The sequence below is a fragment of the Dendrobates tinctorius genome, unplaced genomic scaffold, assembly GCF_039654945.1.
Source record: "Dendrobates tinctorius isolate UK_male_01 unplaced genomic scaffold, ASM3965494v1 ptg000367l, whole genome shotgun sequence".
Lineage (NCBI taxonomy): Eukaryota > Metazoa > Chordata > Amphibia > Anura > Dendrobatidae > Dendrobates > Dendrobates tinctorius.
Genome location: NW_027362033.1, coordinates 892,120 through 1,036,298, shown reverse-complemented (window position 1 = coordinate 1,036,298; position 144,179 = coordinate 892,120). Strand labels below are relative to the sequence as shown.

At 50.2% G+C, this 144,179-nt stretch overlaps 2 protein-coding genes across 7 annotated transcripts; one reads left to right on the top strand and one right to left on the bottom strand.

Moving 5' to 3' along the window:
- Positions 1–35,074: 35,074 nt before the first annotated feature.
- WBP1 (WW domain binding protein 1) lies at positions 35,075–52,419 on the top strand. Its single transcript, XM_073562788.1, has 4 exons — positions 35,075–35,260; positions 35,734–35,836; positions 41,006–41,167; positions 50,378–52,419. Exons 1-4 carry the CDS (start codon positions 35,201–35,203, stop codon positions 50,995–50,997), a joined length of 945 nt encoding a protein of 314 aa, XP_073418889.1. The 5' UTR covers positions 35,075–35,200; the 3' UTR covers positions 50,998–52,419.
- Positions 52,420–61,171: 8,752 nt separating this feature from the next.
- MOGS (mannosyl-oligosaccharide glucosidase) lies at positions 61,172–121,016 on the bottom strand. Of its 6 annotated transcripts, none has more exons than XM_073562782.1 (5): positions 120,907–121,016; positions 120,403–120,717; positions 94,720–94,937; positions 94,406–94,590; positions 61,172–63,207 (listed from the first exon to the last, which is right to left on the bottom strand). In XM_073562782.1, exons 2-5 carry the CDS (start codon positions 120,707–120,709, stop codon positions 61,473–61,475), a joined length of 2,445 nt encoding a protein of 814 aa, XP_073418883.1. In that variant the 5' UTR covers positions 120,710–120,717; positions 120,907–121,016; the 3' UTR covers positions 61,172–61,472. The 6 variants fall into 6 exon arrangements, with proteins under 6 accessions (XP_073418883.1, XP_073418884.1, XP_073418888.1 ...); XM_073562783.1 differs by lacking the exon at positions 120,907–121,016 and adding an exon at positions 120,788–120,876; XM_073562787.1 differs by lacking the exon at positions 120,403–120,717.
- Positions 121,017–144,179: the final 23,163 nt, after the last annotated feature.

Genomic DNA, 144,179 nt, shown 5'->3' with positions numbered 1-144,179 from the left:
CAGCCAGAATCAAGTCCTTTATTAGAAATAAAAAACAGTTTTGCTTTTTAATTTAAAAATAAGTATAGTATATATATATATATATATATATATATATATATATACAGTATATATGACAGCACTATGGTGACATGGAGGAGTCGCTGCTATTACAGTATATATGACAGCACTATGGTGACATGGGGGAGTCGCGGCTATTACAGTATATATGACAGCACTATGGTGACATGGAGGAGTCGCGGCTCTTACATTGTATATGACAGCACTATGGTGACATGGGGGAGTCGCTGCTATTACAGTATATATGACAGCACTACGGTGACATGGAGGAGTCGCTGCTATTACAGTATATATGACAGCACTACGGTGACATGGAGGAGTCGCTGCTATTACAGTATATATGACAGCACTACGGTGACATGGAGGAGTCGCGGCTATTACAGTATATATGACAGCACTACGGTGACATGGAGGAGTCGCGGCTATTACAGTATATATGACAGCACTACGGTGACATGGAGGAGTCGCGGCTATTACAGTATATATGACAGCACTACGGTGACATGGAGGAGTCGCGGCTATTACAGTATATATGACAGCACTACGGTGACATGGAGGAGTCGCGGCTATTACAGTATATATGACAGCACTACGGTGACATGGAGGAGTCGCGGCTCTTACAGTATATATGACAGCACTATGGTGACATGGGGGAGTCGCTGCTATTACAGTATATATGACAGCACTATGGTGACATGGGGGAGTCGCTGCTATTACAGTATGTATGACAGAACTATGGTAACATGGGGGAGTCGTGGCTATTACAGTATATATGACAGAACTGTGGTGACATGGAGGAGTCGCGGCTATTACAGTATATATGGCAGCACTATGGTAACATGGGGGAGTCGTGGCTATTACAGTATATATGACAGAACTGTGGTGACATGGAGGAGTCGCGGCTATTACAGTATATATGACAGAACTGTGGTGACATGGAGGAGTCGCTGCTATTACAGTATATATGACAGCACTATGGTGACATGGAGGAATCGCTGCTATTATAGTATATATGACAGCACTACGGTGACATGGAGGAGTCGCTGCTATTACAGTATATATGACAGCACTACGGTGACATGGAGGAGTCGCTGCTATTACAGTATATATGACAGCACTGAGGTGACATGGAGGAGTCGCGGCTATTACAGTATATATGACAGCATTATGGTGACATGGAGGAGTCGCTGCTATTACAGTATATATGACAGCACTACGGTGACATGGAGGAGTCGCGGCTATTACAGTATATATGACAGCACTACGGTGACATGGAGGAGTCGCGGCTATTACAGTATATATGACAGCACTACGGTGACATGGAGGAGTCGCGGCTCTTACAGTATATATGACAGCACTATGGTGACATGGGGGAGTCGCTGCTATTACAGTATATATGACAGAACTGTGGTGACATGGAGGAGTCGCGGCTATTACAGTATATATGACAGAACTGTGGTGACATGGAGGAGTCGCTGCTATTACAGTATATATGACAGCACTATGGTGACATGGAGGAATCGCTGCTATTATAGTATATATGACAGCACTACGGTGACATGGAGGAGTCGCTGCTATTACAGTATATATGACAGCACTACGGTGACATGGAGGAGTCGCTGCTATTACAGTATATATGACAGCACTGAGGTGACATGGAGGAGTCGCGGCTATTACAGTATATATGACAGCATTATGGTGACATGGAGGAGTCGCTGCTATTACAGTATATATGACAGCACTATGGTGACATGGAGGAGTCGCTGCTATTACAGTATATATGACAGCACTATGGTGACATGGAGGAGTCGCTGCTATTACAGTATATATGACAGCACTATGGTGACATGGAGGAGTCGCGGCTATTACAGTATATATGACAGCACTATGGTGACATGGAGGAGTCGCTGCTATTACAGTATATATGACAGCACTATGGTGACATGGGGGAGTCGCTGCTATTACAGTATATATGACAGCACTATGGTGACATGGAGGAGTCGCTGTTATTACAGTATATATGGCAGCACTATGGTGACATGGAGGAGTCGCTGCTATTACAGTATATATGACAGCACTATGGTGACATGGAGGAGTCGCTGCTATTACAGTATATATGACAGCACTGTGGTGACATGGAGGAGTCGCTGCTATTACAGTATATATGACAGCACTATGGTGACATGGGGGAGTCGCTGCTATTACAGTATATATGACAGCACTATGGTGACATGGAGGAGTCGCTGCTATTACAGTATATATGACAGCACTATGGTGACATGGAGGAGTCGCTGCTATTACAGTATATATGACAGCACTGTGGTGACATGGAGGAGTCGCTGCTATTACAGTATATATGACAGCACTATGGTGACATGGAGGAGTCACGGCTATTACAGTATATATGACAGCACTATGGTGACATGGAGGAGTCACGGCTATTACAGTATATATGACAGCACTATGGTGACATGGAGGAGTCGCGGCTATTACAGTATATATGACAGCACTATGGTGACATGGAGGAGTCGCGGCTATTACAGTATATATGACAGCACTGTGGTAACATGGAGGAGTCGCAGCTATTACAGTATATATGACAGCACTATGGTGACATGGGGGAGTCACGGCTATTACAGTATATATGACAGCACTATGGTGACATGGAGGAGTCACGGCTATTACAGTATATATGACAGCACTATGGTGACATGGAGGAGTCACGGCTATTACAGTATGTATGACAGCACTATGGTGACATGGGGGAGTCGTGGCTATTACAGTATATATGACAGCACTATGGTGACATGGGGGAGTCACGGCTATTACAGTATATATGACAGCACTATGGTGACATGGGGGAGTCGTGGCTATTACAGTATATATGACAGCACTATGGTGACATGGAGGAGTCGCGGCTATTACAGTATATATGACAGCACTATGGTGACATGGGGGAGTCGTGGCTATTACAGTATATATGACAGCACTATGGTGACATGGAGGAGTCGCGGCTATTACAGTATATATGACAGCACTATGGTGACATGGAGGAGTCGCAGCTATTACAGTATATATGACAGCACTATGGTGACATGGGGGAGTCACGGCTATTACAGTATATATGACAGCACTATGGTGACATGGAGGAGTCACGGCTATTACAGTATATATGACAGCACTATGGTGACATGGGGGAGTCGTGGCTATTACAGTATATATGACAGCACTGTGGTAACATGGAGGAGTCGCAGCTATTACAGTATATATGACAGCACTATGGTGACATGAGGGAGTCACGGCTATTACAGAATATATGACAGCACTATGGTGACATGGAGGAGTCGTGGCTATTACAGTATATATGACAGCACTATAGTGACATGGAGGAGTCGCTGTTATTACAGTATATATGGCAGCACTATTGTGACATGGAGGAGTCGCGGCTATTACAGTATATATGACAGCACTATGGTGACATGGAGGAGTCGCTGCTATTACAGTATATATGACAGCACTATGGTGACATGGAGGAGTCGCGGCTATTACAGTATATATGACAGCACTATGGTGACATGGGGGAGTCGCGGCTATTACAGTATATATGACAGCACTATTGTGACATGGGGGAGTCGCGGCTATTACAGTATATATGACAGCACAATGGTGACATGGAGGAGTCGCTGCTATTACAGTATATATGACAGCACTATGGTGACATGGGGGAGTCGCGGCTATTACAGTATATATGACAGCACTATGGTGACATGGAGGAGTCGCGGCTATTATAGTATATATGACAGCGCTATGGTGACATGGAGGAGTCGCGGCTATTACAGTATATATGACAGCACTATGGTGACATGGAGGAGTCGCTGCTATTACAGTATATATGACAGCACTATTGTGACATGAGGGAGTCACGGCTATTATAGTATATATGACAGCGCTATGGTGACATGGAGGAGTCACGGCTATTACAGTATATATGACAGCACTATGGTGACATGGGGGAGTCGTGGCTATTACAGTATATATGACAGCACTGTGGTAACATGGAGGAGTCGCAGCTATTACAGTATATATGACAGCACTATGGTGACATGGGGGAGTCACGGCTATTACAGAATATATGACAGCACTATGGTGACATGGAGGAGTCGCTGCTATTACAGTATATATGACAGCACTATTGTGACATGAGGGAGTCACGGCTATTATAGTATATATGACAGCGCTATGGTGACATGGAGGAGTCACGGCTATTACAGTATATATGACAGCACTATGGTGACATGGGGGAGTCGTGGCTATTACAGTATATATGACAGCACTGTGGTAACATGGAGGAGTCGCAGCTATTACAGTATATATGACAGCACTATGGTGACATGGGGGAGTCACGGCTATTACAGAATATATGACAGCACTATGGTGACATGGAGGAGTCGTGGCTATTACAGTATATATGACAGCACTATAGTGACATGGAGGAGTCGCTGTTATTACAGTATATATGGCAGCACTATTGTGACATGGAGGAGTCGCGGCTATTACAGTATATATGACAGCACTATGGTGACATGGAGGAGTCGCTGCTATTACAGTATATATGACAGCACTATGGTGACATGGAGGAGTCGCGGCTATTACAGTATATATGACAGCACTATGGTGACATGGGGGAGTCGCGGCTATTACAGTATATATGACAGCACTATTGTGACATGGGGGAGTCGCGGCTATTACAGTATATATGACAGCACAATGGTGACATGGAGGAGTCGCTGCTATTACAGTATATATGACAGCACTATGGTGACATGGGGGAGTCGCGGCTATTACAGTATATATGACAGCACTATGGTGACATGGAGGAGTCGCGGCTATTATAGTATATATGACAGCACTATGGTGACATGGAGGAGTCGCGGCTATTACAGTATATATGACAGCACTATGGTGACATGGAGGAGTCGCTGCTATTACAGTATATATGACAGCACTATTGTGACATGAGGGAGTCACGGCTATTATAGTATATATGACAGCGCTATGGTGACATGGAGGAGTCGCGGCTATTACAGTATATATGACAGCACTATGGTGACATGGGGGAGTCGCAGCTATTACAGTATATATGACAGCACTATGGTGACATGGAGGAGTCGCTGCTATTACAGTAAATATGACAGCACTGTGGTGACATGTAGGAGTCGCGGCTATTACAGTATATATGGCAGCACGATGGTGACATGGGGGAGTCGCGGCTATTACAGTATATATGGCAGCACTATGGTGACATGGAGGAGTCACGGCTATTACAGTATATATGACAGCACTATGGTGACATGGAGGAGTCACGGCTATTACAGTATATATGACAGCACTGTGGTGACATGGGGGAGTCGCGGCTATTACAGTATATATGGCAGCACGATGGTGACATGGGGGAGTCGCGGCTATTACAGTATATATGGCAGCACTATGGTGACATGGAGGAGTCACGGCTATTACAGTATATATGACAGCACTATCGTGACATGGAGGAGTCACGGCTATTACAGTATATATGACAGCACTATGGTGACATGGAGGAGTCACGGCTATTACAGTATATATGACAGCACTATTGTGACATGAGGGAGTCACGGCTATTACAGTATATATGGCAGCACGATGGTGACATGGGGGAGTCGCGGCTATTACAGTATATATGACAGCACTATTGTGACATGAGGGAGTCGCGGCTATTACAGTATATATGGCAGCACGATGGTGACATGGGGGAGTCGCGGCTATTACAGTATATATGGCAGCACTATGGTGACATGGAGGAGTCACGGCTATTACAGTATATATGGCAGCACTATGGTGACATGGAGGAGTCGCGGCTATTACAGTATATATGACAGCACTGTGGTGACATGGAGGAGTCGCGGCTATTACAGTATATATGGCAGCACGATGGTGACATGGGGAGTCGCGGCTATTATAGTATATATGGCAGCACGATGGTGACATGGAGGAGTCGCTGCTATTACAGTATATATGACAGCGCTATGGTGACATGGAGGAGTCGCTGCTATTACAGTATATATGACAGCGCTATGGTGACATGGAGGAGTCGCGGCTATTACAGTATATATGACAGCGCTATGGTGACATGGAGGAGTCGCGGCTATTACAGTATATATGACAGCACTGTGGTGACATGGAGGAGTCGCGGCTATTACAGTATATATGGCAGCACGATGGTGACATGGGGGAGTCGCGGCTATTACAGTATATATGGCAGCACTATGGTGACATGGAGGAGTCGCGGCTATTACAGTATATATGACAGCACTATGGTGACATGGGGGAGTCGCGGCTATTACAGTATATATGACAGCACTATGGTGACATGGGGGAGTCACGGCTATTACAGTATATATGACAGCACTATGGTGACATGGGGGAGTCACGGCTATTACAGTATATATGACAGCACTATGGTGACATGGAGGAGTCGCAGCTATTACAGTATATATGACAGCACTATGGTGACATGGAGGAGTCGCTGCTATTACAGTAAATATGACAGCACTGTGGTGACATGGAGGAGTCGCGGCTATTACAGTATATATGGCAGCACGATGGTGACATGGGGGAGTCGCGGCTATTACAGTATATATGGCAGCACTATGGTGACATGGAGGAGTCACGGCTATTACAGTATATATGACAGCACTATGGTGACATGGGGGAGTCGCGGCTATTACAGTATATATGACAGCACTATGGTGACATGGAGGAGTCGCAGCTATTACAGTATATATGACAGCACTATGGTGACATGGAGGAGTCGCGGCTATTACAGTATATATGACAGCACTATGGTGACATGGAGGATTTGCGGCTATTACAGTATATATGGCAGCACTATGGTGACATGCAGGAGTCGCGGCTATTACAGTATATATGACAGCACTATGTACAGTATATATGACAGCACTATGGTGACAAGGGGGAGTCGCTGCTATTACAGTATATATGACAGCACTATGGTGACATGGAGGAGTGGCGGCTATTACAGTATATATGACAGCACTATGGTGACATGGGGGAGTCGCGGCTATTACAGTATATATGACAGCACTATGGTGACATGGGGGAGTCGCGGCTATTACAGTATATATGACAGCACTGTGGTGACATGGAGGAGTGGCGGCTATTACAGTATATATGACAGCACTATGGTGACATGGGGGAGTCGTGGCTATTACAGTATATATGGCAGCATTATGGTGACATGGGGGAGTCGCTGTTATTACAGTATATATGATAGCACTATGGTGACATGGAGGAGTCGCGGCTATTACAGTATATATGACAGCACTATGGTGACATGGGGGAGTCGCGGCTATTACAGTATATATGACAGCACTGTGGTGACATGGAGGATTCGCGGCTATTACAGTAAATATGACAGCACTATGGTGACATGGAGGAGTGGCGGCTATTACAGTATATATGACAGCACTGTGGTGACATGGAGGAGTCGCGGCTATTACAGTAAATATGACAGCACTATGGTGACATGGAGGAGTGGCGGCTATTACAGTATATATGACAGCACTATGGTGACATGGAGGAGTCGTGGCTATTACAGTATATATGACAGCACTATGGTGACAAGGGGGAGTTGCTGCTATTACAGTATATATGGCAGCACTATGGTGACATGGGGGAGTCGTGGCTATTACAGTATATATGACAGCACTATGGTGACATGGAGGAGTCGTGGCTATTACAGTATATATGACAGCACTATGGTGACAAGGGGGAGTTGCTGCTATTACAGTATATATGGCAGCACTATGGTGACATGGGGGAGTCGTGGCTATTACAGTATATATGACAGCACTATGGTGACATGGAGGAGTCGCGGCTATTACAGTATATATGACAGCACTATGGTGACATGGAGGAGTCGCGGCTATTACAGTATATATGGCAGCACTATGGTGACATGGAGGAGTCGCGGCTATTACAGTATATATGACAGCACTATGGTGACAAGGGGGAGTTGCTGCTATTACAGTATATATGGCAGCACTATGGTGACATGGGGGAGTCGTGGCTATTACAGTATATATGACAGCACTATGGTGACATGGAGGAGTCGCTGCTATTACAGTATATATGACAGCACTATGGTGACATGGGGGAGTCGTGGTTATTACAGTATATATGACAGCACTATGGTGACATGGAGGAGTCGCGGCTATTACAGTATATATGACAGCACTATGGTGACATGGAGGAGTCGCGGCTATTACAGTATATATGGCAGCACTATGGTGACATGGAGGAGTCGCGGCTATTACAGTATATATGGCAGCACTATGGTGACATGGAGGAGTCGCGGCTATTACAGTATATATGGCAGCACTATGGTAACATGGGGGAGTCGCGGCTATTACAGTATATATGACAGCACTGTGGTGACATGGAGGAGTCGCGGCTATTACAGTATATATGACAGCACTATGGTGACAAGGGGGAGTCGCTGCTATTACAGTATATATGACAGCACTATGGTGACATGGAGGAGTCGCGGCTATTACAGTATATATGGCAGCACTATGGTAACATGGGGGAGTCGCGGCTATTACAGTATATATGACAGCACTGTGGTGACATGGAGGAGTCGCGGCTATTACAGTATATATGACAGCACTATGGTGACAAGGGGGAGTCGCTGCTATTACAGTATATATGACAGCACTATGGTGACATGGAGGAGTCGCGGCTATTACAGTATATATGACAGCACAATGGTGACATGGAGGAGTTGCGGCTATTACAGTATATATGACAGCACTATGGTGACAAGGGGGAGTCGCTGCTATTAAAGTATATATGACAGCACTGAGGTGACATGGAGGAGTCGCGGCTATTACAGTATATATGACAGCACTATGGTGACATGGAGGAGTCGCTGCTATTACAGTATATATGACAGCACTGTGGTGACATGGAGGAGTCGCGGCTATTACATTATATATGACAGCACTGTGGTGACATGGAGGAGTCGCAGCTATTACAGTATATATGACAGCACTATGGTGACATTGCGGAGTCGCTGCTAATACATTATATATGACAGCACTATGGTGACATGGAGGAGTCGCGGCTATTACAGTATATATGACAGCACTATGGTGACATGGAGGAGTCGCTGTTATTACAGTATATATGACAGCACTATGGTGACATGGCGGAGTCGCTGCTATTACAGTATATATGGCAGCACGATGGTGACATGGGGGAGTCGCGGCTAATACAGTATATATGACGGCACTGTGGTGACATGGAGGAGTCGCGGCTATTACAGTATATATGACAGCACTATGGTGACATGGGGGAGTCGCTGCTATTACAGTATATATGGCAGCACTATGGTGACATGGAGGAGTCGCGGCTATTACAGTATATATGGCAGCACTATGGTGACATGGAGGAGTCGCGGCTATTACAGTATATATGGCAGCACTATGGTGACATGGGGGAGTCGCGGCTATTACAGTATATATGACAGCACTATGGCGACATGGAGGAGTCGCAGCTATAACAGTATATATGACAGCACTATGGTGACATGGAGGATTCGCGGCTATTACAGTATATATGGCAGCACTATGGTGACATGGAGGAGTCGCAGCTCTTACATTGTATATGACAGCACTATGGTGACATGGGGGAGTCGCGGCTATTACAGTATATATGACAGCACTATGGTGACAAGGGGGAGTCGCTGCTATTACAGTATATATGACAGCACTATGGCGACATGGAGGAGTCGCGGCTATTACAGTATATATGACAGCACTATGGTGACATGGAGGATTCGCGGCTATTACAGTATATATGACAGCACTATGGTGACATGGAGGATTCGCGGCTATTACAGTATATATGACAGCACTATGGTGACATGGAGGAGTCACGGCTATTACAGTATATATGGCTGCACTATGGTGACATGGAGGAGTCGCGGATATTACAGTATATATGGCAGCACTATGGTGACATGGGGAGTCTCGGCTATTACAGTATATATGGCAGCACTATGGTGACATAGAGGAGTCGCGGCTCTTACATTGTATATGACAGCACTATGGTGACATGGAGGAGTCGCTGCTATTATAGTATATATGACAGCGCTATGGTGACATGGAGGAGTCGCAGCTATTACAGTATATATGACAGCACTATGGTGACATGGAGGAGTGGCGGCTATTACAGTATATATGACAGCACTATGGTGACATGGAGGAGTCGCGGCTATTACAGTATATATGACAGCACTATGGTGACATGGAGGAGTGGCGGCTATTACAGTATATATGACAGCACTATGGTGACATGGAGGAGTTGCGGCTATTACAGTATATATGACAGCACTATGGTGACATGGAGGAGTCGCGGCTATTACAGTATATATGACAGCACTATGGTGACATGGAGGAGTTGCGGCTATTACAGTATATATGACAGCACTATGGTGACATGGAGGAGTCGCGGCTATTACAGTATATATGACAGCGCTATGGTGACATGGCGGAGTCGCTGCTATTACAGTATATATGACAGCGCTATGGTGACATGGAGGAGTCGCTGCTATTACAGTATATATGACAGCACTATGGTGACATGGAGGAGTCGCAGCTATTACAGTATATATGACAGCACTATGGTGACATGGAGGAGTGGCGGCTATTACAGTATATATGACAGCGCTATGGTGACATGGAGGAGTCGCAGCTATTACAGTATATATGACAGCACTATGGTGACATTGAGGAGTGGCGGCTATTACAGTATATATGACAGCACTATGGTGACATGGAGGAGTCGCGGCTATTACAGTATATATGACAGCACTATGGTGACATGGAGGAGTGGCGGCTATTACAGTATATATGACAGCACTATGGTGACATGGAGGAGTCGCGGCTATTACAGTATATATGACAGCACTATGGTGACATGGAGGAGTGGCGGCTATTACAGTATATATGACAGCACTATGGTGACATGGAGGAGTCGCTGCTATTACAGTATATATGACAGCGCTATGGTGACATGGAGGAGTCGCAGCTATTACAGTATATATGACAGCACTATGGTGACATGGAGGAGTGGCGGCTATTACAGTATATATGACAGCACTATGGTGACATGGAGGAGTCGCGGCTATTACAGTATATATGACAGCACTATGGTGACATGGAGGAGTCGTGGCTATTACAGTATATATGACAGCACTATGGTGACATGGAGGAGTCGCGGCTATTACAGTATATATGACAGCACTATGGTGACATGGAGGAGTCGCGGCTATTACAGTATATATGACAGCACTATGGTGACATGGAGGAGTGGCGGCTATTACAGTATATATGACAGCACTATGGTGACATGGAGGAGTCGCGGCTATTACAGTATATATGACAGCACTATGGTGACATGGAGGAGTCGTGGCTATTACAGTATATATGACAGCGCTATGGTGACATGGCGGAGTCGCTGCTATTACAGTATATATGACAGCGCTATGGTGACATGGAGGAGTCGCTGCTATTACAGTATATATGACAGCACTATGGTGACATGGCGGAGTCGCTGCTATTACAGTATATATGACAGCGCTATGGTGACATGGAGGAGTCGCGGCTATTACAGTATATATGACAGCACTATGGTGACATGGGGGAGTCGCAGCTATTACAGTATATATGACAGCACTATGGTGACATGGAGGAGTCGCTGCTATTACAGTAAATATGACAGCACTGTGGTGACATGTAGGAGTCGCGGCTATTACAGTATATATGGCAGCACGATGGTGACATGGGGGAGTCGCGGCTATTACAGTATATATGGCAGCACTATGGTGACATGGAGGAGTCACGGCTATTACAGTATATATGACAGCACTATGGTGACATGGAGGATTCGCGGCTATTACAGTATATATGACAGCACTATGGTGACATGGAGGATTCGCGGCTATTACAGTATATATGACAGCACTATGGTGACATGGCGGAGTCGCTGCTATTACAGTATATATGGCAGCACGATGGTGACATGGGGGAGTCGCGGCTAATACAGTATATATGACGGCACTGTGGTGACATGGAGGAGTCGCGGCTATTACAGTATATATGACAGCACTATGGTGACATGGGGGAGTCGCTGCTATTACAGTATATATGGCAGCACTATGGTGACATGGAGGAGTCGCGGCTATTACAGTATATATGGCAGCACTATGGTGACATGGAGGAGTCGCGGCTATTACAGTATATATGTCAGCACTATGGTGACATGGGGGAGTCGCGGCTATTACAGTATATATGACAGCACTATGGCGACATGGAGGAGTCGCGGCTATAACAGTATATATGACAGCACTATGGTGACATGGAGGATTCGCGGCTATTACAGTATATATGGCAGCACTATGGTGACATGGAGGAGTCGCAGCTCTTACATTGTATATGACAGCACTATGGTGACATGGGGGAGTCGCGGCTATTACAGTATATATGACAGCACTATGGTGACAAGGGGGAGTCGCTGCTATTACAGTATATATGACAGCACTATGGCGACATGGAGGAGTCGCGGCTATTACAGTATATATGACAGCACTATGGTGACATGGAGGATTCGCGGCTATTACAGTATATATGACAGCACTATGGTGACATGGAGGATTCGCGGCTATTACAGTATATATGACAGCACTATGGTGACATGGAGGAGTCACGGCTATTACAGTATATATGGCTGCACTATGGTGACATGGAGGAGTCGCGGATATTACAGTATATATGGCAGCACTATGGTGACATGGGGAGTCTCGGCTATTACAGTATATATGGCAGCACTATGGTGACATAGAGGAGTCGCGGCTCTTACATTGTATATGACAGCACTATGGTGACATGGAGGAGTCGCTGCTATTATAGTATATATGACAGCGCTATGGTGACATGGAGGAGTCGCAGCTATTACAGTATATATGACAGCACTATGGTGACATGGAGGAGTGGCGGCTATTACAGTATATATGACAGCACTATGGTGACATGGAGGAGTCGCGGCTATTACAGTATATATGACAGCACTATGGTGACATGGAGGAGTGGCGGCTATTACAGTATATATGACAGCACTATGGTGACATGGAGGAGTTGCGGCTATTACAGTATATATGACAGCACTATGGTGACATGGAGGAGTCGCGGCTATTACAGTATATATGACAGCGCTATGGTGACATGGCGGAGTCGCTGCTATTACAGTATATATGACAGCGCTATGGTGACATGGAGGAGTCGCTGCTATTACAGTATATATGACAGCACTACGGTGACATGGAGGAGTCGCAGCTATTACAGTATATATGACAGCACTATGGTGACATGGAGGAGTCGCAGCTATTACAGTATATATGACAGCACTATGGTGACATGGAGGAGTGGCGGCTATTACAGTATATATGACAGCACTATGGTGACATGGAGGAGTCGCGGCTATTACAGTATATATGACAGCACTATGGTGACATGGAGGAGTCGCTGCTATTACAGTATATATGACAGCACTATGGTGACATGGAGGAGTCGCTGCTATTACAGTATATATGACAGCACTATGGTGACATGCAGGAGTCGCTGCTATTACAGTATATATGACAGCACTATTGTGACATGAGGGAGTCACTGCTATTACAGTATATATGACAGCACTACGGTGACATGGAGGAGTCGCTGCTATTACAGTATATATGGCAGCACTATGGTGACATGGGGGAGTCGCGGCTATTACAGTATATATGACAGCACTATGGTGACATGGAGGAGTCGCAGCTATTACAGTATATATGACAGCACTATGGTGACATGGCGGAGTCGCTGCTATTACAGTATATATGACAGCACTATGGTGACATGGAGGAGTCGCGGCTATTACAGTATATATGACAGCACTATGGTGACATGGAGGAGTGGCGGCTATTACAGTATGTATGACAGCACTATGGTGACATGGAGGAGTCGCGGCTATTACAGTATATATGACAGCACTATGGTGACATGGAGGAGTGGCGGCTATTACAGTATATATGACAGCACTATGGTGACATGGAGGAGTCGCTGCTATTACAGTATATATGACAGCACTATGGTGACATGGCGGAGTCGCTGCTATTACAGTATATATGACAGCGCTATGGTGACATGGAGGAGTCGCAGCTATTACAGTATATATGACAGCACTATGGTGACATGGAGGAGTGGCGGCTATTACAGTATATATGACAGCACTATGGTGACATGGAGGAGTCGCGGCTATTACAGTATATATGACAGCACTATGGTGACATGGAGGAGTGGCGGCTATTACAGTATATATGACAGCACTATGGTGACATGGAGGAGTTGCGGCTATTACAGTATATATGACAGCACTATGGTGACATGGAGGAGTCGCGGCTATTACAGTATATATGACAGCGCTATGGTGACATGGAGGAGTCGCGGCTATTACAGTATATATGACAGCACTATGGTGACATGGAGGAGTGGCGGCTATTACAGTATATATGACAGCACTATGGTGACATGGAGGAGTCGCTGCTATTACAGTATATATGACAGCACTATGGTGACATGGCGGAGTCGCTGCTATTACAGTATATATGACAGCGCTTTGGTGACATGGAGGAGTCGCAGCTATTACAGTATATATGACAGCACTATGGTGACATGGAGGAGTGGCGGCTATTACAGTATATATGACAGCACTATGGTGACATGGAGGAGTCGCGGCTATTACAGTATATATGACAGCACTATGGTGACATGGAGGAGTGGCGGCTATTACAGTATATATGACAGCACTATGGTGACATGGAGGAGTTGCGGCTATTACAGTATATATGACAGCACTATGGTGACATGGAGGAGTCGCGGCTATTACAGTATATATCACAGCGCTATGGTGACATGGCGGAGTCGCTGCTATTACAGTATATATGACAGCGCTATGGTGACATGGAGGAGTCGCTGCTATTACAGTATATATGACAGCACTATGGTGACATGGCGGAGTCGCTGCTATTACAGTATATATGACAGCGCTATGGTGACATGGAGGAGTCGCGGCTATTACAGTATATATGACAGCACTATGGTGACATGGGGGAGTCGCAGCTATTACAGTATATATGACAGCACTATGGTGACATGGAGGAGTCGCTGCTATTACAGTAAATATGACAGCACTGTGGTGACATGTAGGAGTCGCGGCTATTACAGTATATATGGCAGCACAATGGTGACATGGGGGAGTCGCGGCTATTACAGTATATATGGCAGCACTATGGTGACATGGAGGAGTCACGGCTATTACAGTATATATGACAGCACTATGGTGACATGGAGGAGTCACGGCTATTACAGAATTTATGACAGCACTGTGGTGACATGGGGGAGTCGCGGCTATTACAGTATATATGGCAGCACGATGGTGACATGGGGGAGTCGCGGCTATTACAGTATATATGGCAGCACTATGGTGACATGGAGGAGTCACGGCTATTACAGTATATATGACAGCACTATCGTGACATGGAGGAGTCACGGCTATTACAGTATATATGACAGCACTATGGTGACATGGAGGAGTCACGGCTATTACAGTATATATGACAGCACTATTGTGACATGAGGGAGTCACGGCTATTACAGTATATATGGCAGCACGATGGTGACATGGGGGAGTCGCGGCTATTACAGTATATATGACAGCACTATTGTGACATGAGGGAGTCGCGGCTATTACAGTATATATGGCAGCACGATGGTGACATGGGGGAGTCGCGGCTATTACAGTATATATGGCAGCACTATGGTGACATGGAGGAGTCACGGCTATTACAGTATATATGGCAGCACTATGGTGACATGGAGGAGTCGCGGCTATTACAGTATATATGACAGCACTGTGGTGACATGGAGGAGTCGCGGCTATTACAGTATATATGGCAGCACGATGGTGACATGGGGAGTCGCGGCTATTATAGTATATATGGCAGCACGATGGTGACATGGAGGAGTCACGGCTATTACAGTATATATGACAGCACTGTGGTGACATGGAGGAGTCGCGGCTATTACAGTATATATGGCAGCACGATGGTGACATGGGGGAGTCGCGGCTATTACAGTATATATGGCAGCACTATGGTGACATGGAGGAGTCGCGGCTATTACAGTATATATGACAGCACTATGGTGACATGGAGGAGTCGCAGCTATTACAGTATATATGACAGCACTATGGTGACATGGAGGAGTCGCTGCTATTACAGTAAATATGACAGCACTGTGGTGACATGGAGGAGTCGCGGCTATTACAGTATATATGGCAGCACGATGGTGACATGGGGGAGTCGCGGCTATTACAGTATATATGGCAGCACTATGGTGACATGGAGGAGTCACGGCTATTACAGTATATATGACAGCACTATGGTGACATGGAGGAGTCGCGGCTATTACAGTATATATGACAGCACTATGGTGACATGGAGGATTTGCGGCTATTACAGTATATATGGCAGCACTATGGTGACATGCAGGAGTCGCGGCTATTACTGTATATATGACAGCACTATGTACAGTATATATGACAGCACTATGGTGACAAGGGGGAGTCGCTGCTATTACAGTATATATGACAGCACTATGGTGACATGGAGGAGTGGCGGCTATTACAGTATATATGACAGCACTATGGTGACATGGGGGAGTCGCGGCTATTACAGTATATATGACAGCACTATGGTGACATGGGGGAGTCGCGGCTATTACAGTATATATGACAGCACTGTGGTGACATGGAGGAGTGGCGGCTATTACAGTATATATGACAGCACTATGGTGACATGGGGGAGTCGTGGCTATTACAGTATATATGGCAGCATTATGGTGACATGGGGGAGTCGCTGTTATTACAGTATATATGACAGCACTATGGTGACATGGAGGAGTCGCGGCTATTACAGTATATATGACAGCACTATGGTGACATGGGGGAGTCGCGGCTATTACAGTATATATGACAGCACTGTGGTGACATGGAGGAGTGGCGGCTATTACAGTATATATGACAGCACTATGGTGACATGGGGGAGTCGTGGCTATTACAGTATATATGGCAGCACTATTGTGACATGGAGGAGTCGTGGCTATTACAGTATATATGACAGCACTATGGTGACAAGGGGGAGTTGCTGCTATTACAGTATATATGGCAGCACTATGGTGACATGGGGGATTCGTGGCTATTACAGTATATATGACAGCACTATGGTGACATGGAGGAGTCGCGGCTATTACAGTATATATGACAGCACTATGGTGACATGGAGGAGTCGCGGCTATTACAGTATATATGGCAGCACTATGGTGACATGGAGGAGTCGCGGCTATTACAGTGTATATGACAGCACTATGGTGACATGGAGGAGTCGCGGCTATTACAGTATATATGGCAGCACGATGGTGACATGGAGGAGTCGCGGCTATTACAGTATATATGACAGCACTATGGTGACATGGGGGAGTCGTGGCTATTACAGTATATATGACAGCACTATGGTGACATGGAGGAGTCGCGGCTATTACAGTAGATATGGCAGCACTATGGTGACATGGAGGAGTCGCGGCTATTACAGTATATATGACAGCACTATGGTGACATGGAGGAGTCGCGGCTATTACAGTATATATGGCAGCACTATGGTGACATGGAGGAGTCGCGGCTATTACAGTGTATATGACAGCACTATGGTGACATGGAGGAGTCGCGGCTATTACAGTATATATGGCAGCACGATGGTGACATGGAGGAGTCGCGGCTATTACAGTATATATGACAGCACTATGGTGACATGGAGGAGTCACGGCTATTACAGTATATATGGCAGCACGATGGTGACATGGAGGAGTCGCGGCTATTACAGTATATATGACAGCACTATGGTGACATGGGGGAGTCGTGGCTATTACAGTATATATGACAGCACTATGGTGACATGGAGGAGTCGCGGCTATTACAGTATATATGACAGCACTATGGTGACATGGAGGAGTCGCGGCTATTACAGTATATATGGCAGCACTATGGTGACATGGAGGAGTCGCGGCTATTACAGTGTATATGACAGCACTATGGTGACATGGAGGAGTCGCGGCTATTACAGTATATATGGCAGCACTATGGTAACATGGGGGAGTCGCGGCTATTACAGTATATATGACAGCACTGTGGTGACATGGAGGAGTCGCGGCTATTACAGTATATATGACAGCACTGTGGTGACATGGAGGAGTCGCGGCTATTACAGTATATATGACAGCACTGTGGTGACATGGGGGAGTCGCGGCTATTACAGTATATATGACAGCACTATGGTGACAAGGGGGAGTCGCTGCTATTACAGTATATATGACAGCACTATGGTGACATGGAGGAGTCGCGGCTATTACAGTATATATGGCAGCACTATGGTAACATGGGGGAGTCGCGGCTATTACAGTATATATGACAGCACTGTGGTGACATGGAGTAGTCGCTGTTATTACAGTATATATGACAGCGCTATGGTGACATGGAGGAGTCGCGGCTATTACAGTATATATGACAGCACTACGGTGACATGGGGGAGTCGCTGTTATTACAGTATATATGACAGCGCTATGGTGACATGGAGGAGTCGCGGCTATTACAGTATATATGGCAGCACTATGGTGACATGGGGGAGTCGCAGCTATTACAGTATATATGGCAGCACTATGGTGACATGGGGGAGTCGCAGCTATTACAGTATATATGACAGCACTATGGTGACATGGAGGAGTCGCGGCTATTACAGTATATATGACAGCACTATGGTGACATGGAGGAGTCGCTGCTATTACAGTATATATGACAGCACTATGGTGACATGGAGGAGTCGCTGCTATTACAGTATATATGACAGCGCTATGGTGACATGGAGGAGTCGCGGCTATTACAGTATATATGACAGCACTATGGTGACATGGAGGAGTCGCTGCTATTACAGTATATATGACAGCACTATGGTGACAAGGGGGAGTCGCTGCTATTACAGTATATATGACAGCACTATGGTGACATGGAGGAGTCGCGGCTATTACAGTATATATGACAGCACAATGGTGACATGGAGGAGTTGCGGCTATTACAGTATATATGACAGCACTATGGTGACAAGGGGGAGTCGCTGCTATTACAGTATATATGACAGCACTGAGGTGACATGGAGGAGTCGCGGCTATTACAGTATATATGACAGCACTATGGTGACATGGAGGAGTCGCTGCTATTACAGTATATATGACAGCACTGTGGTGACATGGAGGATTCGCGGCTATTACATTATATATGACAGCACTGTGGTGACATGGAGGAGTCGCAGCTATTACAGTATATATGACAGCACTATGGTGACATTGCGGAGTCGCTGCTAATACATTATATATGACAGCACTATGGTGACATGGAGGAGTCGCTGTTATTACAGTATATATGACAGCACTATGGTGACATGGCGGAGTCGCTGCTATTACAGTATATATGGCAGCACGATGGTGACATGGGGGAGTCGCGGCTAATACAGTATATATGACGGCACTGTGGTGACATGGAGGAGTCGCGGCTATTACAGTATATATGACAGCACTATGGTGACATGGGGGAGTCGCTGCTATTACAGTATATATGGCAGCACTATGGTGACATGGAGGAGTCGCGGCTATTACAGTATATATGGCAGCACTATGGTGACATGGAGGAGTCGCGGCTATTACAGTATATATGGCAGCACTATGGTGACATGGGGGAGTCGCGGCTATTACAGTATATATGACAGCACTATGGCGAAATGGAGGAGTCGCGGCTATAACAGTATATATGACAGCACTATGGTGACATGGAGGATTCGCGGCTATTACAGTATATATGGCAGCACTATGGTGACATGGAGGAGTCGCAGCTCTTACATTGTATATGACAGCACTATGGTGACATGGGGGAGTCGCGGCTATTACAGTATATATGACAGCACTATGGTGACAAGGGGGAGTCGCTGCTATTACAGTATATATGACAGCACTATGGCGACATGGAGGAGTCGCGGCTATTACAGTATATATGACAGCACTATGGTGACATGGAGGATTCGCGGCTATTACAGTATATATGACAGCACTATGGTGACATGGAGGATTCGCGGCTATTACAGTATATATGACAGCACTATGGTGACATGGAGGAGTCACGGCTATTACAGTATATATGGCTGCACTATGGTGACATGGAGGAGTCGCGGATATTACAGTATATATGGCAGCACTATGGTGACATGGGGAGTCTCGGCTATTACAGTATATATGGCAGCACTATGGTGACATAGAGGAGTCGCGGCTCTTACATTGTATATGACAGCACTATGGTGACATGGAGGAGTCGCTGCTATTATAGTATATATGACAGCGCTATGGTGACATGGAGGAGTCGCAGCTATTACAGTATATATGACAGCACTATGGTGACATGGAGGAGTGGCGGCTATTACAGTATATATGACAGCACTATGGTGACATGGAGGAGTCGCGGCTATTACAGTATATATGACAGCACTATGGTGACATGGAGGAGTGGCGGCTATTACAGTATATATGACAGCACTATGGTGACATGGAGGAGTTGCGGCTATTACAGTATATATGACAGCACTATGGTGACATGGAGGAGTCGCGGCTATTACAGTATATATGACAGCGCTATGGTGACATGGCGGAGTCGCTGCTATTACAGTATATATGACAGCGCTATGGTGACATGGAGGAGTCGCTGCTATTACAGTATATATGACAGCGCTATGGTGACATGGAGGAGTCGCGGCTATTACAGTATATATGACAGCGCTATGGTGACATGGAGGAGTCGCGGCTATTACAGTATATATGGCAGCACTATGGTGACATGAGGGAGTCGCGGCTATTACAGTATATATGACAGCACTATGGTGACATGGCGGAGTCGCTGCTATTACAGTATATATGACAGCACTATGGTGACATGGAGGAGTCGCTGCTATTACAGTATATATGACAGCGCTATGGTGACATGGCGGAGTTGCTGCTATTACAGTATATATGACAGCGCTATGGTGACATGGAGGAGTCGCGGCTATTACAGTATATATGACAGCACTATGGTGACATGGAGGAGTCGCGGCTATTACAGTATATATGACAGCGCTATGGTGACATGGAGGAGTCGCGGCTATTACAGTATATATGGCAGCACTATGGTGACATGGAGGAGTCGCGGCTATTACAGTATATATGGCAGCACTATGGTGACATGCAGGAGTCGCGGCTATTACAGTATATATGACAGCACTATGGTGACATGGAGGAGTCGCGGCTATTACAGTATATATGACAGCACTATGGTGACAGGGAGGAGTCGCTGCTATTACAGTATATATGACCGCACTATGGTGATATGGGGGAGTCGCTGCTATTACAGTATATATGACAGCACTATGGTGACATGGGGGAGTCGCGGCTTTTACAGTATATATGACAGCACAATGGTGACATGGGGGAGTCGCGGCTATTACAGTATATATGACAGCACTATGGTGACATGGAGGAGTCGCTGCTATTACAGTATATATGACAGCACTATGGTTGTGACGAACCGCCACCCACCGCCGTTCGTCCAAATACGGAGGCGACTAACGGGGGTCCCGCTGCCACCAAAACGCGACGGACAGCGGACCCTGTGTCACCACTATGTCACAGTCCCACCACTGACACGGGTGTATCAGCGGACGGAGGGACGAGACACACTGCCGGCACACGGCTATCACAGGCGCAGTGGGGCTTATCTTAGTTATCCCACCACTGGCACCATGTGACAAAAATATCCAGCAAGCTAATCTCGCTCTACAATTTGCCGCAGGGGGAGTTTAATTTGGATGCCCCACCACTGCTATCAATCTTCCAAGTACTGCGGGGATTTATGTATATCCCACTTTCTCAGTTCCACTTTGGAACTCGCAGCTCTCCGGCGCCCCCCTTACCCTCAGGTCAGTCAGGGAACTGCACCTAGGATAATTAGTCGCCGGACGGGCTGCCTGTTGTGAACCGGCAATTAGGCTTCTGCAGTAAGGGAATTATCAATGCTGTGGCCGCAGCCCCTTATTCAGCAATATAAGACCCTTCTGTACTGCCAGCAAGCCGCAAAAGCCGTACACAACGCGCTGCCACCAGTCACGGTTACTTAATTCACAGTGTCAAATTAAGAGGGTCCGTGGCAAACCCCTTGAATTAGTAGCGATTATCTATCAAAGGCGTATAGTTCGGTTCTTAGAGCATGGAGACAGAACTAAATAATTATATCATTTATTCCCCGAAAAAGTAGGGCAGTGATTACAGATAAAAGTTGCTATAAAATTGAGACATAAAATATGTACATTAGACAAGTATAAAGCAAAGTGGATGAAAGAAGAAGGTACACTCACATTTAGTCAATTGTTGTTAGGCATCCCATGTGGCTTTAAGGGGGGTGGAGGCAGAGCTGCACATCTCCGCTCATCTGGGTTCTGCTCAGCACAAGGATTGGAGCTCTTCTGAGCTGGTTTTCGGAATGCCTTATAGACTTTCCTATGTGACATCACGGAGGGGTGCATTCTGGGTTGATCCCACCTCTCTCATCCAAGTTATATTTTGGCTACAAAACTTAGATTAGCTATAACTTTATGGGAGAAGCTGGTATGGACTCGTCAGTGGTATCATGTTTCCCAGCGTAATGAGCCCATCAAGAAAACATCAAACATCTATGCGATATGACCGTCCATTTGGGGACAAATCATATCTCATGTTCTGGACAGGGTAGAACTTCGAAAGATACGCGGTATCGAAGCTGGGACCGCTCAGGTTACAAAAATATGATTTTCATATCTCTATGTTGTACGGTTTTCGCAGGGCAGGCTCTTAAAGGTTTACTTCTAACCTTTATTTCAAACAAAGACCTTTTTCCCGCACTTTTTTTTGTTTTCCCAGCTGAGAGAAGCCAAATGGTGTGACAGGAAGTTGGTTTATGGCACTTGGGGGGAAGGGAAGCTGCTGCAGTGTGCAATGTAACTGAGACACTGGCAGGCAGCTTCTCACAAAATGGAGGATTTGTAGCACATTCCAACAGAAAACATATCTTGCAGACATTGTACATCACACCTCCCCCCTTAAGAGGGCGCTAAGGAGGCATTACCTCTCGGTAATCGGCCATGCGCACCTCAGCAGGTTCGCCCCGGCTGGACAACCCATCGGCATTGCCGTTTTCACTGCCCTTCCTGTGTTTTACAGTGAAGTCGTACTGTTGAAGGGCAAGGCTCCAGCGGAGCAACCTTCCATTGGTTCCGGACACTGTGTGCAACCAGCTCAGAGGGTTGTGGTCGGTTACCACCGTGAAGGCGCGCCCGTACAGGTAGGGCTGCAAACGTTGCAGTGCCCACACCATGGCCAGACACTCCTTCTCGATGGTCGAGTATGCCACTTCCCTCAGCAAAAGTTTCCGGCTCAGGTACAACACGGGGTGCTCTTGGTCCCCCGAGTCGACCTGGCTAAGCACAGCACCGAGGCCAAACTCGCTGGCGTCGGTCTGTACCAGAAATGGGCGACTGCTGTTGACTGCTCTCAACACTGGAGAGTTGCACAGGGCTGATTTCAAAGCTTGGAAAGCCGCCTCACAGTCATCTGTCCAGTTGACTGTTTGGGGTAGCCTCTGCTTGGTGAGGTCAGTCAAGGGTTTGGCAAGGGCGCTATAGTCCTGTACGAACCGCCTATAGTACCCTGCAGTGCCCAAGAAGGACTTCACCTGTTTCTTGGTCCTGCGGGTGGGCCAGGACACGATTGCGTCCACTTTTTCTGGCTCCGGACTCATGGAACCCCCGCCTACCCGGTGCCCCAGGTAGTGGACCTTGTGCATGCCTATCTGGCACTTCCCCGGCTTGATGGTCAGGCCTGCCTGGTGAAGACGCTTGAGCACCTCCTGGAGGTGCTGAAGGTGTTCCTCCCAGGTGGAACTGAAGACGGCAATATCGTCTAAGTACGCCACCGCGTACTCCTCCAGGCCCCGAAGCAGGTGGTTGACCATCCGCTGGAAAGTGGCAGGGGCATTCTTCATGCCGAAGGGCATGACCGTGGACTCGTACAGTCCAAAGGGGGTGATAAAGGTGGATTTCTCCTGCGCCTCAGGGCTCAGGGGAATCTGCCAGTATCCCCGACTCAAATCCATGATGGATATGTAGTTGGCGTTTGTCAACCGCTCGAGCAGATCCTCGATGCGCTGCATTGGGTGGGCATCAGAGGTTGTGATGGCGTTGAGCCCCCTGCAGTCCACACAGAACCGCGTGGTTCGATCCTTTTTAGGCACGAGGACTACAGGTGAAGCCCACGCGCTTTTTGACCGTCGAATCACCCCCAGCCTTAACATCTCATCGATCTCTTGGCGCATGACTTGTTGCACCGTCTCAGAGATCCGATAGGGTGTTCGCCGTAATGGGGCGTGATTCCCGGTGTCCACCTCATGAACCGCTAACTCCGTCCTCCCCGGTTGGTTGGTGAACACGGCCCGGAAGGGTTCCAGGGTGGCCATCAACTGCAACCGCTGGGATACGGTTAGCGAACCACTTATCTCCATGTCCTCAATGGACCCATTGGCCTTGGCCTGGGCCAGCATGTCCAGGAGGGGATCTTCCTCCCCATCCTCTGGCAGATTGCAGACCGGTAGGACGCAAGCTTCACGTTCGTAGGGCGCCTTCAGCATGTTGACGTGAAAGGCCTTGCGCCTACCCCGAGCATGGTCAAGCGTGACCACGTAGGTGACCAGGTTGAGCTGTTGGTGGACGACGTACGGGCCTTCCCAGGCTGCCTGAAGCTTATCCGTTGGTACAGGGACCAGCACCCACACCTTTTGACCCACCTGGTAGGTCCGCTCCCGGGCGTTTTGGTCGTACCAGCGCTTCTGGTCAGCCTGAGCCTGCGTCATGTTGTCATGCACCAACTGCGTCAAGGTCTGCATCTTGTCACGGAAGCGCATGACATAATCCACGATGGACACTTCTGTGGGGTTTGGCTCATCTTCCCAGGATTCTCTTATCAACCCAAGGGGTCCCCGGACTCGCCTGCCATACAGGAGCTCGAAGGGGGAGAACCCGGTCGAGGCCTGCGGAACTTCTCTGTAAGCGAACAGCAGGTGTGGGAGGTACCGCTCCCAGTCGCGCCCTTGGGTCTCAACCAGTATGCGGAGCATCTGTTTGAGGGTACCGTTGAAGCGTTCACACAAACCATTAGTCTGTGGGTGATACGCACTCATACCAGGTGCGTCACCTGCATTTTCTCACAGAGAGCCTCCATTAGGCGAGACATGAATTGGGTCCCTTGATCGGTAAGCATCTCCCTGCGAAATCCTACCCTTGAAAAGATGGTCACCAGTGCGTCAGCCACCTTATCTGCCCTGGTTGAAGACAGAGCTACTGCCTCTGGGTACCGGGTAGCGTAGTCTACCACGGTGAGAATGTATCGCTTTCCGGAGCTGCTGGGGACGGCCAGCGGTCCTACAATGTCCACCGCGATTCTCTGGAAAGGCTCCTCTATCACCGGCAAAGGAATAAGGGGAGCCTTAAGAGCAGGCCCCGCCTTACCCACTTTTTGACAGGTGGCACAGGAGCGGCAGTAGTGTGTTACATCTGTCCCCATCTTGGGCCAATAGAAGTGTTGAGACAGCCGGGCCTTTGTTTTGCCGATCCCCAAGTGTCCAGGGAGTGGAATCTCATGGGCAATCCGCAACAACTCAGTTCTGAACTGATAGGGGACGACCAACTGTCTTTCCCTCAACCACTCCTTTTTAGGATCTCCGGGTACTGTCTCCCGGTACAACCTTCCTCGTTCCCAGAACACCTTCTCCTTATCAGACTCGGAGGTGGGCGTCTCGGCGAGACCTCTCAATTTCTCCAGGCTGGCATCTGAGTGCAGAGCAGCCTGGAACTCCATGCTGGAGGCTGCCAGAAGTGACGTCAGGGTACCTCCTTTACTGGGACCCTCTGGAACCGGCTCTGGGTTCACCTCTGGTTCAGTCTCTCCTGTAGCAGCAGAGGGTCCAGAAGACAGTGCGTTACCTGCGATCTGGGCACTCTGACTGCGTGTGACAGCTGCTATGTACGCTGCCTCCCTGGGGATTTCTACAGACCCACCAGCCGGTGCTGCCCTGGGCTCTACCTCCCCATCCACCCCCAACACTTCAGGAGCAGGGCTACTTATGGGCCAGTTACCTTCCTCGGTGGCACTGGTCAGCTGCATGGCATTACCTTCCTCATGGTCCCCATGCACCTCCCCATTTCCTTGAGCACCGTTGCTTGCTCCTGCCAGGGGTTCCTCAGCCGTCTCACTCCGCAGAGTGACGGGGCTGAGCACTTCGTTACCTGTGGACACATCTACCGTTTCAAAGAAAGGGTTAACGGGTTCAGTCGGCACAGATACATCAACATCATCATCATCCTTCCTAGGAAAAGAATGGTTATCAGTTTGCTTTGGCACATTCACATCAGCATCAGCATCATACCTGGGGAAAGAATGGTTGTAAGTTGCATCATTACTCATCAAGGCATTAGCAGGTAACACATTCAGTTTCCCATCATCAACATCATCAGGGTTAACGTTACCCTTATTATCAGTTTGGGGAAGGGTGTCAGGGACGTAGTATGCAACCATCCTCCCCAAGTCAGTCCCCAATAAAACATCAGTGGGCAGGTTTTCAGACACTCCCACCTCCCTCAACCCGCTCCCGGCACCCCAGTCAAGAAAGACCCGGGCCACTGGCAAGGGACAATGGGTGCCTCCAATCCCGGTGACAGTCAGGGTTTTCCCCTCAACAAACTCTTCAGGGGCCGCCAGTCCAGGACGGATGAGGGTTCTTTCAGCCCCGGTGTCCTTGAGGCCTGTAGCAAGACGGGCCCCCACCTGAACAGGTTGAACGTTGTCGTCAGCCCTCCCAACCACACCTCCCACCAAAAGAACAGAGGCGTTGGGCCCGGGGGCCTTGGCTGGGGGGTTCTTCGGCCTATTCGGACAGGCGTAAAAGAAGTGACCAGGCCGCTGGCAGTGGTGACACAGGCGACTGTCAGTAGCCGGCCTGCTGTTGTCAACAGGGACTGGGCCTCCGGAGGGACGGCTAGCTGGGGCACTGGGGTTGGTTGCAGGCTTACCCCCTTTCTAGCTGGTGGCGACTGGCCTCCGCGTCTCGCGCTTCCGGTTGGCCTCGTAGTTGTCGGCGATCTGCGCCGCTTTGTCCGCGTTCGTTGGTTCGCGGTCCAGGATGAACTGTCGGACCCTCAGCTGGGCAGAGATGCAGGAACTGGTATTTGATCATCAGGTCCCCTAGCTGCTCAAAGGTTTCAACGGACAGTCCATGGATCCACTGGTCAAAGTGGGTCCTGAGTCCTTGCCCCACATCACTGTAGCTATCGTGTGGGCCACGTTGGAGGTGCCGGAACTTCTTTCGGTATACCTCAAGTGTCAGCCGATATTTGGCGATCAGTGCCTCCTTTATGGCGCGATAGTCATCATCATGCGCTTGCGGAAGAGAAGCAAACGCCTCCAGAGCTTTGCCTTTTAGCCCTGGGGTCAAGTACCTGGCCCATTGGTCGTCGGGCAGTCGGTACTGTCTGCAGGCTTTCTCAAAGGCTCGCAGAAACGTGTCCAAGTCCCCATCCTTTTCCATCACGGGAAAATGCTCTGGCCGGGGTTTAGGAGTCTGGACGCTGATGGGCTCACTGCTTCGGGCTGTGAGGGCATTCCCACCCCGCTGGAGTACCTCCAGTTCATGGGCTCTCTGCGCCTGGCGCTCGGCTCTCTCAGCCTCTCTTTGGCGCTCAGCTCTCTCCTGAGCTTGCTGGATCAGCTGCAGACGTCCAACATGGTCTTCGGCAGGGAGTTGCTGTAGAGCCAATTGCAGATAGGGGTCCAGGACTTCCCGGCGGGCGGTCTGCACCATCTGGACCCCTGCGGCTGCACCATCGGCACTGGTGCTGCCTTCTGCGCCCTGGCTCTCTTCCCATTGCACTAGAGCCGCGACCAACTGGGCTTTGGTCTTGTCGGCGACATCAATCTGCTTTGACGTGCACAGGGACCTCAGGATGTCCTTATTAAGCTGCTTATAATAAGATTCTCCCCACGTAGCCATGGTTGCCAAATAAAAGATAGAAAAGAAAAACGAAGAAATGGGAGGGAATACTTGTACGTACACACAAATGTCTCAGAACTAGTAACCACTGAGTCTGTTCTCCAAAACCTATGATGCAGGATTCCCGCAGGAACCGTGCAGGTTTTTAGTGAGAGGAATGATTGCTCAAACCAAATCACTAATGCTCTAGGATTATCCCACCGCTCTGCCACCAATATGTGACGAACGACCCACCGCCGTTCGTCCAAATACGGAGGCGACTAACGGGGGTCCCGCTGCCACCAAAACGCGACGGACAGCGGACCCTGTGTCACCACTATGTCACAGTCCCACCACTGACACGGGTGTATCAGCGGACGGAGGGACGAGACACAATGCCGGCACATGGCTATCACAGGCACAGTTGGGGCTTATCTTAGTTATCCCACCACTGGCACCATGTGACAAAAATATCCAGCAAGCTACTCTCGCTCTACAATTTGCCTGGATGCCTCACCACTGCTATCAATCTTCAAAGTACTGCGGGGATTTATGTATATCCCACTTTCTCAGTTCCACTTTGGAACTCGCAGCTCTCCGGCGCCCCCCTTACCCTCAGGTCAGTCAGGGAACTGCACCTAGGATAATTAGTCGCCGGACGGGCTGCCTGTTGTGAACCGGCAATTAGACTTCTGCAGTAAGGGAATTATCAATGCTGTGGCCGCAGCCCCTTATTCAGCAATATAAGACCCTTCTGTACTGCCAGCAAGCTGCAATAGCCGTACACAACGCGCTGCCACCAGTCACGGTTACTTAATTCACAGTGTTAAATTAAGAGGGTCCGTGGCAAACCCCTTGAATTAGTAGCGATTATCTATCAAAGGCGTATAGATCGATTCTTAGAGCATGGAGACAGATCTAAATAATTATATCATTTATTCCCCGAAAAAGTAGGGCAGTGATTACAGATAAAAGTTGCTATAAAATTGAGACATAAAATATGTACATTAGACAAGTATAAAGCAAAGTGGATGAAAGAAGAAGGTACACTCAATTGTTGTTAGGCATCCCATGTGGCTTTAAGGGGGCTGGAGGCGTAGCTGCATGTCTCCGCTCATCTGGGTTCTGCTCAGCACAAGGATTGGAGCTCTTCTGTGCTGGTTTTGCCAGGGAATGCCTTATAGACTTTCCTATGTGACATCACGGAGGGGTGCATTCTGGGTTGATCCCACCTCTCTTATCCAAGTTATATTTTGGCTACAAAACTTAGATTAGCTATAACTTTATGGGAGAAGCTGGTATGGACTCGTCAGTGGTATCATGTTTCCCAGCGTAATGAGCCCATCAAGAAAACATCAAACATCTATGCGATATGACCGTCCATTTGGGGACAAATCATATCTCATGTTCTGGACAGGGTAGAACTTCGAAAGATACGCGGTATCGAAGCTGCGACCGCTCAGGTTACAAAAATATGATTTTCATATCTCTATGTTGTACGGTTTTCGCAGGGCAGGCTCTTAAAGGTTTACTTCTAACCTTTATTTCAAACAAAGACCTTTTTCCCGCACTTTTTTTTTCCCAGCTGAGAGAAGCCAAATGGGGTGACAGGAAGTTGGTTTATGGCACTTGGGGCGAAGGGAAGCTGCTGCAGTGTGCAATGTAACTGAGACACTGGCAGGCAGCTTCTCACAAAATGGAGGATTTGTAGCACATTCCAACAGAAAACATATCTTGCAGACATTGTACATCACAATGGTGACATGGAGGGGTCGCGGCTATTACAGTATATATGACAGCACTATGGTGACACGGGGGAGTCGCGGCTATTACAGTATATTTGACGGCACAATAATAATAATAATAATAATAATAAATGTTATTTTAATAGCGCCGACATATTCCGCAGCACTTTACATTTCAGAGGGGATTTGTACAGACAATAGACATTACAGCATAACAATAATCACATACAGTAGATTATAACAAATAACAAGAGGAGTGAGGGCCCTGCTCGCAAGCTTACAGTCTATGAGGAAAGAGGGAGACACGAAAGGTGGGTGGTAACAGTTGCTCTGATTGTATGGACCAGCCATAATGTTAAGTGTGTAACAGTACAGATACAGAGGGCTAATGGATGCATAAAGCATGTGGGAACATGATGCGGGGAACCTGGTTATGGTAAAACTTTTGGCTCTGCCACACAGGGATAGATTAGGTTAATGTGTTGAGGCGATAGGCCAGTCTGAATAAATGTGTTTTCAGGACACGCTTAAAATTGTGGGGATTGGGGACTAATCGTATTGACCTGGGAAGTGCATTCCAAAGAATTGGCGCGGCACATGTAAAGTCTTGGAGACGGGAGTGGGAGGTTTTGACTATTGAGGATACTAACATCAGGTCATCAGCAGAACGGAGGGCGCGGGTAGGGTGGTATACTGAAACAAGGGAGGATATGTAGGGTGGTGCTGAGCCATGGAGGGCTTTGTGGGTGAGGGTAATAAGTTTATACTGAATTCTGGAGTGGATGGGTAGCCAGTGTAATGACTGGCACAAGGTAGAGGCATCGGTGTAACGATTGGTGAGGAATATGATCCTGGCTGCAGCATTCAAGACAGATTGGAGGGGGGAGAGTTTGGTAAGAGGGAGACCGATTAGAAGAGAGTTACAATAGTCGAGACGAGAATGAATAAGAGAAACAGTAAGAGTTTTTGCAGAGTCAAAAGTAAGAAAAGGTCGAATTCTAGAAATGTTTTTGAGGTGCAGATGACAAGAGCGAGCCAGTGATCGAATGTGGGGGGCAAAGGAAAGCTCGGAATCAAGTATGACCCCAAGACAGCGGGCATGTTGCTGGGGAGTAATAGTGGAGCCACACACTGAAATGGCAATGTCGGGTATAGGTACATTAGTAGCGGGAGGAAACACCAGGAGTTCAGTCTTTGACAGGTTCAGTTTCAGATATAGTGAGGACATGATATTAGACACAGCGTTTAGACAATCGCCGGTGTTTTCTAGAAAGGCTGGCGTGATGTCAGGAGAAGAAGCGTATAATTGGGTGTCATCAGCATAGAGATGGTACTGGAAACCAAATCTACTGATTGTTTGACCAATAGGGGCAGTGTACAAGGAGAAGAGGAGGGGGCCTAGAACCGATCCTTGAGGAACCCCAACAGTAAGAGGAAGGTGAGAGGAGGAGGAAGCGGCAAAAGATACAGTAAAGGAGCGGTCAGAGAGATAGGAGGAGAACCAGGAGAGAACGGTGTCCTTGAGGCCAATGGAACGGAGCATAGTGAGGAGGAGCTGATGATCCACAGTGTCGAATGCTGCAGAGAGATCCAAGAGAATTAGCATGGAGTAATGACCATTAGATTTAGCTGTTAGCAGATCATTAGAGACTTTAGTGAGGGCAGTTTCAGTGGAGTGTAAAGAGCGGAAACCGGATTGGAGAGGGTCGAGAACAGAGTTATCTGAGAGATAGCGGATAAGACGGGAGTGGACCAGGCGTTCCAGGAGTTTAGAGATGAAGGGAAGATTAGAGACAGGTCTATAGTTAGCGGCACAGTTTTGGTCGAGGGATGGTTTTTTAAGTAGTGGATGTATGATGGCATGCTTAAATGAGAAGGGAAAAAATACCAGAAGAGAGAGAGAGGTTAAATATTTTAGTTAGGTGAGGGGTGACAGCAGGGGAAAGGGACTGGAGGAGATGTGACGGAAATGGGTCACTGGTGCAAGTAGTTGGGCGAGAAGATGCAAGGAGCCTGCTTACTTCTGTGACTGGTTCAAAATCAGAGAGTGAGTTCGATGCAGTGGGGGAGGGAGGACAGTGCATCGTATGAGGTGATTGGGAGATAATTTCCTGTCGGATCTGGTCAATTTTTTCTTTGAAGTAATTGGCCAGATCGTCAGCTCGGAGCTCCGTGGTTGGGGCCTGTACTCTTGGATTGAGTAGAGAATGAAAAGTGTCAAAGAGACGTTTCGGGTTGTTGGACAGTGAGGTGATGAGGGTGGTGAAATAGGTTTGTTTGGAGAGGTGAAGGGCAGTGTTGTATGTTCTAAGCATAAACTTAAAATGGATGAAATCTTCGTGTAGATTGGATTTTCTCCACAGACGTTCGGCGCACCTGGAGCACCGCTGCAGGGAACGTGTTTGCACCGTGTGCCAGGGTTGTCGCCGTCTGTGTTGTGGTGTTCTATTTATAGGGGGAGAATAATTGAAACTGCAAGGAAAAAAGCGCAATAGGGTCTTATCTGAGAAAACCAAGATTTCAAACAATAAATTATACTCACCGTATATAGGAGAGTAACAGGCATAAAGAAACGCGGTCAGCTTGCTGCACATCCAAATGACCACGCTGTGGCCATAAATCTTCAGATTCACTAGTAGGATTTTTTATGGATTAAAACGTGCGCTGCCAGACCATCACTCCTCACAAATTGTGTGCTTAATATATTTATTTCCCAACGCGTTTCGAGGTCATAAAACCTCTTCCCCTGAGGAAGAGGTTTTATGACCTCGAAACGCGTTGGGAAATAAATATATTAAGCACACAATTTGTGAGGAGTGATGGTCTGGCAGCGCACGTTTTAATCCATAAAAAATCCTACTAGTGAATTTATAGGAGGAGCAAATTCATCCAGGGCACTTTGAAGTGTTTCATTGTAATGCTTCAATGCAGAATCAGGACATGAGAGACAATGGTGACATGGGGGAGTCGGGGCTATTACAGTATATATGACAGCACTACGGTGACATGGGGGAGTCGCGGCTATTACAGTATATATGGCAGCACTATGGTGACATGGAGGAGTCGCGGCTATTACAGTATATATGACAGCACTATGGTGACAAGGGGGAGTCGCGGCTATTACAGTATATATGACAGCACTATGGTGACATGGAGGAGTCGCGGCTATTACAGTATATATGACAGCACTATGGTGACATGGAGGAGTCGCGGCTATTACAGTATATATGGCAGCACTATGGTGACATGGAGGAGTCGCGGCTATTACATTATATATGACAGCACTATGGTAACATGGGGGAGTCGCGGCTATTACAGTATATATGACAGCACTATGGTGACATAAGAGAGTCGCGGCTATTACAGTATATATGACAGCACTATGGTGACATGAGGGAGTCGCGGCTATTACAGTATATATGACAGCACTATGGTGACATGGAGGAGTCGCGGCTATTACAGTATATATGACAGCACTATGGTGACATGAGGGAGTCGCGGCTATTACAGTATATATGACAGCACTATGGTGACATGGAGGAGTCGCGGCTATTACATTATATATGGCAGCACGATGGTGACATGGGGGAGTCGCGGCTATTACATTATATATGGCAGCACTATGGTGACATGAGGGAGTCGCTGCTATTACAGTATATATGACAGCACTATGGTGACATGGAGGAGTCGCTGCTATTACAGTATATATGACAGCACTATGGTGACATGGAGGAGTCGCTGCTATTACAGTATATATGACAGCACTATGGTGACATGGAGGAGTCGCTGCTATTACAGTATATATGACAGCACTATGGTGACATGGAGGAGTCGCGGCTATTACATTATATATGGCAGCACTATGATGACATGGAGGAGTCGCTGCTATTACAGTATATATGACAGCACTATGGTGACATTGAGGAGTCGCTGCTATTACAGTATATATGACAGCACTATGGTGACATGGAGGAGTCGCGGCTATTACATTATATATGGCAGCACTATGGTGACATGGAGGAGTCGCGGCTATTACATTATATATGGCAGCACTATGATGACATTGAGTCGCGGCTATTACAGTATATATGACAGCACTATGGTGACATAAGAGAGTCGCGGCTATTACAGTATATATGACAGCACTATGGTGACATAAGAGAGTCGCGGCTATTACAGTATATATGACAGCACTATGGTGACATGGAGGAGTCGCGGCTATTACATTATATATGGCAGCACTATGGTGACATGGAGAAGTCGCGGCTATTACATTATATATGGCAGCACTATGATGACATTGAGTCGCGGCTATTACAGTATATATGACAGCACTATGGTGACATAAGAGAGTCGCGGCTATTACAGTATATATGACAGCACTATGGTGACATAAGAGAGTCGCGGCTATTACAGTATATATGACAGCACTATGGTGACATAAGAGAGTCGCGGCTATTACAGTATATATGACAGCACTATGGTGACGTAAGAGTCGCGGCTATTGCAGTATATACGGCAGGTCTGCGCCATCTCTGGCGCTGCTCTCAGATTCGTCCTCCACTATACTGCTAACTCAGTCACGGATTATGTGTCCTTTCTTTTATATATGTACTAAGCCCCGCCTCTGATTATTTTTGGACCAATCACAGCCCAGGAGTTCCATTCTTCCTCTAATTGGTGGGGATCATCGTCCCACATCGCAGTTTCCCGTGTGACGTCACGGATTGGCAGCTCTGAATGCTGTAATCTGATTGGACAGCATGACTGTCACTATCCCTTGCAGTTAGCTCCGCCCATTTCCGGTTACTCTTTGACCTGAGTTTGTGGGTGTGTACTTCAAGCATCCAATTAGCGTGTGTGTTCTCCATCTCTGGATTCTGATTGGTGAGTGACCGTCTGTGGGCGGAGTTACAGCTGTTGCTATGTGATCGCCTGCCGGGTGGGAGAAGATGGCGGCGGTGGAGCCGGAGTCCGGTGAGCGGAGCCGGGAGCGGCGGGTGTGAGGAATGGAGGAGGCCGGGAGCAGCGTCGGCCTGTGGGAGAGGAGGGACGGCCCCGGACACCCGGTAATGAGCGTCCGTGTGTCAGAGACTGAGCTGAGAGCTGCCCGGAGGCTGAGTATATACGGGGAGGTGACGGCCTGTATATAGGGGGGGGGTCCCGGGGAGGTGACGGGCTGTATATGGGGGGGGTCCCGGGGAGGTGACGGGCTGTATATAGGGGGGGGTCCCGGGGAGGTGACGGGCTGTATATAGGGGGGGGTCCCGGGGAGGTGACGGGCTGTATATAGGGGGGGGTCCCGGGGAGGTGACGGGCTGTATATAGGGGGGGTCCCGGGGAGGTGACGGGCTGTGTATAACCAGCAGATCCCCCAGGGGCAGACACGTACGACGCTCCGCTCTGACCTGTGACAGTGTGCTGCCTCCTGCACTGGTAAGAGATGGGGGGCGTCCAGGGCGGTCTGCAGGATGGCAGGTGCAGAGCTGTGTATGTTGTGGGCACGGTGAGACGCTCTGTGACCCCTGTGTCCTCTCCGCAGGCTCGGGAGCAATGTCCGGGGGTGAACAACAAGCCGTACGTGTGTGACAGCGGCCACTGCTGCGGGGAGAGCGGGTGCTGCACCTACTACTACGAGCTGTGGTGTAAGTAATCCAGAGCTGTCTGCTGCACCCCCACCCTCCGTCACCTGCTTCATCCATTACTCGCCTCGTCCTGCACCCCCACCCTCCGTCACCTGCTTCATCCGTCACCCGCCTCGTCCTGCACCCCCCACCCTCCGTCACCTGCTTCATCCGTCACCCGCCTAGTCCTGCACCCCCACCCTCCGTCACCCGCCTCGTCCTGCACCCCCCACCCTCCGTCACCCGCCTCGTCCTGCACCCCCCACCCTCCGTCACCTGCTTCATCCGTCACCCGCCTCGTCCTGTACCCCCACCCTCCGTCACCTGCTTCATCCGCTACTCGCCTCGTCCTGCACCCCCCCACCCTCCGTCACCTGCTTCATCCGTCACCCGCCTCGTCCTGCACCCCCCACCCTCCGTCACCTGCTTCATCCGTCACCCGCCTCGTCCTGCACCCCCACCCTCCGTCACCTGCTTCATCCGTTACTCGCCTCGTCCTGCACCCCCACCCTCCGTCACCTTCATCCGTTACTCGCCTCGTCCTGCACCCCCACCCTCCGTCACCTGCTTCATCTGTCACCCGCCTCGTCCTGCACCCCCCCACCCTCCGTCACCTGCTTCATCCGTCACCCGCCTCGTCCTGCACCCCCCCACCCTCCGTCACCTGCTTCATCCGTTACTCGCCTCGTCCTGCACCCCCCCACCCTCCGTCACCTGCTTCATCCATTACCCGCCTCGTCCTGCACCCCCACCCTCCGTCACCTGCTTCATCCGTTACTCGCCTCGTCCTGCACCCCCCCACCCTCCGTCACCTGCTTCATCCGTTACCCGCCTCTTCCTGCACCCCCTCACCCTCCGTCACCTGCTTCATCCGTTACCCGCCTCGTCCTGCACCCCCACCCTCCGTCACCTGCTTCATCCGTCACCCGCCTAGTCCTGCACCCCCACCCTCCGTCACCTGCTTCATCCGTTACCCGCCTCGTCCTGCACCCTCCTCCTCCGTCACCTGCTTCATCCATTACCCGCCTCGTCCTGCACCCCCACCCTCCGTCACCTGCTTCATCCGTCACCCGCCTAGTCCTGCACCCCCACCCTCCGTCACCTGCTTCATCCGTTACCCGCCTCGTCCTGCACCCCCACCCTCCGTCACCTGCTTCATCCGTCACCCGCCTAGTCCTGCACCCCCACCCTCCGTCACCTGCTTCATCCGTTACCCGCCTCGTCCTGCACCCTCCTCCTCCGTCACCTGCTTCATCCGTTACCCGCCTCGTCCTGCACCCCCACCCTCCGTCACCTGCTTCATCCGTCACCCGCCTAGTCCTGCACCCCCACCCTCCGTCACCTGCTTCATCCGTTACCCGCCTCGTCCTGCACCCCCACCCTCCGTCACCTGCTTCATCCGTTACCCGCCTCGTCCTGCACCCCCACCCTCCGTCACCTGCTTCATCCGTTACCCGCCTCGTCCTGCACCCCCACCCTCCGTCACCTGCTTCATCCGTTACCCGCCTCGTCCTGCACCCCCACCCTCCGTCACCTGCTTCATCCGTTACCCGCCTCGTCCTGCACCCCCACCCTCCGTCACCTGCTTCATCCGTTACCTGCCTCGTCCTGCACCCCCCACCCTCCGTCACCTGCTTCATCCGTTACCCGCCTCGTCGTGCACCCCCACCCTCCGTCACCTGCTTCATCCGTTACCTGCCTCGTCCTGCACCCCCCACCCTCCGTCACCTGCTTCATCCGTTACCCGCCTCGTCCTGCACCCCCCACCCTCCGTCACCTGCTTCATCCATTACCCGCCTCGTCCTGCACCCCCCACCCTCCGTCACTTGCTTCATCCGTTACCCGCCTCGTCCTGCACCCGCACCCTCTGTCACCTGCTTCATCCGTTACCCGCCTCGTCCTGCACCCCCACCCTCCGTCACCTGCTTCATCCGTTACCCGCCTCGTCCTGCACCCCCCACCCTCCGTCACTTGCTTCATCCGTTACCCGCCTCGTCCTGCACCCCCTCACCCTCCGTCACCTGCTTCATCCGTTACCCGCCTCGTCCTGCACCCCCACCCTCCGTCACCTTCTTCATCCGTCACCCGCCTAGTCCTGCACCCCCACCCTCCGTCACCTGCTTCATCCGTTACCCGCCTCGTCCTGCACCCTCCTCCTCCGTCACCTGCTTCATCCGTTACCCGCCTCGTCCTGCACCCCCACCCTCCGTCACCTGCTTCATCCGTTACCCGCCTCGTCCTGCACCCCCACCCTCCGTCACCTGCTTCATCCGTTACCCGCCTCGTCCTGCACCCCCACCCTCCGTCACCTGCTTCATCCGTTACCCGCCTCGTCCTGCACCCCCACCCTCCGTCACCTGCTTCATCCGTCACCCGCCTCGTCCTGCACTCTCATCCTCCGTCACCTGCTTCATCCGTCACCCGCCTCGTCCTGTACCCCCACCCTCCGTCACCTGCTTCATCCTTTACTCGCCTCGTCGTGCACCCCCACCCTCCGTCACCTGCTTCATCCGTTACCTGCCTCGTCCTGCACCCCCCACCCTCCGTCACCTGCTTCATCCGTTACCCGCCTCGTCCTGCACCCCCCACCCTCCGTCACCTGCTTCATCCATTACCCGCCTCGTCCTGCACCCCCCACCCTCCGTCACCTGCTTCATCCATTACCCGCCTCGTCCTGCACCCCCCACCCTCCGTCACTTGCTTCATCCGTTACCCGCCTCGTCCTGCACCCGCACCCTCTGTCACCTGCTTCATCCGTTACCCGCCTCGTCCTGCACCCCCACCCTCCGTCACCTGCTTCATCCGTTACCCGCCTCGTCCTGCACCCCCCACCCTCCGTCACCTGCTTCATCCGTTACCCGCCTCGTCCTGCACCCCCACCCTCCGTCACTTGCTTCATCCGTTACCTGCCTCGTCGTGCACCCCCACCCTCCGTCACCTGCTTCATCCGTTACCTGCCTCGTCCTGCACCCCCCACCCTCTGTCACCTGCTTCATCCGTTACCCGCCTCGTCCTGCACCCCCCACCCTCCGTCACCTGCTTCATCCATTACCCGCCTCGTCCTGCACCCCCCACCCTCCGTCACTTGCTTCATCCGTTACCCGCCTCGTCCTGCACCCGCACCCTCTGTCACCTGCTTCATCCGTTACCCGCCTCGTCCTGCACCCCCCACCTTCTGTCACCTGCTTCATCCGTTACCCGCCTCGTCCTGCACCCCCACCCTCCGTCACCTGCTTCATCCGTTACCCGCCTCGTCCTGCACCCCCCACCCTCCGTCACCTGCTTCATCCGTTACCCGCCTCGTCCTGCACCCCCCACCCTCCGTCACTTGCTTCATCCGTTACCCGCCTCGTCCTGCACCCCCTCACCCTCCGTCACCTGCTTCATCCGTTACCCGCCTCGTCCTGCACCCCCACCCTCCGTCACCTTCTTCATCCGTCACCCGCCTAGTCCTGCACCCCCACCCTCCGTCACCTGCTTCATCCGTTACCCGCCTCGTCCTGCACCCTCCTCCTCCGTCACCTGCTTCATCCGTTACCCGCCTCGTCCTGCACCCCCACCCTCCGTCACCTGCTTCATCCGTTACCCGCCTCGTCCTGCACCCCCACCCTCCGTCACCTGCTTCATCCGTTACCCGCCTCGTCCTGCACCCCCACCCTCCGTCACCTGCTTCATCCGTTACCCGCCTCGTCCTGCATCCCCACCCTCCGTCACCTGCTTCATCCGTTACCCGCCTCGTCCTGCACCCCCACCCTCCGTCACCTGCTTCATCCGTTACCCGCCTCGTCCTGCACCCCCACCCTCCGTCACCTGCTTCATCCGTTACCCGCCTCGTCCTGCACCCCCACCCTCCGTCACCTGCTTCATCCGTTACCCGCCTCGTCCTGCACCCCCACCCTCCGTCACCTGCTTCATCCGTTACCCGCCTCGTCCTGCACCCCCACCCTCCGTCACCTGCTTCATCCGTCACCCGCCTCGTCCTGCACTCTCATCCTCCGTCACCTGCTTCATCCGTCACCCGCCTCGTCCTGCACCCCCACCCTCCGTCACCTGCTTCATCCTTTACTCGCCTCGTCGTGCACCCCCACCCTCCGTCACCTGCTTCATCCGTTACCTGCCTCGTCCTGCACCCCCCACCCTCCGTCACCTGCTTCATCCGTTACCCGCCTCGTCCTGCACCCCCCACCCTCCGTCACCTGCTTCATCCATTACCCGCCTCGTCCTGCACCCCCCACCCTCCGTCACCTGCTTCATCCATTACCCGCCTCGTCCTGCACCCCCCACCCTCCGTCACTTGCTTCATCCGTTACCCGCCTCGTCCTGCACCCGCACCCTCTGTCACCTGCTTCATCCGTTACCCGCCTCGTCCTGCACCCCCACCCTCCGTCATCTGCTTCATCCGTTACCCGCCTCGTCCTGCACCCCCCACCCTCCGTCACCTGCTTCATCCGTTACCCGCCTCGTCCTGCACCCCCCACCCTCCGTCACTTGCTTCATCCGTTACCCGCCTCGTCGTGCACCCCCACCCTCCGTCACCTGCTTCATCCGTTACCTGCCTCGTCCTGCACCCCCCACCCTCCGTCACCTGCTTCATCCGTTACCCGCCTCGTCCTGCACCCCCCACCCTCCGTCACCTGCTTCATCCATTACCCGCCTCGTCCTGCACCCCCCACCCTCCGTCACTTGCTTCATCCGTTACCTGCCTCGTCCTGCACCCGCACCCTCTGTCACCTGCTTCATCCGTTACCCGCCTCGTCCTGCACCCGCACCCTCCGTCACCTGCTTCATCCGTTACCCGCCTCGTCCTGCACCCCCACCCTCCGTCACCTGCTTCATCCGTTACCCGCCTCGTCCTGCACCCCCCACCCTCCGTCACCTGCTTCATCCGTTACCCGCCTCGTCCTGCACCCCCCACCCTCCGTCACCTGCTTCATCCATTACCCGCCTCGTCCTGCACCCCCCACCCTCCGTCACTTGCTTCATCTGTAGCCCGTCTTGTCCTACTCCCCCACCCTCCGTCACCTGCTTCATCCGTTACCCGCCTCGTCCTGCACCCCCCACCTTCTGTCACCTGCTTCATCTGTTCCCCGCCTTGTCCTACTCCCCCACCCTCCGTCACCTGCTTCATCTGTAGCCCGTCTTGTCCTACTCCCCACCCCAATCATCCGTCACCTGGTCTTTCCTCTGCAGGGTTCTGGCTTCTCTGGACTCTTCTCATTCTCCTGAGTTGCTGCTGTGCCTATCGCCATCGTCGTGCCAAGCTCCGCCTTCAGCATCAGCAGCGGCAGCGGGAGATCAACCTCATTGCCTACCACCGTGCCTGTCACTACCCGCCATCCATGCTGGACCTAAGTAAGTGGCAGCTGAGCCTCTCGCCCACCCAGCATTGTGTTCACAGTACTGTCGTTACTCATGGGATCTGCTCTGCCCCTTTATTGTATTGTACAGTAGTATTAATACTCGGGGGATCTGATACTAATAGATCCGTTTCTCCTGTCTCTGTAGTGTGGTTACTCGGGGTGTACTGTGTATAATATCTAGTGAGGATCCCGCGTGTTGTACTGTAGTATTAATACTCGGGGGATCTGATACTAATAGATCCGTTTCTTTCCTCTGTGTATTGTGGTTACTCGGGGTGTACTGTGTATAATATCTAGTGAGGATCCCGTGTGTTGTACAGTAGTATTAATACTCGGGGGATCTGATACTAATAGATCCGTTTCTTTGCTCTCTGTAGTGTGGTTACTCGGGGTGTACTGTGTATAATATCTAGTGAGGATCCCGTGTGTTGTACAGTAGTATTAATCCTCGGGGGATCTGATACTAATAGATCCGTTTCTTTGCTCTCTGTAGTGTGGTTACTCAGGGTGTACTGTGTATAATATCCTGTGAGGATCCCGTGTGTTGTACAGTAGTATTAATACTCGGTGGGTCTGATACTAATAGATCCGTTTCTTTGCTCTCTGTAGTGTGGATACTCGGGGTGTACTGTGTATAATATCTAGTGAGGATCTCGTGTGTTGTACTGTAGTATTAATACTCGGTTGGGATCTGATACTATGAGATCCGTTTCTTTGGTCTCTGTAGTGCGGTTACTCAGGGTGTACTGTGTATAATATCTAGTGAGGATCCCGCGTGTTGTACAGTAGTATTAATACTCAGGGGGATCTGATACTAATAGATCCGTTTCTTTGCTCTCTGTAGTGTGGTTACTCGGGGTGTACTGTGTATAATATCCAGTGAGGATCCCGCGTGTTGTACAGTAGTATTAATACTCGGGGGATCTGATACTAATAGATCCGTTTCTTTGCTCTCTGTATTGTGGTTACTCAGGGTGTACTGTGTATAATATCTAGTGAGGATCCCGTGTATTGTACAGTAGTATTAATACTCGGTGGGTCTGATACTAATAGATCCGTTTCTTTGCTCTCTGTAGTGTGGTTACTCGGGGTGTACTGTGTATAATATCTAGTGAGGATCCCGTGTATTGTACAGTAGTATTAATACTCGGTGGGTCTGATACTAATAGATCCGTGTCTTTGCTCTCTGTATTGTGGTTACTCGGGGTGTACTGTGTATAATATCTAGTGAGGATCCCGTGTGTTGTACAGTAGTATTAATACTCGGGGGATCTGATACTAATAGATCCGTTTCTTTGCTCTCTGTAGTGTGGTTACTCAGGGTGTACTGTGTATAATATCTAGTGAGGATCCCGTGTGTTGTACAGTAGTATTAATACTCAGGGGATCTGATACTAATAGATCCGTTTCTTTGCTCTCTGTATTGTGGTTACTCGGGGTGTACTGTGTATAATATCTAGTGAGGATCCCGTGTGTTGTATAGTAGTATTAATACTCGGGTGGGGGGATCTGATACTAATAGATCCGTTTCTTTGCTCTCTGTAGTGTGGATACTCAGGGTGTACTGTGTATAATATCTAGTGAGGATCCCGTGTGTTGTACAGTAGTATTAATACTCGGGGTATCTGATACTAATAGACCCGTTTCTTTGCTCTCTGTAGTGTGGATACTCGGGGTGTACTGTGTATAATATCTAGTGAGGATCCCGTGTATTGTACAGTAGTATTAATACTCGGGGGGATCTGATACTAATAGACCCGTTTCTTTGCTCTCTGTAGTGTGGTTACTCGGGGTGTACTGTGTATAATATCTAGTGAGGATCTCGTGTGTTGTACAGTAGTATTAATACTCGGGGGGATCTGATACTAATAGACCCGTTTCTTTGCTCTCTGTAGTGTGGATACTCGGGGTGTACTGTGTATAATATATAGTGAGGATCCCGTGTGTTGTACAGTAGTGTTAATACTCGGGGGATCTGATACTAATAGATCCGTTTCTTTGCTCTCTGTATTGTAGATACTCGGGGTGTACTGTGTATAATATCTAGTGAGGATCCCGTGTGTTGTACAGTAGTATTAATACTCGGGGGATCTGATACTATGAGATCCGTTTCTTTGGTCTCTGTAGTGCGGTTACTCAGGGTGTACTGTGTATAATATCTAGTGAGGATCCTGTTTGTTGTACAGTAGTATTAATACTCGGGGGGATCTGATACTAATAGATCCGTTTCTTTGCTCTCTGTAGTGCGGTTACTCAGGGTGTACTGTGTGTAATATCTAGTGAGGATCCCGTGTGTTGAGTATTAATACTCGGTGGGTCTGATACTAATAGATCCGTTTCTTTGCTCTCTGTAGTGTGGTTACTCAGGGTGTACTGTGTATAATATCTAGTGAGGATCCCGTGTGTTGTACAGTAGTATTAATACTCGGGTGGGGGGATCTGATACTAATAGATCCGTTTCTTTGCTCTCTGTAGTGTGGATACTCGGGGTGTACTGTGTATAATATCTAGTGAGGATCCCGTGTGTTGTACAGTAGTATTAATACTCGGTGGGTCTGATACTAATAGATCCGTTTCTTTGCTCTCTGTAGTGTGGATACTCGGGGTGTACTGTGTATAATATATAGTGAGGATCCCGTGTGTTGTACAGTAGTGTTAATACTCGGGGGATCTGATACTAATAGATCCGTTTCTTTGCTCTCTGTATTGTAGATACTCGGGGTGTATAATATCTAGTGAGGATCCCGTGTGTTGTACAGTAGTATTAATACTCGGGGGATCTGATACTATGAGATCCGTTTCTTTGGTCTCTGTAGTGCGGTTACTCAGGGTGTACTGTGTATAATATCTAGTGAGGATCCTGTTTGTTGTACTGTAGTATTAATACTCGGTGGGTCTGATACTAATAGATCCGTTTCTTTGCTCTCTGTAGTGTGGTTACTCGGGGTGTACTGTGTATAATATCTAGTGAGGATCCCGCGTGTTGTACAGTAGTATTAATACTCGGGGGGATCTGATACTATGAGATCCGTTTCTTTGGTCTCTGTAGTGCGGTTACTCAGGGTGTACTGTGTATAATATCTAGTGAGGATCCTGTTTATTGTACTGTAGTATTAATACTCGGTGGGTCTGATACTAATAGATCCGTTTCTTTGCTCTCTGTAGTGTGGTTACTCGGGGTGTACTGTGTATAATATCTAGTGAGGATCCCGCGTGTTGTACAGTAGTATTAATACTCGGGGGATCTGATACTAATAGATCCGTTTCTTTGCTCTCTGTAGTGTGGATACTCGGGGTGTACTGTGTATAATATCTAGTGAGGATCCCGTGTATTGTACAGTAGTATTAATACTCGGGGAATCTGATACTAATAGATCCGTTTCTTTGCTCTCTGTAGTGTGGTTACTCGGGGTGTACTGTGTATAATATCTAGTGAGGATCCCGTGTGTTGTACAGTAGTATTAATACTCGGGGGGATCTGATACTAATAGATCCGTTTCTTTGCTCTCTGTAGTGTGGATACTCGGGGTGTACTGTGTATAGTATCTAGTGAGGATCCCGTGTATTGTACAGTAGTATTAATACTCGGGGGGATCTGATACTAATAGATCCGTTTCTTTGCTCTCTGTAGTGTGGTTACTCGGGGTGTACTGTGTATAATATCTAGTGAGGATCCCGCGTGTTGTACAGTACTATTAATACTCGGGGGATCTCATACTAATAGATCCGTTTCTTTGCTCTCTGTAGTGTGGATACTCAGGGTGTACTGTGTATAATATCTAGTGAGGATCCCGCGAGTTGTACAGTAGTATTAATACTCGGGGGATCTGATACTAATAGATCCGTTTCTTTGCTCTCTGTAGTGTGGATACTCGGGTTGTACTGTGTATAATATCTAGTGAGGATCCCGTGTGTTGTACAGTAGTATTAATACTCGGGGGGGATCTGATACTAAGAGATCCTTTTCTTTGCTCTCTGTAGTGTGGTTACTCGGGGTGTACTGTGTATAATATCTAGTGAGGATCCCGCGTGTTGTACAGTAGTATTATTACTCGGGGGATCTCATACTCATAGATCCGTTTCTTTGCTCTCTGTAGTGTGGTTACTCAGGGTGTACTGTGTATAATATCTAGTGAGGATCTCGTGTGTTGTACTGGAGTATTAATACTCAGGGGGATCTGATACTAAGAGATCCGTTTCTCCTGTCTCTGTATTGTGTTTACTCGGGGTGTACTGTGTATAATATCCATTCAGGATCCCGTGTGTTGTACAGTAGTATTAATACTCAGGGGGATCTGATACTAATAGATCCGTTTCTTTGCTCTCTGTAGTGTGGTTACTCGGGGTGTACTGTGTATAATATCTAGTGAGGATCCCGTGTGTTGTACAGTAGTATTAATACTCGGGGGGGATCTGATACTAATAGATCCGTTTCTTTGCTCTCTGTAGTGTGGTTACTCGGGGTGTACTGTGTATAATATCTAGTGAGGATCCCGCGTGTTGTACAGTACTATTAATACCCGGGGGATCTCATACTAATAGATCCGTTTCTTTGCTCTCTGTAGTGTGGATACTCAGGGTGTACTGTGTATAATATCTAGTGAGGATCCCGTGTATTGTACAGTAGTATTAATACTCGGGGGATCTGATACTAATAGACCCGTTTCTTTGCTCTCTGTAGTGTGGATACTCGGGGTGTACTGTGTATAATATCTAGTGAGGATCTCGTGTGTTGTACTGTAGTATTAATACTCGGTTGGGATCTGATAATAATAGATCAGTTTCTTTGCTCTCTGTATTGTGGTTACTCGGGGTGTACTGTGTATAATATCTAGTGAGGATCCCGTGTGTTGTATAGTAGTATTAATACTCGGGGGATCTGATACTAATAGATCCGTTTCTTTGCTCTCTGTAGTGTGGTTACTCGGGGTGTACTGTGTATAATATCCATTCAGGATCCCGTGTGTTGTACAGTAGTATTAATACTCAGGGGGATCTGATACTAATAGATCCGTTTCTTTGCTCTCTGTAGTGTGGTTACTCGGGGTGTACTGTGTATAATATCTAGTGAGGATCTCGTGTGTTGTACTGTAGTATTAATACTCGGTTGGGATCTGATAATAATAGATCAGTTTCTTTGCTCTCTGTATTGTGGTTACTCGGGGTGTACTGTGTATAATATCTAGTGAGGATCTCGTGTGTTGTACAGTAGTATTAATACTTGGGGGGGATCTGATACTAAGAGATGCGTTTCTTTGGTCTCTGTAGTGCGGTTACTCAGGGTGTACTGTGTGTAATATCTAGTGAGGATCCCGTGTGTTGAGTATTAATACTCGGTGGGTCTTATACTAATAGATCCGTGTCTTTGCTCTCTGTAGTGTGGTTACTCAGGGTGTACTGTGTATAATATCTAGTGAGGATCCCGTGTGTTGTACAGTAGTATTAATACTCGGGGGATCTGATACTAATAGATCCGTTTCTTTGCTCTCTGTAGTGTGGTTACTCGGGGTGTACTGTGTATAATATCTAGTGAGGATCCCGTGTGTTGTACAGTAGTGTTAATACTCGGGGGATCTGATACTAATAGATCCGTTTCTTTGCTCTCTGTAGTGTGGTTACTCGGGGTGTACTGTGTATAATATCTAGTGAGGATCCCGTGTGTTGTACAGTAGTGTTAATACTCGGGGGATCTGATACTAATAGATCCGTTTCTTTGCTCTCTGTAGTGTGGTTACTCGGGGTGTACTGTGTATAGTATCTAGTGAGGATCCCGTGTGTTGTACAGTAGTATTAATACTCGGGTGGGGGGATCTGATACTAATAGATCCGTTTCTTTGCTCTCTGTAGTGTGGTTACTCGGGGTGTACTGTGTATAGTATCTAGTGAGGATCCCGTGTGTTGTACAGTAGTATTAATACTCGGGGGATCTGATACTAATAGATCTGTTTCTTTGCTCTCTGTAGTGTGGATACTCGGGGTGTACTGTGTATAATATCTAGTGAGGATCTCGTGTGTTGTACAGTAGTATTAATACTCGGGGGGATCTGATACTATGAGATCCGTTTCTTTGGTCTCTGTAGTGCGGTTACTCAGGGTGTACTGTGTATAATATCTAGTGAGGATCCTGTTTGTTGTACTGTAGTATTAATACTCGGTGGGTCTGATACTAATAGATACGTTTCTTTGCTCTCTGTAGTGTGGTTACTCGGGGTGTACTGTGTATAATATCTAGTGAGGATCCCGTGTGTTGTACAGTAGTATTAATACTCGGGGGGATCTGATACTAATAGATCCGTTTCTTTGCTCTCTGTAGTGTGGTTACTCGCGGTGTACTGTGTATAATATCTAGTGAGGATCTCGTGTGTTGTACAGTAGTATTAATCCTCGGGGGATCTGATACTAATAGATTTGTTTCTTTGCTCTCTGTAGTGTGGATACTCGGGGTGTACTGTGTATAATATCTAGTGAGGATCCCGCGTGTTGTACAGTAGTATTAATACTCGGGGGTCTGATACTAATAGATCCGTTTCTTTGCTCTCTGTAGTGTGGTTACTCGGGGTGTACTGTGTATAATATCTAGTGAGGATCTCGTGTGTTGTACAGTAGTATTAATCCTCGGGGGATCTGATACTAATAGATCCGTTTCTCCTGTCTCTGTAGTGTGGTTACTCGGGGTGTACTGTGTATAATATCCAGTGAGGATCCCGTGTGTTGTACTGGAGTATTAATACTCGGGGGGATCTCATACTAATAGATCCGTTTCTTTGCTCTCTGTAGTGTGGTTACTCAGGGTGTACTGTGTATAATATCTAGTGAGGATCCCGTGTGTTGTACGATAGTATTAATACTCGGGGGTCTGATACTAATAGATCCGTTTCTTTGCTCTCTGTAGTGTGGTTACTCGGGGTGTACTGTGTATAATATCTAGTGAGGATCTCGTGTGTTGTACAGTAGTATTAATCCTCGGGGGATCTGATACTAATAGATCCGTTTCTCCTGTCTCTGTAGTGTGGTTACTCGGGGTGTACTGTGTATAATATCCAGTGAGGATCCCGTGTGTTGTACTGGAGTATTAATACTCGGGGGGATCTCATACTAATAGATCCGTTTCTTTGCTCTCTGTAGTGTGGTTACTCAGGGTGTACTGTGTATAATATCTAGTGAGGATCCCGTGTGTTGTACGATAGTATTAATACTCGGGGGGATCTGATACTAATAGATCCGTTTCTTTGCTCTCTGTAGTGTGGTTACTCGGGGTGTACTGTATATAATATCTAGTGAGGATCCCGTGTGTTGTACAGTAGTATTAATCCTTGGGGGATCTGATACTAATAGATCCGTTTCTTTGCTCTCTGTAGTGTGGTTACTCGGGGTGTACTGTATATAATATCTAGTGAGGATCCCGCGTGTTGTACAGTAGTATTAATACTCGGGGCATCTGATACTAATAGATCCGTTTCTGTGCTCTCTGTAGTGTGGTTACTCGGGGTGTACTGTGTAGAATATCCAGTGAGGATCCCGTGTATTGTACAGTAGTATTAATCCTCGGGGGATCTGATACTAATAGATCCGTTTCTTTGCTCTCTGTAGTGTGGTTACTCGGGGTGTACTGTGTATAATATCCTGTGAGGATCCCGTGTGTTGTACAGTAGTATTAATACTCGGGGGATCTGATACTAATAGATCCGTTTCTTTGCTCTCTGTAGTGTGGTTACTCGGGGTGTACTGTGTATAATATCTAGTGAGGATCCCGTGTGTTGTACAGTAGTATTAATACTCGAGGGATCTGATACTAATAGATCCGTTTCTTTCCTCTCTGTAGTGTGGTTACTCGGGGTGTACTGTGTATAATTTCTAGTGAGGATCCCGTGTATTGTACAGTAGTATTAATCCTCGGGGGATCTGATACTAATAGATCCGTTTCTTTGCTCTCTGTATTGTGGTTACTCGGGGTGTACTGTGTATAATATCTAGTGAGGATCCCGTGTGTTGTACAGTAGTATTAATACTCGGGGGATCTGATACTAATAGATCCGTTTCTTTGCTCTCTGTAGTGTGGTTACTCGGGGTGTACTGTGTATAATATCTAGTGAGGATCCCGTGTGTTGTACAGTAGTATTAATACTCGGGGGATCTGATACTAATAGATCCGTTTCTTTGCTCTCTGTAGTGTGGTTACTCGGGGTGTACTGTGTATAATATCCAGTGAGGATTCCGTGTGTTGTACAGTAGTATTAATACTCGGGGAATCTGATACTAATAGATCAGTTTCTTTGCTCTCTGTAGTGTGGTTACTCGGGGTGTACTGTGTAATATCCAGTGAGGATCCCGTGTGTTGTACAGTAGTATTAATACTCGGGGGATCTGATACTAATAGATCCGTTTCTTTGCTCTCTGTAGTGTGGTTACTCGGGGTGTACTGTGTAATATCCAGTGAGGATCCCGTGTATTGTACAGTAGTATTAATACTCGGGGAATCTGATACTAATAGATCAGTTTCTTTGCTCTCTGTAGTGTGGTTACTCGGGGTGTACTGTGTATAATATCTAGTGAGGATCCCGTGTATTGTACAGTAGTATTAATACTCGGGGAATCTGATACTAATAGATCCGTTTCTTTGCTCTCTGTAGTGTGGTTACTCGGGGTGTACTGTGTATAATATCTAGTGAGGATCCCGTGTGTTGTACTGTAGTATTAATACTCGGGGGATCTGATACTAATAGATCCGTTTCTTTGCTCTCTGTAGTGTGGTTACTCGGGGTGTACTGTGTATAATATCTAGTGAGGATCCCGTGTATTGTACAGTAGTATTAATACTCGGGGAATCTGATACTAATAGATCAGTTTCTTTGCTCTCTGTAGTGTGGTTACTCGGGGTGTACTGTGTATAATATCTAGTGAGGATCCCGTGTATTGTACAGTAGTATTAATACTCGGGGAATCTGATACTAATAGATCAGTTTCTTTGCTCTCTGTAGTGTGGTTACTCGGGGTGTACTGTGTAATATCCAGTGAGGATCCCGTGTATTGTACAGTAGTATTAATACTCGGGGGGTCTGATACTAATAGATCCGTTTCTTTGCTCTCTGTAGTGTGGTTACTCGGGGTGTACTGTGTATAATATCCAGCGAGGATCCCGCGTGTTGAGTATTAATACTCTGGGGGGGATCTGGAACTGATGTCTGTTTCTTTTCTCTTGTAGGGGTGTTGTCATCATTTAAGCTCCCGGCCTATGAGGAGGTGGCGTATCGGCCCACCACCCCTCCCCCTCCATACAGCTCCGCCCTCACCCCGCTGGGCCTCCCGTCGTCTTCTGTGCCTCCGTCGGACCCGCCATCCTTCTCGCCGAGCTCTGACCATTCCAGCAGCTGCTCCTGTACCTCCGGCTGTATGTTATCGGGAAGCAGCTCCTTCTCTGTCCAGGTGACGGATGAGACCGGCACCAGCCTGGGGAGCGCTGCCAGCGACGGCCGGAGCTGGGATCAGACACCGGAGGAGGAAGAGGAGCAGGGGGCTTGTGGCCCTGAGCGCTCTTTTCACAAGCAGACTGCTTTCTCCTCCTACGTGGATTTCTTTGATTCTCACCATTGCTGGGACATTGAGGAGGAGGATGAGGAGGCTGAGGAGGAGCATTACCGGCAGAGGAGGCTGACTGGAGACTCTGGGATCGAGGTCTGCCTCTGCCAGGTGCAGGGTGAGGAGGAGGAGGATGATAGTGGGCAACTGCACGATGATCCCACCTGTGCACGGAGCAGGAAATCCACAGAATCTCCCGTGGAGAAGGGAGACACAGAACCAAACTCCCCCATCCAATCTGTGTAACGCCAGGACCCAGACCGTGGAGTGCCACTAATACAACATCCTAGGGGAAGGGTCCTCCATGGACCAGCTAGATGGTGGGGGGAGCTCTGCTCAACATTGATCAGCCCGAGAGTGGGGGGGTACTACTCTATACGGACCAGCCTGCGTGTGGGGGGAGGTCTACATGGACCAGCTAGATGGTGGGGGGAGCTCTGCTAAATATGGATCATCCCGAGAGTCGGGGTGGGGGTATTCTATACGGACCAACCCGAGTGTGGGGGGAGGTCTACATGGACCAGCTGGAGGGTGGGAGGATTCTGTCCGATACGGACCAGCCCGAGTGTGGGGCGAGGTCTACATGGACCAGCTGGAGGGTTGGAGGATTCTGTTCGATACTGACCAGCCCGAGTGTGGGGGGAGGTCTACATGGACCAGCTAGATGGTGGGGGGAGGTCTGCTCAACATTGATCAGCCTGAGAGTGGGGGGTTCTACTCTATACTGACCAGCCTGAGTGTGGGGAGAGGGTTCTGCTCAATACCGACCACCCTGTGTGTGGGTGCAGGTCTACATGGACCAGCTGGAGGGTGGGGGGAGGTCTGCTCAGCACTGATCAGCCTGAGAGTGGGGGGGGTTCTACTCTATACTGACCAGCCTGAGTGTGCGGGGAGGTCTACATGGACCAGCTGGAGGGTGGGAGGATTCTGTTCGATATGGACTAGCCCGAGTGTGGGGGAGGTCTACATGGACCAGCTAGATGGTGGGGGGAGGTCTGCTCAACATTGATCAGCCTGAGAGTGGGGAGAGGGTGCTGCTCAATACGGACCACCCTGTGTGTGGGCGGAGGTCTACATGGACCAGCTGGAGGGTTCTGTTTGATACGGACCAGCCCGAGTGTGGGGGGTGCTGCTCTATACTGACCAGCCTGAGAGTGGGGGTGGTCTACATGGACCAGCTCGGTAGGGGGTATTTCTCGACATGGATCATCACATGGCGGAGGGTATTGCTCGACATGGAACAGCCCGGGTTGTGGGGGTGTAGCCTGCACCGACCATCCTGAGGGTGGTGTCTACGTTTTAGCGTATATAGTCACAGGTAGGACGATGTGATCGGTGTAACAAGGGGTGAAGCAGTAAAGGCATACATGTAGCAGGGCCAGGGGAAGTGGGGGACGTTGGACAGGTCTTTGATGCTGCTGAGCTGCCTCCACTAGTACGGTCATGTACCTGACCCCCTGGTGGGGGACTGACAGGAGCTGGCCCTGTGTTGGGCTGTGCCCCACTTGCGATCTCTGCTATGAGCTTTGTGGTAGATCCATCCTAGTACGCTCTTCTTATGGCCAGTAACGAGGAGGCTCCAGTTACCGAGCCGTGTGTGGAGGTCTATATATAGTCTTATACGATGCAGTGTGCGTTAACACCAAATAAAGCTGTTTACCACGAGAAGTGACCGGAGCAGCGCTCCTCTAGGGTCCTCAGTACAAGGAGCAGTGATGCCCCCGCTGGTGGGTTGTGGGGTACAGGCTGGTCACTTAGTGGAGGGTTGCCGAGGGTATCCTTGCCCTTGTAATCACTGATGGCTGTGGACACGGCTCGCTCCATGAGGCCACAAGGACTGGCCATTCTTCAGGGTATGTTGGGGCAGTCTTACGCTTTGGTTATATAGCGCCATCGTATTCCGCAGCGCTTTACGGACATTATCATCACTGTCCCCAATGATGCTCATAATCTAAATTTCCTATCGGTGTGTCTTTGGAGTCTCCTTCCAATTCATCATAATTGATGAGGTTAACACGGGTGTTCTCTGGATGTTACAGCCCCACCTGTATTCCAGATAGGACATACATTGGCTTGCATAAGTATTCACCCTCCTTGGCTTTTTACCGGTTTTGTGAAATTACAAAAATATTTAAACACCGGTTGTAATCAGACTATTTAGGGCTAATGCATCACACACAAATCGAAGTTGGTGGAGAAAAACATCGGCACAAATTAAAGTTATGGGATCAAGTAACTAAAAATTGCCCTGTGCCTATGAATTCACCCTTCCTGCAATGAAGTGCGATTCCCTTCCTCAGTCCCATGCATAGTGACAGGACGTCCCCCTGTGTGCCGGCTACATGTCCCAGTCAGTGTATGCACTTTACCTGCTCTAAAAGGCCGCAGAGGCTGCAACACCATTACCAAGAGGCTCCACTGATAACACGGGGGAGGTCTTTACATAAGTCGGGGTCAAAGTTATTGAGAAGTACAGTTCCCAAGCAGAGACTGGAGTATCTGTCCATACAACCTCAATAAGCTTCACACTCCATACCGGGGGTCTTTATGGAAGAGTGGGCAGAAAAAATAGCCTTTACTTACAATCTGTGTATGTCTCCTTTTGAGTTTGCCAAATTTAACGTTTTTGGCCACCACGGTAAATGCTATGTTTGGCATCAACCCAAGAACACCATCCCCACAGTGAAACGTGGTGACAGCATCATGCTGTGGGGATGACTTTTGGCATCAGGGACAGGGAAAATGGTCAGAGTCAAGGAGAAGATGGATGGTGTGAAATACAGGTATATTCTTGAGCAAAACCTGTCAGTGATTTGAGACTGGGATGGAGATCCGCCTTCCAACAAGACAATGACCCTGTTAGGAGTCAGATTTCTGCCCGTACTATGCAGGAATCTAGACCCTCACATTCTGCAGTCTCCTGCTCATTGGCTACTGCAGAGGAGATTGCGTTGCAGCAACTCTCTCCGGAGGCTATGTCCTTTCCATCTTCTGAGCATGCTCGTGGAACGAGCCCCCATTGGTGTTCTGGAGTCAGGTGCTCAGGTCCTGCTCCTAATCCCATTGGTTCTGGAGACTTCCGGCAGGTCCCGTTTGCTATAAAAAGCGTGCATGGCTGTTCCGCCTTGCGCTAGTATAGTCATACTTGCTGCTGTGTGTATGTTGATGGATGCATGATCTGGTGAATGACTCATTTGAAGCCCCCTTCCTATGATATTACTCTGTGTGAGGGAATGAGCTATAGCCAGTATTAGCGCCAGCGCTCCACAAGCACACCTGCTAGCGTCCAACATCGCGCCTGCGTTACTGCGCCGCGCTGCTGTAGCAGCTTTAGTGTGCGTTCGCAGTTGCAACGCTGTGCACACGAGTGTTTACGGTAGGTGTTGGCGGATGTAGTGCCGTCATCTTGAACTACGGTGACCATTTACCGCTTACGTGCTGCCGAGTCTCTGTGCCTCTAACAGGCTCATATCCAAGAAGTATCATTTCTCCTTGTGGAGAATGACATGCTAAGCATGTCGAGGTGAGGAGACTTAAAGCCGCAATGCTCCTCTGGGAAATATGCTAATTATGCAAATTGTCTCTTCAGAGAGGAAAAGGACTAGAACTCTAGTGCCACCTATTGGAGGTAGCAATCCTAAAAGTCAATGTTGACCCTTTAACGAGCCTTGTTACATGACTTCGGATAAAAGCTTAGATTTCTAACAGGCTCAGCGCAATTATAGTTATTATTTGTGTTAGCAGCTCTGTGACTACAGCTGATATCGAGCCCTGTGCACACTACCGCCTGATTGCTCTGCCACCACCTAGCAGCGGTTTAAACATCTACTGCCCGGTGGACCCCGAGTGGCGAACGCACTTTATATTTTTTATTTAGTGCATTCCGCCACTCCTAACAGACCCAAAGCATAATGCTAAAGCAACACTGGAGAGGTATAAGGGGAAACGTGTGAATATTCTGGGGTGGGCCTGAGTCCCAGCCCAGATCTTAATCCAATGGAGATTCTGCGGTCAGACGTGAAGATCGCTGATCACCAGAGGAAACATCTAATGTGAAGGAGCTGGAGCAGATCTGCCTGGAGGAATGGGCGAAAATCCCAGTGGCCAGATGTGTAAAACACAGAGGGACTTATCCAAAGCGCCTGCAGCTGTAACTAACACAAAAAGAGGCTCTACAAAGCACTGACTTTAGGGCGGTGAATAGTTATGCACACTGAAGGGTTCAGTTACTTTTTGTCCTATTTGTTCTTTGCTTCACAATAAAAAGGAAAACCCAATGATCACAGGTGTCGGCATGTTCTCTACATGAACTGATGGAAATCCGCAAAAAAACAGTGAAATTCCAGGTTGTGAGGTAGAAAACACACAACATGCCAATGGGTGAATACATGTGCAAGCCCCTGTATGGACGTCACTGATGACAGGTACCTGCTTATAGTCCTCCGCTGTGAACCTGTTCTGGACAGTGCCACCCTTGTGTGACAGACGACCATCTATCTGAGCTCTCTCCTTCAGGAGCGGCCGGCTGCTCTGAATCATTGACAACCTCTGTGATGCAGGCCGAGCTCGCATCTTTCCTGGCTGATGATGGCTGTGTTATTTAGCCATCATCTGCCTAATAGCATGGGTGTGAAGAGGAGGATGAATGAACTCATGGAGATCAACATCCGACACTGCGGAGACACCATCACGTGTTTCTCAACGCAGTGATTCTAGAGCACTGCCCCCATCCCTTATGGGAAATATGCAAAACATGCAAAACAGAAGCTGCGGAGACACCATCACGTGTTTCTCAACGCAAGCAATGACCAGCCAGGTCTTTGTCCGGGAAGGAACAACCACGGGAAGGGCAGTCTCCAATGAAGGAAACCACCTATGCCAAAACATGGTATCCATCCACATACAGCTGTTTCGGGGTATTGCCCCTCATCAGTGTGGAGTAGGAAACTGGCTGGTAGGAGCAATGCCTAGTAAAAAGACTATGAAGAGGAGGATGAATGAACTCATGGAGATCAACATCCGACACTGCGGAGACACCATCACGTGTTTCTCAACGCAGTGATTCTAGAGCACTGCCCCCATCCCTTATGGGAAATATGCAAAACATGCAAAACAGAAGCTGCGGAGACACCATCACGTGTTTCTCAACGCAAGCAATGACCAGCCAGGTCTTTGTCCGGGAAGGAACAACCACGGGAAGGGCAGTCTCCAATGAAGGAAACCACCTATGCCATAGTCTTTTTACTAGGCATTGCTCCTACCAGCCAGTTTCCTACTCCACACTGATGAGGGGCAATACCCCGAAACAGCTGTATGTGGATGGATACCATGTTTTGGCATAGGTGGTTTCCTTCATTGGAGACTGCCCTTCCCGTGGTTGTTCCTTCCCGGACAAAGACCTGGCTGGCCATTGCTTGCGTTGAGAAACACGTGATGGTGTCTCCGCAGCTTCTGTTTTGCATAATAGCATGGGTGGACCGGAGCTACCCCTGTGGCTGTTAGCAATCTCTGACAGCAGTTGCTAATACCCCTCACGCGACATGATCACAGAGCCCCGATGGGTTGCCATGACAGCCGGGGGTCTGCTGAAGACCCCGATGCATGTCGTTGCGATACTCCTGTGAAAGCCGGCCTGCTATATACAGCCCGAGCGATCAGACGATCACAGCTTCATGTCCCCTAAGCGTAATGAGAAAAATAAACACTGGAATTGCTTTGTTTCGGCAGCTGCATCCCTGCAATAAAATAATAGCCGATCAAAACATCGGATCTACCCCAAAATGGAATCTGTAAAATGTAATGCGTCTCGGTAAATGGCGACAAAAGCAGAAAGGTTTCTTTTTTATTTTTATTTTTTTTTCACCGTTTAAATGAAATCAGAACTAACAATTGTATCTGCCGACATGGAGAATCTGCTGCCAGGTCAGATTTACTGTAAAAATCAACGCTGTCAATAAGAAAGAAACCATTGCTGAATTGCACCTTCACTATGTCACCGCACTTGGATTTGGTTTCCCACTTTCCAGGACATCACATGATGAATGGTGTCACTCAAAAGTACAACTCCACAAAAAACAAACAAGCCCTCCTACAGCCCTGACAGCGGAAAAATAAAGTTATGGCTCCCGGAATACAAGGAGGAAAAACGGAAAATCACCTGTAGGAAAAGGGCGAATATGGAGGCAGTCACGGCAGCGCTTTCTCCTTCACTTTGATGTGATTGAATCCATGTGTAATTCCTGGTCTAGGGGCCAGATCTGTCGTCTGAGCGCTGGATGGGAACCATGCAAACCCACCTGCCCCAATCCGTGGCACCTCTGTGGATTTGCAGGCTAAGTGTGATGTCGTATCAGTCTGTTGCTCAGTGCAGTATTTTATGTATTCTGAAGGGTCCGCTGACCGGCCTCTCTGCTCAGGAGTTGTCCGCCAGCCGACCCTTCAGCTTGGGAGTCGTCCACCGCCCTTTTGGCTTGGGAGTCGTCTGCTGGCCGGCCACAGGGTTCAGGAGTCGACCGCTGGCCAGCCTCTCTGCTTGGGAGTCGTCTGCTGGCCGGCCTCTCTGCTTGGGAGTCGTCTTCCAGCCAGCTGCTGGGCTCGGGAGTCATCTGCTGGCCGGCCTCTGCATGGGAGTCGTTTGCCGGCCAGCCACTGCGCTCGGGACTTGTCCTCTGGCCAGCCTCTCTGCTTGGGAGTCTTCTGGCCGGCTGCTGGGCTCGGGAGTCATCTGCTGGCCGGCCTCTCTGCATGGGAGTCATTTGCCGGCCAGCTGCTGGGCTTGGGAGTCGTCCTCCAGCCGCCGGCCTCTCGGCTCGGGAATGTCGGGCGTTGTACGCGAGTCCCTGCAGTGACCTAGCACCATGATTAATATTTGCGTCCAAATGAAAGGATGGAGTTATCACGTCGCACGTCGTCAGTCCTGTGTCCTTTCTGCTCAGATTTATGACATAAATGAGAAGCGATGACAGATCAATGTTACCGAAGGAAGGCGCTTGTGTTCTCTCCATCATTCACATCTTGTTCTTCTAGTGTTATGTACATATTCTGAGCCCATTGCTGGTTTTCTTGGTTCCCCGGATGCTGTTTATTGCCGCACTCCGCTGTGGGACCATGTTCTATAGAGTGAACAGCGGCGTCCCCTAATTCTGACGGCACGAGTTGGCGTCTGATTTTCTTAGGTTGTAAATCTCGACACCAGACCTTTCTGTCATCTCCCGCTTTTAATTCCAATCCTACGTAATATGCACCCGCACGGTTCTGTGGATTTTTGATGAGGTGGTAAGGCCGTGTCCACACTTAGCCAGTCCTATAATGAGGCAGAGATTCCACAGATCATTTATTACATGTAAACGATGCCATGACACACCCGGCTGACGCACAGGTAATCCCCTTTGACCTCCATACATTTATTTCTCTTTGTCTCCAGTGGTCAGATGCCCTCAGAATAGGAGATTTCTTGCTGCCAGGAGGACCTGTTCTTGATTCTGTGACTGCATTATCAGGAAATCGTTGCCCACACATACATTTCTTCAGGTTTTGCCTGGACCATACGGTGGAGGATGAAACTCCATGAAGCCGCATTCCCAGATAGCAGCTTGCGCTTTGCGAGGCTCGTGAGCTGGCACATTGTCTTGAAGCAGCAGCACGCCTGCGACTACTTCCCACAGCATTTCTCTATACGTCACGTGATGCCTTCATTGTTGAAGCCTTCTGTATCCAATAAACTGTTCCATGGTCTTTCCAGCTGTCTGCTGGACATTTCTTTGGAGGTGGTCACCTTGTGCCTCCATTGCATGGGCTCTTGTTTGGTCTCGGTATCATGGTGATGGACACGTATCGTCAGCCGTAATAATTCAAGAATAGAAGTCTTCTGGATTTTCTCATCTCCCGGCTGCTCGCATCGGAACTACACCGACTGCAATATATTGGAACACTCAAGTTATGGGTATTCCGATATGGCGGCCAGGATTCATATCCCCGCCAATGAGCAGCACGGGATTCAAATGCCCCGCTGGCTGAGCCAATGAGCGGTGCCGCACAGGATTTGAATCCCCCACAAAGCCTCATCCGTGATATGAATCCTGGCTGCCATATCGGAATACTCATAACTTGCGCCGCTGACCTCCCTGCGGCGGGAGATGAGCCGTGGCTATCGTCGGGAGATCAGTGGCGCTAGTGTCCAGCGATTGTGTCACTATCCCACAATCCACCGTGGCTGGAAAGCAACCATGGTGGATTGTGGGATAGTGACACTATCGCCGGACGGACAGAGCCAATTGGCAATTATATATTAGATGTAATCACGGAACAAGGCTCCAAATCCTTCACTTTTATGTAGAGCCGCTCTGTACTGCACTTGCCATCCTGTCACTTCAAGTGCTTTCATCAAACTGAACTTCTGGCTGTTGCATGTCCAGATGTTACAACACGCACAAAAAAGCTCATGTCTGTGACAGAACATAAAGTGGGCACAGAGTTCATCACTGGATCCAGCCGCTGCTCCGTCCCCCCTCAGTCATCTCTGCACTGTGTATACATGTATCCCATGCTCGGCTTATGATCCGAGGACAGAGACCTTCCTGGCTTCAGCACGGGATCCAGCTACTGCTCCATCCTTCCCCATCAGTCATCTGTGCACTGTACAGACAGGTATCCCACGCTCAGCTGACAGACTGAGCCGGACTTATCCCTGGGTCCAGCTGCTCCTCCGTCCTCCCCCATCATAGTGGCATAGTGGTCTCTGCACTGTGTATACAGATATCCCACACTCGGCTGACGGTCTGCATAGAGACCCCGCTGGCCTCATCACTGGAGGCTGCTGGTCTGTCCTCCCCATCTTGAGCCCCACACAGCCTCCCTATATACGCAACATGAGCCCCACACAACCTCCCTATATACACTGCATGAGCCCCACACAGCCTCCCTATATACACTGCATGAGCCCCACACAGTCTCCCTATATACACTGCATGAGCCCCACACAGCCTTCTCATATACACTGCATAATGCCCCCCTGTATATACTGCATGAGCCCCACACAACCTCCCTATGGACACTGCATGAGCCCCTCACAGCCTCCCCATATACACTGCATGAGCCCCACACAGCCTCGTCATATACACTGCATATTGCCCCCCCTGTATATACTGCATGAGCCCCACACAGCCTCCCTATATACACTGCATGAGCCCCACACAGCCTCCCTATATACACTGCATGAGCCCCACACAGCCTCCCTATATACACTGCATGAGCCCCACACAGCCTTCTCATATACACTGCATATTGCCCCCCTGTATATACTGCATGAGCCCCACACAGCCTCCCTATGGACACTGCATGAGCCCCTCACAGCCTCCCTATGTACACTGCATGAGCCCCACACAGCCTCCTCATATACACTGCATATTGCCCCCCTGTATATACTGCATGAGCCCCTCACAGCCTCCCTATGTACACTGCATGAGCCCCACACAGCCTCCTCATATACACTGCATGAGCCCCACACAGCCTCCCTATGTACACTGCATGAGCCCCACACAGCCTCCTCATATACACTGCATATTGCCCCCCTGTATATACTGCATGAGCCCCACACAGCCTCCCTATATACACTGCATGAGCCCCACACAGCCTCCCCATATATACTGAAAGAGCCCCACACAGCCTCCCTATATATACACTGCAAGAGCCCCACACAGCCTCCCTATATATACACTGCAAGAGCCCCACACAGCCTCCCTATATACACTGCAAGAGCCCCACACAGCCTCCCTATATACACTGCATGAGCCCCACACAGCCTCCCTATATACACTGCATGAGCCCCACACAGCCTCCCTATATACACTGCATGAGCCCCACACAGCCTCCCCATATACACTGCATGAGCCCCAGACAGCCTCCCCATATACTGTATACTGCATGTCAGCCCCATATCCTCCCCATGTACACCATGTCGCCCCTTGTGTGCAGCACTATGCCCACCCAAACAGCCCATACTAACCTTGATCCCGTTCCCTGGCGCTCTGCTTCTCTCCCTGCCTCCGCGCTCACACTCTGTTTGGTGGAGGAAGTGGTCGGAGTCAGCGGTGCAGCAGAGTCGCACATGGAAACAGCAAGCGGGCGGGCACCAAGTGGCCCGTGGTCCTCTGATTTCCAGCCCTACTGCTGTCTCGGTACGCACGCCGGACTGAGACAGCCAGAGGGCCGGATGTGGCCCGTGGGCCGCACTGTGCCCAAGCCTGCTCTATACTATATAGCAGGGGTGACACCATCATTTACAGACTGTCCCAGTTTTGTCCTGCCTTCACGGCTCTCATCTGAAACGAGACATGTAAAGCTCCGCTCTTTGCCCAACATTCTGCCACCTCTCCAATGTGAACGCCATTTCTTAGCAAGTGAATACACAGGATACAACGGGGAGGATGGTAAAGGCGCTTTTAATAAGAAATAACAGAGATGGTGCCTGCCCAGCAGGACATGTGCAGATGCCCCCGACCACAGTATGAACCCGATCCATCCACTCCGCCTAATGCTAGGTCCAGTTCAGCTTTATTCCACCATGGGAGAGGGCTACTCCAGTGCCCACCACCAGTAAGGCCTCATGCGCATAGCTGTGTCACCACAGGATAGGACAGCTGCAGAGCATTACGAAGATGTAAGGAACCATGGCGGACATCTGCCAACCAGAAGCCCCGGAGGCCTCTTACTGACGTTTTGGGTCAGTATTCTTCCGCCATTACCAATACAATTAGAGAGCTCCAGCCAGTGAACGGGTGACAGCCTTGTCCACGGCCGGTCTGGTCATTATACTGTTCCCATAAAAAGCCACTTTCTTTGTATTGTCGGTATAGATTAGAGATGAGATTGATCCGCAGCTCTCGATACAAGCCCAGCGCCCGCTCCCGGTACGGGCCGTCCATGTGACTGTACCGATGCAGGGCCCGGACCACGAGGTAGTTAATATTAATCCATATAGGGCCCCTCCAGTATGGGGGGTCATGCTCCGTGTTACGCTGCATAAATAAAGGACTGCTCTTGGACAAGGATCGGATACCATACGGGGTCCACAGCCTGTCGGCATCGCGCAGATGATCCAGGAGGCGGCCAAGCTTGGGGGAATCCGGAGATAAAATCTGCAGAATGAAGGGAAAGAGGGAGACGTAACCCAGGGCACCAACAAACTGCAATTTGGGGGATTTTCTTACTACTCTGATTAATCTCGGGGGTGGGATGCTACGAGGGTCTTGTCCAGGAACAGGTCTAGGTCGCTCCCATTCCAGGGCCACATTCTGTGTGTGATTACCATAATCGGCATACGCCCCCAGTCTCTCAGACCAGTGCAGCTTGTCCAGTAAAGCATTGTCTGCAAGAGCCATGTAAGACTCCTCGTACCGCTGCCCATCTTCTCCAAGTAGCCGACAGATGGTGGCCATGACTTCAGATGCCAGAGTCATCCAGCACCGCAGGTCCACATGGCGCTCATCATCTGATGGGTGTGATGAGCGAGGGTAGTCGTCCAAGCCAGATGTCAGTGTCTTTGGATTCAGAAAGCGTAGGGTGTCCCTGTCCCGTCCACGCCAACGATACGTATATGGGAGGGGGCCGCTTTGTGTGCCATTGAACCATTCGTACCAAGTCTGCAAGCGAGGAAGGGCCCTGCGAAGAAACTGCAGGCCCTCGGCAGACACCGGCCCATCTGCCAGCAGCTGCTGCAGGGCCAGGAAAAGAGTAGGAGGATTGGCATTCATGTCCCACTGAACTACAAATTCATCAGGTACTTTACTGCGAGCCTCAGCTCCCAGTATCTGCTCCCGGGGGATCCAGCCATCTGCATTCATCAGGTCCAGCCAATGTGCCAGGGACTGCCAGGCCAACGTAGGGTTCCACCGAGCAATGAGCAGTAAATGGAAACCCTCGTCCCACAGGAAGCCTCGCGGAAAGAAGGAGCGGGATGGGACAGCGGTATAGAGAGGAGCCAGAGGGTAGGAGACAGGTTCCGGATTGTACCGTGACTGCACCAGGGAGCTTCCATAGAAGTAGCCCATGCCCCCCAGCATGTTGGAAAGGGCAGCTTGAGCAAAAGACACCTGCTCCGGCATGAAGCCTTTCTCCTCGAGATGGAAGAGTTCCCGAAAGCGATCCTCCATACGTCTCCTGTGCATCTCCAGCTCCACAGAGAAAGATGTGCCAGAAAGCAATCCTGGCCGCTCAGTGAAGCTGTCCGACTCAAACAGGATCTCCACCTGAGCGGGGAGATACAAAGTGACCTGGTGAATGATGACGTGGGAGTGATCCGAGCCGGAATGAGGTGGAGGATGATAGGTGTCAAGGCCGAAGTAACGTTGCCTATTGCTGGGATCAGTGGCAGGGTGAGTAAAGCGATCCCTCATACTACTCCGCACAACGTCCGTGATGTGGTGGAGACCGGGGCAAACTGTCACCAGGTGGTTATAACTGTGAAGAAAGGAGAGTGGAGTCATCATGGGAGCAATACTGCACATATATAATACCATACAGAAGGCAGAAGAGAGCAGGGTATCCCGGGGACAAAACTGCACATATACAATACCATAGAGAGGTGAGGAGAAGAGAGCAGAGAATCCCAGGGACAATACTGCACATATACATGACCATAGAGAGGTGAGGAAAAGAGAGCAGGGTATCCCGGGGGTAATACTGCACATATACATGACCATACAGAGGTGAGAAGAAGAGAGCAGGGTATCCCGGGGGTAATACTGCACATATACATGACCATACAGAGGTGAGGATAAGAGAGCAGGGAATCCCAGGGACAATACTGCACATATACATGACCATACAGAGGTGAGGATAAGAGAGCAGGGTATCCCGGGGACAAAACTGCACATATACAATACCATAGAGAGGTGAGGAGAAGAGAGCAGAGAATCCCAGGGACAATACTGCACATATACATGACCATACAGAGGTGAGGAGGAGAGAGCAGGATATCCCGGGGGTAATACTGCACATATACATGACCATATAGAGGTGAGGAGAAGAGAGCAGGGTATCCCGGGGGTAATACAGCACATATACATGACCATATAGAGCTGAGGAGAAGAGGGAAGGGAAACCCAGGGACAATACTGCACATATACATGACCATACAGAGGTGAGAAGAAGAGAGCAGGGTATCCCGGGGGTAATACTGCACATATACATGACCAAACAGAGGTGAGGATAAGAGAGCAGGGAATCCCAGGGACAATACTGCACATATACATGACCATACAGAGGTGAGAGGAAGAGAGCAGGGCATCCCAGGGGTAATACTGCACATATACATGACCATACAGAGGTGAGGAGAAGAGAGCAGGGTATCCCAGGGACAATACTGCACATATACATGACCATAGAGAGGTGAGGAGAAGAGAGCAGGGCATCCCGCGGGTAATACTGCACATATACATGACCATAGAGAGGTGAGGAGAAGAGAGCAGGAAATCCCAGGGACAATACTGCACATATACAGGTGAGGAGAATAGAGCAGGACATCCCGGGGGTCATAATGCACATATACATGACCATACAGAGGTGAGGAGAAGAGAGCAGGGTATCCCGGGGGTAATACAGCACATATACACTCACTGGCCACTTTATTAGGTACACCATGCTAGTAAGGGGTTGGACCCCCTTTTGCCTTCAGAACTGCCTCAATTCTTCGTGGCAGAGATTCAACAAGGTGCTGGAAGCATTCCTCAGAGATTTTGGACCATATTGACATGATGGCATCACACAGTTGGCGCAGATTTGTCGGCTGCACATCCCTGATGCGAATCTCCCGTTCCACCACATCCCAAAGATGCTCTATTGGATTGAGATCTGGTGACTGAGGAGGCCATTTGAGTACAGTAAACTCATTGTCATGTTCAAGAAACCAATCTGAGTTGATTCGAGCTTTATGACATGGCGCATTATCCTGCTGAAAGTAGCCATCAGATGTTGGGTACATTGTGGTCATAAAGGGATGGACATGGTCAGCAACAATACTCAGGTAGGCTGTGGCGTTGCAACGATGCTCAATTGGTACCAAGGGGCCCAAAGAGTGCCCAGAAAAAATTCCCCACACCATGACACCACCACCACCAGCCTGAACCGTTGATACAAGGCAGGATGGATCCATGCTTTCATGTTGTTTACGCCAAATTCTGACCCTACCATCCGAATGTCGCAGCAGAAATCGAGACTCATCAGACCAGGCAACGTTTTTCCAATCTTCTACTGTCCAATTTCGATGAGCTTGTGCAAATTGTAGCCTCAGTTTCCTGTTCTTAGCTGAGAGGAGTGGTACCCAGTGTGGTCTTCTGCTGCTGTAGCCCATCTGCCTCAAAGTTCGACGCACTGTGCGTTCAGAGATGCTCTTCTGCCTACCTTGGTTGTAACGGGTGGCAATTTGAGTCACTGTTGCCTTTCTATCAGCTCGAACCAGTCTGCCCATTCTCCTCTGACCTCTGGCATCAACATGGCATTTCCGGCCACAGAACTGCCGCTCACTGGATTTTTTTTCTTTTTCGGACCATTCTCTGTAAACCCTAGAGATGGTTGTGCGTGAAAATCCCAGTAGATCAGCAGTTTCTGAAATTCTCAGACCAGCCCTTCTGGCACCAACAATCATGCCACGTTCAAAGGCACTCAAATCACCTTTCTTCCCCATACTGATGCTCGGTTTGAACTGCAGGAGATTGTCTTGACCATGTCTACATGCCTAAATGCACTGAGTTGCCGCCATGTGATTGGCTGATTAGAAATTAAGTCTTAACACACAGTTGGACAGGTGTACCTAATAAAGTGGCCAGTGAGTGTACATGACCATACAGAGGTGAGGAGAAGAGAGCAGGGCATCCCGGGGGTAATACTGCACATATACATGACCATACAGAGGTGAGGAGAAGAGAGCAGAGAATCCCAGGGACAATACTGCACATATACATGACCATAGAGAGGTGAGGAAAAGAGAGCAGGGTATCCCGGGGGTAATACTGCACATATACATGACCATACAGAGGTGAAAAGAAGAGAGCAGGGTATCCCGGGGGTAATACTGCACATATACATGACCATATAGAGGTGAGGAGAAGAGAGCAGGGTATCCCGGGGGTAATACAGCACATATACATGACCATAGAGAGGTGAGGAAAAGAGAGCAGGGAATCCCAGGGACAATACTGCACATATACATGACCATACAGAGGTGAGGAGAGAGCAGGGTATCCCGGGGGTAATACTGCACATATACATGACCAAACAGAGGTGAGGATAAGAGAGCAGGGAATCCCAGGGACAATACTGCACATATACATGACCATACAGAGGTGAGAGGAAGAGAGCAGGGCATCCCAGGGGTAATACTGCACATATACATGACCATACAGAGGTGAGGAGAAGAGAGCAGGGTATCCCGGGGGTAATACTGCACATATACATGACCATAGAGAGGTGAGGAAAAGAGAGCAGGGAATCCCAGGGACAATACTGCACATATACATGACCATAGAGAGGTGAGGAGAAGAGAGCAGGGCATCCCGCGGGTAATACTGCACATATACATGACCATAGAGAGGTGAGGAGAAGAGAGCAGGAAATCCCAGGGACAATACTGCACATATACAGGTGAGGAGAATAGAGCAGGACATCCCGGGGGTCATAATGCACATATACATGACCATACAGAGGTGAGGAGAAGAGAGCAGGGTATCCCGGGGGTAATACAGCACATATACATGACCATACAGAGGTGAGGAGAAGAGAGCAGGGCATCCCGGGGGTAATACTGCACATATACATGACCATACAGAGGTGAGGAGAAGAGAGCAGGGAATCCCAGGGGTTATACTGCACATATACATGACCATACAGAGGTGAGGAGAAGAGAGCAGGGTATCCCGGGGGTAATACAGCACATATACAAGACCATACAGAGGTGAGAAGAGAGCAGGGTATCCCGGGGGTAATACTGCACATATACATGACCATACAGAGGTGAGAAGAGAGCAGGGCATCCCAGGGGTAATACCGCACATATACATGACCATACAGAGGGGAGGAGGAGAGAGCAGGGTATCCCGGGGGTAATACAGCACATATACAAGACCATACAGAGGTGAGAAGAGAGCAGGGTATCCCGGGGGTAATACTGCACATATACATGACCATACAGAGGTGAGGAGAAGAGAGCAGGGTATCCCGGGGGTAATACAGCACATATACATGACCATACAGAGGTGAGGGGAGAGCATGGCATCCCGGGGGTAATACTGCACATATACATGACCATACAGAGGGGAGGAGAGAGCAGGGTATCCCGGGGCAATACTGCACATATACATGACCATATAGAGCTGAGGAGAAGAGAGCAGGGTATCCCGGGGGTAATACAGCACATATACATGACCATACAGAGGGGAGGAGGAGAGAGCAGGGCATCCCGGGGGTAATACTGCACATATACATGACCATACAGAGGGGAGGAGAGAGCAGGGTATCCCGGGGGTAATACTGTAATACTGCACATATACATGACCATATAGAGATGAGGAGGAGAGAGCAGGGCATCCCGGGGGTAATACAGCACATATACATGACCATACAGAGGGGAGGAGGAGAGAGCAGGGCATCCCGGGGGTAATACTGCACATATACATGACCATACAGAGGTGAGGAGAGAGCAGGGCATCCCGGGGGTAATACTGCACATATACATGACCATACAGAGGGGAGGAGGAGAGAGCAGGGCATCCCGGGGGTAATACTGCACATATACATGACCATACAGAGGGGAGGAGGAGAGAGCAGGGCATCCCGGGGGTAATACTGCACATATACATGACCATACAGAGGGGAGGAGGAGAGAGCAGGGCATCCCGGGGGTAATACTGCACATATACATGACCATACAGAGGGGAGGAGGAGAGAGCAGGGTATCCCGGGGGTAATACTGCACATATACATGACCATATAGAGATGAGGAGGAGAGAGCAGGGTATCCCGGGGGTAATACTGCACATATACATGACCATACAGAGGTGAGGAGAGAGCAGGGTATCCCGGGGGTAATACTGCACATATACATGACCATATAGAGGTGAGGAGGAGAGAGCAGGATATCCCGGGGGTAATACAGCACATATACATGCCCATACAGAGGTGAGGAGAGAGCAGGGCATCCCGGGGGTAATACTGCACATATACATGACCATACAGAGGGGAGGAGAAGAGAGCAGGGTATCCCGGGGCAATACTGCACATATACATGACCATATAGAGCTGAGGAGAAGAGAGCAGGGTATCCCGGGGGTAATACAGCACATATACATGACCATACAGAGGGGAGGAGGAGAGAGCAGGGCATCCCGGGGGTAATACTGCACATATACATGACCATACAGAGGGGAGGAGGAGAGAGCAGGGTATCCCGGGGGTAATACTGTAATACTGCACATATACATGACCATATAGAGATGAGGAGGAGAGAGCAGGGTATCCCGGGGGTAATACTGCACATATACATGACCATACAGAGGTGAGGAGAGAGCAGGGTATCCCGGGGGTAATACTGCACATATACATGACCATACAGAGGTGAGGAGAGAGCAGGGCATCCCGGGGGTAATACTGCACATATACATGACCATACAGAGGGGAGGAGGAGAGAGCAGGGTATCCCGGGGGTAATACAGCACATATACATGACCATAAAGAGGTGAGAAGAGAGCAGGGTATCCCGGGGGTAATACTGCACATATACATGACCATATAGAGCTGAGGAGAAGAGAGCAGGGTATCCCGGGGGTAATACAGCACATATACATGACCATACAGAGGGGGGGAGGAGAGAGCAGGGTATCCCGGGGGTAATACAGCACATATACATGACCATAGAGAGGTGAGGAGAGAGCAGGGTATCCCGGGGGTAATACTGCACATATACATGACCATATAGAGGTGAGGAGAGAGCAGGGCATCCCGGGGGTAATACTGCACATATACATGACCATACAGAGGGGAGGAGGAGAGAGCAGGGTATCCCGGGGGTAATACTGCACATATACATGACCATATAGAGCTGAGGAGAAGAGAGCAGGGTATCCCGGGGGTAATACTGCACATATACATGACCATACAGAGGGGAGGAGGAGAGAGCAGGGCATCCCGGGGGTAATACTGCACATATACATGACCATACAGAGGGGAGGAGGAGAGAGCAGGGTATCCCGGGGGTAATACTGTAATACTGCACATATACATGACCATATAGAGATGAGGAGGAGAGAGCAGGGTATCCCGGGGGTAATACTGCACATATACATGACCATACAGAGGTGAGGAGAGAGCAGGGTATCCCGGGGGTAATACTGCACATATACATGACCATATAGAGGTGAGGAGAGAGCAGGATATCCCGGGGGTAATACAGCACATATACATGCCCATACAGAGGTGAGGAGAGAGCAGGGCATCCCGGGGGTAATACTGCACATATACATGACCATACAGAGGGGAGGAGAAGAGAGCAGGGTATCCCGGGGCAATACTGCACATATACATGACCATATAGAGCTGAGGAGAAGAGAGCAGGGTATCCCGGGGGTAATACAGCACATATACATGACCATACAGAGGGGAGGAGGAGAGAGCAGGGCATCCCGGGGGTAATACTGCACATATACATGACCATACAGAGGGGAGGAGGAGAGAGCAGGGTATCCCGGGGGTAATACTGTAATGCTGCACATATACATGACCATATAGAGATGAGGAGGAGAGAGCAGGGTATCCCGGGGGTAATACTGCACATATACATGACCATACAGAGGTGAGGAGAGAGCAGGGTATCCCGGGGGTAATACTGCACATATACATGACCATACAGAGGTGAGGAGAGAGCAGGGCATCCCGGGGGTAATACTGCACATATACATGACCATACAGAGGGGAGGAGGAGAGAGCAGGGTATCCCGGGGCAATACTGCACATATACATGACTATACATAGAATCATAGAATCATAGAATCATAGAATCGTAGAGTTGGAAGGGACCTCCTGGGCCATCTGGTCCAACCCCCTGCTCAAAGCAGGATTCGCTAAATCATCCCAGTCAGATGTCTGTCCAGCCTCTGTTTGAAGACTTCCATTGAAGGAGAACTCACCACTTCTCGTGGCAGCCTGTTCCACTCATTGATCACTCTAACTGTCAAAAAGTTTTTTCTAATATCTAATCTGTGTCTCTTCCCATTCAGTTTCATCCCATTGCTTCTAGTCTTTCCTTGTGCAAATGAGAATAAAGTTGATCCTTCTACAATGTGACAGCCCTTTAGATATTTGTAGACAGCTATTAAGTCTCCTCTCAGTCTTCTCTTTTGCAAACTAAACATTCCCAAATCCTGCAACCTTTCCTCATAAGACAGGGTTTGCAGACCGGTCACCATTCTGGTCGCTCTTTTCTGAACTTGCTCCAGTTTGTTGATGTCTTTTTTAAAATGTGGTGCCCAAAACTGGACACAATATTCCAGATGAGGTCTGACCAAAGAGGAGTAGAGGGAAATAATGACTTCACGTGATCTAGACTGTATGCTTCTGTTAATACATCCTAGAATTGCATTTGCCTTTTTTGCTGCTGCATCACACTGTTGACTCATATTCAGTCTGTGATCTATTAGTATACCCAAGTCTTTTTCACATGTGCTGTCACTTAGCCCTATTCCTCCCATTCTATATATGCTTTTTTCATTTTTATTGCCCAGATGTAGTACTTTGCATTTCTCCCTGTTAAAAACCATTCTGTTAGTTGCTGCCCACTTCTCCAGTTTATTTAAATCTTTTTGAATCCTCTCTCTCTCTTCTCTAGTATTAGCTATCCCTCCTAGCTTTGTGTCATCAGCAAATTTAATCAGTTTACCCTCAATTCCTTCATCTAAATCGTTGATAAAGATGTTGAACAATACAGGGCCCAGGACAGAGCCCTGTGGTACCCCACTTGAGACATTCTTCCAACTGGATGTGCAGCCATTTACGACCACTCTTTGGGTCCGATCACTAAGCCAGTTATGAATCCACCTAACAGTTGCCTTGTCCATTCCATACTTAGTCATTTTTTCAATAAGGATTGTATGAGAGACTTTGTCAAATGCTTTGCTGAAGTCAAGATATACTATATCTACAGCATTTCCTTGATCCACCCAATCAGTGATACCGTCATAGAAGGAAATTAAGTTAGTCTGACATGACTTATTAGTTAGAAACCCATGCTGACTCTGTTTAATCACTTCATTCTTATCCAGGTATTGACATACATGTTGTTTAATAATTTGTTCAAAGATCTTTCCTGGTATAGAAGTCAGACTCACCGGCCTATAGTTGCCTGGGTCCACCTTCTTCCCCTTTTTGAAGATAGGAACAACATTTGCTCTTCTCCAGTCTTCTGGCACTTCTCCTGTTCTCCAAGAATTTTCAAAGATTATGGAGAGGGGTTCAAAAATTTCTTCTGCTATCTCCTTCAGTACTCTGGGGTGTAATTCATCTGGACCTGGAGACTTGAATTCATTTAGGTTAGCTAAGTGTTTCCTCACTATCTTTCTGTTTATAGATATCCTGGATTCTTCTATTCCCTTAATAGGACAGTGAATAACAGTTGATGTTGCATTTCCTTTCTGAGAGAAAACAGATGCAAAATAGGAATTTAAAAGTTCAGCCTTCTCAACATCCTGTCTTACCATTTCATCATTTTCATCCTGTAAAAATCCTATAGCATCTTTGACTTTTCTTTTACTTTTGACATATCCCCAAAATCCTTTATTATTGCTTTTGACATCTCTTGCAAGCCTCAGTTCATTTTCAGCTTTAGCTAATCTGATTTGTGCCCTGCAGGTTCTGCAGACAGCATTATATTCTTCTTTAGATATGCCTCCCTCTTTCCATTTTATAAACATTTTTTTCTTCCTTTTTAGCATGTGCTTAAGTTCTGTGTTCATCCATCCTGGTTTCCTTAAATGCTTCCTATTCTTCCCTCTTTTCGGAATTGTTAACAACTGTGCTTTGAGAATTTCATTTTTCAAGATTTCCCATCCTTCCTGGACATTTTTGTCTTTAAGGATATCCAGCCATTGGATCCCTCCAATTCTCTTTCTAAATCCCTTAAAATCTGCCTTTCTGAAATCTAACCTTGACGTCTGAGTCTTCACAGGTCTTCCACCTCTAGTAATCCAAAATTCTAAAATAGCATGGTCGCTACCTCCTAGGGTCCCAGCCACTTTTACCTCCTCAACCATTTCCTCCCTGTTTATAAGGATTAGATCCAAGGTAGCAGTTCCCCTTGTTTTCTCCCTTACCTTTTGGAAGATAAAGTTGTCAGCAAGAGAGGATAAGAATTTCCTTGACCTGTTAGTTTTGCCTGAGAGAGATTCCCAACAAATGTCTGGATAGTTGAAATCTCCCATGACAACTATGTCATATTTTTTGGAGAACTTGGCCATCTGATGCATAAAGAGTTCATCTATATCTTCGGCTTGCACAGGCGGCCTGTAGTAAATGCCTACAATGGTGTCCTTTCCATTGTTCTGTCCTTGTATTCTTACCCAAACAGTTTCCACAGAACTCCCAGTCTCTGAAGCTTCAATCTCTGTGCAGATATACGCGTTTCGAACATACAATGCGACACCCCCTCCTCGTTTATCAAGTCTGTTTCTTGCAAATAAGTTGTATCCTTCTAGTCTTGTATTCCAATCATGTGTATTGTCCCACCAAGTTTCAGTGATTCCAATTACATCATATTTCTGTTCCTGTGTTAGTAGTTCCAATTCTCCTTGTTTGTTGCCCATGCTTTGTGCATTAGTATAGAAACATTTTAGTTTGTGATTGGTTTCTCTTTCTCCAATATTTTTATTAATTAGATTCTTTCGTCTTTGTTCTTCCTTTCCACTTCTAATAATACAGAGGGGAGGAGGAGAGAGCAGGGTATCCCGGGGGTAATACAGCACATATACATGACCATACAGAGGTGAGAAGAGAGCAGGGTATCCCGGGGGTAATACTGCACATATACATGACCATATAGAGCTGAGGAGAAGAGAGCAGGGTATCCCGGGGGTAATACAGCACATATACATGACCATACAGAGGGGAGGAGGAGAGAGCAGAGCATCCCGGGGGTAATACTGCACATATACATGACCATACAGAGGGGAGGAGGAGAGAGCAGGGTATCCCGGGGGTAATACAGCACATATACATGACCATAGAGAGGTGAGGAGAGAGCAGGGTATCCCGGGGGTAATACTGCACATATACATGACCATACAGAGGTGAGGAGAGAGCAGGGCATCCCGGGGGTAATACTGCACATATACATGACCATACAGAGGGGAGGAGGAGAGAGCAGGGTATCCCGGGGGTAATACTGCACATATACATGACCATATAGAGCTGAGGAGAAGAGAGCAGGGTATCCCGGGGGTAATACTGCACATATACATGACCATACAGAGGTGAGGAGGAGAGAGCAGGGCATCCCGGGGGTAATACTGCACATATACATGACCATACAGAAGTGAGGAGGAGAGAGCAGGGCATCCCGGGGGTAATACTGCACATATACATGACCATATAGAGCTGAGGAGAAGAGAGCAGGGTATCCCGGGGGTAATACTGCACATATACATGACCATATAGAGCTGAGGAGAAGAGAGCAGGGTATCCCGGGGGTAATACTGCACATATACATGACCATACAGAGGTGAGGAGGAGAGAGCAGGGCATCCCGGGGGTAATACTGCACATATACATGACCATACAGAAGTGAGGAGGAGAGAGCAGGGCATCCCGGGGGTAATACTGCACATATACATGACCATATAGAGCTGAGGAGGAGAGAGCAGGGTATCCCGGGGGTAATACTGCACATATACATGACCATATAGAGCTGAGGAGAAGAGAGCAGGGTATCCCGGGGGTAATACTGCACATATACATGACCATATAGAGCTGAGGAGAAGAGAGCAGGGTATCCCGGGGGTAATACTGCACATATACATGACCATGTAGAGCTGAGGAGAAAAGAGCAGGGTATCCCGGGGGTAATACTGCACATATACATGACCATACAGAGGTGAGGAGGAGAGAGCAGGGCATCCCGGGGGTAATACTGCACATATACATGACCATACAGAGGTGAGGAGGAGAGAGCAGGGCATCCCGGCAGTAATACTGCACATATACATGACCATACAGAGGTGAGGAGGAGAGAGCAGGGCATCCCGCGGGTAATACTGCACATATACATGACCATACAGAGGTGAGGAGAGAGCAGGGTATCCCGGGGGTAATACTGTAATACTGCACATATACATGACCATACAGAGGTGAGGAGAGAGCAGGGCATCCCGGCAGTAATACTGCACATATACATGACCATACAGAGGTGAGGAGGAGAGAGCAGGGCATCCCGCGGTTAATACTGCACATATACAGTCCAGAAAGTCTTCAGACCCCTTTAAATTTTTCTCTCTTTGTTTCATTGCAGCCATTTGGTAAATTCTATAACGTTCATTTTTCCTCAGTAATGTACACTCTGCACCCAATCTTGACGGCGAAAAAACAAATGTAGAAATTTTTGCAAATTTATTAAAATTAAAACAAAACCTGAAATCTCACATGGTCATAAGTATTCAGCCCCTTTGCTCAGTGTTGAGGAGAAGCACCTTTTGAGCTAGTACAGTCATGAGTCTTCTTGGGAATGATGCCACAAGTTTCTCACCCCTGGATTTGGGGATCCTCGGCCATTCTTCCTTGCAGATCCTCTCCAGTTCCGTCAGGTTGGATGGTGAACGTTGGTGGACAGCCATTTTCAGGTCTCTCCGGAGATGCTCCATTGGTTTTAGGTCAGGGCTCTGGCTGGGCCGGTCAAGAATGATCACAGAGTTGTTCTGAAGCCACTCCTTTGTTATTTTAGCTGTGTGCTTAGGGTCATTGCCTTGTTGGAAGGTGAACCTTCGGCCTGAGGTCCAGAGCACTCTGGAAGAGGTTTTCATCCAGGCTCTCTCTGTACTTGCCCGCATTCATGTTTCCTTCAATTGCAACCAGTCGTCCTTGTCCCTGCAGCTGAAAAACACTCCCATAGCATGATGCTGCCACCACCATGCTTCACTGTAGGGATTGTATTGGGCAGGTGATGAGCAGTGCCTGGTTTTCTCCACACATACCGCTTAGAATTATCCCCAAAATTTCTATCTTCATCTCATCAGACCAGAGAATCTTATTTCTCATAGTCTGGGGGTCCTTCATGTGTTTTTTAGCAAACTCTATGCTTTCATATGTCTGGCACTGAGGAGAGGCTTCCATTGGGCCACTCTGCCATAAAGTCCTGACTGGTGGAGGGCTGCAGTGATAGTTGACTTTGTGGAACTTTCTCCCATCTCCCTACTGCATCTGTTGAGCTCAGCCACAGTGATCTTGGGGTTCTTATTTACCACTGTCACCAAGGCTATTCTCCCACGACTGCTCAGTTTGGCTGGACGGCCAGGTCTAGGAAGACTTCTGGAGGTCCCAAACTTCTTCCATTTAAGGGTTATGGAGGCCACCGTGCTCTTAAGAACCTTGATTACTGCAGAAATTCTTTTGTAACCTTGGCCAGATCTGTGCCTTGCCACAATTCTGTCTCTGAGCTCCTTGGCCAGTTCCTTTGGCCTCATGATTCCCATTTGGTGTGACATGCACTGTGAGCTGTGAGGTCTTATACAGACAGGTGTGCGCCTTTACAAATCAAGTCCTATCAGTGTAATTACACACAGCTGGACTCCAATGAAGGAGTAGAACCATCTCAAGGAGGATCACAAGGAAATGGACAGCATGTGACTTACATATGAGTGTCTGAGGGAAGGGTGTGAATAGTTATGACTATGGGCTATTTTGTTTTGGTTTTTTTTAATACAATTTTGAAAATTTCTACATTTCTGTTTTTTCCGTCAAGATGGGGTGCAGATTGTACATTAATGATAAAAAAAATTAAACTTTTCTGAATTTACCAAATGGCTGCAATGAAACACTGTACATGACCTAATGGAGGTGAGAACAGAGAAGGGTTTCCCGGGAGAAAATACTGCACATATACATGACCATATAGAGGTGAGATATATATGTACCGTGTCAGCCAGTAGATAGAAAAATATTCAGAATTGAGAGTCCTCAGTGGTTGATCCCTTTTAATGGCTAACTGAAAAGATGGTGACACATTGCAGCTTTGGAGACTCCTCAGGTCTCTTCATCAAGCACAGACTAATACAAAATCTGAAGAATCACATTTATACACAACACAGCACAGAAATAACGCAATAGATGAGACAAGTGACGTGGAACTATCATTATGGGAGAGGGATAGACAGTTTTGACCATAAATATTGGAACCGTTCATAAATAAGGAGGGTGGATGTTTTGTTGTTCTCTGGTTGGGGTCTGGTTCTGTGTTGTGATGCCCCCTCAAGGTCTTAAGAGCAAATTCCTTAACTGAGGTAAAAAGACATAATTCCATGATCCACACAGTGAGGCATGGTGGAGGCAGCATTTTGCTTTGGGGCTGTTTTTCATCAGCTGGAACTGGGGCTTTATCGAAGAGGGAGTGGATTAAGCACAGTCCAGAACTTTGTGGCCTCTGCTAAAAGTTGAAGATGAGGAGGAATGTCACCTTTCAGTGACAATGACCCTAAGAGACCTCCACATCACAAAGAGAACGGCTTCTCGAGGAGATGGAGGGTCTGGAACAGCCGAGCCCAGACCTGAACCAAAGGGCAATCTGTGGTGCCCTGAAGAAGGCGCTGTACACAGGAGAGGCCCCCCGCAAACTGTCATGACCTGAAGAGGGCACCGCACACAGGAGATGCCCCCACAGTGACATGTGGAGCTGCTGCCAGGAGGAGCCGTCAAAGATTGCGAATCCTAGATGTGCCACGCTGATAGACCCCGACCCAAAAACACTGATCCTTGCCAGAAATTCACAGGGGACTGCAGCAAAGTATTAGTGTTAGGGTATGCAGATTTTTGCAAACACAATACTTCTGTATTTTTCATTTTCCACCAAAAAGATTTCAGTTTAATTATCAATGGATTTATACAGGTTATGGGCGGCATTGAAAAGGGAAAAGGTTCAGAAATTATTCTACACGGAAAAAAATACCACAGAAAACACCTGATGTACAAGGTCTCAAAAGTAAACTTTTATCACAATAATTAAAAATAAAGAAAATATTAACCCCTTCACCCCCAAGGGTGCTTTGCACGTTCATGACCGGGCCAATTTTTACAATTCTGACCACTGTCCCTTTATGAGGTAATAACTCTGGATCTTCCATGGATCCCGGTGATTCTGACATTGTTTTCTCGTGACATATTGTCCTTCATGTTAGTGGTAAAATTTAATTCCTATAACTTGCGTTTATTTGTGAAAAAAATGGAAATTTGGCGAAAATTTCGTAATTTTCCAACTTTGCATTTTTATGCCCTTAAATCACAGAGATACGGCACACAAAAAACTTGATAACTAACATTTCCCACATGTCTACTTTACATCAGCACAATTTTGGAACCAATTTTTTTTTTTTGTTAGGAAGTTATAAGGGTTAAAAGTTGACCAGCGATTTCTCATTTTTACAACACCATTTTATTTTTACAGACCACATCACATTTGAAGCCACTTTGAGGGGTCTATATGATAGAAAATACCCAAAAGTGACACCATTCTAAAAACTGCACCCCTCAAGGTGCTCAACACCACATTCAAGAAGATTATTAACCCTTCAGATGCTCCACAGAAATTTCTTGAATACTAAAAAAAAAAAAAAAAAAAAAAAAAAAAAAAAAATGAACATCAACTTTTTTTTCACAAAAAAAATACTTCAGGTTCAATTTTTTTTATTTTACCAAGGGTAACAGGAGAAATTGGACTGCAAAAGTTATTGTGCAGTTTGTCCTGAGTAGGCTGATACCTGATATGTGGGGGGGGAACCACTGTTTGGGCGCATGGCAGAGCTCAGCAGGGAAAGAGCGCCATTTGACTTTTTTGGCTGGAATTGAGATCGGACGCCATGTCACGTTTGGAGAGCTCCTGATGTACCTAAACAGTGGAAACCTCCCACAAGTGACCCCATTTTGGAAACTAGACCCCCCAAGGAACTTATCTAGATGTGTGGTGAGAACTTTGAACCCACAAGGGCTTCACAGAAGTTTATAACGTACAGCAGTACAATTAAAAAATCATATTTTTCCACAAAAATGATCTTTTCACCCCCAATTTTTATTTTCCCAAGGGTAACAGGACCCTAAATGTTATTGTGCAATTTGTCCTGAGTACGCTGATACCCTACATGTGGGGGGAAACAACTATTTGGGCTCATGGCACAGCTCTGAAGGGAAGTAGCGCCATTTGACTTTTTTTGGCTGGAATTCAGATTGAACGCCATGTCGCGTTTGGAAAGCCCCTGATGTACCAAAACAGTGGAAACCCCCCACAAATGACACCATTTTGGAAATTAGAGCCCCCAAGGAACTTATCTAGATGGGTGGTGAGAACTTTGAACCCCCAAGTGCTTCACAGAAGTTTATAACGACCAGTCGTGAAAATAAAAAAAATCTTATTTTTTCCACAAACATGATCTTTTAGTCAATTTTTTTTATTTTCCTAAGGGTAACAGGAGAAATTGGACCCCAAAAGTTGTTTTGCAATTTGTCCCGAGTACGGTGATACCTCATATGTGGGGGTAAAACACTGTTTGGGCGCATGGCAGAGCTTGGAAGGGAAGGAGCACCATATGACTTTTTCAACGCAGAATTGGCTGGAATTGAGATCAGACGCCATGTTGCATTTGGAGAGCCCCTGATGTGCCCAAACAGTGGAATCCCCCAATTATAACTCCACCCCTAACCCTAATCTCAGCCCTAACCCTAGCCCTAATGGGAAAATGGAAATAAATACATTTTCTTTTAGTTTTATTACTTTTCCCTAACTAAGGGGGTGATAACGGGGGGTTTGATTTACTATATATGGCGGTTTTTATGTTTGGCGGCTGTCACACGCTAAAAGACGCTTTTTATTGTAAAAATAGTTTTTGCATCACCACATATTGAGAGCTATAATTTTTCCGTATTTTGACCCACCGAGTCATGTGAGGTCTTGTTTTTTGGGGGACGAGTTGACGTTTTCATTGGTAACATTTTCGGTCACGTGACTTTTTTTTTTTTTTTTTTTAATCGCTTTTTATTCCGATTTTTGGGACGCAGAATGAACAAAAACCAGCGTTTCATGAATTTCTTTTGGGGGGGGCGTTTACACCGTTCCGCGTGCGGTAAAATTGATAAAGCGGTTTTATTCTTCGGGTCAGTACGGTTACAGCGATACCTCATTTAGGTCGTTTATGTTTTGTCGGTTTTATGCAATGAAAACAATTTATATAAAAAATAATTATTTTTGCATCGCTTTATTCTGAAAGCTATAACTTTTTTATTTCTTTGCTGATGATGCTGTTTGGCGGCTCGTTTTTTGCGGGACAAGATGATGTTTTCAGCGGTACCATGGATATTTATATGCGTCTTTTTGATCGCTCGTTATTGCACTTTTTGTTCGGTGGTATGATAAATCATTTTTTGCTTCGTTTTTTATTTTTTAAGGGGTTCGCTAAAGGGGTTAACTAATGGGATAGTTTTATAGGGCGGGTCGTTACGGACGCGGCGATACCTAATATGTGTACTTTTATTGTTTGTTTTTATTTCCAAAAAATGAATTAGGGAATATTTTTTTTTTTCTAATTTGGTGATTTTTTTAAAATTATTTTTACACTTTTTTTTTTTTTTTTTTTAACTTTATTACATTGTCCCAGGTGGGTCATCACTGTTCTGTGACAGATTGCTGATCCGTCACATCACAGATCACTGTGACAGATCAGCGATGCCTGCCTGTGCTTTGCAGGCAGTGAGGAAGTCAGCTCCCTTCAACAGGCCCCCGAAGGTCCCAGTCGCCATCTTGGATTCGGGGGCCTGCAGGGAAGGAGTCCCCCGCAGCAGCGCTGCACATTGCGCTGCTGTGGGGGGCTCAGGGAAGCACGGAGGGAGCCCCCTCCCTGCCGATGCTTCCCTTTAACCCCCGGTACACCGCGATCGTGTTTGATTGCGGTGTGCAAGGGGTTAACGTGTCGGGGGCGGTCTGTGACCGCCCCTGACATTGTGACGGGTGTCAGCTGTGATAAACAGCTGACACCCGGCCGCGATCAGCGGCGCTCACTATGTGGGCGCCACTGATCGCGGTGACGTACTATCACGTTCCTGGGAATTAAGTCCCTGGGCACATGGACAGAATAGTACGTCACATGACAGAAAGGGGGTGGGGGGCGGGGTTAGTCCCCTGGGGGCGTGGCCTAGGACCCTGAAGGAATAGGAAGCAGCAGAGCTCCTGAATTGACACTGGCAAAATAGCTAAAACAACAATTGGAGACCGGCACAGGAGGATCCCTCTGGACCGCTTGGACTCGTATACTGAGCCCCTTGGCCCAGAATTATATAGTTATCGGCTTAGAGGAGGCAGACGCCGGGTAGCTGGAGCAGTACAGCGGAGGGGTGCAGCCTCTCACCGCACTTTCCCTGGGGACATCTGTAGAGGGCAAACGCAGCTGGCTCAGGACAGAAAGCCTGAGGAGGATACCCTCCTGCACCCTAAGGTATCCAAACCCTCCAACCTGTGGCACATCAGCGACTTCTGGCTGGCCGGCGGCGGGGCTGAGCGACGCTGAGGAGCGCAGTGATACCATCGCCTCTGGTAAGCGCCCACAGGGAAGACGCTTCACCTTATGCTCACTACTAGGAGCAGGAGGGTTCGTGCGACTCCCTATACCGAGGGGTACCCCCGATCCTCGATAGATCCTGGACACACACGGTTTTCAGCAAGTTAGAGCCGGTAATTAAGGTGCCCACTGGACGGAACTACTTACACAGCGCGCAAAAAAGTCCCTGTGTCGTCATTAGCATCCACAGCAGTGAGACTGGCATACAGGGCTTTAACTCTCGGGGTGCTTCAATCCCGCTGTCTACCTGTGATAGTAATTTGGGGCACATTAAAGCGAAGTGGGGTTCGATCTTTGCTCCTATAATTTAACGAACGGCTAAACATACTGGCCACCCTGCATTATAACAGGGGCGACAAGGAGTTAACCCCCTCCTCTCAGCGGATCCTGTATAGGTGGCCCTGTGCGGATCTTACACACAAACCAGCTAACTTCTACTGTGTTTCATAGAGATAATCCTGGAGACTCCATCACAGAAGAACTGTAATCCTGAGAACTTCATGGTCTTTAGACAACCTACCTTCCTCCCATCATAAAGGGATTGTCATGATACCAGTGCTGGGTGACCGGCACCACTGGGGTTAATGTTCTGACCTCAGTGCAGGCTCTCACCTGGGGCTATGATTGTGGCCTCTCCCTGGTTCTGGGAGAAGCTTCTTATAGCCTCAGGACGCTCCCATCCCCGTCAGTTATACTCTTGCCCTTGGCATTGTGTGGTGACCCCTGAGTGTGTTTGTGCTGTGTTCTGGTTACTTGATTCTCTGTGTATGACTCGGCCTGTTCTCTGGATATTGCTTTGGATTCTGCTTGGTACCTTCTATGTCTGTTTGGTTTTGACTTCTGCTTGGCCCCGACTATCCGTCCTGTCTCATCCGTTGTACTTTACTGATATCTCTGTGTATGACCTCCGTTTTGCCTGACTGAGTATTTCTGTATAGTGTCCTGCCATCTCTGAAAGGACGCTAAGCCCCGCCCCCTTGCAGTCACATGACCGTAGGTCCTGTGACTGCTTGCTAAACTTCAGCGTCCACAGGTCCTGTGTATCTGTACTTTCCGGCTGTACCTGACCCCGGGCCCCCCTACAGTGCGGGTGAGTCCCTGCTCAGCGGAGGCTGCATGCCGGTGCTGACAGGATCCTGACAGGAATAAGCTGGAAGGGATCAAGGAAAAGGGTCTACTGCCATCTGCTATCTTTTCCTCGCAAAACGTGAACCCAAGCCTACTTACTCACAAAGTATGAATAATTTTTAAATGACCTGAATTTTCCACCCTTCCCGATTGAATTATATTTAGACCAGACGTAAGAATGGGTAAAGCTAATAAAATGCAAACCGAGGAGATAATTAAAACCACAAAAACCCCCAAAAAGGGTCAGGAGAGGGAAAAGACTAGGAAACAACTCTCCCTGGACACCCACTGCAAGAAATCAAATGTCGCATCACAGTCACATAGACAGAGTTCTTCCTCCCTTACGCACTGGTCTGACAGCGATGAAGAGGAGCATTCTGTGTATGAAGAACCAAACCTTAAAGATTACATTAGAACCCTTCCTACTACGGAATGCATAAGAAATCTCTTTAAAGAATTCACCCAAACCATCAAAGAAGAAATAGCAGATCTTAAAAAAGATGTCAAGCAAGTTCATACAAGATTACAAACCCTAGAAGATACCTGTGAACAACTATCCACCTACTCCGAACGTGTTACAGAGGTTTAATCGACAACCAAAAAGAAAACTTTCTCCAAAAAATTCACACAGACGACCTGGAAAACAGGTCAAGAAGGAACAACCTAAGAATTAGAGGGCTTCCCGAAAAAATTCTGGATAAGGATAGCTCCATAATCCTTACCAACATATTCAACGACCTATTGGGCAACTTAGACGAATCTAACAGCATAAATATTGAAAGGGCTCATAGAGTCTACAGGCCCAAAAATGTAAGCCCGGACAAACCCAGAGACAGACCGGACAAACCGGACAAACCCAGAGACAGACCGGACAAACCCAGAGACAGACTTTGCTGTATTCAAAGCTTTAGAATGAAGGAGGAAATCTACCACAAATCAAGGCAAGCCAGTAACATTGAATATGAAGATAACGAAGTCCAGATCTTCCAGGATCTCTCAAAGTTCACCCTTGACCTCAGGGGGCAACTTCAGTCTTTGACTAGGACTCTTAGAGACAGAAACAGCCTACAGGTGGAGGTTTCCATTTTGACTTGCCATTTCCTTCGACAATAAAACTTTGATCGTAAAAACACTTTAAGATCTACCTTTTGTCCTGAATAAACTAGATCTTCCGCAGCTTCAACTTCCAGACAACAGCTGAGGAACATCTCAGACTCCCATCATTACCAAAGCATGAAAAATGGTCACCTGTCACACCACAGAAACCTTGCAAAATTAGAAAGATGAACGCAGACTTCAGCAAAACGCCTACTGGAAAGAATAAAGAAGATGATTATTTCTGATAACATGTCAGTAGATCGGATCAATAACTGCTTTGTTCTTGTTTTACTCTTATCGAATGAGACTCCTTCGGGACTGGCACTAATGTCTCTCCTCCCTTTCTTATTCTGGACTGCTCTCTCGCTCCCTCTCCCATCTCTTCTCTCAGTCTCTCATTAAACCTTCGGTCGACAGGTCCACGCCCCCACAGATCTGGTGATCCCTTTTGCTAATACATCTGGTTGGATACCATAAAAACTTTCTATCCAACCAGTAGCAAAGTGTGAATTCAAATTGGGATGGAACCCGCCCCATTATATTGGGTTATACGTTTTACTTAGATATGTAGTCACTGTTACCCCCAGTCGTAAGTTTTTATCCTTTGCCCCTGCTGGAAGCCTCTTAAATATACTTAACGAATACAAATTGTCCTTATGGCCAACATTGCAGCCTTTAATGTCAAGGGCATAAACATCCCACAAAAAAGATCACAAATACTAAGACATTTAGAGAAAAATAAAACGGATATGAGTTTCTTGGAAAAAAATTACTTCAGGAAAGTATATACTCCCAGAACCAAAACATTCACTAAATGGTACAACTCTACTTCCCCGAGCAAAAAAAAGTAAAGGGCTCTCTATTGCCATCAGCAAAATCTCCCCTTCGTCTTGTCAGAAGGAGATGGGAGGCGTCTCTTTCCGAGATGCACTAATAAATGTGTGCGCTCCAGATATCAACCATCTTCCTTTCTCCAAAAAAATATTTGGACTCCTAACTCAATTCATGGAGGGAGCGCCAATGTGGGGACTTCAATCTTCCCTTGCATCCTCCTCTAGACACTTCCGATGGGCAATCATCCCTACCACACAAAACCATTAGATTCAGAAATCGCCGACAGACCTACTTCTGATAGACGCGTGCAGAATTATGCTCCCTTCAAAGAAAGACTCCTCGTTTTTTTCAATCAGTAGATAAAAAGTACTCAGGAATCGACTATTCATACCACACTGATGAGTTCGGGTAAAAAGACCACCTATGATAATATATTCCGATCACGCCCCCCCCCCGTTTATTAATATCGTCCTAAACAACGCAAAAAAAAAAAAAAGCACCTTTAACTGGAAACTAAACCACCAGCTAATCGATGAAGCGGATTTTCAGAAACTCCTAAGGGAGAGAGTTGTACAGTATTTCTCAGAGAATTGTCGCGACGATATTTCAGACCAACGTTTGGAGGCGCAGAAAGTGGCGCTCAGAGGTCTTCTTATAGAACGGGGATCTAGGGAGAAAAAGAAACTCACAGCTTCATTACTGTCCCAACCCAAGGACTTAGAAGAGAAACCTAAAACAACCCAAGACGTCTTGGTAGAAAAGGATCTTTTTAGAATAAGAGCGGAACTTGGAGAACAGTCGATATTACAGAAACAGAACCTGAAACTATAAAAGAAACAGTCTGTAATGATGTATAGTAGGTTTCTATGAAGACAGTGGCTAGATGATAGAGTCACAGACACAGGTATACGTGAAAGTAGTTTGTATTAAACAAGCAGCACAGAACTGCACAGGTGCTGGCGGAGCCAGACAATGACAGCAGTGGTAACAGCAGCAGAACTCAGTCCAGTAGATAGCAAGTTGTACACCGGCACTGTGTAGATGTAAGCAGACACAGTCTGAAGAATGCAGGCAAGGACAGTCACTTAGCCCTCTCCCTTGCGGGAGGGGAATCTTCGGGCACAGTGCAGTGGCAGAGAAAGTCACTAGGTAATTGATACTGGATGTGCAAAGGTAGCAGGGATAGTCTCTCAGGTGGAACGCACACAGCAGTCAAGATCTTCAGCGCATACCGTGAGTGCTGTAGTAGCGGTGAGCGGTGGAGGCAGGGCTGGAAGGAGCCTTCAGGCCGACCCCGTCAGAAGGTCCAGGCGGCGGCAGTTAGGCAGCAGGTAATCCAGGTGGATTCAGCAGGAAGGAAGGAGGTAGCACAGCGTGCAACTCCCAGCTAGCAGATCAGGTACAGGACGAGATATACAAGCAAGGTAGTCACGTCCAGGAAAGCTATTTAAACCCGGCGGGCGGGACCAACAGGCGGTGATGTCACAGGAACCAGTATGGCCGAACGAAGCCAGGCTTAAGGGCAACAGTAAGGGCAAGGTCCGGAACACAGCAGAATAGGAACGATGCTTACATTATTCCCCCCTTAAAGAATGTCCTCCGGACAATCTTCGACCAGGCTTGTCCGGGTACCTTAGATGAAACTGCTCCAGCAGCCGCGGAGCACAGATATTCTCCACCGGTTCCCAGGAATTCTCCTCGACAGAGTATCCTTGCCACTTGACCAGATATTGCAACTTCCTTCTGAAGATCCGTGAATCCAGAATCTTCTCCACGACATATTGTTCATGTCCATCAACGAGCACTGGAGCTGGAGGAGAGGAAGTACGCCCTGGGAAAGAATTTGGTACAACTGGCTTTAGTAGGGAAACATGGAACACCGGGTGAACCTTCCAGGCAGGGGGTAATTTCAGACGCACCGCTACCGAATTCACTAGAGCCACGATCTTGTATGGCCCTACAAACTTCTGCCCCAGCTTGACAGTCGGTGCCCTCACCCTCAGATTCTTGGTAGACAACCAGACCGTATCTCCCACCCTATACACCGGAGCCGGCCTCCTGGTACGATCTGCTGCTCTCTTATACCTTTCCTGCGCAGTCGTCAAGGTGGTCTTCAGAGCTTCCAAATTCTGCTGTAAGAAAGAAAGATGGTCAGACACAGCAGGCACTGCAGCCTCCTTGGGGAACTGCGGCAAGATGCTTGGGTGGTAACCCTGATTAGCAAAGAACGGTGACTGCTTAGTCGAGGAGTGCTGCGAGTTGTTATATGTGAACTCTGCCAGGGGAAGCAGATCTACCCAATCGTCCTGCAGATGACTTAAGTAGCAACGGAGGTACTGCTCCAGGGTCTGATTCGTACGTTCCGTCTGTCCATTAGTCTGTGGATGGTAAGCCGAAGACAGACTTACTCTAATATCCAGAGCCGCGCAGAAACACCTCCAGAACCTAGACGTGAACTGCACCCCACGATCCGAGATCACCTCATCCGGGACTCCGTGCAGACGGACCACCTCTTGAATCAACAAGTCTGCAGTCTGTTTTGCTGTGGGTAATCCAGCGCAAGGGATAAAGTGTGCTGCCTTAGTGAGGCGGTCCACGACCACTAGAATGGTGTTCTTACCCTTGGAGACCGGTAGTTCAACAATAAAGTCCATTGAGATGGATCTCCAGGGACGAGATGGTATAGGCAAGGGTTGTAACAACCCGGAAGGCAACGCACGAGGCGTCTTGAACCGAGCACATACCTCGCAGGATGACACGTATCCCTCCACGTCCTTCCGGTACGAAGGCCACCAGAAGTACCGAGCCAGGAACTCTTGGGTCTTCGTTATTCCACGATGTCCCCCAATCTTAGAATCATGGATCAGTCGGAGGACTTCAAGTCTTGTCACCTCTGGTACATACAGCCGATTCTCCTGTAACCACACTCCTCCATTGTAATTTAGGCTTACTTCGGGGGTAGGTTGCCTTAGCAACGGATCTGCTGCGTATGCTGCTTTGATCTCAGACAGAAGATCCTGATGATGGATTGCAGAGATGAAATGAGCGGGAGACACAACAGTACTAGGAGACGACTTAATCACTTCCTCAGGAGCAGCAATCCTAGATAGCGCATCTGCCTTACCATTCCGTGCCCCCGACCTGTAGGAGATGATGAAGTTGAATTGGTTTAGAAACAAGCTCCAACGTGCCTGACGTGGGTTCAAACATCTTACGGACTGCATGAATTCCAGGTTTCGGTGGTCGGTAAGAACTGTAATCGGAGTTGAGGACCCCAGCAGCAAGTGTCTCCACTCCTTGAATGCCGTCACAATCGCCAGTAACTCCTTGTTCCCTACGTCATAGTTCTTCTGCGCCGGGGATAGCTTCTGAGAAAGAAAGGCACAAGGATGAAGAACTGCCTTCTCACCTCCTCTCTGTGACAACACTGCGCCGATGGCGACATCCGATGCGTCCACCTCAAGAGTAAAGCTCAGGTCTGGGTCTGGATGTCTTAAGATGGGAGCCGACACAAATTTGTCCTTCAGCCGTGTGAACGCCTCCTGGGCTTGCGGAGTCCACCGGAACGGTACCCCCTTCTTGGTCAGTTGGGTGATGGGAGCCACAATCTCAGAGAAGTTACGGATGAAGCGCCTATAGAAGTTGGCGAATCCCACAAACCTCTGAACTTCCTTCACCGATCCTGGCGCTGGCCACTCCTGGATCGCTCTGGTCTTTTGATCGTCCATCTGGAGACCCTGTGGAGAGATGACATAACCGAGGAACTGCACTGTTGCCCTGTGGAACTCGCATTTCTCCAATTTGATGTAAAGATGGTTATGCAGCAGGCGTTGCAGCACTGTCCTCACGTGGAGCCGATGTTCCTCGAGATCACTGGAAAAGATTAAAATGTCATCGAGATACACAACCATAAATACATCAAGCACATCTCGGAAAATGTCATTAACAAAATGCTGAAAGGTTGCAGGAGCATTTCGTAGTCCGAACGGCATGACCCGTGATTCGAAGTGTCCATAACGGCAGCGGAAGGCCGTCTTCCACTCATCTCCAGACCGAATTCTCACGAGAAAGTAGGCTCCCCGAAGATCCAGTTTGGTGAATATCTTAGCCTGCTTCACCCTCTCCAGTAGTTCAGAGATTAAGGGTAGCGGGTGCCGATTCATGACCGTTACCTTGTTTAAATCACGGTAGTCCATGCAAGGACGCAGACTCCCGTCCTTTTTCTTCACGAAGAAGATTGGTGCACCCGCAGGAGAAGTAGACGGTCGGATGAAGCCCTTGGCGAGATTCTCGTCGATGAAGTCCTTCAAGGCCTTTAATTCAGGACCAGACAAAGGGTAAATACGCCCGAATGGGATCTCCGCCCCAGATATCAGTTCTATCGGGCAATCATAAGGCCGGTGGGGAGGTAACATATCTGCCCTCTTCTTATCACATACCTCTGCCAGATCCTGATACTCCATTGGTAATTGTCCCTCAGTCGTAGCTACTACCTTGGGGATAGCAGCGACCTTAGGAATAGCGGGGTTGCTGTTAGAACTTGGAGGGAACTGCACTTCCCTGGTCTCCCAGTTGATGCGAGGATTCTGAACCTGGAGCCAAGGTAACCCCAGGATAATAGGAAAGTGAGGAGAAGATATTAGTAAAAAGGACAAATGTTCCACATGTTCCTCTCCAATGCATACCTTCACCGACTCAGTCTCCATGGTTACCGGTCCCGATGTAAGTGGTGACCCGTCTACTGTCTCCATCAAGACTGACGACTCCCTCTTCACTGCCCTGATTCCATGCTTCCTTGCAAACGCGATATCCATGAAGTTTCCACTGGCCCCGGAGTCCAACATGGCGGCGCTCTCGACACACCGACCCTGGAAGCAGACCCTCAAGGATAGGTAATAGTGGGAATTCTTCTTAGTAGCGAAGGAGGAAACGACGGATGTCATCGAGATCACCACTGCGTTCAATGGAAGAGATGCCAGCGAATTCATATCGGCAAAGTCCAGGTCTCTCTGATTGTCTCTGCCCCCCGAATTGTTCAGATCTAGGACGCAGGACTCCCCCGCCTCAGAGTTACAATCAATGATAGCTGCAGCCGTCTTACGTCTCCTGACTGGACACTCGGAGATGAAGTGACCGGTCCCCCCGCAGTAGAAGCACAGGTTTTCCTTAAAGCGATGCTCCTTGCGGGCATCAGGAGGATTTCTACGTACGGCATCCACCTGCATCGGTTCGGGCTCGGGCTTGGGATTCCTCCTGCTGGTGACATCTCTGGAGGGAGAAGAGAACGTCTGCGCTCAGAGAGTCGATTGTCAATGCGGATGCAGTGGTTGATGAAGTCCCCAAGAAGCACGGGCGAGTCCCCGCGTGCCAGTTCATCCTTAACTGCCGTAGACAATCCCCTGCGGAAGATGGCCTGCTTGGCTGCCCCGTTCCAGGTGGTGTCTAAAGCCCATCTACGGAAGTCCAATGCATACTCCAGCACCGAACGCTTCCCCTGCCGAAGGGTCAGCAGCGTCGTCTCAGCAGTATTAGCTCGGTTCGGGTCATCAAACATCTGCGTCATTGCGGCAATGAAATTGTCCATAGAGTTAAGCAGAGGGTCGTCGGTCTCAATCAAAGGGTTGGCCCACGCGAGCGCCTTACCAGACAGCAGCATGACTATGGTCAGAACTTTGGAGCGTTCCGTAGTGAACTGTGGGGCATGAGCAGCAAAGAAGATCCGACACTGGTTCAAAAATCCTCGGAATTTATCCCTCTCACCAGCGAACCGGAAGGGTGGAAGCTTCGGGAAGGTCGGTGTAGTATCCCGGGCAACACCTGCTACCTGCGCGGCTGGGGCCTGTTCCAGAGCAGCAATCCGATCGAGCTGCATAGGAATCGCTTGCTCCAACGCCAGAACACGATCACCCTGAAGAGGAGCTGCTTGTTCCAGCGCCGTAATCCGATTTGCCAGTCGTTGCAACTGTGCCTCTGCTGCCCCGGCGTTGTGTTCGATACGTTGCTCCAGCGTGTCCAGCTGGGTCCTAATGCCTGCCACATCCTGCCGTATCAAAGCAAGCTGCTTGCTTACACGTTTCTCCAGGGACTCTACACCTGCGGTCTCCATATTGGGGGCTTGTATATCCTGTAATGATGTATAGTAGGTTTCTATGAAGACAGTGGCTAGATGATAGAGTCACAGACACAGGTATACGTGAAAGTAGTTTGTATTAAACAAGCAGCACAGAACAGCACAGGTGCTGGCGGAGCCAGATAATGACAGCAGTGGTAACAGCAGCAGAACTCAGTCCAGTAGATAGCAAGTTGTACACCGGCACTGTGTAGATGTAAGCAGACACAGTCCTAAGAATGCAGGCAAGGACAGTCACTTAGCCCTCTCCCTTGCGGGAGGGGAATCTTCGGGCACAGTGCAGTGGCAGAGAAAGTCACTAGGTAATTGATACTGGATGTGCAAAGGTAGCAGTGATAAGTCTCTCAGGTGGAACGCACACAGCAGTCAAGATCTTCAGCGCATACCGTGAGTGCTGTAGGAGCGGTGAGCGGTGGAGGCAGGGCTGGAAGGAGCCTTCAGGCCGACCCCGTCAGAAGGTCCAGGCGGCGGCAGTTAGGCAGCAGGTAATCCAGGTGGATTCAGCAGGAAGGAAGGAGGTAGCACAGCGTGCAACTCCCAGCTAGCAGATCAGGTACAGAACGAGATATACAAGCAAGGTAGTCACGTCCAGGAAAGCTATTTAAACCCGGCGGGCGGGACCAACAGGCGGTGATGTCACAGGAACCAGTATGGCCGAACGAAGCCAGGCTTAAGGGCAACAGTAAGGGCAAGGTCCGGAACACAGCAGAATAGGAACGATGCTTACACAGTCAGAATCCACATACCGAATACCTCTAACAATTCTATTGACAGTTCAGAATCTGCTGAGACAAGAATCCGAGCGGTATCTGCAATACTCTAGATTTAAAATATAATCCCAAGCGAATAAATGCGGTAAAAACTTGGCAAATCTGATCAAAAGAAAAACTAGTTCAGCGTATATACAAAAGATTAAAGCCCCACAGGACAGAGTCCACCACCAGACAGAGGATAGAGCAAACCGCTCATTCTATTCAAATCTCTACTATTTAAATTCTAAAGAGGATTTTCCATCCCCCCCCAAAAAAATCGGAACTTAAGAAATACTTACAAACTATAGATTTAACAAAATTAACTTCCCAACAAATACAAACCCTAGAAGAACTTGAATCGGCCATTAAGCCAAGCCCTAAAGGGAAAAGCCCAGGTTCGGATGGACACTGTAGAGAGGATTAGAACATTTGTAAAGATGAACTCTCCCCATACCTACGGAAATATATGTAAAGCAGATCCATTGAAGGCAGAAGCTCTCTCTGCCCACATTGCTTTACTTCAGGAAGAAGGACAGGACCTGACCCTCTGTGGCAGCAGTTATAGGCCAATCTCCTCGATCAATAATGACATCAAGCTGCGCGCTAAGATTTGGGCTGGAAGGATACAAAACCTCTTGCCGAATTTGGTTCATCTTGACCAAGAGGGTTCTGTGAGGGGCAGGGAGGCTAAAGACAATGTTATTAAAACCCTGAATATAATCCATTTTACAAAACACAAAAATATTCAACTGATGCCGACTGGGATTTTATAGAAAAAACATTGCGGCAGTCTGGCTTCCCTAAATCATAGAGAAAATTCTGGCCTTATATTCCTACCCAACGGCCCGAGTGAAAATTAACAATGAGTTGTCTCCTAGTTTTGGGATAAGAATGGGACGAGACAGGGCGCCCTCTCCCCACTTCTGTTTATCCTGGTCATGGAAACGTTTCTACAAAAAATTAGACAAAACCCCAAGATTCGAGGTGTACGGTGAGGCGAGAGAGAGCACACAACAGCCGCCTATGCAGACGATGTGCTTCTCTACCTCGCTGATCCCTCGCGATCCAGTGACCCGCTAATTGAAGAAATGCGCAAATTTGGATCAGTATGAAACTGTAAGATAAATTTTTGTAAATCTGAAATGTTAAACATCAATGCGGATCAAGAAAACTGGAATCTTTTATCTAAAAAATCCCCATTCAAGAATAACTGCTCTTATATCTGGGCACTAAGACTAGCGACTCCATTTCCTCTGTACAACCGTAATTTCTTGCCCTTCATCCATAATCTGGAGCGCGATCTCTCCTCATGGAAGGAATTGTCCTGGCGGAATAAACATCATAAAGATGATCGCTTTACCTCGATTGCCTGCAGGCTCTTCCTACAGACTTCCCACAATCCTTTATTCAAAAAAGTAAAACCCTGATATCTAAGTTTATCTGGCAGAAGTATCAGGATCAAACATTCAGCGCTAATAAAAAGAAATGGAGAGGAGCCCTGGGTCTACCGGACCTTGAGAAATACACAGGAGGCAAGAATCTCTCCTCCTAGGAAACTATGGCTTCACACTGAACTTCTTAGATAATCATTATCTCTGGTCAACACCACACAATAAATTCAAGTATTCAAAATTGTAAACCCATTATCCAAACGATCAATAACCCTCTGGAATAGAATAAGAGACACAATTTTGTTCCAAGTGTCTGCGCCCACACCCCACTGACCTAGAACCATCTAGAATAAACTGAACACATTGGGTCACTTCCCGTACATGAATATTGGACAATACCATTTCCACTAACGAACTTAAGACTTTGCTTACAGGAGCCGATGTTACAGAAACAGGACGTGAAACTGTAAAAGAGACAGAAGCCGCGTACCGAACACCTCGAACAGCTCTACAAGAGAACGCAGGAACAAACAGAGAAATAATCTCACACCCCTACAGATGACTGCGCTGCCGGGGAACCTCCGAACCTATAACAAGACATGGGAAAAAGAACTATTTCCCTGACATCAGAGGAAGCCTCTCGGCTCCGGAAAGAAGCCCATTCCATCTCTCCATCAACAAGATACCAAGAATTCAACTCGAAGCTTATCTCCCGATGGTATAAACCCCAGACGGAGACATCGGACCCCTCCAGTAATGAGCACCGGGCGCACTGTCCCACATCTGGTATGAATGGACTAAAGTCACCCCGCTCTGGAACATGAGACACGGCCACATTACAAACAGCTTGCGATCTTTGCCCCCGCTGACACCCAAACAAATCTTACTTAAAAAACAAACATATAAATGATTGTACTGTGAAGCCCCCGTTACACACAGCGATGTCACTAGAACGTCACTGGTTTTGTGACGCAGCAGTGACATCGCTGTGTCTGATACTTCCCTCCGACTGCTGCCCATCGCTGGCCGTGTGAGAACCTCCTGGATCATTTCTCATCATCGGCTTCCTGTGGAGAGACGAGCGACGCGTGGAGCCGGGCGGGAGGACGCAGGATCGCCTGGTGTGACAGGTAAGTAGCGACCCCCGTCCCCTGCGATGTCGCTGGTGAGATCTTCCTGAGTGGCAGCTCACGAGCGACCACCCAGCGATTCACCAGCGATCCTGACCGCGTCATATCATTGTCGGGATCGCTGGCGCGTCGCTACGTGTGACTGTTACGTGTTACGGAACCACTCAGCCCCCAGAATACGCTGTGCGGTTATATCTATGGATAATAGGTTCCATGGGAGATGCGTGTCCCCCGTTACAGTAACGGGACCCTAACCTTCCATTTGCTCAACGCAGACAAAATGCTTCTTGCCAGACATTGTAAAAATGACAGTGACCCCCCCCCCCTCTCAGAACGGAGAAACGAGGCTAAAAGCGTTTACTCTTTCTAAAAAATTCGGTTGCCTGATTGTAAGAATGTGAAGCTACACAGAAGTTGGCACCAATGGCTCCTGTGCCGAAAGACTATAAAACGTTCATGTGAGAAACTTTTCCATCAAATATTGTTTGTGCTATATATGATGGTTTATATTTTATGCTTCAAAGAGTAAATAAACATTGGCTACCATCTGGCAGGACTAACCCACCCATGATCCCGTTACCATCCCAATCTTTCCTGTTTCCCCCGTCCTCCCCTTCTTCCCAACCCCATCCTCAATCTCCCTCCCCATATAGAAAACTGAATGTTAATAATACGGATTTGTATTATATCATCACCTTTGTAATAACATTCTTAAATAAAGAATTTATAAAAAAAAAAAAAAGCAGAGTCCCCCAATGGAGGCCACGTGTGAATCTTTAGTAGCTGAATTGTTTGATGACAGGTATCCAGTAACTGTGTGTATTACATGCCTGTCAGGGCCTAAATAATCAATATTATCTGGGAACAATTGCTCACAGGACTAAGCACTGACCTAAGTCGGGGACTTCGGTAACATGTGGTCCCCCTGCCCCGACGCGCGTTCCACCCTTGCTTCATCAGGGGCAGCACTGACGGGCGTCTACTAGACGTAGTTATCGGTTATCTGTGATTGTTTGTTGTGCGCATTCTTGAACAATGGATGTAATAAATACTCACACGTGGCCTCCATTGGGTGACTCTGCTGTTTAATATCTTCTCTATTTTTAATCATTGTGATAAACGTTTAGTACACCAGGTGTTTTCTGTCGTTGGAATTCATTGTATTGGTGTGTCTCCGGGAAGAATGATTTTCATTATATAGCCCCTGTATATTGGTTCTACCAGGTGGTGTGTAGACTTCTTCTATGCAGAGTGGAGGGGGTTGTGTCAGGCCAGTGTGTACACATGACCCTACAGATGTGAGGAGGACGGCGGGCATGCTGCTAGTACCACATATACAGACAGGACCATTCACCTTATCTGTCCCCCGGCGCCCCCTTCTGGCTTGGGAAGGTGGATGTGAAAACGCCCCAGTTCCTCAGATGTTCCCGTCACCAGGTTCAGGCGATCTCTGCCGTCCAAGTGAGGTGTCAGCGAGCCCTGACCGTCTGTGGCCACATAGAACAGGATGGATACCAGCAGTGCGGGGGACGACACATTCTGGGATAGGGGGAAAGAAGGTCAGCAAGTAGTGTGTCACATGAAGTCCCAACCTGCTCCCCACAGGACCCGTCACCCCGCCGTCATCACATGTTGCCCCCATTGTCACCAGTGTAATGGTTTCCTCACATCCGGGGTCCCCACTATCCTCCAGCTCCAGTCTCCGCCATGTTGCCCTCCAGGTCTCTTCACAACCTCCGTCCGCAGGGTGAAACCAGAGTCTTTAATCTCCTGGATGCCAAAGTTGAGTCCATCGTGCATCAACCACCCGTACCGCGCCAGACCATCGCCTTGTTCACATGTGTGGCGGAGAGACGGGGCCCCCGACTGCGAGAGCCACATAAGCCCTAGAAGAAGCACAGGAGACATTATACAGGGGAGCCAGAGATGGAAGAGGGGCAGATTATTATACAGACGGGGGGGGGGCGTATAATATAGAACCCTAGAATGGTAGAGTTGGAAGGGACCTCCAGAGTCATCAGGACCCCCAGGGTCCTCGGGGACAACCCCCTGCTCAATGCAGGATTCACTAAACTATCTCAGACAGATGTGCAGCCTCTGCTTGAAGACATCCATTGAAGGAGAACTCACCACCTCTCCTGGCAGCCTGTTCCACTCATTGATCATCCTCACTGTCAGCCTTCTAATATCTACTAATCTGTGTCTCCTCCCATTCAGTTTCATCCCATTGCTTCTAGTCTTTCCTTGTGCAAATGAGAATAAAGATGATCCTACTACAATATGACAGCCCTTCAGATATTTGTAGACAGCTATTAAGTCTCCTCTCAGTCTTCTTTTTTGCAGCTAAACATTCCCAGATCCTTTAACCTTTCCTCGTAGGACATACTTTGCAGTTCGCTCACCATCCTGGTAACTCTTCTCTAAACTTGCGCTAGTTTTTCAATGTCTTTTTACAAAGTGGCGCCAAGAACTGGACACAATATTCCCGATGAAGTCTGACCAAGGAGGAGTAGAGGGGGATTCTGTACAACAGTGGCACCGTCCTGGTACAAGGGACTGAGGACAATCTGGAGCAATTTGAAGACAGATTCCCTCATATTAAACTCCAGGCCCAATCCCACAAAGAACAACAAACCCCAGCCACCTCTGACGTCCGCCCCATTACAGCCACCTCTGACGTCCGCCCCATTACAGCCACCTCTGACGTCCGCCCCATTACAGCCACCTCTGACGTCCGCCCCATTACAGCCACCTCTGACGTCCGCCCCATTACAGCCACCTCTGACGTCCGCCCCATTACAGCCACCTCTGACGTCCGCCCCATTACAGCCACCTCTGACGTCCGCCCCATTACAGCCACCTCTGACGTCCGCCCCATTACAGCCACCTCTGACGTCCGCCCCATTACAGCCACCTCTGACGTCCGCACCATTACAGCCACCTCTGACGTCCGCACCATTACAGCCACCTCTGACGTCCGCACCATTACAGCCACCTCTGATGTCCGCACCATTGCAGCCACCTCTGATGTCCGCCCCATTACAGCCACCTCTGATGTCCGCACCATTACAGAGACCTCCAGAGACACCACTGCCCCAATGCTTCACACCCCTCACCCCAGACCCTCAGAGACTGTTTGTTGTGAGCTCATTTTCGGGTTTGCCTCTGGCTTCTGGTGAGGGTTATGGAGCTGGCTGTGCTGACAGAGGAGTAGTGAGTTCTCTATCTGGACTCCCTCTGTTGCTGAAGGGTGGTAATGAAGCTGATCTAAATGGCAGAGACCGGCCACCTGAGGAAGAGGACTGTGATTGGACATCAGGAGTTTCTGATTGGATTTAAGGCAGCCGACTCCCTAGTTTCTTGCTGGTGATTTTTCCTGACTGTGGCTCCTGGTTTCCAGTTTGGTTCCTGCCTTCTTAAAGCTAAGTTTTCTCTGCTATTGTTCATATGAGTTTTTGTGTTCAGCCAGCCCTGGCTGGGACTGGGCTGAATCCCCATTTTCTCTTTGATCAGTTGATCTCTTTTGCTCTGTCTTCAGAATATACCTGAGTGCTGATATAGGGAATTGAAGTCTAGCGACTTCAGGGCCTTTTTCTATCAGACGTGTTGGACATTCTTTGGCAGGGTTTTTTGCGTGATTGCAGACAGCAGCTTTTCTTTCCTGTCCTTTCTAGTTAGTTTGGGCCCCATCGTTTGCTCAGCCTGTCTTTCTATCTGTGTCTGTGTTTTCATCTTGTTTCACCGACAATACATGTTGGGGGCTGCTCTGGGGCAGTTTAGATTTTCCCTTTCTTTAGGCTTATTTAGTTCTCTGGCCGTGACGAGGCATCTAGGACCACCGTAAGCACGCTCCACGGCTACTGCTAGTTGTTGTGGATAGGATCAGGGGTCTGCATTCCGCTAGTTACCAACCTCTCCGGTTTTCTGGGCTTAGCTTGCCTTTTGTTTTTTCCTCCTCGGTGACTCAATCATAACACTGTTTATCTCAACTAGAAAGAGAATTTGTCCCATTTAAGGAAGACCATCTGAGAAACACTGGTGACAGAAATGCGAATGACCACATAGTTATTGAGATAAACAAACTGAAATGTGAATACAGGTCATCCCTGCAGGAAATAAGAGCCGCAATGTGTGAACTGCAGGAAGAAAATGCCAGGCTGAGACAGGAGATAGAAAAGCTGAAAGCACCAACACCTGGACATCTGAGCCAGGAGGGGGCCATGGAAACGAGGAGTGGAGAGGACATGACCTCCACTGGCCAGGAGGCTGAGAGGCCAAACATCCCCAATATGGAGGAACCGGAGTCTAATCAAAGTGAGCCAGAAACAAGACCCATAGAAGAGAGAAGAGAACCTGCTACCAGCATAACCTCCAGCACAGACCCCCATCAGCAGCCACATCCCCCACCAACAACATCACAAAGTCCTGACACCGTCCTCATAATGGACTCAAATGGGAAATACCTGAATACAAGGCGGCTATTCCCAGGAAAAAGGGTCAATAAAATCCGCTGTGCAACTATTGAGCAGGTGACAGCGGTCATCAATAATCCACGGTTTTCCAACCCAAACCATATCATTATACACACCGGCACAAACAATCTGCCAGACCAGCACCAGCAGATCTCAGGACAACTGGCCCAACTAGCAAAGACGGCACAACTAAGATTCCCAGACAGCAAAATCATCCTGTCATCTCTGCTCCCAAGAAAGGACATATCCAACCACACCATCCAGAACATCAATATGGACCTAACAGAAAGAATGAAATCTGTGCCAGGAGGGATTCTGGCCCAACACCCCTCCATAAATCACCATCACCTCTATGACAAATCAGGGGTCAGCCTTCTGGCCAAAGAGCTGAAGGACATTGTACTAAACAGAGACCACCCTAGGCCTGGAGCCAACACCAACCAGAATCCCATGAAAAGACCCCCGACAATAAGAAGGAAAGAAACAATTGTATCAAAGGAAGCTGAAAACATACACCCTCACCCAAAATTGGACCATCAGAGGAGGAGACCACCATGGAGGAGTTCACCGACCTCACACAGAGACATGCGAAACAGAGGCATACAGAGCAGAGACATGGAGGAGATAAAGACTCTACTCAACACAGTGTGCAGGAAACTAATGTGACTTGACGGAAACAACACCATTAATAAACCAGTCAGAGATCCGGTGTGTCCTACACAGCCACACTCATTACAAGGTATATACACCCAAGATATATAGAAAAATGACCTCACTTACAATCAGCAGCTGGAATATTCAGGGTCTCAACACCTCGGCCTTTGGATGTAAAACAAATGACCCTGACTTTATACAAAGACTGAGAAATATAGACATTCAGATCCTCCTGGAAACATGGACCAGAGCCGAAGACGAATCTCTGGTGCCCATCGGATACAGGGAAATCTCTGTCCCTGCCCTGAAAAATAAAAACATCACACAGGGTCGGAGCTCAGGAGGAATACTGATCTGGCATAAAGAGGAGCTCCACCAGGACATCAAACCGGTGAAGAGAGGAGGCAGCCACATATGGATCAGGATCAGCAGCTCCATCCTCACCTCTCAGTCTGATGTCTATCTCTGCGCCACCTATATACCACCGCCAGAGTCACCCTACTTCAATCCAGACTGCTTCGAGATCTTACAAAGAGAAGCCGCCCACTATCAGGGCCTGGGCAAAGTTCTCATCTTTGGAGACCTCAATGCAAGAACAGGGAGAGAAAACGACTTCCTGACCACGGATGGGAACATCTACATATTTGGAGCAGAGAATAACGGCCAAGACTCAGTAGTCACAGAGAGAAACAGCTATGACAGTACAGTCAACAAAAGTGGTAAAAAGCTCCTGAACGTATGCAGAAGTTTAGGACTTCATATTCTTAACGGACGAACCAAAGGAGACTCCTTAGGGAGGTGCACACTAAACTCCCATGTAGGGAGGAGTGTAGTAGATTATGCCATTACAGATGTGAACCTGGCAAATATCAGCGCCTTCATAGTCTCCCCACAAACGCACCTGTCAGACCACAACCAACTTCTTCTGTACCTGAAATCTACAGAGAAACCATCCACTCAAAAGCCACAGCAGAGCGGCCTCTTCACCCGGCCTCCATCCTATAAATGGCACAAAACGTCGGCATTAAAGTATAAAGAGGCTCCCAGCAGACCTGAAATACAGCGGATGCTCCACCACTTCTACAACTACGAGTACCAGCCTAACCCAAAGGGAGTGAGTCAAGCTGCAAAAGACCTCAACAATATATTCTATGCAATGGCCAGACTGTCCGACCTTAAAAAAGTCAACTACAAGAGACCAAAAGAAAAACAGATCAATGGATGGTTTGACAGAGAATGTAAAGCCGTACGGAAGACCCTGAGAACAGCCTCAAACAAGAAACACAGAGACCCCAACCACCCGGGTCTGAGGGAAGCCTATGAAACCATACAAAGGCAGTACAAAACCATCCTCAGGAGGAAGAAGCAGAGTTACATCTCCACCAAACTTAACCAACTCCAAGACGCCCTCCAAGACAACTCCTTCTGGGAACTATGGAACCACATGGGCACAAAAGACAAGAAAAACAACATCCATATCCAAAATGGCAACATCTGGCTCCAGTACTTCAGAGACCTCTATAAAGACATTCCAAAGGAAGAACTAAGCCAAGAACAGGAAAACATAATGGCAAAACTAAAAGCAATGGAGGAAAAAGTAAAAAACTTCCAAAACCCCGTGGATGCACCTATTACATTACAGGAAGTAGCAGAGAGAATCTCTTCCATAAGATGTAGAAAAGCCGGTGGCCTGGATGGAATCCTACCAGAAATGCTGAAGTGCAGCCCACCAGAAATACAGGCCGCAATGGTTAAACTCTTCAATATTGTGCTAAGTGCCGGCTACTTCCCTGGTACCTGGAATCAAGGCCTCATCACACCCATCCACAAGAATGGGGACAAGTACGACCCAGCCAACTACAGAGGAATATGTGTCAGCAGCAACCTGGGAAAACTGTTCAACAGCATCCTGAACAAGAGGATCCTCAGTTTCCTCACCGAGCACAACGTCCTCAGCAAGAGCCAAGCAGGGTTCATGCCAAACCACCGCACCACTGACCACATCTACACCCTGCACAGCCTCATTCAGAGCCACGTCCACAATACAAAGAACAGGAAGATATACGCCTGTTTCGTGGACTTTAAAAAGGCCTTTGATTCGGTGTGGCACCCAGGCATATTCCTGAAACTGCTGGAGAGCGGAATAGGAGGAAAGACCTATGATGTTATCAAGAGCTCCTACACCGAGAACCTCTGCAGTGTGAGTGTGAACGGCAGAAGAACGGCTTATTTCCAGCAGAGCCGGGGAGTCAGACAAGGCTGCAGCCTAAGCCCAACGCTCTTCAACATTTACATCAACGAGCTGGCTACCGCTCTGGAATCTTCCACAGCACCAGGTCTCACCCTCCACGACGTGCAGGTGAAATTCCTGCTGTACGCAGATGACCTGCTGCTTCTGTCACCAACCGAGAAAGGCCTCCAAGACAACCTGAAAATCTTAGAGAAATTCAGCTCCACCTGGGCTCTACCGGTCAACCTAAAGAAAACCAACATCATGGTGTTCCAGAAGAGAGAAAAATCAGACCAGTACCCTTCATTTATCCTCAACAACTGCGCCCTTACAGGAACGGACAAATATACCTACCTGGGCCTAGAGATTCACCGATCAGGGAGCTTCAAACAAGCCATAGAGACCCTGAAAGACAAGGCATGCAAAACCTTCTATGCCATCCGAAGGAAACTCTACCATCTAAAGCCACCAGTGAGGGTCTGGTTAAAAATCTTCGACTCTATCATCGCCCCAATCCTCCTGTATGGCAGCGAAGTCTGGGGTCCTCACACCTACCCAGACTGGTCAAGGTGGGATTCAAGCCCAACAGAAATATTCCACCTTCTCCAGGTCCATTGGAGCACCACCAAAAGTGCCTGCCGGGCTGAGCTGGTCAGATTCCCACTGCACCTAGCGGTCCTGAAGAGGGCGCTGTCCTTCCAGACTCACCTACAAAGTAGCAACCCAAGCTCCCATCACCATAAAGCCATGCTACATATAGGTGGTCTCCACAAACAAGGACCCCTGGAACAGCTCACCCAAACCCAACCTGACCGAACCCTCAACCATAGGAACCTGACAAAAGCCAGAATCAGGAAGATGATAGATGAGGGGCAGGAGAGGTACGTAAGTGACTGGAAGAACGACATTATCAGCTCACAGAAACTGACCATGTACCGGAGTCTACAGAGAGACTACAGACTGGCTCCATACCTGGAGAAACTCCCGGACCCCAAAGACCGCAAGATCCTGAGCCGGTATAGACTCAGTGCCCACAGTCTGGCCATCGAATCCGGCCGACACAGGCAGAGCTACAAGCCCAGGGAGGAAAGACTGTGCCAACACTGTGACCAGGAGGCCCTGGAGGATGAGACCCACTTCCTGCTACACTGCTCCAAGTACTCAGCAGTGAGGGACACTCACTTCAGGAGACTCTCACATCTCTTCCCGGATTTCACCACCATGAAGGAGGAAGAGAAAACATATATCCTGCTGGGGGAAGAAGAGAGAGCAGTGGAGATAGCAGCGCAATATGTGAACGAATGCCATAGACTGCGAGAAAGAGAACTCTGATATGCCATGGACTTCCTTACCACCACCCTGTACCCCATCCATCGTTCCTACAGTCCCCTTCATTATCCTCACGGTACCTACTGGACACATGCTTTGGCAAAACTAATGTTTATTTGGTCCTGCTAATAAAGCTTCTTTAAATTGAATTGACTTCACATGACCTAGACTCTATGCTTTTCTTATACATCCCAGAACTGGACACAATATTCCAGATGAGGTCTGACCAAAGAGGAGTAGAGGGAAATAATGACTTCACGTGATCTAGACTGTATGCTTCTGTTAATATATCCTAGAATTGCATTTGCCTTTTTTGCTGCTGCATCACACTGTTGACTCATATTCAGTCTGTGATCTATTAGTATACCCAAGTCTTTATTATTATTCGCTGCCCATTGGTCAAACTTATCTAGATCCTTCTGAATCCTTTCTCTGTCTTCTCTAGTGTTAGCTATCCCGCCGAACTTTACATCTTCTGTTAATTTGATTAGTTTACCTTCAGTTCCATTATCTAGATCAGTGGTCCCCAACCTTTTTTGCACCAGGGACCGGTTTCAAGCAAGACCATTCTTCCATGGCCCAGCAGGGCGGGGATGGAGGTGTGGCAGGGGCGGGGCTTTGGTCATAAGGGGGCGGGGCTATGGACGCGGTTGTAGTGTAGCAGTGCATACTTATAATTAAATAACATTTATAATGTGACTCAACTCACCATAGGTTTTGAATGAGTGCTCCATCACCCCATTCTCCCCATCATTGCCTTCACCCCATCACTCCCTTCTCCCCATCATTGCCTTCACCCCATCACTCCCCTCTCCCCATCACTGCCGTCTCCCCATCATTGCCTTCACCCCATCACTCCCCTCTCCCCATCATTGCCTTCACCCCATCACTCCCCTCATGGCCTTCTCCTCATGTCCCCATCTCCTCCAGGGCCAGGCTACACACACACACACACACACACACACACAGACAGACAGACATACACACACACACACACCACCTCTCACCTGTCGCAGCATCGCCCGCGCTCCTCTCTGTGTCAGAGACAGGAAGCGCAGGCGGCGGGCAGGAAGCTGGACGCAGTGGACGGGTCCTTGCAGCTCCGCGCTCCCTGGCCGCCGCTAAGAATTGCTGCGCGCCGCCCCAGCCCCCGCTACGCCACTGACCGCCCCTGGCTCCCCTTGTGTCCGCGGACCGGCAAGGGCACTGCAGCGGCCCGTTTCTGGGCCGCGGACCGGCGGTTGGGGACCCCTGATCTAGATCATTTATAAAAATATATAAATATACGGGGAGGTATATTATGTAGATGGGGCGGTGTGTTATATAAGGGGAGGCAGTATATAAATATACGGGGAGGTATATTATGTAGACGGGGCGGTGTGTTATATAAGGGGAGGCAGTATATAAATATACGGGGAGGTATATTATGTAGACGGGGCGGTGTGTTATATAAGGGGAGGCAGTATATAAATATACGGGGAGGTATATTATGTAGATGGGGCGGTGTGTTATAGAAGGGGAGGCAGTATATAAATATACGGGGAGGTATATTATGTAGATGGGGCGGTGTGTTATAGAAGGGGAGGCAGTATATAAATATACGGGGAGGTATATTATGTAGACGGGGCGGTGTGTTATAGAAGGGGAGGCAGTATATAAATATACGGGGAGGTATATTATGTAGACGGGGCGGTGTGTTATATAAGGGGAGGCAGTATATAAATATACGGGGAGGTATATTATGTAGATGGGGCAGTGTGTTATAGAAGGGGAGGCAGTATATAAATATACGGGGAGGTATATTATGTAGATGGGGCGGTGTGTTATAGAAGGGGAGGCAGTATATAAATATACGGGGAGGTATATTATGTAGATGGGGCGGTGTGTTATATAAGGGGAGGCAGTATATAAATATACGGGGAGGTATATTATGTAGACGGGGCGGTGTGTTATATAAGGGGAGGCAGTATATAAATATACGGGGAGGTATATTATGTAGATGGGGCGGTGTGTTATAGAAGGGGAGGCAGTATATAAATATACGGGGAGGTATATTATGTAGACGGGGCGGTGTGTTATATAAGGGGAGGCAGTATATAAATATACGGGGAGGTATATTATGTAGACGGGGCGGTGTGTTATATAAGGGGAGGCAGTATATAAATATACGGGGAGGTATGTTATGTAGATGGGGCGGTGTGTTATATAAGGGGAGGCAGTATATAAATATACGGGGAGGTATATTATGTAGACGGGGCGGTGTGTTATAGAAGGGGAGGCAGTATATAAACAGACGGGGCGGTGTGTTATATAAGGGGAGGCAGTATATAAATATACGGGGAGGTATATTATGTAGACGGGGCGGTGTGTTATATAAGGGGAGGCAGTATATAAATATACGGGGAGGTATATTATGTAGACGGGGCGGTGTGTTATATAAGGGGAGGCAGTATATAAATATACGGGGAGGTATATTATGTAGACGGGGCGGTGTGTTATATAAGGGGAGGCAGTATATAAATATACGGGGAGGTATATTATGTAGATGGGGCGGTGTGTTATAGAAGGGGAGGCAGTATATAAATATACGGGGAGGTATATTATGTAGACGGGGCGGTGTGTTATATAAGGGGAGGCAGTATATAAATATACGGGGAGGTATATTATGTAGACGGGGCGGTGTGTTATATAAGGGGAGGCAGTATATAAATATACGGGGAGGTATATTATGTAGATGGGGCGGTGTGTTATAGAAGGGGAGGCAGTATATAAATATACGGGGAGGTATATTATGTAGACGGGGCGGTGTGTTATATAAGGGGAGGCAGTATATAAATATACGGGGAGGTATATTATGTAGACGGGGCGGTGTGTTATATAAGGGGAGGCAGTATATAAATATACGGGGAGGTATATTATGTAGACGGGGCGGTGTGTTATATAAGGGGAGGCAGTATATAAATATACGGGGAGGTATATTATGTAGATGGGGCGGTGTGTTATAGAAGGGGAGGCAGTATATAAATATACGGGGAGGTATATTATGTAGACGGGGCGGTGTGTTATATAAGGGGAGGCAGTATATAAATATACGGGGAGGTATATTATGTAGACGGGGCGGTGTGTTATATAAGGGGAGGCAGTATATAAATATACGGGGAGGTATATTATGTAGATGGGGCGGTGTGTTATATAAGGGGAGGCAGTATATAAATATACGGGGAGGTATATTATGTAGATGGGGCGGTGTGTTATATAAGGGGAGGCAGTATATAAATATACGGGGAGGTATATTATGTAGACGGGGTGGTGTATTATATAAGGGGAGGCAGTATATAAATATACGGGGAGGTATATTATGTAGATGGGGCGGTGTGTTATATAAGGGGAGGCAGTATATAAATATACGGGGAGGTATATTATGTAGACGGGGCGGTGTGTTATATAAGGGGAGGCAGTATATAAATATACGGGGAGGTATATTATGTAGACGGGGCGGTGTGTTATATAAGGGGAGGCAGTATATAAATATACGGGGAGGTATATTATGTAGATGGGGCGGTGTGTTATATAAGGGGAGGCAGTATATAAATATACGGGGAGGTATATTATGTAGATGGGGCGGTGTGTTATATAAGGGGAGGCAGTATATAAATATACGGGGAGGTATATTATGTAGACGGGGTGGTGTATTATATAAGGGGAGGCAGTATATAAATATACGGGGAGGTATATTATGTAGATGGGGCGGTGTGTTATATAAGGGGAGGCAGTATATAAATATACGGGGAGGTATATTATGTAGACGGGGTGGTGTATTATATAAGGGGAGGCAGTATATAAATATACGGGGAGGTATATTATGTAGATGGGGCGGTGTGTTATATAAGGGGAGGCAGTATATAAATATACGGGGAGGTATATTATGTAGACGGGGCGGTGTGTTATATAAGGGGAGGCAGTATATAAATATACGGGGAGGTATATTATGTAGACGGGGTGGTGTATTGTATATAGGGCGGCGCTATATTATACAGATGGGGCAACGTATTATATACAGGAAGGCGGTGTATTATATATTATACGGGGGCGGTATATTGTACAGACGGGGTGGTGTAATATATATTACATGTGGATGGGCGGTATATTATACAGGGGAGGTGGGGTACACTGCACACTATCACCTGTCACCACCCTCCCCCTGTTCCGCATCTTCACCCCTAGGGAGATCTGCAGCCTGTACGTAACCCAGAAGAGTGCGGTGTCGGCGCTCAGGTTGGGGGGTGCATTACATACAGGAGGCGGTAATGGGGAGTTGGCGGTATAGCATATAGAGGGGGGGTACATTGCGTATTATCACCCCCTGCCAACTCTGTGTCCTCATCCCCAGGTAGATCTGCGGCTGGTACGTTCCCCCGAACAACGTGGCGATGGAGCTCAGGTCGGAGGTTAATTTTATATGAGGAATGGTATATATATATATATATATATATATATATATATATATATATATATATATATATAGCGGTATTATACACAGGGAGAATACTGCACATATTACCAGTCACGACCACCCGCCGGCTGCACGTCATCCCCAGGGCTCAGGTTGCGGAGGGGGTGCTGTGTATTATACGGGGAGGTGCATATGATATCGTGGCGGTATATTACATGGTGGGGGGCGGTATATTATGCACAGGGAGTGTATTATATACAGGGGGTACCCTGAACATATCACCTGTCACCACCCCCTTCCTAAAAAAAACGGAGGGAGTGTAGATTATACAGAGGCGGCGGTATATTATGTACGGGGAATGTATTGTATATGTGACACATACCTCCCATCGACCATTAGCCACACTACATACCTCCCCCTCTGCCTAAAGCCGCTCCCGGCATCGCACTCCTGCGCAGGCGCACTTATCTGTCCTGGTGAGAGCAGAGTCCTGCAGTGCACAGGCGCCGGGAAAAGTCAGAGAGGTCCAGCAGTACTCTGGGCAGGGCAGAGCAGTACGCCTGCGCAGGAAGATGGGAGGTGCCGGGCCTGTGACACCCACCGGACCGGGCCGCCCCCCGGGTGAGTATAGTCGGACCGGGGGCAGCTGTACGGCGCTATAGAATGGTGTAGATAAGCCCTGAATGGCAGCGGCCGCATCTTATAGCGGCAAAACGAGGTGCCAGGGACCCTATAAATCGCAGTCACTAAACACGCCGGACCTCACTTCATCCAGTTACCGTGGGCGACTGCACGCAGCGCCAACGTCTCAACTTTACTCCATGACACACGTTAGATTGCAGTCACCACACACAGGCAGTGCACTGTATACAGTGGGAGGCGGTGCACTATACACGGGGCAGTGCGCTGTATATGGGGGGCACTGTATATAGAGGGAGCTCTGTATACGGGGCTGGTGTGCTGTATACGGGGGGCGGTGCGCTGTATACGGGGGCGCTGTACTGTATACGGGCGCGGTTCTCTGCACATCTCACCTGTCACCACCCCAGTCTTCATCCCCAGGTACACTGTATACGGTGCGCTGTATACAGGGGGGGGTGCGCTGTATATAGGGGAGCGCTGTATACGGTGCTGCACTGCATACAGGGGTGGTGCACTGTATATTGGGGGCTGTACCCTGCACCTCACCTGTCACCACCACCCCGCCGGTTCCGCGTCTTCATCCCCAGGTGCACTGTATATGGGGGGCGTGCTGTATTGTATACGGGGGCAAGACTCTGCACACCTCACCCGTCACCACCCCCCGCCGGCTCCGCATCTTCATCCCCAGGTACACTGTATACGGGGGGCGGTGCACTGTATACGGGGGCAGTTGAGCTGTATAGGGGGGCGGTGTGCTGTATATATGGAGGCTGTACCCTGCACCTCACCTGTCACCACCCCCCGCCGGCTCCGCGTCTTCATCCCCAGGTACAGCTGCAGCCGGTACTGTATACGGGGGGTACTGCACTGTATATAGGGGGGCTCGGTACCCTGCACCTCACCTGTCACCATCCCCTGCCGGATCTGCGTCTTCATCCTCATAGAATGGTAGAGTTGGAAGGGACCTCCTGGGCCATCTGGTCCAACCCCCTGCTCAAAGCAGGAATCGCTAAATCATCCCAGACAGATGTCTGTCCAGCCTCTGTTTGAAGATTTCCATTGAAGGAGAACTCACCACTTCTCGTGGCAGCCTGTTCCACTCATTGATCACTCTGTCAAAAAGTTTTTTCTAATATCTAATCTGTGTCTCCTCCCATTCAGTTTCATCCCATTGCTTCTAGTCTTTCCTTGTGCAAATGAGAATAAAGTTGATCCTTCTACAATGTGACAGCCCTTTAGATATTTGTAGACAGCTATTAAGTCTCCTCTCAGTCTTCTCTTTTGCAAACTAAACATTCCCAAATCCTGCAACCTTTCCTCATAAGACAGGGTTTGCAGACCGGTCACCATTCTGGTCGCTCTTTTCTGAACTCGCTCCAGTTTGTTGATGTCTTTTTTAAAATGTGGAGCCCAAAACTGGACACAATATTCCAGATGAGGTCTGACCAAAGAGGAGTAGAGGGAAATAATTACTTCACGTGATCTAGACTGTATGCTTCTGTTAATACATCCTAGAATTGCATTTGCCTTTTTTGCTGCTGCATCACACTGTTGACTCATATTCAGTCTGTGATCTATTAGTATACCCAAGTCTTTTTCACATGTGCTGTCACTTAGCCCTATTCCTCCCATTCTGTATATGCTTTTTCCATTTTTATTGCCCAGATGTAGTACTTTGCATTTCTCCCTGTTAAAAACCATTCTGTTAGTTGCTGCCCACTTCTCCAGTTTATTTATATATTTTTGAATCCTCTGTCTCTCTTCTCTAGTATTAGCTATCCCTCCTAGCTTTGAGTCATCAGCAAATTTAATCCGTTTACCCTCAATTCCTTCATCTAAATCGTTGATAAAGATGTTGAACAATACAGGGCCCAGGACAGAGCCCTGTGGTACCCCACTTGAGACATTCTTCCAACTGGATGTGCAGCCATTTACGACCACTCTTTGGGTCCGATCACTAAGCCAGTTATGAATCCACCTAACAGTTGCCTTGTCCATTCCATACTTAGTCATTTTTTCAATAAGGATTGTGTGAGATACTTTGTCAAATGCTTTGCTGAAGTCAAGATATACTATATCTACAGCATTTCCTTGTTCCACCCATTCAGTGATTCCGTCATAGAAGGAAATTAAGTTAGTCTGACATGACTTATTAGTTACAAACCCATGCTGACTCTGTTTAATCACTTCATTCTTATCCAGGTACTGACATACATGTTGTTTAATAATTTGTTCAAAGATCTTTCCTGGTATAGAAGTCAGACTCACCGGCCTATAGTTGCCTGGGTCCACCTTCTTCCCCTTTTTGAAGATAGGAACAACATTTGCTCTTCTCCAGTCTTCTGGGACTTCTCCTGTTCTCCAAGAATTTTCAAAGATTATGGAGAGGGGTTCAAAAATGTCTTCTGCTATCTCCTTCAGTACTCTGGGGTGTAATTCATCTGTACCTGGAGACTTGAATTCATTTAGGTTAGCTAAGTGTTTCCTCACTATCTTTCTGTTTATAGATATCCTGGATTCTTCTATTCCCTTAATAGGACAGTGAAGAACAGTTGATGTTACATTTCCTTTCTGAGAGAAAACAGATGCAAAATAGGAATTTAAAAGTTCGGCCTTCTCAACATCCTGTCTTACCATTTCATCATTTTCATCCTGTAAACATCCTATAGCATCTTTGACTTTTCTTTTACTTTTGACATATCCCCAAAATCCTTTATTATTGCTTTTGACATCTCTTGCAAGCCTCAATTCATTTTCAGCTTTAGATAATCTGATTTGTGCCCTGCAGGTTCTGCAGACAGCATTATATTCTTCTTTAGATATGCCTCCCTCTTTCCATTTTATAAACATTTTTTTCTTCCTTTTTAGCATGTGCTTAAGTTCTGTGTTCATCCATCCTGGTTTCCTTAAATGCTTCCTATTCTTCCCTCTTTTCGGAATTGTTAACAACTGTGCTTTGAGAATTTCATTTTTCAAGATTTCCTGGACATTTTTGTCTTTAAGGATATCCAGCCATTGGATCCCTCCAATTCTCTCTCTGAATCCCTGAAAATCTGCCTTTCTGAAATCTAACCTTGACGTCTGAGTCTTCACAGGTCTTCCTCCTCTAGTTATCCAAAATTCTAAAATAGCATGGTCGCTACCTCCTAGGGTCCCAGCCACTTTTACCTCCTCAACCATTTCCTCCCTGTTTATAAGGATTAGATCCAAGGTAGCAGTTCCCCTTGTTTTCTCCCCTACCTTTTGGAAGATAAAGTTGTCAGCAAGAGAGGATAAGAATTTCCTTGACCTGTTAGTTTTGCCTGAGAGAGATTCCCAACAAATGTCTGGATAGTTGAAATCTCCCATGACAACTATGTCATATTTTTTGGAGAACTTGGCCATTTGATGCACACCTGCATCCGGTACAGTACTGAATATAGGGGGGCGCGGTACCTTGCTCCTCACGTCTTCATCCCCAGGTGCACTGTATACAGGGGGCGCTGCACTATATACGGGGGGAGCTGTACTGTATATGGGGGGTGCTGCACTGTATATAGGTGGTCTCGGTACCCCGCACCTCACCTGTCACCACCCCCACGTCTTCATCCCCAGGTACACTGTATACGGGGGGCGCTGTATATAGGAGGCGGTGCACTGTATATAGGGGGGCTCAGTACCCCGCTCCTCACCTGTCACCACCCCCCGCCGGCTCCGTGTCTTCATCCCCAGGTGCACTGTATACGGGGGGCACTGCACTGTATATAGGGGGTGCTGCACTGTATATAGGGGGCGCTGTATATAGGGGAGGTGCTCTGTATATAGGGGGGCACTGCACTGTATATAGGGGGGCCCGATGCCCCGCTCCTCACCTGTCACCACCCCCCGCGTCTTCATCCCCAGGTGCACTGTATACGGGGTGCTGAGCTGTATATAGGGGGTGCTGTACTGTATATGGGGGGCCCGGTACCCCGCTCCTCACCTGTCACCACCACCCGCCGGCTCTGCGTCTTCATCCCCCAAGTGCACTGTATACGGGGGTGCTGCACTGTATATAGGGGTGCTGCACTGTATACAGGGGGCGCTGTATATAGGGGTGGTGCACTGTATACGGGGGGCGCTGTATATAGGGGAGGTGCACTGTATATAGGGGTAGTTGCACTGTATATAGGGGTGCTGCACTGTATATAGGGGGTGCTACACTGTATATAGGGGGGCCCGATGCCCCGCTCCTCACCTTTCACCACCGCCCGCCGGCTCCGCGTCTTCATCCCCAGGTGCACTGTATACAGGGTGCTGTACTGTATATAGGGGCGCTGCACTGTATACGGGGGTGCTGCACTGTATACGGGTGTGCTGTACTGTATATAGGGGGCGCTGCACTGTATATAGGGGTCTCGGTACCCCGCTGCTCACCTGTCACCACCGCCCGCCGGCTCCGCGTCTTCATCCCCAGGTACACTGTATAAAGGGGGTGGTGCACTGTATATAGGGGCAGTGCACTGTATATAGGGGAGGTGCACTGTATACGGAGGGAGCTGCACTGTATATAGGGGCTGTGCACTGTATATAGGGGGGTGCTGCACTGTACTGTATATAGGGGTCTCGGTACCCCGCTCACCTGTCACCACCGCCCGCCGGCTCCGCGTCTTCATCCCCAGGTGCACTGTATATAGGGGGGCGGTGCACTGTATATAGGGGGGACCGGCCCCCCGCTCCTCACCTGTCACCACAACCCGCCGGCTCCACGTCTTCATCCCCAGGTGCACTGTATACGGGGGGTGGTGCACTGTATATAGGGGTCTCGTTCCCCCGCTCCTCACCTGTCACCACCGCCCGCCGGCTCCGCGTCTTCATCCCCAGGTGCACTGTATACGGGGGGCGGTGCACTGTATATAGGGGTGCTGCACTGTATATAGGGGCGGTGCACTGTATATAGGGGGTTCGGTACCCCGCTCCTCACCTGTCACCACCGCCCGCCGGCTCCGCGTCTTCATCCCCAGGTACACTGTATAAAGGGGGGCGGTGCACTGTATACGGGGGGAGCTGCACTGTATATAGGGGCGGTGCACTGTATATAGGGGGGTGCTGCACTATATACGGGGGGCGGGGTGCTGTACTGTATATAGGGGTCTCGGTACCCCGCTCCTCACCTTTCACCACCGCCCGCCGGCTCCACGTCTTCATCCCCAGGTACACTGTATACGGGAGGCGGTGCACTGTATATAGGGGGCACTGCACTGTATATATTGGGTGCTGCACTGTATATAGGGGGTGCTGCACTGTATATAGGGGGCCCGGTACCCCGCTCCTCACCTGTCACCACCGCCCGCCGGCTCCGCGTCTTCATCCCCAGGTGCACTGTATACGGGGGTGCTGTACTGTATATAGGGGGGAGCTGCACTGTATACGGGGGTGCTGTACTGTATATAGGGGGCGCTGCACTGTATACGGGGGCGCTGCACTGTATATAGGGGGTGCTGTACTGTATATAGGGGTCTCGGTACCCCGCTGCTCACCTGTCACCACCGCCCGCCGGCTCCGCGTCTTCATCCCCAGGTGCACTGTATACGGGGGGCGGTGCACTGTATATAGGGGTACTGCACTGTATATGGGGGGGTGCTGCACTGTATATAGGGGGCCCGGCCCCCCGCTCCTCACCTGTCACCACCGCCCGCCGGCTCCGCGTCTTCAACCCCAGGTGCACTGTATATAGGGTGCTGCTGCACTGTATATAGGGGTCCTGCACTGTATATAGGGGGGCCCGGCCCCCTGCTCCTCACCTGTCACCACCGCCCGCCGGCTCCGCGTCTTCATCCCCAGGTGCACTGTATATAGGGGGTGCTGCACTGTATATAGGGGGCCCGGTACCCCGCTCCTCACCTGTCACCACCGCCCGCCGGCTCCGCGTCTTCATCCCCAGGTGCACTGGGGGCGCTGCACTGTATATAGGGGGGCGCTGCACTGTATATAGGGGGCGCTGCACTGTATATAGGGGGCCTGGCCCCCCTGCTCCTCACCTGTCACCACCGCCCGCCGGCTCCGCGGCTTCATCCCCAGGTACACTGTATATAGGGGGTTCTGCACTGTATAGGGGTGCTGCACTGTATATAGGGGGCCCGGCCCCCCGCTCCTCACCTGTCACCACCGCCCGCCGGCTCCGCGTCTTCATCCCCGGGGGCGCTGTATATAGGGGGGCGCTGTATATAGGGGAGCGCTGTATATAGGGGGGTGCTGCACTGTACATGGGGGGCCCGGTTCCCTGCTCCTCACCTGTCACCACCGCCCGCCGGCTCCGCGTCTTCATCCCCAGGTGCACTGTATATAGGGGGGCACTGCACTGTATATAGGGGCGGTGCACTGTATATAGGGGGCCCGGTACCCTGCTCCTCACCTGTCACCACCGCCTGCCGACTCCGCGGCTTCATCCCCAGGTGCACTGTATACGGGGGTGCTGTACTGTATATACGGGGGCGCTGTACTGTATATACGGGGGCGCTGTACTGTATATACGGGGGCCCGATGCCCCGCTCCTCACCTGTCACCACCGCCCGCCGGCTCCGCGTCTTCATCCCCAGGTGCACTGTATACGGGGGGCGGTGCACTGTATATAGGGGTACTGCACTGTATATGGGGGGGTGCTGCACTGTATATAGGGGGCCCGGCCCCCCGCTCCTCACCTGTCACCACCGCCCGCCGGCTCCGCGTCTTCATCCCCAGGTGCACTGTATATAGGGGGGTGCTGCACTGTATATAGGGGTCCTGCACTGTATATAGGGGGGCCCGGCCCCCCGCTCCTCACCTGTCACCACCGCCCGCCGGCTCCGCGTCTTCATCCCCAGGTGCACTGTATATAGGGGGTGGTGCACTGTATATAGGGGGGGCGCTGTACTGTATATAGGGGGCCCGGTACCCCGCTCCTCACCTGTCACCACCGCCCGCCGGCTCCGCGTCTTCATCCCCAGGTGCACTGTATATAGGGGCGCTGTATATAGGGGGCGCTGCACTGTATACGGGGGTGCTGCACTGTATACGGGGGGCGCTGCACTGTATATAGGGGTTCTGCACTGTATACAGGGGCGGGGTGCTGTACTGTATATAGGGGGCCCGGTACCCCGCTCCTCACCTGTCACCACCGCCCGCCGGCTCCGCGTCTTCATCCCCAGGTGCACTGTATACGGGGGCGCTGCACTGTATATAGGGGGTGCTGCACTGTATATAGGGGGCCTGGCCCCCCTGCTCCTCACCTGTCACCACCGCCCGCCGGCTCTGTGGCTTCATCCCCAGGTACACTGTATATAGGGGGTGCTGCACTGTATATAGGGGGTTCTGCACTGTATATAGGGGGTTCTGCACTGTATATAGGGGGCGCTGTGTATAGGGGTGCTGCACTGTATATAGGGGGCCCGGCCCCCCGCTCCTCATCTGTCACCACCGCCCGCCGGCTCCGCGTCTTCATCCCCGGGGGCGCTGTATATAGGGGGGCGCTGTATATAGGGGGGTGCTGCACTGTACATGGGGGGGTGATGCACTGTACATGGGGGGCCCGGTTCCCTGCTCCTCACCTGTCACCACCGCCCACCGGCTCCGCGTCTTCATCCCCAGGTGCACTGTATAAAGGGGCGGTGCACTGTATATAGGGAGCCCGGTACCCCGCTCCTCACCTGTCACCACCGCCTGCCGGCTCCGCGGCTTCATCCCCAGGTGCACTGTATACGGGGGTGCTGTACTGTATATACGGGGCTCTGTACTGTATATAGGGGGCCCGGTGCCCCGCTCCTCACCTGTCACCACCGCCCGCCGGCTCCGCGTCTTCATCCCCAGGTGCACTGTATACGGGGGGCGGTGCACTGTATATAGGGGGCCCGGCCCCCCGCTCCTCACCTGTCACCACCGCCCGCCGGCTCCGCGGCTTCATCCCCAGGTGCACTGTATACGGGGGGCGGGGTGCTGCACTGTATATAGGGGGCTGCACTGTATACGGGGGGCTGCACTGTATACGGGGGGCGCTGCACTGTATATAGGGGGTGCGGCACTGTATATAGGGGACGCGGCACTGTATATAGGGGGTGCTGCACTGTATATAGGGGCGCTGCACTGTATATAGGGGGCGCTGCACTGTATATAGGGGGCGCTGCACTGTATATAGGGGGCGCTGCACTGTATATAGGGGGCGCTGCACAGTATATGGGGGGGCGCTGCACAGTATATGGGGGGGCGCTGCACAGTATATGGGGGGCGCTGCACTGTATATAGGGGGGCGCTGCACTGTATATAGGGGGGGCGCTGCACTGTATATAGGGGGGGCGCTGCACTGTATATAGGGGGCGCTGCACTGTATATAGGGGGCGCTGCACTGTATATAGGGGGCGCTGCACTGTATATGGGGGGCGCTGCACAGTATATGGGGGGGCGCTGCACAGTATATGGGGGGGCGCTGCACTGTATATAGGGGGGGCGCTGCACTGTATATAGGGGGGGCGCTGCACTGTATATAGGGGGGGCGCTGCACTGTATATAGGGGGGGCGCTGCACTGTATATAGGGGGGGCGCTGCACTGTATATAGGGGGGGCGCTGCACTGTATATAGGGGGATCTGCACTGTATATAGGGGGTTCTGCACTGTATATAGGGGTCCCGGCGCCCCGCTCCTCACCTGTCACCACCGCCCGCCGGCTCCGCGGCTTCATCCCCAGGTGCACTGTATACGGGGGGGCACTGCACTGTATATGGGGGGGGTGCTGCACTGTATATAGGGGGGGCGCTGCACTGTATATAGAGGGGTGCTGCACTGTATATAGGGGGGGCGCTGCACTGTATATAGGGGGGGCGCTGCACTGTATATAGGGGGGGCGCTGCACTGTATATAGGGGGGGCGCTGCACTGTATATAGGGGGGGCGCTGCACTGTATATAGGGGGTTCTGCACTGTATATAGGGGGCACTGTGTATAGGGGTGCTGCACTGTATATAGGGGGCCCGGCCCCCCGCTCCTCACCTGTCACCACCGCCCGCCGGCTCTGCGGCTTCATCCCCAGGTACACTGTATATAGGGGGTTCTGCACTGTATATAGGGGGTTCTGCACTGTATATAGGGGGTTCTGCACTGTATATAGGGGGTTCTGCACTGTATATAGGGGGCGCTGTGTATAGGGGTGCTGCACTGTATATAGGGGGCCCGGCCCCCCGCTCCTCACCTGTCACCACCACCCGCCGGCTCCGCGGCTTCATCCCCAGGTACACTGTATATAGGGGGTGCTGCACTGTATATAGGGGGATCTGCACTGTATATAGGGGGATCTGCACTGTATATAGGGGGTTCTGCACTGTATATAGGGGGCGCTGTGTATAGGGGTGCTGCACTGTATATAGGGGGCCCGGCCCCCCGCTCCTCACCTGTCACCACCGCCCGCCGGCTCTGCGGCTTCATCCCCAGGTACACTGTATATAGGGGGTGCTGCACTGTATATAGGGGGATCTGCACTGTATATAGGGGGATCTGCACTGTATATAGGGGGTTCTGCACTGTATATAGGGGGCGCTGTGTATAGGTGTGCTGCACTGTATATAGGGGGCCCGGCCCCCCGCTCCTCACCTGTCACCACCGCCCGCCGGCTCCGCGGCTTCATCCCCAGGTACACTGTATATAGGGGGTGCTGCACTGTATATAGGGGGCGCTGTGTATAGGGGTGCTGCACTGTATATAGGGGGATCTGCACTGTATATAGGGCGTTCTGCACTGTATATAGGGGGATCTGCACTGTATATAGGGGGCGCTGTGTATAGGGGTGCTGCACTGTATATGGGGGGTTCTGCACTGTATATAGGGGGATCTGCACTGTATATAGGGGATCTGCACTGTATATAGGGGGATCTGCACTGTATATAGGGGGATCTGCACTGTATATAGGGGGATCTGCACTGTATATAGGGGGCGCTGTGTATAGGGGTGCTGCACTGTATATAGGGGTCCCGGCCCCCCGCTCCTCACCTGTCACCACCGCCCGCCGGCTCCGCGGCTTCATCCCCAGGTACACTGTATATAGGGGGTGCTGCACTGTATATAGGGGGATCTGCACTGTATATAGGGGGATCTGCACTGTATATAGGGGGATCTGCACTGTATATAGGGGGATCTGCACTGTATATAGGGGGATCTGCACTGTATATAGGGGGCCCGGCCCCCCGCTCCTCACCTGTCACCACCGCCGCCGGCTCCGCGGCTTCATCCCCAGTTACACTGTATATAGGGGGTTCTGCACTGTATATAGGGGGATCTGCACTGTATATAGGGGGTGCTGCACTGTATATAGGGGGTGCTGCACTGTATATAGGGGGATCTGCACTGTATATAGGGGGTTCTGCACTGTATATAGGGGGCGCTGTGTATAGGGGTGCTGCACTGTATATAGGGGGCCCGGCCCCCGCTCCTCACCTGTCACCACCGCCCGCCGGCTCCGCGGCTTCATCCCCAGGTACACTGTATATAGGGGGTGCTGCACTGTATATAGGGGGATCTGCACTGTATATAGGGGGTTCTGCACTGTATATAGGGGGTTCTGCACTGTATATAGGGGGATCTGCACTGTATATAGGGGGTTCTGCACTGTATATAGGGGGCGCTGTGTATAGGGGTGCTGCACTGTATATAGGGGGCCCGGCCCCCCGCTCCTCACCTGTCACCACCGCCCGCCGGCTCCGCGGCTTCATCCCCAGGTACACTGTATATAGGGGGTTCTGCACTGTATATAGGGGGTGCTGCACTGTATATAGGGGGTGCTGCACTGTATATAGGGGGCACTGTGTATAGGGGTGCTGCACTGTATATAGGGGGATCTGCACTGTATATAGGGGGTTCTGCACTGTATATAGGGGGCGCTGTGTATAGGGGTGCTGCACTGTATATAGGGGGCCCGGCCCCCCGCTCCTCACCTGTCACCACCGCCCGCCGCCTCCGCGGCTTCATCCCCAGGTACACTGTATATAGGGGGTGCTGCACTGTATATAGGGGGCGCTGTGTATAGGGGTGCTGCACTGTATATAGGGGGATCTGCACTGTATATAGGGGGTTCTGCACTGTATATAGGGGGCGCTGTGTATAGGGGTGCTGCACTGTATATAGGGGGCCCGGCCCCCCGCTCCTCACCTGTCACCACCGCCCGCCGGCTCCGCGGCTTCATCCCCAGGTACACTGTATATAGGGGGTGCTGCACTGTATATAGGGGGATCTGCACTGTATATAGGGGGCGCTGTGTATAGGGGTGCTGCACTGTATATAGGGGTGCTGCACTGTATATAGGGGGTTCTGCACTGTATATAGGGGCGCTGTGTATAGGGGTGCTGCACTGTATATAGGGGGATCTGCACTGTATATAGGGGGTTCTGCACTGTATATAGGGGTGCTGCACTGTATATAGGGGGTTCTGCACTGTATATAGGGGGTTCTGCACTGTATATAGGGGGTTCTGCACTGTATATAGGGGGTTCTGCACTGTATATAGGGGTTCTGCACTGTATATAGGGGTTCTGCACTGTATATAGGGGTTCTGCACTGTATATAGGGGTTCTGCACTGTATATAGGGGGATCTGCACTGTATATAGGGGGATCTGCACTGTATATAGGGGGTGCTGCACTGTATATAGGGGGTTCTGCACTGTATATTGGGGGCGCTGTGTATAGGGGTGCTGCACTGTATATAGGGGGCCCGGCCCCCCGCTCCTCACCTGTCACCACCGCCCGCCGGCTCCGCGGCTTCATCCCCAGGTACACTGTATATAGGGGGTGCTGCACTGTATATAGGGGGTGCTGCACTGTATATAGGGGGCGCTGTGTATAGGGGTGCTGCACTGTATATAGGGGGATCTGCACTGTATATAGGGGGCACTGTATATAGGGGTTCTGCACTGTATATAGGGGGTTCTGCACTGTATATAGGGGGTTCTGCACTGTATATAGGGGGTTCTGCACTGTATATAGGGGTTCTGCACTGTATATAGGGGTTCTGCACTGTATATAGGGGGTTCTGCACTGTATATAGGGGGTTCTGCACTGTATATAGGGGTTCTGCACTGTATATAGGGGGTTCTGCACTGTATATAGGGGGTTCTGCACTGTATATAGGGGGTTCTGCACTGTATATAGGGGGTTCTGCACTGTATATAGGGGGTTCTGCACTGTATATAGGGGGTGCTGCACTGTATATAGGGGGTGCTGCACTGTATATAGGGGGTTCTGCATTGTATATAGGGGGCGCTGTGTATAGGGGTGCTGCACTGTATATAGGGGGCCCGGCCCCCCGCTCCTCACCTGTCACCACCGCCCGCCGGCTCCGCGGCTTCATCCCCAGGTACACTGTATATAGGGGGTGCTGCACTGTATATAGGGGGGCGCTGCACTGTATATAGGGGGTTCTGCACTGTATATAGGGGGTGCTGCACTGTATATAGGGGGTTCTGCACTGTATATAGGGGGTTCTGCACTGTATATAGGGGATCTGCACTGTATATAGGGGGATCTGCACTGTATATAGGGGGTGCTGCACTGTATATAGGGGGGCGCTGCACTGTATATAGGGGGTTCTGCACTGTATATAGGGGGTGCTGCACTGTATATAGGGGGTTCTGCACTGTATATAGGGGGATCTGCACTGTATATAGGGGGTTCTGCACTGTATATAGGGGGTGCTGCACTGTATATAGGGGGGTTCTGCACTGTATATAGGGGGTGCTGCACTGTATATAGGGGGCCCGGCCCCCCGCTCCTCACCTGTCACCACCGCCCGCCGGCTCCGCGGCTTCATCCCCAGGTACACTGTATATAGGGGGTGCTGCACTGTATATAGGGGGGCGCTGCACTGTATATAGGGGGTTCTGCACTGTATATAGGGGGTTCTGCACTGTACATAGGGGGCGCTGCACTGTATATAGGGGGCCCGGCCCCCCGCTCCTCACCTGTCACCACCGCCCGCCGGCTCCGCGGCTTCATCCCCAGGTACACTGTATATAGGGGGTTCTGCACTGTATATAGGGGGGGTGCTGCACTGTATATAGGGGGTGCTGCACTGTATATAGGGGGGCGCTGCACTGTATATAGGGGGTGCTGCACTGTATATAGGGGGTTCTGCACTGTATATAGGGGGTGCTGCACTGTATATAGGGGGTTCTGCACTGTATATAGGGGCGCTGTACTGTATATAGGGGGCCCGGCCCCCCGCTCCTCACCTGTCACCACCGCCCGCCGGCTCCGCGGCTTCATCCCCAGGTACACTGTATATAGGGGGTTCTGCACTGTATATAGGGGGGGTGCTGCACTGTATATAGGGGGTGCTGCACTGTATATAGGGGGGCGCTGCACTGTATATAGGGGGTGCTGCACTGTATATAGGGGGTGCTGCACTGTATATAGGGGGTGCTGCACTGTATATAGGGGGATCTGCACTGTATATAGGGGGCCCGGCCCCCCGCTCCTCACCTGTCACCACCGCCCGCCGGCTCCGCGGCTTCATCCCCAGGTACACTGTATATAGGGGGTTCTGCACTGTATATAGGGGGCGGTGCACTGTATATAGGGGGCCCGGCCCCCCGCTCCTCACCTGTCACCACCGCCCGCCGCCTCCGCGGCTTCATCCCCAGGTACAGCTGCGGCCGGTACGTCCCCCAGTGCAGCGCGGGCTCGGCCGCTCTCTCCGGGCTCAGCGCCGGGGCCGCCGGGTGCAGCGCCGCCACCTTCCCCTCCAGGCTCCAGCTCCGGTATCTGCTGTACCCGAAGGCCCCGATCGCCAGCAGTGCAGACAGTGCGGCCAGCGGCAGGGCGCGGCTTCGCTCCGGGGGTCTCGGCGCCCGTCTGGGGGGCGGGGCGCGGCCCTCACTGCCGCCATGGCGCCTCCGGTCCCGGCTCATCCTGACACCTGCAGGAAGACAGAGCGGTGAGGCCCCGGAGCACCACAACCCCCAGCAGACCGGAGGAGCCAGCCTCACCGCGGCGGGCGGGCGTTCTCCATCGGCCGATCCCGCTCTACTCCGGAGATCGGACACAATGGAGCGCGAGCCCAGGGACCGGCGCTGTTGCCAGGTAACGAACCCCCGCTGTAACTTACCGGCCGCCGCGCTTCCTGATTGGCTGAGCGGAAGTCGGAAGTGACATGACACGTGGACAAGCTACCGGGAACATGCAGGTGCTGGACGCCATCTTTGTACTCCCGGAAATCCAATATGAAGGACCTCTACGTCCTGTGCGTGGAGCTCTGCTGCTGGTGCACATGCGCACAAGGGTCCGCCTTTTCCCTCCAAACTCCAAAAGTAGGCTCCACATGATCATAGTACAGGGGAAGAGACTGAGGCAGTGACGTCATCTAACACTTACCAGGAGGATGGAGGCGAGGTCCGGGGCGCCGGAGGATGGACGCGAGGTCCGGGGCGCCAGAGGATGGACGCGAGGTCCGGGGCGATGAATGCGAGGTCCGGGGCACCGGGGGGATGGACACGAGGTCCGGGCTACCAGAGGATGGATACGAGGTCCGGGGCGCCGGGGGGATGGACACGAGGTTCGGGGCGCCGGGGGGATGGACACGAGGTCCGGGCTACCAGAGGATGGATACGAGGTCCGGGGCGCCGGGGGGATGGACACGAGGTCCGGGGCGCCGGGGGGATGGATATGAGGTCCAGGGCGCCGGGGGGATGAATGCGAGGTCCGGGACGCCGGGGGGATGAATGCGAGGTCCGGGACGCCGGGGGGATGAATGCGAGGTCCGGGGCGCCGGGGGGATGAATGCGAGGTCCGGGGCGCCGGGGGGATGGACGCGAGGTCCGGGGCGCCGGGGGGATGGACACGAGGTCCGGGCTACCAGAGGATGGACGCGAGGTCCGGGGCACCGGGGGGATTGATACGAGGTCCGGGCTACCAGAGGATGGACGTGAGGTCCGGGGCGCCGGGGGGATGGACACGAGGTCCGGGCTACCAGAGGATGGACGTGAGGTCCGGGGCGCCGGGGGGATGGATATGAGGTCCGGGGCGCCGGGGGGATGAATGCGAGGTCCGGGACGCCGGGGGGATGGACGCGAGGTCCGGGGCGCCGGGGGGATGGACGCGAGGTCCGGGGCGCCGGGGGGATGGACACGAGGTCCGGGCTACCAGAGGATGGACGCGAGGTCCGGGGCACCGGGGGGATTGATACGAGGTCCGGGCTACCAGAGGATGGACGTGAGGTCCGGGGCGCCGGGGGGATGAATACGAGGTCCGGGGCGCCGGAGGATGGACGCGAGGTCCAGGACTCCAGAGGATGGACGCGAGGTCTGGGGCGCCGGAGGATGGACGCGAGGTCCAGGACTCCAGAGTATGGACACGTGGTCCGGGGCGCCGGTGGATGGACGCGAGGTCCAGGACTCCAGAGGGGCACCTGATGATGGACTCGAGGTCAGGGTTGACAAAGAATGAACAGAAGATCCAGGGTACCGAAGGATGGACACGAGGTCCAGAGTGTCAGAGTATGTGAACGAGGTCCAGGGTACCGACTGCCCACTTTGTCCCTCCTGTACCCCTGCTGCCCTCTATGGTTCTGACCTTTGGCTTGTTCCTGACTCCTCTTTTGTCATACCCTCATTGGTACCATTGTTGCCTTTCTCGGTCCCCATCCTGGCTTTCCCAGTCGACACTCTCTGCTGTCTCCCCGGTGAGTGTCGCAGCAGACTCCGCCTCCGGTGGTCACGTGTCGCAGGTGCTGCAAGCCTGTGGGTATGTGCGCTCCCGTTCGCCACGGACTTAACTGGTTCTGTTCTGAGTGCACATCACCGGTTAGTGCTCAGGATAGTCAGATGATGAGTGCGAGGTTCGGAGCACCGGAAGATGGGCACGAGACCAGAGCTTATCAGGTCGCTGATTTGTTGAGTACAAATTGCACCAGGCCATGCAGTTTGGTCACTTGCAAACACTGAAGGATAAACTAGATAAACAATGTGAGTTAACCTCATCACCCCTTCTCCTTGACCTGTAACTAATGCCTTGAAGAACAGTTGTGAACAATAACAAGGGGAAATGCCTCTATCAAGATACATCTAGACATCCAAAGATCCAGGGAACCAGAGACACTTACAAAACCACAGCCAGGAGCACTCTACAGGACAGCTGCCAGATCATGGCTCCATCAAGAAAGACAAAGATTTAACATTCTACAGGATGCCAGCTTAGGGGACCATGGCCTCAGCTGAAAGAATACAGAACTGCCTCATTGACTACCGCTGGGCCATGGATTCGTTAGCGGTAGTCAGGATTTGGACCACCCGATCACCTGGCTCTATGGAGATGTTTGAAGAAGCCAGGTTGTGACCCTCTGGTCAACTGCCCTTGTATGTGAATGGTCTGTCATCTTCCTACGCTTGTCGCTACCTCCTCTCTGTGTGCCACAGGTGGGGTAGTCGACCCTGGAAGCTCTAAAGTAACATCTGCCATTATCCCGGCGAGTCAGCGGAAGGCGAGACTCTGTAATGTCACCATCTTGGGTCCTGTGCTGGGCCTGTTCTATGTGTTATCTGCCTGTTTTGTGGTTCAATAAAGTATTGCCGCACTGTGTCACCCTCACCCTGTGTTGTCTTAGTAGCGTTATGCATTCAGTAAAAGGAGAGCGGGCGTTCAGTAGGATGCGCCCTGGTCCATGCAGTTTTGGCTAGAGGACTAGAGCACCCACTGGCCCCCGTTTCTCCAGCGTTACCTTCAGCGCTCATCCGGATGCTGCCTCTCTCTGCCCAGTTGTTATAATTCTTCTGCTAATTGTCCAACCTTCATACCCACGACGATGTTCTCTATCCAGCTCTCATACCGATGATGTTACCTTGTCGAGCGCTCATGCCGATGGCGACGCACTCTGTCCAGTGCTTGTACCGATGGCGACGCACTGTGTCCAGCGCTCATTACAGCGACACAGTCTGTCCAGCTCTTATGACGGCGACGCACTCATACTGACGGTGATACACTCCGGTCAGCACTCATACTGACGGTGACGCACTCTGATCAGCACTCATGCTGAAGGTGACGCACTCTGGTCAGCACTCATGCTGACGGTGACACACTCCGGTCAGCACTCATACTGACGGTGATACACTCCGGTCAGCACTCATACTGACGGTGATGCACACTGATCAGCACTCATGCTGAAGGTGACGCACTCCGGTCAGCACTCATACTGACGGTGATACACTCCGGTCAGCACTCATACTGACGATGATGCACACTGATCAGCACTCATGCTGAAGGTGACGCACTCCGGTCAGTACTCATGCTGACGGTGACGCACTCTGGTCAGCACTCATGCTGTCGGTGACGCACTCCGGTCAGCACTCATGCTGACGGTGACGCACTCCGGTCAGCACTCATGCTGACGGTGACACACTCATACTGGTGCGGCTGCTCTCTGTTGTCACACAGGTGTAATGTTCCTGTATGATTTTCTGTATGACTCTCCCAATTGTTTGCACAGTTCTCCACAATGCGGCACCTTTGTACATCACTGCTCCCCTCCCTCTTCTCACCTTCCTGACTAGTAGACCTTCTCTTGTGCTTCACATGTTTTCTGAACCTCACTGTCTCCAATATTTAGACTTACCCTACCAGTTTAGGCTTGGAGGACTGCGCTTACACATCTTGTGCTCTGGAATTTGACTGAACCAACATAAGGAACAAAGGTCTTTCATTATCAGATGTTATCAGTGCTCGTACCATCGCTGCCTCTACCAGGCGCTCCTGAGAACGCTACAGTTCTCTGTCCACCTCTCCTACAAATGCTTGTTCTCATACCAACGCGCTCTATTAATCGCTCATACTGCTGATGTTCTCTCCAGCTCTCATACAGATGACGCTGGTCTCTGCTCAGCGCTCATACTGACTCCCCTCTGTCCTGCACTCATACCGACGCCACCTCTCGGCCCAGTGCTCCTACTGATCACAATACTAATGCTGACACATCACTGCCGCGGTCTAGCGCTTATACCATTATCGCCACTCCATCCAGCGCTCATACCGACTCCACCGCTCTGTAACACCCATAACGACGATATGTCCATTGCTCATACCGACACCACCTCTCTGTAACGCTCATAACGACGATCTCTGTCCAGTGCTCATACCGACACCACCTCTCTGTAACGCTCATAACGACGATCTCTGTCCAGTGCTCATACCGACACCACCTCTCTGTAACACCCATAACGACGATGTGTCCAGCGCTCATACCGACTCCACCTCTCTGTAACGCTCAAAACGACGATCTCAGTCCAGTGCCCATACCAACGCCACCACTCTGTAACGCCCATAATGACGATCTCAGTCCAGTGCTCATACCAACGCAACCGCTCTGTAACGCCCAAAACGACGATCTCAGTCCAGTGCTCATACCAACGCCACCACTCTGTAACGCCCATAACGACGATCTCAGTCCAGTGCTCATACCGACACCACCTCTCTGTAACGCCCATAATGACAATCTCGGTCCAGTGCTCATACCAACGCCACCGCTCTGTAACGCCCAAAACGACGATCTCAGTCCAGTGCTCATACCGACACCACCTCTCTGTAACGCCCATAATGACGATCTTGGTCCAGTGCTCATACCGACGCCACCGCTCTGTAACGCCCAAAACGACGATCTCAGTCCAGTGCTCAAACCAACGCCACCACTCTGTAACGCCCATAACGACGATCTCAATCCAGTGCTCATACCAACGCCACCTCTCTGTAACGCCCATAACGACGATCTCAGTCCAGTGCTCATACCGACACCACCTCTCTGTAACGCCCATAATGACGATCTCGGTCCAGTGCTCATACCGACGCCACCGCTCTGTAACGCCCAAAACGACGATCTCAGTCCAGTGCTCAAACCAACGCCACCACTCTGTAACGCCCATAACGACGATCTCAGTCCAGTGCTCATACCAACGCCACCTCTCTGTAACGCCCATAATGACGATCTCAGTCCAGTGCTCATACCGACACCACCTCTCTGTAACGCCCATAATGACGATCTCGGTCCAGTACTCATACCGACACCACCGCTCTGTAACGCCCAAAACGACGATCTCAGTCCAGTGCTCATACCGACACCACCTCTCTGTAACGCCCATAATGACGATCTCAGTCCAGTGCTCATACCAACGCCACCTCTCTGTAACGCCCATAATGACGATCTCAGTCCAGTGCTCATACCGACACCACCTCTCTGTAACGCCCATAATGACGATCTCGGTCCAGTACTCATACCGACACCACCACTCTGTAACGCCCATAACGACGATCTCAGTCCAGTGCTCATACCGACACCACCTCTCTGTAACGCCCATAATGACGATCTCAGTCCAGTGCTCATACCAACGCCACCGCTCTGTAACGCCCATAATGACGATCTCAGTCCAGTGCTCATACCAACGCCACCACTCTGTAACGCCCAAAACGACGATCTCAGTCCAGTGCTCATACCAACGCCACCTCTCTGTAACGCCCAAAATGACGATCTCAGTCCAGTGCTCATACCAACGCCACCTCTCTGTAACGCCCATAACGACGATGTGTCCAGTGCTCATACCAACGCCACCTCTCTGTAACGCCCATAACGACGATCTAGGTCCAGTGCTCATACCGACACCATCTCTCGGCCCAGTGCTCCTACTGATCACAATACTAATGCTGACCCATCACTGCCGCGCTCTAGCGCTTATACCATTATCGCCACTCCATCCAGCGCTTATACCGACTCCACCGCTCTGTAACGCTCATAACGACGATGTGTCCAGTGCTCATACCGACACCACCTCTCTGTAACGCCCATAACGACGATGTGTCCAGCGCTCATACCGACTCCACCTCTCTGTAACGCCCATAACGACGATGTGTCCAGTGCTCATACCGACGCCACCGCTCTGTAACGCCAAAAACGACGATCTCAGTCCAGTGCTCATACCGACGCCACCGCTCTGTAACGCCCAAAACGACGATCTCAGTCCAGTGCTCATACCGACTCCACCTCTCTGTAACGCCCAAAACGACGATCTCAGTCCAGTGCTCATACCGACGCCACCTCTCTGTAACGCCCAAAACGACGATCTCAGTCCAGTGCTCAAACCGACGCCACCTCTCTGTAACGCCCAAAACGACGATCTCGGTCCAGTGCTCATACTGACGCCACCGCTCTGTAACGCCCATAATGACGATCTCGGTCCAGTGCTCATACCGACACCACCTCTCTGTAACGCCCAAAACGACGATCTCTGTCCAGAGCTCATACCGACACCACCTCTCTGTAACGCCCATAACGACGATGTCAGTCCAGTGCTCATACCGACACCACCTCTCTGTAACGCCCATAATGACGATCTCAGTCCAGTGCTCATACCGACACCACCTCTGTAGCGCCCATAACGACGATCTCAGTCCAGTGCTCATACCGACACCACCTCTCTGTAACGCCCATAATGACGATCCCTGTCCAGTGCTCATAACGACGCCACCTCACTGTAACGCCCATAATGACGATCTCAGTCCAGTGCTCATACCGACTCCACCTCTCTGTAATGCCCATAATGACGATCTCAGTCCAGTGCTCATACCGACACCACCTCTCTGTAATGCCCATAATGACGATATCTGTCCAGTGCTCATACCGACGCCACCTCTCTGTAACGCCCATAACGACGATCTCGGTCCAGTGCTCATACCGACTCCACCTCTCTGTAACGCCCATAACGACGATCTCGGTCCAGTGCTCATACCGACTCCACCTCTCTGTAACGCCCATAACGACGATCTCGGTCCAGTGCTCATACCGACTCCACCTCTCTGTAACGCCCATAACGACGATCTCGGTCCAGTGCTCATACCGACACCACCTCTCTGTAACGCCCATAACGACGATCTCAGTCCAGTGCTCATACCGACTCCACCTCTCTGTAACGCCCATAACGACAATCTCGGTCCAGTGCTCATACCGACTCCACCTCTCTGTAACGCCCATAACGACGATCTCGGTCCAGTGCTCATACCGACTGCACCTCTCTGTAACGCCCATAACGACGATCTCAGTCCAGTGCTCATACCGACACCACCTCTCTGTAACGCCCATAACGACGATCTCGGTCCAGTGCTCATACCGACACCACCTCTCTTTAACGCCCATAACGACGATCTCGGTCCAGTGCTCATACCGACTCCACCTCTCTGTAACGCCCATAACGACGATCTCAGTCCAGTGCTCATACCGACTCCACCTCTCTGTAACGCCCATAACGACGATCTCGGTCCAGTGCTCATACCGACGCCACCTCTCTGTAACGCCCATAATGACGATCCCTGTCCAGTGCTCATACCGACTCCACCTCTCTGTAACGCCCATAACGACGATCTCGGTACAGTGCTCATACCGACTCCACCGCTCTGTAACGCCCATAACGACGATCTCAGTCCAGTGCTCATACCGACTCCACCTCTCTGTAACGCCCATAACGACGATCTCGGTCCAGTGCTCATACCGACTCCACCGCTCTGTAACACCCATAATGACGATCTCGGTCCAGTGCTCATACCGACACCACCTCTCTGTAACGCCCAAAACGACGATCTCAGTCCAGTGCTCATACCGACTCCACCTCTCTGTAACGCCCATAACGACGATCTCGGTCCAGTGCTCATACCGACGCCACCTCTCTGTAACGCCCATAATGAAGATCCCTGTCCAGTGCTCATACCGACTCCACCTCTCTGTAATGCCCAAAACGACGATCTCAGTCCAGTGCTCACACCGACTCCACCTCTCTGTAACGCTCATAACGACGATCTCTGTCCAGTACCCATACCGACGTCACCACTCTGTAACGCCCATAATGACGATCCCTGTCCAGTGCTCATACCGACTCAACCTCTCTGTAACGCCCATAATGACGATCTCTGTCCAGTGCTCATACCGACACCACCTCTCTGTAACGCCCATAATGACGATCTCGGTCCAGTGCTCATACCGACGCCACCGCTCTGTAACGTCCATAATGACGATCTCAGTCCAGTGCTCATACCGACACCACCTCCCTGTAATGCCCATAATGACGATCTCAGTCCAGTGGTCATACCGACACCACCTCTCTGTAACGTCCATAATGACGATCCCTGTCCAGTGCTCATATCGACTCCACCTCTCTGTAACGCCCATAATGACGATCTCTGTCCAGTGCTCATACTGACACCACCTCTCTGTAACGCCCATAATGACGATCTCAGTCCAGTGGTCATACCGACACCACCGCTCTGTAACGCCCATAATGACGATCCCTGTCCAGTGCTCATACCGACTCCACCTCTCTGTAACGCCCATAATGAGGATCTCTGTCCAGTGCTCATACCGACTCCACCTCTCTGTAACGCCCATAATGACGATCTCGGTCCAGTGCTGATACCGACGCCACCGCTCTGTAACGCCCATAATGACGATCTCAGTCCAGTGCTCATACCGACACCACCTCTCTGTAACGCCCATAATGACGATCTCTGTCCAGTGCTCATACCGATGCCTCCTCTCTGTAACGCCCATAACGACAATCTCTGTCCAGTGCTCATACCGACGCCACCTCTCTGTAACGCCCATAACGAAGATCTCTGTCCAGTGCTCATTCCGACGCCACCTCTCTGTAACGCGCATAATTACGATCTCTGTCCAGTGCTCATATCGATGCCTCCTCTCTGTAACGCCCATAACGACAATCTCTGTCCAGTGCTCATACCGACGCCACCTCTCTGTAACGCCCATAACGAAGATCTCTGTCCAGTGGTCATACCGACACCACCGCTCTGTAGCGCCCATAATGACGATTTCAGTCCAGTGCTCATACCGACACCACCTCTCTGTAACGCCCAAAATGACGATCTCAGTCCAGTGCTCATACCGACACCACCCCTCTGTAACGCCCATAATGGCGATCTCAGTCCAGTGATCATACCGACACCACCTCTCTATAACGCCCAAAATGATGATCTCAGTCCAGTGCTCATACCGACGCCACCTCTCTGTAACGCCCATAGTGACGATCTCAGTCCAGTGCTCATACCGATGCCACCTCTCTGTAACACCCAAAATGATGATCTCTGTCCAGTGCTCATACCGACACCACCGCTCTGTAACACCCATAATGACGATCTCAGGCCAGTGCTCATACCGACGCCACGTCTCTGTAACGCCCATAGTGACGATCTCAGTCCAGTGCTCATACCGACTCCACCTCTCTGTAACGCCCATAATGACGATCTCAGTCCAGTGCTCATACCGACTCCACCTCTCTGTAACGCCCATAATGACGATCTCAGTCTAGTGCTCATACCGACACCACCTCTCTGTAACGCCCATAATGACGATCTCAGTCCAGTGCTCATACCGACACCACCTCTCTGTAACGCCCATAATGACGATCTCAGTCCAGTGCTCATAGCGACGCCACCGCTCTGTAACGCCCATAATGACGATCTCAGTCTAGTGCTCATACCGACACCACCTCTCTGTAACGCCCATAATGACGATCTCAGTCTAGTGCTCATACCGACACCACCTCTCTGTAACGCCCATAATGACGATCTCAGTCTAGTGCTCATACCGACACCACCTCTCTGTAACGCCCATAATGACGATCTCAGTCCAGTGCTCATACCGACGCCACCTCTCTGTAACGCCCATAATGACGATCTCAGGCCACTGCTCATACCGACACCACCTCTCTGTAACGCCCATAATGACGATCTCAGTCGAGTGCTCATACCGACACCACCGCTCTAACGCCCATAATGACGATCTCAGTCCAGTGCTCATACCGACTCCACCTCTCTGTAACGCCCATAATGACGATCTCAGTCCAGTGCTCATAGCGACGCCACCGCTCTGTAACGCCCATAATGACGATCTCAGGCCAGTGCTCATACCAACGCCGCCGCTCTGTAACGCCCATAACGACGATCTCAGCCCAGTGCTCATACCGACACCACCTCTCTGTAACGCCCATAATGACGATCTCAGGCCAGTGCTCATACCGACGCCGCCGCTCTGTAACGCCCATAATGACGATCTCAGTCCAGTGCTCATACCGACGCCACCTCTCTGTAACGCCCATAACGACGATCTCAGTCCAGTGCTCATACCGACACCACCTCTGTGTAACGCCCATAACGACGATCTCGGTCCAGTGCTCATACCGACTCCACCTCTCTGTAACGCCCATTACGACGATCTCGGTCCAGTGCTCATACCGACTCCACCGCTATGTAACGCCCATAATGACGATCTCAGTCCAGTGCTCATACCGACTCCACCGCTCTGTAACGCCCATAATGACGATCTCAGTCCAGTGCTCATACCGACTCCACCGCTCTGTAACGCCCATAATGACGATCTCAGTCCAGTGCTCATACCGACTCCACCGCTCTGTAACGCCCATAATGACGATCTCAGTCCAGTGCTCATACCGACGTCATCGCTCTGTAACGCCCATAGTGACGATCTCAGTCCAGTGCTCATACCGACACCACCTCTCTGTAACGCCCATAATGACGATCTCAGTCCAGTGCTCATACCGACGCCACCTCTCTGTAACGCCCATAACGACGATCTCAGTCCAGTGCTCATACCGACACCACCGCTCTAACGCCCATAATGACGATCTCTGTCCAGTGCTCATACCGACACCACCTCTCTGTAACGCCCATAATGACGATCTCAGTCCAGTGCTCATACCGACACCACCGCTCTAACGCCCATAATGACGATCTCTGTCCAGTGCTCATACCGACACCACCGCTCTGTAACGCCCATAATGACGATCTCAGTCCAGTGCTGATACCGACACCACCTCTCTAACGCCAATAATGACGATCTCTGTCCAGTGCTCATACCGACACCACCTCTCTGTAACGTCCATAATGACGATCTCAGTCCAGTGCTCATAGCGACGCCACCGCTCTGTAACGCCCATAATGACGATCTCAGTCCAGTGCTCATACCGACACCACCTCTCTGTAACGTCCATAATGACGATCTCAGTCCAGTGCTCATAGCGACGCCACCGCTCTGTAACGCCCATAATGACGATCTCAGTCCAGTGCTCATACCGACACCACCTCTCTGTAACGCCCATAACGACGATCTCAGTCCAGTGCTCATACCAACACCACCTCTCTGTAACGCCCATAATGACGATCTCAGGCCAGTGCTCATACCGACGCCGCCGCTCTGTAACGCCCATAATGACGATCTCAGTCCAGTGCTCATACCGACGCCACCTCTCTGTAACGCCCATAACGACGATCTCAGTCCAGTGCTCATACCGACACCACCTCTCTGTAACGCACATAACGACGATCTCAGTCCAGTGCTCATACCGACACCACCTCTGTGTAACGCCCATAACGACGATCTCAGTCCAGTGCTCATACCGACGCCACCGCTCTGTAACGCCCATAATGACGATCTCAGTCCTGTGCTCATACCGACGCCACCGCTCTGTAACGCCCATAGTGACGATCTCAGTCCAGTGCTCATACCGACACCACCTCTCTGTAACGCCCATAGTGACGATCTCAGTCCAGTGCTCATACCGACTCCACCGCTCTGTAACGCCCATAATGACGATCTCAGGCCAGTGCTCATACCGACGCCGCCGCTCTGTAACGCCCATAATGACGATCTCAGTCCAGTGCTCATACCGACGCCACCTCTCTGTAACGCCCATAACGACGATCTCAGTCCAGTGCTCATACCGACACCACCTCTCTGTAACGCCCATAACGACGATCTCAGTCCAGTGCTCATACCGACACCACCTCTGTGTAACGCCCATAACGACGATCTCAGTCCAGTGCTCATACCGACGCCACTGCTCTGTAACGCCCATAATGACGATCTCAGTCCAGTGCTCATACCGACGCCACCGCTCTGTAACGCCCATAGTGACGATCTCAGTCCAGTGCTCATACCGACTCCACCGCTATGTAACGCCCATAATGACGATCTCAGTCCAGTGCTCATACCGACTCCACCGCTCTGTAACGCCCATAATGACGATCTCGGTCCAGTGCTCGTACCGACTCCACCGCTCTGTAACGCCCATAATGACAATCTCAGTCCAGTGCTCATACCGACTCCACCGCTCTGTAACGCCCATAACGACGATCTCAGTCCAGTGCTCATACCGACACCACCTCTGTGTAACGCCCATAACGACGATCTCAGTCCAGTGCTCATACCGACGCCACCGCTCTGTAACGCCCATAATGACGATCTCAGTCCAGTGCTCATACCGACGCCACCGCTCTGTAACGCCCATAGTGACGATCTCAGTCCAGTGCTCATACCGACACCACCTCTCTGTAACGCCCATAGTGACGATCTCAGTCCAGTGCTCATACCGACTCCACCGCTCTGTAACGCCCATAATGACGATCTCAGTCCAGTGCTCATACCGACTCCACCGCTCTGTGACGCCCATAATGACGATCTCAGTCCAGTGCTCATACCGATGTCATCGCTCTGTAACGCCCATAGTGACGATCTCAGTCCAGTGCTCATACCGACACCACCTCTCTGTAACGCCGATAATGACGATCTCAGTCCAGTGCTCATACCAACGCTACCTCTCTGTAACGCCCATAACGACGATCTCAGTCCAGTGCTCATACCGACACCACCGCTCTAACGCCCATAATGACGATCTCTGTCCAGTGCTCATACCGACACCACCTCTCTGTAACGCCCATAATGACGATCTCAGTCCAGTGCTCATATCGACACCACCGCTCTAACGCCCATAATGACGATCTCTGTCCAGTGCTCATACCGACACCACCGCTCTGTAACGCCCATAGTGACGATCTCAGTCCAGTGCTCATACCGACACCACCTCTCTGTAACGCCCATAACGACGATCTCAGTCCAGTGCTCATACCGACTCCACCGCTCTGTAACGCCCATAATGACGATCTCGGTCCAGTGCTCGTACCGACACCACCGCTCTGTAACGCCCATAATGACGATCTCAGTCCAGTGCTCGTACCGACACCACCGCTCTGTAACGCCCATAATGACGATCTCGGTCCAGTGCTCATACCGACACCACGGCTCTAACGCCCATAACGACGATCTCAGTCCAGTGCTCATACCGACTCCACCTCTCTAACGCCCATATTGACGATCTCAGTCCAGTGCTCATACCGACACCACCGCTCTAACGCCCATAGTGACGATCTCAGTCCAGTGCTCATACCGACTCCACCTCTCTGTAACGCCCATAATGACGATCTCGGTCCAGTGCTCATACCGACGCCACCTCTCTGTAACGCCCATAATGACGATCTCAGTCCAGTGCTCATACCGACGCCATCTCTCTTTAACGCCCATAGTGACGATCTCAGTCCAGTGTTCATACCGACTCCACCTCTCTGTAACGCCCATAATGACGATCTCGGTCCAGTGCTCATACCGACGCCACCTCTCTGTAAAGCCCATAATGATGATGTGTCCAGTGCTCATACCGACACCACCTCTCTTTAACGCCCATAATGACGATCTCTGTCCAGGGCTCATACCGACACCACCGCTCTGTAACGCCCATAATGACGATCTCGGTCCAGTGCTCATACCGACACCACCGCTCTGTAACGCCCATAGTGACGATCTCAGTCCAGTGCTCATACCGACTCCACCTCTCTGTAACGCCCATAATGACGATCTCAGGCCACTGCTCATACCGACTCCACCTCTCTGTAACGCCCATAGTGACGATCTCAGTCCAGTGCTCATACCGACGCCACCTCTCTGTAACGCCCATAATGACGATCTCAGTCCAGTGCTCATACCGACTCCACCTCTCTGTAACGCCCATAGTGACGATCTCAGTCCAGTGCTCATACCGACTCCACCTCTCTGTAACGCCCATAATGACGATCTCGGTCCAGTGCTCATACCGACGCCACCTCTCTGTAACGCCCATAATGACGATCTCAGTCCAGTGCTCATACCGACGACACCTCTCTGTAACGCCCATAATGACGATCTCAGTCCAGTGCTCATACCGACTCCACCTCTCTGTAACGCCCATAATGACGATCTCAGTCCAGTGCTCATACCGACACCACCTCTCTGTAACGCCCATAATGGCGATCTCAGGCCACTGCTCATACCGACTCCACCTCTCTGTAACGCCCATAATGACGATCTCAGGCCACTGCTCATACCGACACCACCTCTCTGTAACGCCCATAACGACGATCTCAGGCCACTGCTCATACCGACACCACCTCTCTGTAACGCCCATAATGACGATCTCAGGCCAGTGCTCATACCGACACCACCCCTCTGTAACGCCCATAATGACGATCTCAGGCCAGTGCTCATACCGACACCACCTCTCTGTAACGCCCATAATGACGATCTCGGTCCAGTGCTCATACCGACTCCACCTCTCTGTAACGCCCATAATGACGATCTCAGTCCAGTGCTCATACCGACTCCACCGCTCTGTAACGCCCATAATGACGATCTCAGTCCAGTGCTCATACCGACACCACCTCTCTGTAACGCCCATAACGACGATCTCAGGCCACTGCTCATACCGACTCCACCTCTCTGTAATGCCCATAATGACGATCTCGGTCCAGTGCTCATACCGACACCACCCCTCTGTAACGCCCATAATGACGATCTCAGGCCACTGCTCATACCGACTCCACCTCTCTGTAACGCCCATAATGACGATCTCAGGCCACTGCTCATACCGACACCACCCCTCTGTAACGCCCATAATGACGATCTCAGGCCACTGCTCATACCGACTCCACCTCTCTGTAACGCCCATAATGACGATCTCGGTCCAGTGCTCATACCGACTCCACCTCTCTGTAACGCCCATAATGACGATCTCAGTCCAGTGCTCATACCGACTCCACCTCTCTGTAACGCCCCTAATGACGATCTCAGTCCAGTGCTCATACCGACTCCACCGCTCTGTAACGCCCATAGTGACAATCTCAGTCCAGTGCTCATACCGACACCACCTCTCTGTAACGCCCATAATGACGATCTCAGGCCACTGCTCATACCGACTCCACCTCTCTGTAACGCCCATAATGACGATCTCAGGCCACTGCTCATACCGACACCACCTCTCTGTAACGCCCTTAACGACGATCTCAGGCCACTGCTCATACCGACACCACCTCTCTGTAACGCCCATAATGACGATCTCAGGCCACTGCTCATACCAACTCCACCTCTCTATAACGCCCATAATGACGATCTCAGGCCAGTGCTCATACCGACTCCACCTCTCTATAACGCCCATAATGACGATCTCAGGCCAGTGCTCATACCGACACCACCTCTCTGTAACGCCCATAACGACGATCTCAGGCCACTGCTCATACCGACTCCACCTCTCTGTAACGCCCATAATGACGATCTCAGGCCAGTGCTCATACCGACTCCACCGCTCTGTAACGCCCATAATGACGATCTCTGTCCAGTGCTCATACCGACACCACCGCTCTGTAACGCCCATAACGACGATCTCAGTCCAGTGCTCATACCGACTCCACCTCTCTGTAACGCCCATAACGACGATCTCAGGCCACTGCTCATACCGACTCCACCTCTCTGTAACGCCCATAATGACGATCTCAGGCCAGTGCTCATACCGACTCCACCGCTCTGTAACGCCCATAATGACGATCTCTGTCCAGTGCTCATACCGACACCACCTCTCTGTAACGCCCATAACGACGATCTCAGTCCAGTGCTCATACCGACTCCACCTCTCTGTAACGCCCATAACGACGATCTCAGGCCACTGCTCATACCGACTCCACCTCCCTGTAACGCCCATAATGACGATCTCAGTCCAGTGCTCATACCGACACCACCTCTCTGTAACGCCCATAATAACGATCTCAGGCCACTGCTCATACCACCTCCACCTCTCTGTAACGAACATAATGACGATCTCAGGCCACTGCTCATACCGACACCACCTCTCTGTAACGCCCATAATGACGATCTCAGTCCAGTGCTCATACCGACACCACCGCTCTGTAACGCCCATAATGACGATCTCAGTCCAGTGCTCATACCGACTCCACCTCTCTGTAACGCCCATAACGACGATCTCAGTCCAGTGCTCATACCGACACCACCTCTCTGTAACGCCCATAATGACGATCTCAGTCCAGTGCTCATACCGACACCACCTCTCTGTAACGCCCATAATGACGATCTCAGTCCAGTGCTCATACCGACTCCACCTCTCTGTAACGCCCATAATGACGATCTCAGTCCAGTGCTCATACCGACTCCACCTCTCTGTAACGCCCATAATGACGATCTCAGTCCAGTGCTCATACCGACTCCACCTCTCTGTAACGCCCATAACGACGATCTCAGTCCAGTGCTCATACCGACACCACCTCTCTGTAACGCCCATAATGACGATCTCAGTCCAGTGCTCATACAGACTCCACCTCTCTGTAACGCCCATAACGACGATCTCAGTCCAGTGCTCATACCGACACCACCTCTCTGTAACGCCCATAATGACGATCTCTGTCCAGTGCTCATACCGACACCACCTCTCTGTAACGCCCATAGTGACGATCTCTGTCCAGTGCTCATACCGACACCACCTCTCTGTAACGCCCATAACGACGATCTCAGTCCAGTGCTCATACCGACACCACCTCTCTGTAACGTCCATAATGACGATCTCAGGCCACTGCTCATACCGACTCCACCTCTCTGTAACGCCCATAATGACGATCTCAGGCCACTGCTCATACCGACACCACCTCTCTGTAACGCCCATAACGACGATCTCAGGCCACTGCTCATACCGACACCACCTCTCTGTAACGCCCATAATGACGATCTCAGGCCAGTGCTCATACCGACACCACCCCTCTGTAACGCCCATAATGACGATCTCAGTCCAGTGCTCATACCGACACCACCTCTCTGTAACGCCCATAATGACGATCTCGGTCTAGGCTCATACCGACTCCACCTCTCTGTAACGCCCATAATGACGATCTCAGTCCAGTGCTCATACCGACTCCACCGCTCTGTAACGCCCATAATGACGATCTCTGTCCAGTGCTCATACCGACACCACCTCTCTGTAACGCCCATAATGACGATCTCAGTCCAGTGCTCATACCGACTCCACCGCTCTGTAACGCCCATAGTGACAATCTCAGTCCAGTGCTCATACCGACGCCACCTCTCTGTAACGCCCATAATGACGATCTCAGTCGAGTGCTCATACCGACACCACCGCTCTAACGCCCATAATGACGATCTCAGTCCATTGCTCATACCGACTCCACCTCTCTGTAACGCCCATAATGACGATCTCAGTCCAGTGCTCATAGCGACGCCACCGCTCTGTAACGCCCATAATGACGATCTCAGGCCAGTGCTCATACCAACGCCGCCGCTCTGTAACGCCCATAACGACGATCTCAGTCCAGTGCTCATACCGACACCACCTCTCTGTAACGCCCATAATGACGATCTCAGGCCAGTGCTCATACCGACGCCGCCGCTCTGTAACGCCCATAATGACGATCTCAGTCCAGTGCTCATACCGACGCCACCTCTCTGTAACGCCCATAACGACGATCTCAGTCCAGTGCTCATACCGACACCACCTCTCTGTAACGCCCATAACGACGATCTCAGTCCAGTGCTCATACCGACTCCACCTCTCTGTAACGCCCATAACGACGATCTCAGTCCAGTGCTCATACCGACTCCACCTCTCTGTAACGCCCATAACGACGATCTCGGTCCAGTGCTCATACCGACTCCACCGCTATGTAACGCCCATAATGACGATCTCAGTCCAGTGCTCATACCGACTCCACCGCTCTGTAACGCCCATAATGACGATCTCAGTCCAGTGCTCATACCGACTCCACCGCTCTGTAACGCCCATAATGACGATCTCAGTCCAGTGCTCATACCGACTCCACCGCTCTGTAACGCCCATAATGACGATCTCAGTCCAGTGCTCATACCGACGTCATCGCTCTGTAACGCCCATAGTGACGATCTCAGTCCAGTGCTCATACCGACACCACCTCTCTGTAACGCCCATAATGACGATCTCAGTCCAGTGCTCATACCGACGCCACCTCTCTGTAACGCCCATAACGACGATCTCAGTCCAGTGCTCATACCGACACCACCGCTCTAACGCCCATAATGACGATCTCTGTCCAGTGCTCATACCGACACCACCTCTCTGTAACGCCCATAATGACGATCTCAGTCCAGTGCTCATACCGACACCACCGCTCTAACGCCCATAATGACGATCTCTGTCCAGTGCTCATACCGACACCACCGCTCTGTAACGCCCATAATGACGATCTCAGTCCAGTGCTGATACCGACACCACCGCTCTAACGCCAATAATGACGATCTCTGTCCAGTGCTCATACCGACACCACCTCTCTGTAACGTCCATAATGACGATCTCAGTCCAGTGCTCATAGCGACGCCACCGCTCTGTAACGCCCATAATGACGATCTCAGTCCAGTGCTCATACCGACACCACCTCTCTGTAACGTCCATAATGACGATCTCAGTCCAGTGCTCATAGCGACGCCACCGCTCTGTAACGCCCATAATGACGATCTCAGTCCAGTGCTCATACCGACACCACCTCTCTGTAACGCCCATAACGACGATCTCAGTCCAGTGCTCATACCAACACCACCTCTCTGTAACGCCCATAATGACGATCTCAGGCCAGTGCTCATACCGACGCCGCCGCTCTGTAACGCCCATAATGACGATCTCAGTCCAGTGCTCATACCGACGCCACCTCTCTGTAACGCCCATAACGACGATCTCAGTCCAGTGCTCATACCGACACCACCTCTCTGTAACGCACATAACGACGATCTCAGTCCAGTGCTCATACCGACACCACCTCTGTGTAACGCCCATAACGACGATCTCAGTCCAGTGCTCATACCGACGCCACCGCTCTGTAACGCCCATAATGACGATCTCAGTCCAGTGCTCATACCGACGCCACCGCTCTGTAACGCCCATAGTGCCGATCTCAGTCCAGTGCTCATACCGACACCACCTCTCTGTAACGCCCATAGTGACGATCTCAGTCCAGTGCTCATACCGACTCCACCGCTCTGTAACGCCCATAATGACGATCTCAGGCCAGTGCTCATACCAACGCCGCCGCTCTGTAACGCCCATAACGACGATCTCAGTCCAGTGCTCATACCGACACCACCTCTCTGTAACGCCCATAATGACGATCTCAGGCCAGTGCTCATACCGACGCCGCCGCTCTGTAACGCCCATAATGACGATCTCAGTCCAGTGCTCATACCGACGCCACCTCTCTGTAACGCCCATAACGACGATCTCAGTCCAGTGCTCATACCGACACCACCTCTCTGTAACGCCCATAACGACGATCTCAGTCCAGTGCTCATACCGACACCACCTCTGTGTAACGCCCATAACGACGATCTCAGTCCAGTGCTCATACCGACGCCACCGCTCTGTAACGCCCATAATGACGATCTCAGTCCAGTGCTCATACCGACGCCACCGCTCTGTAACGCCCATAGTGACGATCTCAGTCCAGTGCTCATACCGACTCCACCGCTATGTAACGCCCATAATGACGATCTCAGTCCAGTGCTCATACCGACTCCACCGCTCTGTAACGCCCATAATGACGATCTCGGTCCAGTGCTCGTACCGACTCCACCGCTCTGTAACGCCCATAATGACGATCTCAGTCCAGTGCTCATACCGACTCCACCGCTCTGTAACGCCCATAACGACGATCTCAGTCCAGTGCTCATACCGACACCACCTCTGTGTAACGCCCATAACGACGATCTCAGTCCAGTGCTCATACCGACGCCACCGCTCTGTAACGCCCATAATGACGATCTCAGTCCAGTGCTCATACCGACGCCACCGCTCTGTAACGCCCATAGTGACGATCTCAGTCCAGTGCTCATACCGACACCACCTCTCTGTAACGCCCATAGTGACGATCTCAGTCCAGTGCTCATACCGACTCCACCGCTCTGTAACGCCCATAATGACGATCTCAGTCCAGTGCTCATACCGACTCCACCGCTCTGTGACGCCCATAATGACGATCTCAGTCCAGTGCTCATACCGATGTCATCGCTCTGTAACGCCCATAGTGACGATCTCAGTCCAGTGCTCATACCGACACCACCTCTCTGTAACGCCGATAATGACGATCTCAGTCCAGTGCTCATACCAACGCTACCTCTCTGTAACGCCCATAACGACGATCTCAGTCCAGTGCTCATACCGACACCACCGCTCTAACGCCCATAATGACGATCTCTGTCCAGTGCTCATACCGACACCACCTCTCTGTAACGCCCATAATGACGATCTCAGTCCAGTGCTCATATCGACACCACCGCTCTAACGCCCATAATGACGATCTCTGTCCAGTGCTCATACCGACACCACCGCTCTGTAACGCCCATAGTGACGATCTCAGTCCAGTGCTCATACCGACACCACCTCTCTGTAACGCCCATAACGACGATCTCAGTCCAGTGCTCATACCGACTCCACCGCTCTGTAACGCCCATAATGACGATCTCGGTCCAGTGCTCGTACCGACACCACCGCTCTGTAACGCCCATAATGACGATCTCAGTCCAGTGCTCGTACCGACACCACCGCTCTGTAACGCCCATAATGACGATCTCGGTCCAGTGCTCATACCGACACCACGGCTCTAACGCCCATAACGACGATCTCAGTCCAGTGCTCATACCGACTCCACCTCTCTAACGCCCATATTGACGATCTCAGTCCAGTGCTCATACCGACTCCACCTCTCTGTAACTCCCATAATGACGATCTCGGTCCAGTGCTCATACCGACGCCACCTCTCTGTAACGCCCATAATGACGATCTCAGTCCAGTGCTCATACCGACGCCATCTCTCTTTAACGCCCATAGTGACGATCTCAGTCCAGTGTTCATACCGACTCCACCTCTCTGTAACGCCCATAATGACGATCTCGGTCCAGTGCTCATACCGACGCCACCTCTCTGTAAAGCCCATAATGATGATGTGTCCAGTGCTCATACCGACACCACCTCTCTGTAACGCCCATAATGACGATCTCTGTCCAGGGCTCATACCGACGACACCTCTCTGTAACGCCCATAATGACGATCTCAGTCCAGTGCTCATACCGACACCACCGCTCTGTAACGCCCATAATGACGATCTCGGTCCAGTGCTCATACCGACACCACCGCTCTGTAACGCCCATAGTGACGATCTCAGTCCAGTGCTCATACCGACTCCACCTCTCTGTAACGCCCATAATGACGATCTCAGGCCACTGCTCATACCGACTCCACCTCTCTGTAACGCCCATAGTGACGATCTCAGTCCAGTGCTCATACCGACGCCACCTCTCTGTAACGCCCATAATGACGATCTCAGTCCAGTGCTCATACCGACTCCACCTCTCTGTAACGCCCATAGTGACGATCTCAGTCCAGTGCTCATACCGACTCCACCTCTCTGTAACGCCCATAATGACGATCTCGGTCCAGTGCTCATACCGACGCCACCTCTCTGTAACGCCCATAATGACGATCTCAGTCCAGTGCTCATACCGACGCCACCTCTCTGTAACGCCCATAATGACGATCTCAGTCCAGTGCTCATACCGACACCACCTCTCTGTAACGCCCATAATGACGATCTCAGGCCACTGCTCATACCGACTCCACCTGTCTGTAACGCCCATAATAACGATCTCAGTCCAGTGCTCATACCGACGCCACCTCTCTGTAACGCCCATAATGACGATCTCAGGCCACTGCTCATACCGACTCCACCTCTCTGTAACTCCCATAATGACGATCTCAGTCCAGTGCTCATACCGACTCCACCTCTCTGTAACGCCCATAATGACGATCTCAGTCCAGTGCTCATACCGACACCACCTCTCTGTAACGCCCATAATGGCGATCTCAGGCCACTGCTCATACCGACTCCACCTCTCTGTAACGCCCATAATGACGATCTCAGTCCAGTGCTCATACCGACGCCACCTCTCTGTAACGCCCATAATGACGATCTCAGGCCACTGCTCATACCGACACCACCTCTCTGTAACGCCCATAACGACGATCTCAGGCCACTGCTCATACCGACACCACCTCTCTGTAACGCCCATAATGACGATCTCAGGCCAGTGCTCATACCGACACCACCCCTCTGTAACGCCCATAATGACGATCTCAGGCCAGTGCTCATACCGACACCACCTCTCTGTAACGCCCATAATGACGATCTCGGTCCAGTGCTCATACCGACTCCACCTCTCTGTAACGCCCATAATGACGATCTCAGTCCAGTGCTCATACCGACTCCACCGCTCTGTAACGCCCATAATGACGATCTCAGTCCAGTGCTCATACCGACACCACCTCTCTGTAATGCCCATAATGACGATCTCTGTCCAGTGCTCATACCGACACCACCTCTCTGTAACGCCCATAGTGACGATCTCTGTCCAGTGCTCATACCGACACCACCTCTCTGTAACGCCCATAACGACGATCTCAGTCCAGTGCTCATACCGACACCACCTCTCTGTAACGCCCATAATGACGATCTCAGGCCACTGCTCATACCGACACCACCTCTCTGTAACGCCCATAACGACGATCTCAGGCCACTGCTCATACCGACACCACCTCTCTGTAACGCCCATAATGACAATCTCAGGCCAGTGCTCATACCGACACCACCCCTCTGTAACGCCCATAATGACGATCTCAGTCCAGTGCTCATACCGACACCACCTCTCTGTAACGCCCATAATGACGATCTCGGTCCAGGCTCATACCGACTCCACCTCTCTGTAACGCCCATAATGACGATCTCAGTCCAGTGCTCATACCGACTCCACCGCTCAGTAACGCCCATAATGACGATCTCTGTCCAGTGCTCATACCGACACCACCTCTCTGTAACGCCCATAATGACGATCTCAGTCCAGTGCTCATACCGACTCCACCGCTCTGTAACGCCCATAGTGACAATCTCAGTCCAGTGCTCATACCGACGCCACCTCTCTGTAACGCCCATAATGACGATCTCAGGCCACTGCTCATACCGACACCACCTCTCTGTAACGCCCATAACGACGATCTCAGGCCACTGCTCATACCGACACCACCCCTCTGTAACGCCCATAATGACGATCTCAGGCCACTGCTCATACCGACTCCACCTCTCTGTAACGCCCAT

What these genes read in the sequence shown, in the direction of transcription:
- WBP1 (XM_073562788.1), top strand. Translation starts at nt 35,201, where the DNA reads ATGGAGGAGGCCGGGAGCAGCGTCGGCCTGTGGGAGAGGAGGGACGGC. An exon ending in GGGACGGCCCCGGACACCCG is followed by an intron (nt 35,261 to 35,733) that starts GTAATGAGCGTC and finishes TCCTCTCCGCAG; the next exon opens with GCTCGGGAGCAATGTCCGGG. An exon ending in GCCATCCATGCTGGACCTAA is followed by an intron (nt 41,168 to 50,377) that starts GTAAGTGGCAGC and finishes TTTCTCTTGTAG; the next exon opens with GGGTGTTGTCATCATTTAAG.
- MOGS (XM_073562782.1), bottom strand. Translation starts at nt 120,709, where the DNA reads ATGAGCCGGGACCGGAGGCGCCATGGCGGCAGTGAGGGCCGCGCCCCG. An exon ending in GCGGCGGGCGGTGGTGACAG is followed by an intron (nt 94,938 to 120,402) that starts GTGAGGAGCGGG and finishes TGCTTCTTCTAG; the next exon opens with GGCTTATGTGGCTCTCGCAG. An exon ending in GGATAGTGGGGACCCCGGAT is followed by an intron (nt 94,591 to 94,719) that starts GTGAGGAAACCA and finishes CCCCTATCCCAG; the next exon opens with AATGTGTCGTCCCCCGCACT.